The sequence below is a fragment of the Takifugu rubripes genome, chromosome 7 (assembly GCF_901000725.2).
Source record: "Takifugu rubripes chromosome 7, fTakRub1.2, whole genome shotgun sequence".
NCBI classification, from domain to species: Eukaryota; Metazoa; Chordata; class Actinopteri; order Tetraodontiformes; family Tetraodontidae; genus Takifugu; species Takifugu rubripes.
The window spans coordinates 8,794,398-8,923,720 of record NC_042291.1 but is presented as its reverse complement, the minus strand read 5'-3'; the positions used below and the strand labels follow the sequence as shown (position 1 = coordinate 8,923,720).

General features: G+C 47.8%; 1 protein-coding gene across 1 annotated transcript; it reads left to right on the top strand.

The window, feature by feature from the left end:
* Positions 1 to 19,317: 19,317 nt before the first annotated feature.
* znf407 (zinc finger protein 407) lies at positions 19,318 to 124,433 on the top strand. Its single transcript, XM_011605376.2, has 10 exons — positions 19,318 to 19,431; positions 20,819 to 21,482; positions 21,611 to 23,701; positions 28,437 to 28,551; positions 67,137 to 67,211; positions 85,400 to 85,566; positions 90,758 to 90,841; positions 91,648 to 91,768; positions 96,358 to 96,536; positions 122,946 to 124,433. The coding sequence occupies exons 2-10, from the start codon at positions 20,879 to 20,881 to the stop codon at positions 123,809 to 123,811; spliced, it is 4,302 nt and encodes a 1,433-aa protein (XP_011603678.2). The 5' UTR covers positions 19,318 to 19,431; positions 20,819 to 20,878; the 3' UTR covers positions 123,812 to 124,433.
* The last annotated feature ends 4,890 nt before the right edge of the window (positions 124,434 to 129,323 follow it).

The following is a 129,323-nucleotide window of genomic DNA, read 5'->3' as shown; positions in this document are numbered from 1 at the left end:
AAAGGGACAAATTATAATTAGAACATTCTATTCAAATTTTATCAGGCTACGAAGTATATTGGTTGCATTATCTATCGCACAACCCAAGAGCAACAAATACACATAAGACCGGAAAAAAGGAAGTGTGGGGGTTTTGGACAAGAAGCAGATTTTTTTGGTGGGGAAGTCTTTGCCAGTAAGTACTTTTTGACCATTCAGAAAGACCAGCTGGACCACACTGCAAGGACAGGAAATAGGTGCAGGATGGGAGCCAACATAGCCCAAAGAGAACTCAAGACTGCTTATTTAAACGTTTCATTTTACATCTGAGTCACCTGTGCCCACCAGCAGAAAATTCTCCCAAATGTGCTGCCACCAGCACGCTGTCCCTCACTGGTGTGTCCCAAATGGCACCCAGCAGATGACTATAATCCAGTAGTTACATTCATGTTAAGTTGCACTTGGAAGCACCATCAGGAGCTGCAGGAGCAGTTGCTTTGCATATGTGGCGGCAGGGCGGGGGCTCAAAGCGGTTCTTGGTACACATGAACAATGCTTTACTATACTGTGCAATAGTAAACCTTTACAGCTATTGTAATGTTTACAGGAAAATCTTAGAGGGCTATCTTGTGTTCAAGAAGCAGGCTTGTCTTGCAATAAAGTGGATGTTTTGTTGAGTGTTTACAGGCACTTTAAGGCAGAGAAAATCTCAAGAGCCCTGCATTAAATTCATTGTTTCCATAATTACAGCCTAAATATGGAGAAACACCCCAACTGTAGCTACCAGAGGAGACTCAAATGTTTCAATATTGATAAGAACATAATTCACATTAAGGTGAAAGAAAATTTAATGGAATCAATGTGCCATTATTGTAGAATGTTTTTATATCATACTATTAAATTAACACTACAAACTTTAAAGTCTAAATCTGTGACACAATAATATGCTTCATTAGGACAGACTCCGCTCCAAAGCCTTCATATTTGCCCATCTTGGCTGAGTTAAAGATCTAAAGTTTACGACTCCCTTGTGGTCAAACTCTGCATAATGGGTGTTTTATTAGTTGGATCACAAGCCCCGGACAGTTGCAATGTTGCATCTGAAGGATTTAATAGGTACTTTTTGCAATAACCATGTGATCTAGTCAAACTCTGAGGCTTTACAGGCGACGCTAAAGTGTGCGACTCTTGTGCAAATCAGTCCATGGCACAGAAACGAGCCTGGAAGAAAAATCTGCTAGTTAGGATGCAAATTCGTGAGGTCATTTTTCTTCCAGGACAAAATATTAAACAAAAACACTGTCTGCTCTTGGCTTGTAGCAGCATTTTTTTTCATATAATTGTTCCATTGCATCTGTGTGCTTCTTTGTTCCACTACAATAACGGCATCAGCTTTAGATTACTGGCATACGTGGTCCTCTGTAACAACCTAGTAACTCAGAGACTGCCAGTGCACGAACAAACCTGTAAAACACAAGGTCCAATTAAGATTTGCGATGAAATAATTGAGTAAATTTGTCTGCACAGCGTGTTTTCGGTATGTTTGCATTGCTTAGGAAAGGAACACAGAGGTCAACAACATGTAGGCTAAATCCTGCACTGAACACGAGTAACGGAGCCTTTAAATGAAGAAAGGTGCCGATAGATGAAAAATGTGCCGCGGCGTCCAGCGCCGTGCGTGTGCGCGCTCTCGTCTGACGGAAAAGCCAAAAGCCACGGCACAAATTCTCTGATGTTGAATCTGTACAGACAGATCTCTCATGAGTCTACTGGATGGCTTAAATTAAGATCAGGGTCGGTTTCTCCATCAGAGCTGGGCCACATGTTTGCAAGGGAATGAAGGGACCGAACCCTGGCCAGCAACTGATCCTTCAAAGTCAGAACCGCTGTTTCTTGTTTTCCTTACTGATAAACATTTGTTCATACTTCTCTTCTGCTCAAACTACAGCTGCTCAGAATATAGATATAGTTATAGTTCGGACGGACGGACGGACGGACGGACGGACAGACAGACAGACAGACAGACAGACAGACAGACAGACAGACAGACAGACAGACAGACAGACAGACAGACAGACAGACAGACAGACAGATGTGAAAATAGGATATGAACTTGGTCCAGGGCTCATAAATAAAGATGTCAGGGTGGGGCCATTTTACTACCTGATATATCCCACACCCCAGAGCCTTGGGGAGTTTGTCGTCAGGACTGTATTTTTTAATTTTTTTTCGAAAGGAGAAAAAAAGTCAGAATAATTCAAAGCATCCTCCCCCCTCCCCTCTTAAACTCTTGCTTCCTTTAGCACAAGGGTTACGCCTCATCCCGCCAGTTTTTCGGCTCTTGCCTCTCGTTTTGTTCCTCCCTCGTCCTTCACCTCATTCCCTAGAATCCTTCCTTGCTCCTCCTCCTAGTCTTTCTTTTTTTCCCCTTACCTTTCTCTTCCCTTTCCTCTCCTCTGAGCCCTCTAACTACATAATGAGGCTCATTTAGGCGGGTTAATTGTTTTAAAAACTCCCATGTGTTCCCAGAGAGGGGGGTTAAAAACAGTCATTGATGGTGGTCAAACGTTCCTCTTTTTCCACGACACATTTAGCACGTAAGATAAGATATTGCTTTAAAGGTATTAAAGGACTTCCAACAAGCTGTGGGGAATTTTATTTTAAGGTAGGTTAAGAGTGATGTCTGTAGCCCCACAAACAACCACCCACTGCACATCGGACACCATCTTACAGAGAATTACTGTCTTCTTATACATCTGAAGCATCTATAAATAACTTACTGCAGAATCTGCATCCCTGGAATCTTGTGGCGGTGTTGCAGATAAGCTGATGTAACTGGCATTCTAACATATGACAATCATTAATGATAGTAATGATCAGAGGAGCTCCTGCTTGTCACAACTGGTCTTCCACCTCAGAGACGTGGATAAATCCCAGCTGTTGTGCATGTTTTTAAAATGTCTGTGGACTGTTTTGATGGGCCGTCAGTGAGATTCGAGCCAGGTGTTCTCTGAGGACAATTGGGGGTTCCATGTTTTATCTGAGGAGCTGTGATTTATCTTCACATTTGTGAAAGGAGGGCAACGTGAAATCCAAGACAGGAAAGTTTTTCATGCTCTTCAGACTTCAGAAGGTTCAGAAACAATCTGCAAAGTTTAAAAGAAAATTCAAAATCCTTGGTTTCTTCCTGGGATGGATCTGGAAGTGTGTTGGAAGGACCGGATGAGAGGGGTGAACTTGAGGAACCCCAAAAACATCCCAGAACCGAACGGACAAAGATGCCATTGAGGCAAAGCTGGACGGATCAGAGCAACACGGGACTTTTACACAGGAGACAAAGGCCGGTTTCTCATATGTTGATTGCTTGGAGGAAGTGGCTTTTTTAGATCTTAACCACAGTCATGAATCTAATTTGGTGCCCTAATGGAAACATGACATTAGCACAAATGTCTCAAAAGAGGGTTTCATTTTGAGAGCCAAACAAGTGTATTGTATTGTGTGTGTGTATATATATATAATATTGTGTATTGTATTGTATGATATATTATTATATTGAAGTCCCAGTTCTCACCCCCAGCAGAGTGAAATACTGCTGTACTGGCACAGGTAGCAACAAGCAACCTGGTGCCAGACTGAGATGCAGGATGTTTCATTTTAGTTTTGCAGTAATCCCTGTAACACTCTTGTAGACCTATTTTTAAGGTGGTATTGTTTAAGATCAGGAGATAACTGGTACAGTAGTTGTGGTGAGTGGCCACCATGCCTGTGCTAATGGGGAGGCTCTAAGTGAGGACTCAGATAATGGCAATATGTTCTCTCTGAATGATGGTTATTCTGGTTATTCTGGGTTTGGCGTTCATCTGAAGGCAACATGAACCTGGGGGGTCATGAGATGAGTGTTTGGGATTGCCTCTAATTTGATGTCAAGGTGTCAGCAGATAGTTAAACAATTTGAAGTGAAATATCGAGATAAAATAATAAGTGAAAGCCGAAGCATCCCCAATTAAAATGTTTGTGTACGCCGTTGGTGCAAATATTACTGTTAAGCAAAGACCAGACTGGAACATTAACTAATTACCTCATCCAACATCATGTTCTAGAGTGTTCTCTGTGTCATCCTGCGAAAATGTGAAGAGAGGATGAGATTCCCAAAGGGATGGGAGTAAGGGAGGGGGGGTGATGGGAAGACAGGGAGATAATGTGTTACTGCCGGAGAGGAGTTTGCAGCTGTGTCTGTGTGTGTGTCTGTGTGTGTCTGTGTGTGTGTGTGTGTGTGTGTGTTCAAATGTAATGGTTGCAACTGAAAACTAGAGTTTTATGGAACCCGTTGCCACTTTCTGTGACAATAAATGTTGGTGATGGTGCAGGTGAGCTGTGGTGGGAGATTCCTGGTGGTGAGCGATGGTGTGTGGGTGTCTGATGAGCACTTTTTGATGTTCTTACCATGTGAAGATGGTTCTCACCCAGGCCCACGTGCATTTTTACATGAACGAGAGTAAGTGAAATAAGATTGGCATCAACCTCCTGAAGGTTTGGTCCATAGCTGCTATTTAGCAACATATGGTTTGGGCGTGTTTGACATGCAATGTTGTGGCGTTCAGAAATAACAAAAGCAGCATTTCCTTCCATCTTGAAGGAGATTTGATGTATTTCTGTTCCACTGAGGCTCAAACTGCTGAGACGGACAAGTTCAAACAGTGTTTTATGTCATTTGCAGGAGGCTCTGTGTCTGTTTATTGAGGATTATGCAAGAACTCTATGACTGGTTTTCTAAGAAACTGATGGACACTGATGGAAAATAAAGCCAGGGAAGAAATTAAGATAGTCCTTGTCCAAAGATCTCCCATTACGGTAAATGTATTAAATTTAAAAGTGTTTCCCGCCCATTCCCATTTCTGTAGCAGAAAATATGTGGGCTTATGCTGTAGAAGGTCCAGGTTCTCCTTATGGGCACTTGTTTATTCATTGTGTTGTTCTTGACAACAGTTTAGAGACTTTACAAACACGCAGGCCTAGAAAATAAATCTTTAGCCACATGGAGCGGTGGGTGGTGATGGGAATATTTGTTGTTCGACAATAATAAAAGTAATGTGTTTTCACTTTCTTTTCTCGAGGACGGTTCTGGTGGTAATTCAATAATTGGACTTTCTCTGCAAACACAATCATGAGGTGGAAAGCAGGGACAGAGAGAAACGGGGGTGGGCTCTTTTGTATGTCTGAGCATCAGAACTCCCTCAGGAATAAACAACAAAACCATTATTATGGCAATAACCAACGCGGAGTGCCTGGAAAGCCATGAGAAGAAGGGAGCACATGTTGACAACAGACAGTTCCAATAAAACTACAAGGAACAGATTCTGCTTTATTTACAGGAGAGACAGGAGGCACTGGCCCAAGCTGAGCTTCCCTTTACAAAGACACACAAGTTCCCGGTTGTTTCAGGCAATCACCAGCAAATTGATGAGGTATAAAAATTTAAGATCTTTAGATAAAGCAGAAGTTACCAACAGACGTCACGTGAACCATCGCGCGGCGTCCGTCAGGATCAAAGACAGGTGAGTGACTTTGACCGGCAGCTGGACTTCAACAGTCAGGAGGTCACAGACGTGGTGAAGAGGCAACGCCAGCTGCGTCTTGTGAGCAGAATTTATGCCCGACACGTCAGCGCACGTGAACCTTAACCTAAATGCCATTGAAGTATTTAATCTAATTGTGACTTGTTAGCTGTTCTTTGATATACAGTAGATCAGAACTGTACAGTCTAAATGTTCCTCTTAGCATAAATCCTGGAATTATACGGATGGATAGGGTGTGGCTAGCGTCACAAATGGTCATATCCCAAAGGTTGGGGTATTTTCTTCCAATGTGAACACCCATGTTGGGCCCTCCAGAGCTATCTCTCAACCCTCTCTGGGCCGGAGGACTTTTCATCTCACAAATCAAATTTCGTCATTTTTTCCCCCGTCACAGCGAACAGCTGGTTTTAATATTCGCACAAATAGAAGTCACAAGGATCAACATTGAAACGATGCATTCCAAACGGAAGCCCCCCATTCACCAGGCGCGGATCAAACCGAGGTTATCCGAGCAGGAGGACGTGACGGAAGCCTGATTGTCACATGAGCGTCAATCTGAAGGTTTTGAACTTTGGGCTGGATTCGGACAAATGAGTCAGAGTAATCAGAAAGCTGCGCAGCTTTGGTGGTGCGACAGAACATCACCGATGACTCAGCCTGTCTCTGCCTCTATCTCCCTCAATGTTGTTTAGTTCTGCACAGACGTTGCAGGTTAGCATAATTTTCTCCCCTCAAACTGAATCCAATTTTACCCCAACACAGCAGCAGGGGCTTATTTACAAACTTGGCACGTCAATAGATGCATTTTTTTTTTCATTTCTGCCAAGAGTGATAGTGAAGTTACAGCCAGGAGTTGACAGGATTACCTCAGACACCAGGGAAACAGGTAGCCAAAATCAACCGCCAACCACAACTACAACAACATTTAACACAGCACATATTTGGGGTTTCTTTGAGGACATAAGTCTGAGTCCATCAACCATGGTAGAAAGATAAACTGATAACTGAGCTGATAAACTCCTGTTATTAGATCAGATATGCCATGATGGGAAATTCCCAAGAATAACAGACTGCTTTTGGAACACGGCGGTGAGTACAAGAGCATCCGTGCAAATCCATTACCGACCGCTATCAGTGGATTGTCTGACGGCATCACTTCATCAGGTAATAAAACATGTTTACAGGAAGTGGCAGAAGGTTTTTTTTCATTCCATAAACTGCTAGAAATCAGTTCAGATGAAAGTGTGGCTTCTTTTTTTGCACACTCGTCCCTTCTCATCCATCTGAAAGCATGGATAATGTGAGTTAGCTGATGCTCCACTTTGGTTTTGGTGGATTTGCACCTACATCAGAGCCCAGAGTTGCAGCAGAGCACATGAAAAGAGACAAAAGAGGTGAAGCTGTTTCGGTTAAGCCCTTCTGCTGCGAGCGTCCCTGAAAACAGCCGCAAATGCTCCAGCTGTGGATGAGGTAATTGTGCCCCGGTGACAGGCTGGAATGAGGGCGTCTTTTGCAGGTGGAAGAGCGGAGAAGTCAAAGGCGATGGGGTGAAATTCCAAATTGTGTCAGGAAAGAAAAATTCAACTTACAGTATATTTTATGGGAGGTAAAGTACCGCTGATTCTTTTCTCTTTTAAGGTAAAGAGCTCTTTCTGAGGAGATTAGTAACCATTTTATTAAGATCTGAATGGGACAAGCGGTATGTCAGCATCCAGAATAAAAAAGAAAAATCAGGCAAATGTGTCCTTAAATGCTGAAACTGCACTATTTTGCATCACACCAGTCATTCAATGAGTTCATCTGAAGAATTAGGTAAACCAAACGGCTCCTACAGATGGCAAAATCTAATTTCATTTCATGCTTCTCATAAACATCAACCCAAAAACAACAAGGGCTCGAACCCTCGTTGTCATGGCACTCATGGGTGAGAATGTGGACCCTGTCATGGCTCAGGTTGGGATGAAGGGAGCGACATATTCATTCGCATCTCCTAGCATTTAGCATTGGGCCCTACCACTACTATGACGAGGTTTGGCCAAAACACCAACACCCTCACAGAACCCACAGGTGCATCACAGCAGGCTCCTGTCACGCTACACACAGTGGTCCATGGGGCGTGGTACATCACCTGTGACACAATGTGTATGTTTGCCTGGCTCAATTCATGACAGATTCCTTGTGATCTATAATTAATTAGCGACAGACCGACTCTGACTGACAACATTGCTGCTCCTTTCCAAGAAAAGCTTTGCCTGATTAATGTGATTTGGCCTCATTTTGGTGGAAATAGACATGCTGCAACGGCTGAAATAGCTAATCTGCTCATACTTTCCCATCGTCCGGTCCCTCCGTATCGCACATGTGCCGCACCTGCCTCCATACTCATTAACGCTATCCTCACTTTGGGCCAGGAAAGCGAGTCATTATTGGTTCTGAAAGCCTGTTTGATGACAGAATGATGGTGGGAGCGCAATTTCCGACAAACATTGCAAATGCTTTATCTTTTTTAATTATCAGGAGGTAGCGATCGCAGTCATATAGTAGAAGAAGAAGAATGTGTCATTGTAGCGAGTTTTTTTAATCTGCATGGATAAAATCCAGCTCGGGATTATCTTAAAACAAAGGCTGCATGCTGGAGTCTGTAAAGCTGACGTTCGCACCACAACACGCCCAGTCTTTGTTCTCAGCCTATTGGTTTTAATTCTCTCAGAAATCAGATGAGCTCACATGAATCATGGGGTCATGTCACTGGGAGTCATGGCGAGTTTTCTCAACCTGGCAACCGACGGCATTTTCATTCACGGTTAATTGTGGGGTTGTAGCGACTCTCCTCTGCCTTAGCTGACTCTGTGGTGCGCCGTGTCGTCTTGGCTCCCCTTTTGAATGGGGTTTAAGGAAATGAGTCAGAAACACATGGCCGGCAGAATAAAGAAGTAGATCGTTGACTCTTCAGTCAAAAAAAAAAGAAAAGCTAATTCCAAATAGACATGTTGGAAAAGATGTTTATTCAGATACTCCCAAAATGTAAGAAAGAAGTAACAAAATGAAATAAGGTTTGACCAACAGATGTGTCTCTTTATTCCTTGACGGGAAGATTAAGAGGAAATTCTCAGGGCCAAAGTACAGGGAAAAGACCTCATTCCCATGGACAGCCAAGCCTCGTTTGGTTTCCCACTGCACACTGGGGGCTCGTGGAGGCTCGTCAATAAACGCATGTGCGCCTGAGAGCGCGTGTGTGTCGTTTCAAAACTGAAACTGAGGAAAAAAGTCATGTAAGCACTTACGCAGTGTACAGAAGTGGAGCCGGGCCGCCTGAGAACACACTTTCCAGCTGTTTGCTGCATCACACAGCCAAGTTGCGAAGTGCTGCAGGATCCTGCGTCTGTATTGATTAAACCGAATGTTTAATATACGCACGCAGGCGTGCACACGTGTGCACACACCTAGGGCGGGCAGTCAGCTGGATGTTCATGTAGTGTTGCCAGGGGAACAGCGGCTTCAGGCATTCTGCAATCCAGATGTTTCATGGACGCTGGGGGAAGCTCCTAGTTCCTAAAGGACAGGAGAATTACGCTCAAGTGCATGCACATGGGTGTGTGTGTGTGTGCGCGCGCGTGTGTGTGTGTGTGTGTGCATTTATCTGAAACTGCCTGTGCCATTTAAACAACTCTGGGTGGAGCTCGACAGACTTTATCATCTGTGTTTCTTAGAAGTTTGAAAAGTTTGTCAGCTGTAGCTCCACCAACGTGTGTGACATCAGAAAATACATTTTTCGACCCACCCCACCCAGTTCGGGACATTTTCTTCTCTCTCTGGACAACCAGGATGATACAAATGGCGACCCACCCACCCACACACACACACACACACACACATACTGGAAAACTATAATATTTGTCAAGAGTCCAGCAAAGGGTGAACTTGTCTCAGTGATATTTATTGCCTGGAAATCTCTGTGCTCACTTCAGCCCTCTTCATCCGTCAGTCACGTACTGATGATGGCCGCCGGTGCTCGGAGGTTACCGTAAAGAACACCGTCATTTGGATGTTGGGACCATAATCGGTGTCATTACTTTACTGTTCCCTGTAAAACTATTGTCTGGTCTTCATCTGTCCCGCTCTTACGGCTCACCAGAGATCTCCCACATCTCTGCGAAGGCTACTGAACCGAGCTCTACACACACACACACACACACACACACACACACACACACACACTGAAACAGATCCTGCCTAGCGCGTTTATATCTGTCATAAAATTCTATGCCAAGTCAGTGTGTTGGGGTCAGAGAGCTGGCCTGTTAAATTATCCTCTTTATGACACTTCTAGTTTATCAGACGCGGTGGACAAAATTTGGAAATGACTGCAGTCATTCTGTGGAGATTATTCCGTTTTGGAGGCTGGAGTGCAACAGGAAAGACTGCAATGTGCAAATGTGTTTGGCAGATATAATGGTGAATGCTATCTGTCTTTGCAGTTGGTAGAGGAAATGGGAGGACTGGGCAGGTCCAATCGGACAATTTAACCCAAACGATACGGAACGAGCCATCAACTGATGAGATTGACTCAAAATGGAAAAACTAAATAAACACGCAACTTCTCACCCTGGTTCGTCTCTAGTTCGACGGGGATTTGCAGACCAAAGTAGCTGCAATCGTGCAACTAATAGCCCACCAGATGACAGAGCTGCATCATCCGACATCTGCTGAGCTGCATCTGACCTTTCTCCGTATGTCCGACCTCTCGGCTTCTTAAAAATTTCATTACAGAGTTCAAATTTTCTTGAAATTTTCAAATGTATCATGTGCATGATGATTCACGCTCTATGAACAATCCTTTAAGTTCACTATATATTAGTATGTACTGAGACTCCCCCTCCCCTCCCCTCACACACACACACACACACACACACACACACACACACACACACACACACACATTCCTGAAAAGATGAGCTCATTCTAGAGGGAAGGAGTCTTTTCTTTTTGGCCTATTCTCAGGTCCTCTGAGGTAAACTGATAGTGGGAGAACTGGGACTAGAACAGTTGAAGAAAGAGCTCCCATCAGTGGAACTGATGACATTTAAGATTTCTGGGGATGAATTCAGTATTTTCGGACACTGGCCAGCAGCTGATGTTGGGTTGGCCGTTTCTCACTGTATATCTCTTCTACTCCACAAAACATGTAAATTAATAAAAGTATATCTTAATCCCGGCACTCTGGTGCACCTCCTGGTGCCTCAGAAGCCTCAATTTGTGCTCAGATCGCCTGAAAACGATCCCGACGACAGATGGCCACCCAAGCGTCTAATAAACGAGATAAGGACCGAAAAAAGACATGCAGGACGGGACTAATTTTACAGTTTGTGATATAATCTTGGTCAGTTCTTCTGGGACAGCAGCTGTCAGTGGAGATGTCTGGTTCTCCTCCGTCTGATGGCTCCGGCTCCTCCATCTCGGCCAAAAGCCCCAGTTTAACAGTAGTTTCGTGCTCTTGCTTCCTCCGCTACCTTTAGGTTGAAAAGCTCGTTATTTATTGCGAGACACGGAGTTTGGGACATTTATTAGTGGAATGTTACATGAAAAGAACGTTTATAGAAGGAGCGCCTGATGATTTGGGAGCGCCGTTTGTCTTTTGAGCGTTTTAAACGTTGCGTGACGGTGGAGAAGTGCAGCGATATTTAAGATCTCGGCGGCACCCCGCTGGGAAACCGACACAGATAAAGCTGCCTTTTGATCACGCCGCCAGCGTTCGAAACATAACTTCAGCTCAGCTCTCTGACTTTGAGGAACTTTGCTTCTCATCTCTCTTTTTTATTTTTTTGTATTTTGCATGTTCATTTAAATGCAGGCTGACAACAAAGGCAAAACATTTAAGAGCATAAGAACAGCGGCGTCTGCGGGGGAGTGGATACACATCACCCTCCTGCCTCTGGATTTAAGTGTGAGAGGTGGGAAATAGTGATCCGTGAGCCTTCTGGGGGTTTGAGAAACATGCTGAAACCTCTTCCAGTCGATCTCTGGGCAAAACTTCAAATAGTTGAGACTTATTCTGTCAGGGCTGGGAGTCTAAGTCCTGACAGATCCTTATCTATCACTGTGGATAAACCCACAGCGGAAAAAAGGCCCAGATCTCTCCAATCATTCCGTAAAACGTCTTTCCATCCATTTTGGATTAATTACAGCTGAAACAGAAAACTACAGGTTGGTGCACTGTAATTCTAGTTGTAGCGAGTTTAATCTATGTTTTATAAATAATATACCACAAATTAAAGTGGATTCAGTGGGATCGGCTGTGTTTCCCTCTTCTTTTGTCTTGCCCACATACAAATGTTGGAGTAAGCTCGAGTGCAGGAGCCAACTTTCCCAAAAGCTCCATATCCTTAGTCGTCTCTCTGCAGAACAAAAGCCTGAAAGAGATCAAGGAATTAAATCTGTTTGGGAAAATCACCCCTGCTCTCTCTCACCCTACTGGGCTCCAAAATGGTGCCTATTCAAGTGTTCCACTGTTAGAAATCATTCATTACTTCTTCCGTATTTACATTCTTGATGTTTGCAGTCCTTTTGGGTGGTGACATTTAGAGGTTTGCAACTCCCGGCCAGCTTTGGGGCTATTTTAGACTGAGAGCTCTGAACTTGAGCTGATACAAACACTTTCAAAGACTCAAACTCAAACAATATATCCCATCCTGTAGACATAAAGGCTAGATCGACCTTTCTGCCTCTGGGAAGGTTTTTATTTCATTCAGTCATTTTAAATCTGGACTTGACCTCATTTTGCCTTCAATAATTCCTGTTGGCATAATAACAGTAATACAGTTGTTGTCTGGACATCCACAACCCACAAGTAATCCCAGCCCATCCCAGGAACGCTCTGATGGATTGAGCTCTGGTGAGAACGTTTTGAGTACACAGAACTCATTGTCACACTGGAGAAACCAGTTGGAGACACACCAGTGAATTAGTGATGGACAGTGTAGCTGGAGCCTCCTGTGTTTAACTGACAGCAGCCGTACCTGGAGCTTGGGGGGGTCATCAGGCCCTCTACGTCAGCTCAAAGCCCTCTGGACACTCTCCTCTGACCTCTGCCATCAAGGAAACAATTTCATCCAGAGAACTGCCAATCAAGTGATATTTAATCTTTTAATCTATTTTCTGTAAAGCTACGCCTGCAGATTCCAGAAGATCATCAGCACCAAAAGTGCCACGTCCAGAGTCTCTCAAATTACTTTTCTTCCCCATTCTGCTGCCCAAATTTATCTTCAGCTGGTTATTTTGATGTTAGATATTGTGAAGGTCAGCAGGTGTGTCTAGTTAGATTGCTTTGATGTTCAGTAAGATGAATACCAGCTCTCTGTCTGTTTGCTAACAGTAATGCTACTGCAGCAATCAGTTCCTTCAGCTTTGGGACAAATGAGGAAACAATTAGCCTGTCCTGCTCAGCCCAAAGAAAACATTTTGTACATCTGTAAGTCCTATATGTCATGTCCTCTTGTATACTCTGGTTTTAAAGAAAACATTTTGTACATCTGTAAGTCCTATATGTCATGTCCTCTTGTATACTCTGGTTTTAAAGTGAGGTGTAACAACAACAACGCATTGTTCAACAGACACCGACTGCTAAATATCTCTTGGCTAATTACCACAACAACTGATCCAGGCCAAGAAACGCTGCACATTAAACCTATGCATGTGCTGCAAAGTGGATTTAAATACGCGGTGTCTGTTTCTTTTCGATGTGTAAAGCACTAAGCTATGCTAAGCTATCCAAATAGGTCATCGAAGGAGGTATCGGGTTTCTCATCAGAAAGTGAAAACTGGTGTGAAGTGTGTGTGCACAAATTTATGACAGTCTACAGCAAGGCCATAAAGCTTGTTTAGAGACTTCAGGATCATTCCCATATAAGATGTTTACACACACACACACACACACACACACACACACACACGCACACACACACACACACACACACACACACACACACACACACAAATGCATATACAGTGACTCACAGTCTCTCGGTTTGATGTAGCTGTTTCTGGCACAAAGCTCTCCAAACATCAGCTGGTGAGGGTCCCCCTGAACACACACCCTCTCTGAGAGCCAACTATTAATGTTAATCACGTGTGTGTTTGTGTGTGTGAACGTGCATGTCAGGGGTGAGTCCCGTTCTACAGTGTGTTTTTTACTCTGCGAAATGCGTGTGTCAGGGCAGGGCCTCTGTGGGTTCAGCCCTAACACCAAGCAGACGTCATGACCATAATCGCCTTCGCACACGTGCACGCGTGCACACACACCTTCATGCAATGACGTGAACCTGCACAAAGCATCACTGTCCAGACACCAGAGACTCCAAGGCTGTGAATTTCTTGTGGATCCTCCACGGTGTCGTCTGTTGATCGCTTCTCAGCCAGATTTCATCCCTTTCTAGGGACAGTGCAGCACACGTTCTGTGGAGGGAAGTGAGGAAAGACCAAGATCAGGGAAACAAGGAATGACTTTCCTCCTCAGGAGGGGTTCAGAGTAGAGCCGCTGTTACTGCGCATCGGGAGGATCCAGATGAGGTGGCTTGGACATCTGATTAGGATGCCCTCTGGACACCTCCCTGGTGAGGTATAGGGGGCTATGTCTCACCAAAAGGAGATCCCAAGGAAGAATCTGGACTCGAGAGGTTGTGTCTCCCAGCTAGGATGAGAGCTCCTCTGGATCCTCCCTGAAGGGCTGGACAAAGTGTAGAGCAAGATGGCAATATCTGCTTAGGATACTGGATGGATGGATGGATGGATGGATGGATGGATGGATGGATGGATGGATGGATGGATGGATGGATGGATGGATGGATGGATGATGGATGGATGGATGGATGGATGGATGGATGGATGGACGGACGGACGGACGGACGGACGGACACGTTATGTCAACAGTCAGTTAATGTGCATGATTTGAACACGCAGACCATGAAGTTACATTCAAAGTCCACCTATTAGGACCCGAGCTGGAATCAAATCCAGAGCCTCCTCATTATGAGTTGTGAGGGAACGTGCACACAGCCACACCCCTTCGTGCAATGATGTAAACCTACACAATAAAAATGGAGCCTGGCGACTGTATCCAGGCTCATCATGAGAGTTCTTGTGCAATGCTGAAGGTCTGCAGCCACTAAAGGCTGCTCCTGCTCACTCACTACTCACACAGCACGACAGGTGACAACAGCTTGTTATGCATGTTAAGTATTAGTATTCTGTCAAGTGGCTCCTTATTGCTATAAAAAAAACCACACATTTGTGTTGTGGCTGGAGGGTTATCTGAGGTCCAACAGGGAGAGATTTCATAGAAACCACTCTTGGGGTAATTCAGACTCTTTGGGTGGGCGGACAGGCTTGTAAATCACGGCTGTTTGACTGGTGTTGTACACAGCCCCTCTCATAAGTCTCAACCTCAAACATGTTTATTTGAGCGGCAGCAGTCATAACGCGCTGACTTATGCTCACTGTACATCCGGATTTTGCCAACAGCAGCCTCTTCTGTGCAAACTATTTACTTCAAGTATGAGAATTTTGTCCCGCAAGGACACATTTTTGGCCTTTAAAAGTCTACTGAATGATCCATAAATGTTCCATTATTACACAAATGTGGGAATAGAACTAAAGTGGAATAACAATTAATTTATGTTTTCTACCTCTGTGACAGCGTCGGGCTTTATTTACCTGCCACAAGACGAGGGTAAAGTAGGAATATATAGCGTGTGTTTTGCTTAAGTGCCACCTGTCCAGTTTATGCCAGAAGAAACGGACACCAGATTAAATCAGACTACAGAAAGGCAGCGGGAGGAGATGTTTAGACAATAAAGGACAAGAAAGACAGTCGAGCTCCACCCAAAGTTGTTTCAATGGCACAGGCAGTTTCAGATAAATGCAGACACACACACACACACACACACACACACACACGCATGTACGCACAACTAAACTCCCAAGGTGATGCCTCCGATTCTGCCTATTGCAGTGAGGTCACAATTCTAGGAAAGGAGGGAGGGATGTGGTTGTCTGGTGTGTGTGTGTGTGTGTGTGTGTGTGGGGGGGGGGGGGGGGGGGGGGGGGTTGTGTGTGTGTGTCAGAGAGAGACAGAGCAGAGAGAAAGTTTGTCCCGCAGCTGTGCGTCTTGCGTTGTGTTGTGGTGCTTGCTGCCAGAAAACCAAGGAGATCCCACAATGAACTTATCATCTGACTGTTTCAACTCGGACACTCCCAGAGAATAACGAGCCCCGAGCAGCCAGACGCTGGCCCCTCTGGTGGCGGTGGTGGCAGCAGGCGCTGCAGTTTGATCCCACACACTTCTTAACACACTTACCTGGGAGCCTGAGAAAGCAGGCAGCTTCCTTTATAGTACAGAAAACCTGATCCGTGCACTGGTTCCAGGTCTGCAGAGGGAAACATCAGAACCTGAGTGTTGGGGATTAAGAAAGCTAGTTTGAAGGAATGCTACCACACATACCATCCACCTGGGATGCAGGTTGACTAGAATGAACAGGGCAAGATCATAAATGAGCAGAGGACAGGATAAAACAGAGCACTTCAAGATGCTATCCCAATGTTGCATGTAAATCACACTGCTCAGCTCCTTTAAAGGCTCTATGTGGTGGATCTAATGTAAAACGATGCAGGTCACTGAAACATGATCCAAAGCTCCTTTGATGCATGAACCTGTGTTTTAAACCTGTCAAGCTAAACCCACTAAACTCCAATCAGGCCTTCATTCGCCATCTAAATGGTCTGTGTATTTACTCGGTGATGCATTTGTGGCTGCTGGGAAATTGTGCCGTTTTGATAGCAGCCGGTACAACAAGGGATTTCATCCCAGTTTGTGCACAGGCACACCTCACGACCAGAACCGCCACAACAATCAACTGTGGTCGGGAGGCGGGGCTGCATTCGCTGTCGTGTTGGCAGGATTTTTCCAAGGCAATTCAATGGTTGCCTAAAAATGGCTCAGTAAGTTGCAGAGCAACAAAAGACAATAAGTCTTCTGTAAAGGCTGTCTGTGCCTATTTAAGTCCCATTTATGGCTGCGTCTGTAAATTCAGATAAAACAGGTCCTTACTTGGTAACACTGTCTCTGTAATTGTGATTGTGTATTTTTTTCCTCCTTTTTTTCTTTCTTCCTTCATTTCTATTCCCTGAAACACAATAAACACCATTGCAGCATTATCACTTTCTGGCAGGACTGAGCTTCTGGCAAAGTGCTGCTTTTTTGTGCGTGTGTGTGCGTGTGTCGCGCCATAGCAACGTCACACACACACACACACACACACACACACACACACACACACACACACACACACACACACACACCAGCTGTAGTGGAAGAGTGCCATATCGGAATATAGATTTAATAAATGTGAGAACTGCCCCCTCTAGCGGTTAACTGCGTGACTACATCAAGTTTTGCAGGATGTGTGTGCGCCAGTTGTGCTTTGAAGCTCTTCTCCCTCATTTTATTTCCACTTTACTCATTGTGTTTGAAGCTGTCCAACCTGGATGGCAGTGTTTAATTGATTCAGACATATTCATTGCTGCAAATGTCTGCAATTTCTCCGGCTTTTCATGCCCTTAGTCAAGCAGGATAAAGCAACGCGGTGCCTTATTTCGGACAAGGCTTCATCCGGCGCTGTGAAAGAATACACATTTGGCATGTCGCTGTAGCTCTAACAAACATTGTCCAGTTCAGAAAAGCGATAAGCACCGCCTGCCTGCAAGGAGACCAGAGCAACATTTGGCTCTTTGCTACCTTTAAAGAAAGAAAGTTTTGATATGGTCAGATTGTGCTTCCCAGTCATCTGTTTTGCGGTATCGGTAGGGGGTGACTCAATATTGGTAGCTGTGATGATAGTTACTATTGTGAATGGAATTCAGGTGGAGTTTTGGCTGATGCTACTGGGTTATATTTTTAAGCAGGAGTCTTACTTGTCTGCCTGCCATGGGTCTAAAATTATACTTGGTCCATTTCAGGATCAAGGGTATAGAAATAGTGTGGATCAGTGATGGATCCGGTGTGTATTCCCAACCTCCTGCCCAGGCGTCTGCTGGGATAGGTGTCCAGAGCACCTTTGTAGTGTTGATGGATGAACCATTCCGTTTTCAGCCCGGTATGTTCCGTTCAGCTTGGTTCTGAATCTCAGTAAGTCACCAACCATCCATTCTACAGAGTACTGTCTGATAAGGGAAGGCCTGTGCTGCAAATGTTCAGTCTAGGTACATTCCTGAAACCACATACAGTATATCATGGTCTTCTGTTGCAGCTTTGTAGATTCGACACATCTGGGTTAATCTGGGATGCAGGTTTTATTCATTTGCATGTTACCGGAGTTTAACGAAAGGCTGATTAGGGGGAGTTGTGCCCTACTGCCCAGAAGAAACAAATTCTGTTCAAGATTTCTGTTGGAGCTAAATCTGAAAGTCCTTCTCTTCCTCATTGCTCAGGCTTTAGTCACCTGTGTGATAGCAGGATGCAGATGTTCTGCATTATCCCCACTGATTAACTTTAAATCATCCAATCTCCAGAAATGCCTTAAACTTTAGGGCATTTCTTTCCACTCTGACACTTTAGGGCTAAAAAGGTCCAAGTGAAAATAATGCTGGTGTCACTTATCGCTTTTCTTTTCAATTTTGTCTCTTCAGTATTTTGCTTTGAATTTTGTGCATAATGCTCCATTGTCCTACGACATTAGGCAATAATATTAATATTATAAAATCAAAATTTGTTGATCTAATTGGTAACATCTGTGAATTCAACAAACTTGTGGATGCATTTTTTAATGAAAAGCCCCTTCAAACGCAGCCAAACACAGAGAAATGACTTATCAGGAAAAAAACTGAAAACATCTGTGTGGATTTTTTTTTATTATGGCAGCCGTAGAGGTTTTTTTTTTCTTTTTTACAATGAGTGTGTGTGTGTGTGTGTGTGTGTGTGTGTGTGTGTGTGTAAGAGGGCGCCATCAATTTAACTGGGCATACCTGTAGTTCTTTTCTTGGTTATGGACATGTTTTCTGACATTCATTTATTATGTTGAAATACAAATGAAGAAGGCTGTATAAATTATCAGTGCAGAAATTAATAGAAAAAAAAAACATACTGGGTAAAAAAACGTATTCTGAACAAGATGGGGGTGGAAGCAGAGTCAAACAAAGGCAGAATTTTAATAGACAAGAAATGGAAAAATGAATAATGATTCTAATGAAAAATTGGGGAAAGTGGAGGTGTGTGTCCGTGTGTCATACTTTTGACTGTGATAAATTAAAGAAAATAATTGCAAAGTACACTGTGTGTTCATTGCAGGCGGTATCATTTATCACCTCCTGACCCGTCGCACCACTTAATCAATTAATGACCATGCCTTAATCCATCTTCAGTCTTGCTACAAAGCAAACAGTCTAGGTACATGTCAAATGGAAACGGTCATTCATCACAGACTGGGATTTTAACACTCAAATATCGTCTCGATCTAGACTTAATACTGATGCCTCAGATTGCGGCATTATTAAACATTTCTTATCCTCATATAGAAAAAGTCACGTGGATTTACGTTAAAATTCAAGTCATTCTAACCATTTTCGTGCCCCTTCCTTAACTTTTCCATTGAAATACATTTTCGACCACATCCCGTAGAATAACGGACCCAAATGGACCCAAAATTTCGTTTTTCCCACCGACCACAGCATGTCACGTGACCAAATCAGCTGATGCAGAGGGAAGTAGAGTCGGCGCGCGGGCAGCAATCGTTCCGCCTTCTGCTGTGACGCATGGCTCGCGCTACGGTACGCCATTTGTGTCCAGCAGCAAAAAGCGCGGATAGTGGGAATTATCGTTTAACAAAAGGTAAGAACAACTTTGGCGATCCTTAAACGCCTTAGTATTGCCTCGATTATCTCTGCGGATATAACATATTAGTATTTGGATTGATTTCAAGTACATATCAGGCATTTTGCAATACAATGTCAACGGTCGGTGTTAGCCTCCTTTTTGGGCCTCTGTGCCGCCGTCGTTTTCCTTGTCACGGAGCCTTCCTAGGCCCGCCCACGTCGCGATTTGATTGGTGGACGCCGCTGATGTGGTGTTTTAATTGGACACGCGTTCAGTAGTTTAAAGTTAGAAAACATGTTAGCATGTTAGCATGGGAGACAGCAACATTAGCTATAACTTAATACGTGCCAGCAGTTGTTAAACGACGTGGAATAAAGAAAGTGATTTGCTTTGGTTTCTACACAGCACTTGTAATTTTTATCGAGCTAACTTATCGCTACTCTGAAGCTCGATTTGGATGAATATTTATAGTTACAGCTAATCGAAACCGATTGAGAAGCCTATTTGAGCAGCCTGTTATCTAAAGTTACCAAAACTAGAGCATTAGGGAAGACGTTTTGCGTAATTTAACCTTTTAATCCAAGGCACATATTGATTAGCAAGCAACAGACATGCACAAGATTCTATCAAACTTGTAACACTAAGATTAAGCATACGAATTAAACAAGCACAGTGCAGGCATACTTCATATTTGCCCAATCGAATCACTGGCACAGTGGATCAAAACTTTAAATGTGCCGGGCCTGCAAAGAAAAACCTAAACCATCATGAAAAGAGGGGACATGACAGGAAAATACATTATATTTACACAGTAATTAATACATTAATAATGATATCGTACGTTGCAAAACAAAGGTGAATTCATATGAAAAGTAAACTGTAAACTAATGCATATTGTGCGTGGAGAGAGGACACAATCCAAGCAAAAATTCAAAACATCACACGTGTATATAAACTACACTAAAATACCTGTTATTTAAAGAATTTTTTTAGTTTTTTTAAAAATTTGATTACAAACTTCTCTTATATTGTCGGCAAATTGTTAATCACACCTGTGCACCTCAACAGCCCTGAAACGGTTTATTCCTCTGACATGTTTTCTGAACAATATTCCAGGTTTGCATAGTGCGCCTTAAGACTACTTTTCAAACATAATTCTGCAGCTACCTACATACAAACTCTAATTAAACATATTATATTGTAGTAGGAAATAGATCGCATCTTACTGCCCACTAGATGGCGACATTTACCTTTTTAAAATATATAACTTTGTTGTTTTCTTTTTTCTTTCGAACATGTATGACTTTAAAGAAACTTTATAATGACTCTAGTGCAGCATATTTATCACTGAGTTTTCTTTTAGGCAAATAATAAAAATTCCCTTTCTTTTTTATCCCCCCAGGGAGTTTGAGCCAGCAACAACAACCAATTACACTGTTAAAGAAATAAAACGGTCCTTGGTATGGACAAAACTCTGAGGTCAGGTAAGGTTGCTCTTGAGGACCAGAAGCAGGAAGTTGACACCATTAATAACCAACAGCCACGTGATGTGGAAATGGAGCAGTCGGCAACTGACTCACCGAGCCGGACCGCCAAACCTGACAGAACAGGCGTAGAACTCACGGTGAGCTTGGAACCAGACTCTGTCGCCGAAACTGTCTGTACAGTTTGTGGCTTCTCTGCCAAATGTCCAAGGTCACTAAAGATTCACTTTGCAAGAAGGCACGGGAACAGATCAAAGAATGCCCCCAACAATGCGAAACCCAGTGTAAAATTGACTGAGACGAGTTCTGTTGATGTCAACCAAGAAGCAGGTGTCGAGACAGCGAGTGAAAGTAAACAAAGCCAAAATTCTGATGAACTGAGGGGGTCATCCGATGAGAGTGGCAACGCAAAGAGTCTAGAAAAAAATCAAGAAGAAACAACTCAAGCGAGGAGAGTGAGCAAGCGAACCCCTAAACCAAAGATAATCTATTCCTGCAACTACTGCGGCCAAGAGTTTTGGGGCAAGTCCCATCTAGATTTGCATGTCCAGAGATCACATGCCAAAGACACGCCATATACATGTGAGTATATGTTCATTGTTTTTCATATGTGACATCAGAATACCGATCAATCATTTTTTCAAGCTGCACATTTTGTCATCTGCTGGGAAGCAGAACTGAGAACATTTGTCTTAAATGTTTTCTTCCAGTTGACAAAGATGAAGACATGGACTCAGAGGACCCGAAGGATTCTGGCACGACGGCGAAGACCACTCCAACCCGAGTTGTGACCAAGCATGAACCGTCCAGGACCCAGCTGAAGTGCCCACACTGCGATTTTACAGTGGGTGCAGTCGCTCTGCTGGAGAACCACGCTCGGGCCAAACACTTGGACCAGCAGTGGTTCCGCTGCAAACTGTGCAATTTCTTCTCGGCAACATCGACCTGGATGGAGGCTCACCTGTCTTCAGGCTGCCATAAGCAGCAAGAGAAAGGGGAAAGGAGCCCGGAGTTATCGGCCTTCGAGTTCTATGTTGAGAGCACAACACAAGAAAACCGTAAGCAAGCTGCTGACGTGGTGGAGGTGGAGGTGGAGGGAGACATGGCGGCCTCACTGAAGAGAGACCTGGACACGGATGAGACGGCGGACGCTCCGCTTGATGAGGATCAAGAGCTTGAACCTCCCAAAAAGAAAAGAGGAAGACCAAAGCTCGGATCCACCACTACTTGTGGTTACTGTGGCCTGGTGGTGTCTAACGCCACCAACCTCAGTGTCCACGTCCGCCGCAAACACAGTAAAGAGTACGGCTACAGCTGCACGCTGTGCAACTACAGCTGCGTGACCAAAGGAGACATGGATCGCCACTGCATCACCAAGAAGCACGTGACGCGCATGCAAGAGTGCGCAAACAAGACCCTCGCTAGCAATCACACGAGCGGATCCAAGGAGGAGGCCGCGGAGACGCAGCTCCAGGAACCCCAAATGGATCAGGAGTCTGATGTGGCCACGCCCGCTGAATGCAGCGAGGACGAGCTGGCTCAGGTGGACGCCAACCAGAGCCAAAGCAACGTCAACGCCTGCAGCCACTGCGATTTTGTGGCTCAGTCACTCCCGTCGCTCCAACTCCACGTCAAGAGGAAACACACCAGAGACTTTGAGTACGTCTGCCTGGCCTGTAGCTACTACGCCGTCACGGCCAGGGAGATGTCTCGCCACGTCAACACCGAAAAGCACAAACAGAAGGGCCACAAGTACCTGGAGCAGTTTGGAAGTGAGGGGCAGAGGCCCACGGCGCCTCCATCAAAGATGAAAGAGGCAGAATCGGGAGCCCCGGGAGCCGCGGACGAGCCCCAACCTGGTCCTGACGCCCAAGCTGCAGAAAGCGAAGCTACGTCTGACATCGTGGTTCTGTTGGGCGGCGCGGACGAGACGCAGGCAGAGAACCTCGCCTCGGCGAGCGCCGCGGATCCGGATCCGCCGATCTCCGAACCCCGACGGACCCCGGCCGAGTCGCCGGCGGAGAGTTCTGCGGAGCACGCCGAGGAAGACGGCGAGGAAGACGCCGATCAGGACGATGCTGATGAAGATGGGATGAATTCAGAGGCTAAAGGTGGCGGCCCGCACTCGGACGCACAGCTGTGCAGAGCGCCGCCCTTTGACGGCTGCGTCGTGTCCATGAAGTCCTTCGCCGTGCAGGAGAAGATGCTGCAGGAAGGTCTGGCGTTGGAGGGGGAGGCTGCTGTGATCTGCCTGACTGGCGGAGCCCCAGTCCCCACCAGCTCTCCGTACGTCCGAAAACTCAAGCAGCCTAAAGCAAAGGTGAGGGAGGAGGCTAAAACGGGCAGCTCTCACATACGCTGCGAGGACTGCGGCTTCATGGCCGACGGCATCAGCGGCCTCAACGTCCACATTTCGATGAAGCACCCTTCAAAGGAGAAGCACTTCCACTGCCTGGTGTGCGGAAAGTCCTTCTACACCGAGAGCAACCTGCACCAGCACCTGGCCAGCGCCGCACACCTCCGGAACGAGCAGAACAGCGTGGAGGAGCTGCCCGAGGGGGGCGCCACTTTCAAGTGCGTGAAGTGCACGGACCGCTTCGAGACGGAGCAGGACCTGTTCGTCCACATCAAGGAGAAGCACGAGGAGCTTCTGAGGGAGGTGAACAAGTACGTGCTGGAGGACACGGAGCAGATCAACCGGGAGCGGGAGGAGAACCAGGGCAGCGTCTGCAAATACTGCGGCAAAGTGTGCAAGAGCAGCAACTCCATGGCCTTTCTGGCGCACATTCGCACGCACACGGGTACGTGTTTCACAAGCGGCTCGTCGCATTTTGAGAAAATAGCACTCATACAGCGAATAAGGTGCCATATTTACAATATTCACTGTGTTGTGGACCAACATAAGCCCCGTTTCTATCCCCCGTCAGCAGATTCCCAGCTTAATCCTCACGTTAATGATCAGTAGCAGGCCCAGGATTTGGCGCCCTCCTTTGAGCTTAAGCTAATGTTTAGGCTGCTATCTACTGCAGCCAGGTAGTAGCTGTTTCAGTGGATGTGAAGGTAAAGACTGATTGAGCTTCAGACCAGCAGGAGAGACGCTAATGGACCACAGATTGGGATTCCCTGAACAGCGCTTGGTCAGAGACATGTGCGACTCATAATTGATGTGTCCATTACCAGGACTCACTTGTAATTATAGTCAATAAGTCTCTGTAAATGTGTTAAAGCTTCGGCTAAAAGCATTGGAAGTCCAAAGAGAGGTGGGCTAATAATTTAAAATAATCAATGCAGACGTATTCAAAGCCTTTAATTTCCCTTGTGTCCGCGTCTCCATGTTTGTGTATGTGTGTGTGAGCGCCGGTGTGGCTGCTGAACGCGTGTACATGTCAGCCTTCATGGGCTGCTGATTACGCTCAATCCATTAAGATTTATCTTGTCATTTATAATGCAAAGCAGGGCGGCGCTGGCCAGGGCTGCAGCGCCCAGCAGGTTAGAACGCAGGGCGCTCCATTATTTTCCCCTGACCGCACCTATTAATTGCTTTTAAAATCAACTTAATGCAGGAAGGAGATGCGAGAGCGCCATCGATAACTGCCCTTCTCTGTCTCCTCTGGTTCAGCCCACTTTCTGCCTAAACTTTAATGGCTCTTAAACTGAAGTCTAAGCTGCGTGTTTACCGGATACGTACACAGTGGTGTGTGTGTGTGAGTGTGTGTGTGAGTGAGTGAGAGAGGTTTCCCTTCAGATTTAGGGAGCGTGGAGGATCTAGCCTGCTGTCTAACTGCATAAAGATACCTGCAATAAGTGGAAAAGTACTGAAGTGTCCCAGATAACAGATTGGTCTGAAAAGCAGAGCGATAAATTGTTCCTATTTGTTAAGTTGCAGAGGCTGATAAATCAATTTAGTTGTCCTTATTTTTAGTATGCCACTCACCTTGGGTGATGGAAGTCAAATTGGAGGTTAAATTCCTGATGATTAACGTTGAGCCAGCACTTTATTAATAACGATTAGTATATATGTATTCATAATTCTATCCTGCGACATAATTCTGGAGTTTTGAGGCCACTTACTTAATGTTACTTAAGGAAATGAAAGCTGTGACACTGAGGTCCCAACAGATAGCTTTAAGTCAAGGGCACATTCTGAGGTTTCCGATGATGAATCCTTTTTCAGGTTTTCCGGCTGTTTTGAGTTATGTTCTTGTTTATGAGTCTACCTCCGTGCCTTCACTTACGCTCTTCTTATTTGTGGAAAGTCCATATTTTTCATCATTTTGACAACATATGCCAGTTGTTATCATCGCTACCTTCCCTCATTACGGTGGATTATTTACCTTTTACACGGCGGTCGTTTATTCTGGGAGTTTGTTTGTGGGGCCGCGGAGCTGCGCGGTGGGTCAGTTTCTGGGCCGGGAGCACGTCCGGATCCTTTTAATTAAGACCTAGATTTTATTCGTTTGATTAATCAGTGAAATCAGCAGATGTAGTGGGGAGGCTGCACACAGATTTGTCACTTTGTCTCTTAAAGGAACGTGCTTGTGTTTAGCCAAATGAGGCTACTGCTGGAATTTGCATTTGGAGGTAAATGGTTCACTTTTTCATGGCTGTCTGACCTCAGACAGAACCGTCGGAAAACGGAGCCACATGCCGTGCATACGTGCACCTTTAAACACGCATTGTGTTTTTGTAAAGATAAATCGCGTTCTCGCGTTCTCGTGAAAATGTCACGAATCTCTGCCAAAGTGCCGTCCCAATCCCCAGTTCACAACCTGCCACGCACGCTCCGAGTTTCCCGGTAGTGCTCCCGCTCTGCCCATTTTTATCAAGAATGCATCAGGACGTCACTCGTGTGGACCGGGGACTGCCAGGCATCCCATAATGCATTTCACCACAGCCAGCAGGAGCAGCAATGGGGGAAAGTTTGTACTTAAAAGTATGACTGTCCAAGTCTGGACTGCAGAAGTTCAGCAGAACGAGCCTGCGTTCTGTGGAGTCTTTGGAACAGGCCCCGAGATGGCGAGAGTGTCTGCACCTGGCTGTGGGCGGCACCAGCTGTGCCGCCCACCTCCCACCATCTGCAGCCGCCACGCCCCTGCATTCACCACCGCTCTGCACCTCTGCAGGGAGGAAGTTTAGCCCCAATTGATCCAAAACGCACATCTAGACCAGTATATATGTGAAAACAGCGTCGCCATGCCGACAACAGATTGTAAAAATGGAGAATATCAGGATTAAAAATCATTTAAAGTATTTCAGTAAGAGGTGGTGCCTTGTTCTTCTTCTGTGTGTGACCATTAATGGCAGGACCAGCACAGCGCTGCGGAGCTTATTCGAGGCTTGAGACATCGCACGTGCACGGGCGGAGCGCGCGCGCGTGCACGCACGGGGGAAACATTGCACGAGGTTGACGTCTCCTCTCAGGAAATGAATTAGTCATTCCCCGTCACATCTGAAATGTGCGGGAGCCACGTCGCCCCTGTGTGGATGGCAATATTAATTTAACATGACACCACATTGATGGTCAATTTCAGTTTCACGGCGGCTGTTTAAGTGGAGTGGTGGAGTATTAATGTGATAAGATGGGGGAACTGAGGGACGTTACATCTCTCTCTTCTCTGCCATGTCTCGTACTCAGCCAGCCATCTGGACAAATCGACTCCACACACACACGCTCGCTTCTCACCTTAACTTCCGCTGGTGTGTGTGTGCGTGCGCGCGTGTGTGTGAGACGGAGCGATGGCATCTCCTTGTGTTTGTCCGCAGGGTGATTATGTCTCGTGAATGGAATGCAGGTGTCTGCATACGCGCGCAGGTGCTGCCAGGTGGGTTTTCTGTCGAGACGCAGGTGTGACTCTTGCAGCGAGTGGATGTCGGTCTTCTCGGGTGTTGATTGTCCCGCGTGATTTCTGTGCGCGTCAAAGAGTCTGCACATTTTGGTGTGAAGTGTCTAAGTACATATAGGGGTTTTTATCTATTTTGTTTCTTCTTTGCCTTGTGTGTGTATGTGGGGGGTGTGTATACTGTAGGGAAATGAACAGGCCCTCTCCTCCGTTGCCCGTGCTCAGATACCCCCCCCACACCCCCCACCCCCCGTGCCCCCTGTGTTTACAGGCCTTGTTAGCGCCGGCTTGCCTTTCAATCTTCGTTACCAGCTTAAAATTCGATGTGTCGTTCTTCCTGCTCACAGCAAGTGAACCGTGGATGAACGAATTAGTAATCTACACAAAGTGCTTAATCAAATCAGCAGCTGTCCCTGGAATAAATATTGTAGAGCGTCTTGGGATATTTGCTGCGAGAGAGGCCAGGCTTTGCTCAAAAAGGCGTATGTGCCTGAGATATCAGATTATATCCAGCAGTCACTTAGTTTGCAGTGTGGAAGCCTGAGACTCCGGCTCAGCCTGACAATCACAATATGCATTTTGTTTGTGCGTTTGTTCATTTAAAAATAGTCTGCGTGAGTGGTTAACTGGAAAAACAGCAGCGAAATAAGGGAAGTGAAATTATTTTCCTTAAAGATGCACTTATCCACTTTATTAAAGCCAGTGACTCGAATGAATCAATATTCTGCTGAGGAGCTTTGACAGGAATCTCCAATTTTTTCCCAAGCAAAGCATCAAGCTGCTCTCCTTCCTGCTTTGAAGTCAGTACTTTAAAGTCTATACTTCGCCACCGCTGGCTGTGGTGAAATGCACTGAGAGATACTTGGCCATCCCGAGACCAAACAAGTCACGTCTGATGCAATAGCGGGAAGCGAGAACACACCCAGAAAGTTGGCGGCCTGCCTACTTGGAACTGGAGCAGCACTTGGGGAGCAACTGATGACTTTACACAAGTATGTGAGCAGTATAGACAAGCACGCCGCGGTTTTCAGCTGATATCCGCTGCAAAGTAACTGAATCAAAGCGTACTGTGGTAGAAGTGTTCTGCCTCTGTGTTACTCCTGTGTGTGTGTGTGTGTGTGTGTGTGTGTGTGTGTGTGTGTGTGTGTTGAGTGTGTGCAGTTCTGATGGAATCAGCCATCTCCTGCTCTAAAACGACTGATCACAATAAGAAGCTCTGACACTCTCACAAGCCACCTCAGCCTCCGGACTTATTAATGACAATAATTAAGGAGAAGCCTCCCCATGACGCCCGCCAGAGTGATTAGAGCTTTAATGATGGAATGGGAGGGAGTGAGCACACACAGAATTGATTTACGTAGTTGCCCTGACCTTTGGAATCCAATTTACGCATCCACAGGCAAAGAAGGAGCAGGTAGGAGACGAGGGAGAGTGACAAGGATGGATAGAGAGTGAACGCAGGAGTGTGACTGTAGTTTTTATGGGGATGAAGTAAAGGCCTCTTGTTTTTTATAACACTGAAGTGGGCCGACGTCCTCGCCCAGAACTAATAACGCAGCGCATGGCCGACAGTGAGAAACGACGCGTGACGTAAAATCCCATTTCTGCTCAGCATTTATTCACTCATGTTTTATTAAGAGTGCCACACATTTCCTTCAGAGGTAATATTGAGTCTCCGTGCTTGATTTTGCTCCAGGATCCAAGCCCTTCATGTGCAAGATCTGCAACTTCGCCACAGCTCAGCTGGGAGACGCCAGGAACCACGTGAAGCGGCACCTCGGGATGAGAGAGTATAAATGTGACATCTGCGGGTAAGTTTGGCCTTTAGCAACATAAAAGTAAAGCAGGATTTCTGCACATTTGCACCAATCTGCAAATGAAAAAAAAGAAGCTTTGCGCATCTTTTGTCTCCTGAATCGTTCAGTTTTGCGGGGAAAAGCAAACCCAGGCGGCAGCCAGTGGTGCAGGCTTACAGTTGTTTTCCGACTACCCCCTACACGTCAGCCCATATGTCGTGTTGGGCTTGCTGCGTTCCCGCGGCACCCCCGTCTCAGCGCCTTGCCATGTTCAAATGGACGCGTTAAGCTGTTCAACACGCGGCCCGGGAATCGAATAAATTGTGGGATTTCCAGCTTTGTGCCATCGAGCTTCTGCGGCTACGCGCCTGCTAAGATGAAGACATATGCGGGGTTATTAGTCGCTCCCTCTGTGTAATGCCGCACAAAGTGTTTCATTTAGTTCATTCCTGGGCCCGTCCAGGGCTTCCGACGCCGACCTTGGCGGACGTGTTTATTTGCTCCAGCTGATGTGAGCAAACAAGTGTTGGTTTAAACACAGCTTCTTCTGAGGAAAGCCTCATGATTCAAAGCCACCCCCCCCAGCTGAAAAGGCCCCCCCCAACGCGCCATTTGACCAAGCACCTCGCTTTACTTCCACGCACCCGCATGCATATGTATACATAAGGAGTATCCTCTGATGATCTGTTTAAACGGGAGCGCTAAATACAGCCCCTGGTTTCACAAATCATCCAGATAGAGGAGCCGTGTGCTGCCAGTGCCAGCCGCTGGTGACAAATCGACCCGGCGTGCAGTCCAGACTGATCACCGGGCCATCCATCCTCTTGACTAAAGACAGGCAAACACAAAGAAAGCCCCAGAAATATCTTCATTAGGACCACACTCACACATACATGCACGTAACTTCCCCATCCTCAGCCAACAGATTTTTATTATCTGATGCTTCTCTAAAGAAAGCCGCACGGTGGCAACAGTTTACAAGTAATCTGAGATTATCATCTAAAGACGGACGGGACCGCCCGACGGCGTGTCCTGCTGCACCCCCGCTGTCATCGGCTGTAGCGTTTCCCTCACCTCGGCTCTGACACCGAACAAATGGACGCGCTGCACCTTGGCTGTCCGCCTCACTTTAGCTTTAGCTCACCGCTCCCGTCGTCCACTCGGGGAGCCGATGGGGGCTTGTTGATTGTTAAAGATCATATTGTTGTGGCATTTAATTAAGAAATGCAAATGCAAGGCCGGGACAGATTGGAACCCTTGACCACACTGCCAGTCAAAGAGGAGAGGGCTGGTTAGCACCCCGCTCATCATCGCTAGCATTTTATAGGCTTTCTGTCTGGGCTCCACCACATCTTCCTGCTACGTCCGGCCATCTGCTTGTCGACGCCGGTCTTTCTGCCTCTGCCTATGTTTCTTTGCCGAAGTGAGATGATCTGTCTTAATTTGCCTATAAAAACCGGGACAGCGCATCAAGAAAAACACCAGTTGGTTTCTGACATCCAACATAATATTTCTCAGATTTAATTGGTTTAAAAAAAAAAAAAAACACCAGCATGTAAGATGGCTTGTATTTCCTCCTGGCATGTTTTGTCCACGGTGAGGCTCGGCCACTTAATGAGCCTCCTCCTCCTCTCCTTCATCATCTCGCAGAAAGGCCGTGGATTCAGCACTTCCACCCTCCCGCTTTCGTCCTCCCCAAAGATGCGGTGGACATCTATTGCTGTTGTAGGTGTTAAATTATGCATAAACAGTGTAAATGCTTTGAGGCATTGGTTTAATATCTCAAACGCAGGCCTTAGAAGTATTAACACCATCATGGACATTGTCCTCATGTGGACCACTGCTTTATGATTATGGGTCATAAGATGCCCAGCCTCACTTCAGGAATTTGAACAAAACAAAACCAAAAACTGTTCCTTCCACGCAAAGCAAAAAGTTTCCAGTGTGCTGAGGCTGCTTTGTGCTCTCGCTTCCTTCCTCCTTCCCGATGTTTCTTGATTTATTGGAGTATATATAGTCGTGATTCCACATGGCGTGTTGTGCGCGTGTGATTTGACTGTTAACAGGATGGGGCTGGCTCATGTCAGGGTTTTTATGCCCCCCTCTCTTGTGAGATTGTCTGGTCTTTTCCCAGAATAGCCCATCAGTTCCGCCCTGCGTGGCTCATCCGCTGTAATGTGCCTTAATGCCCGGGCCTGTATGAGCAGTGTGAGGGTTGGCAGTGACAGTGGTGGAGCATCTTAACTTGCTGCTTATCCAGAGAAAGCCGTCACTTAACTCAGCCCCTCCATTGTCTGTCCACACCCCTCTTCTTCTCCCCCCGATGTGATTCTCTATAATCCTCAAGCAGATCCTGGTTAGAACTCCCTGAGAACTATTTTTATGTTTTTTTTCTTTTTTCTCTCCCATTTAAACATTAATGGTTGTAGCAGATGAAGAGAGGGATCCCTGTGAGGATGATTATAATGTCACTCCACTGATCTTCCGCCGCCCGGAAAATAATTGTACATCATTGCTTCATAACGTGTCAGAAGGACACGTTGGTGGCGTGCAATTAAAACCGCAGAATATAATACACCAAATTACTGCCTGTCAGCTCCCCGAACAACACACTCGGTATTTGAGTTACACTTAATCATCATGTACATTAGCGATTTCGCTAAGATCCTTCCAACCCGCCCCCCTCGGCTCCTCTGGAAAGGGTGTGAAACAGGCTGGGAGAGACAACCGCTCCGGGGGAAGCTCCACGTTTACGTTAGACCTTTCCAATGCTCGTAATGTCTCAAATCATTTAGCCGTCCACGAGCACCATGTGTTGGCAAGCACTGAAGGCTGGAATTCTGAATTCATTAGCACACAACCGATGTAAACACTGCATATTTTCCCTTAGAAGATTCCGACCCAATCAGCCCCGTTTGCATATTTCATTAGTGCTTTTATCCGAAGCCCGCGTGTGTGCATTTGCTGACATGTAAAACTACTGTGAAATAGAGCAAAATGTCAAACGGAATCATCCCAAATGGCTCCTCTGTCTTTCTCTGGAGTTGGTTTGAGTTTTCATCCATACAATTGCTAACCTTTACGGGAATCCTTCGCCCTCGCCCGCGCCGCTCCGGACACCTCGCAGTTTGCGCCCGGGAACACGCTCCCCGTCAGTCAGCTCCGTCTCCCCCCCCCCCCTTCCGCCAAAATAAACACATATTGCTCTGACGAGTTTAACTGAATTTAGTGCGCCATTATCGGAAATGAAATAAGTAACGCTAAAGGTCATTTGGAAAATAATGCAGAAAGGCTGGTCTGGAAAGGTTAAGTATGGGAGTGAGACGCCCTGACGATAACGAGGGCTGCCTATTGCTCGGAGAGCCGGGCATCCCGCTTTGACTCGGCACTCTGCGATCGCTCTTTATGACCGAGACAGCTTTACAGCCCGTTACCCCCCATAACACGATAAAGCGCAGCATAATGGATTGGATGTGTTTAGTAGCCTTGGGCTGATGTTTGTAAAATTAATGTTTTTTGCAATAGAAATACGCTTGTGCGCTCGCACACAGGCACACACAGAAAAAAAGGCAAGAGCTGCAAAAGAGAGGAGAGAGAAATCAATTTTCGACAGCGTCCATGTATCAGTATAAATCCAGCAGTGTACACTTTTACACTTTTTATACTTGTTTCTGAGCTGGGCCGCCCAACTTTATTTGCTCATAACGGACGTGTCCTTGCAGATGTCTCCACGCTGAAAAGTTGACAGCAAACGTTTGGCTTCAGCGGACGAGTTTGGACTGTAGACCAGACCTGTACACAGGCCATAAATGATACTGGGACAGATGGACTCAGCACAATTACTTGATGCAGCCATCGTTAGCTTCCTGGGTTCATCTGGAACCTTTTGAGAAGAGGACTTTGCACGGGACCCCACTCAGCAGCTCAGGGAGGCCTTGGTCAGCAGACCAGTCTGGGGTTTATTAACAGTCTCATATTCTTTAGTGAGCCGTGGGGGCCTTGGAATCAGGAGGACGTGACTTTTAATCAGGCGCAAACAAAACAAAGATTCGGACCAAATGCTAAATGGCAGCATCGGTGGCTAAGCTAGGGAGCAAGCACAGCACATACTCTCACGGCGGTTAGTCGTTCTGTGGCGGTTTTCCTAAAACCTCGACCTCCGTCTCAGCACTTCTCAGCAGGCATTGTGATTTTATTAAATTGCCCCTTGCAGGACAAACACGAGGGGTCGTGATTTGATTTAAGTAGCACCTCCCCGCTACATTTACAAGATCGACATCAGCCAACACACAGGTATAGGTGTGCACTCATAAACAGAAACCAGAATTACACACTCCACATTATAAAGTGTTTTATTAAAAAAAAGGAGGCAGAGTTGCTGAACAATCTACTTTTTAAAGCTAATTGTGTCATGGGTAGATTGTAAGAGCAAAAAAACAGGGGGAGGTTAATAAGTGATTAACAACAGCAATTAAAAGATGAAGATAAAGTCAGATGAGGGGAAAAAAGTCTGGATGGGTTGTAATTAAAATATCGGTCCTGTCAGTGTCATCCATTGTGCACTTTCTTTTTTTTAGAGCGGGGCGGAGGCATGAATGGCGTGTAATTCTCCGTGCCCAAAGTGTCTGATTAATCTACCCGTGGATGGAGCTGGGGGAGGAGAGAGAGGGGGGGGGTGTGAGGGCTGTAACTCAAGTTAAAGTGTTGGGCCTGTGTCATTGCAGGTTCACAGTCATGCATCTCTGTGTTGACACCCATCAGGGCAGGGGATATTTGGCAGTCAGGAGTAATTTAGCTTAATTAATGGCGTGCATATTTGATGGAGGAATAAAATATCCAGGCTCAGCAAAGTGGAAAAGGGGAGAGATTTAGTGGGAGTTAAAGGTGGAGGGGAGAGTAATTTGTGCGTACAGTTAGTGGCTCCTCCAGAGAGAGAGGGAGAGTTGTTGGAGGGCGATCAGAGGGGTGGGGGGGGGGGGGTTGGGAGGATGAGAGATGGATGGTTGACACAGAGCTTTACTGATGTGCGGAGGGGAATGACCGTCCCTCCATTGAGAGGGCCATCAGGATGACAAGACTTTATTTAATTGATATCTCCACTCGGAGTCCTTCCGCAGCACAAACACACATTACGCCGCTTCGTGAACTTGTAGCGGCGCCGCCGGCTGCCAGAGGCCATCTTAATATTCATGAGGGGGCTTTTAAGGATGTTCTGCAACACCGTCCCTGCGCCCGAAAGCGCCCCCGCCGCCGACTTCACCTTCCACGCGCGGGGCCCCTCCCAGACGAACCCGCGGCCTGACGAGAAGCTGTCACGCTGCTCTTGATCTCCCCTGGCACTTTTTAATTGACTTCCTGTTGGTATAGATTATTTTCATGGCGAGTCTGCCACGGAGATGTTTGATACCGTCCCGGAGACTGGCACCTGGGAGCGCGCCACTCACGGAGGATGACGCCGCTGTCCTCGCACCCCCCCCCCCCCAGTGATGGCCAGACTTATCGGGGAAACGGGAGAGGTAAAATGCAATCAGTCAATGCCATCATTGTAATTGAGCTGACGTACCTGCTGTGAGTGCCGGGGAAATGTTGGCTGGCTGGGGTGGGGGGTGGGGGGGGGTTCTTTTTCATCTGACTGAAGCTGTTAGTGGCATTAGACTGATATACTGGGCAGCTGTTGGCCGCCTGGTGAAACCTCGGACGTCAACCGGTGCGAAATGATGGATTTTCTGGAGTTTGTGATTTTGAAGACTGTTTATTGTCGTATTAATCACAAGATGGCCGTCCAGAGTCCACCTGCCTTCTGAGAAGAAGAAGCAGACAGTTTCTGTATTGTGATCATAATCTGAGGTAATCTCAGGTAAACTGAAGTGTGTTAAGAAGCTACATTTGGAGACAGACCTCATACATTAGCATCCTCATACCCACCAAATGTACGGTGTGTTTACTCTTTCGAGCGGCGGGATCTCTAATCTCATATGTGCTGAGCAGAGGAACTCCTTCCTTCATGAGCGGCCACCTTTCCCTCTGTAGCTGTAGATTTTGCGGTACATTCCACTCTTGGGTGGGTTTAATTTTCGTCTCATTCTCTCTACTCCATCATTTCGTGGCCTCCTTCAGGCTTAATATCACAAGATCAAGATGATTCCCAGATTTATGAAGTGATATTGACCGTTGTCTACGTGGAACAGATAATAAGCCGTGATGAATGGGCGGCATTAGTGATGAAATTACATCAACCTTAACAGGCCATTGTATTAACACACCTAGCCCATCTCCACCCCCCCCACTGCCCGTTTAATTGATTAATTGCTGACGTGGATGGATGAGGGGTTGTGGGTCCTGAATCGGTGGCTGATTGCTAGTCAACCATAAACAGGAGCCGGTACAGTGGGCCCTCAAGGGCAATATTCATGCTCCCCAACCTTCTGGTGATTCCTTATACAGCTCTGACAACAGGAAAAATATTCAGCCATAAAAAGGCTGCTATCACCGGGCTGACATATAAAGCCCTCTGTCACTCTCTCTCCGCCCCCCCCCAACCCTCCGTTCCTCAGCACACCCATCGGACTCTGAAATCAGCCCTCCTCCTCTGCATGTATGGCTGCAGTCCCCCAGGTAGCCCCGGCTTTAAATATGAGCGAATAATGGCGGAGTGAGTGATGCCGACTGTGTCCTTGACTGGGATCCTGTGTGCACTATATCCACATCTCACTGTCCCCCGACCCCCGCGGGACGAATAAACCACCCCTGCAGGAAAAAAAGTTCCAACGCTTGTTGACGGCATCCTCTGGATGGATGCGAGCGAGGCAATAAGGTCTTTGTGTGTTTGCGCCGGCGCGGAGGGGGGGCAGAGGATGTTTACACCGCTGTGCGTTTAATGAGAGGGGCCGTGTCCACTTTCATGTGTTTGCGTTTCAGATGTGCTGCAGCAGAGTTATTAAATTGTTGGATGGCGCCTCACATTTGTGTCTCGCTGTTGTTTTGCGCCGCTGTTTAGCTTTACTTATGAAAGAGGTTGGGATTCAGCTCTGGCTGCAGCTGAAGTCATTATCGGTGCAGTCCTCGCACGGCCGCGCTAATGCGCCCGACAGGGGCAGATGGGGTAATTTTTTAAAGATGGCGGGTGGTGGTGGTGGTGGTGGGGAGTGTCTGGCAGCCCGTGAGCGTCGGACCTGCAGGATAGAGGAGTGGATGGGTGCCCGGGAAAATGAAAGACCCCGCTGTCCGCCCTGTTTTTTGCGGCCCTCCCCGACGCTGCGCCACGTTAACCCCCGCGCTGCTGAGGCGCTCCAGACTGAGGTGCAGGTCCGAACCCCAGCAGCCGGCCATGAAAACGCTGACACATCGATTACCCCGCAGGGAGTGGCGGGGGGGAGCAAACATGTTGAACTTGATGAGGAAGAGCGTGCCATGTGAAGAGGAAACATTTATTCATGTATTCTGTTTATTCAGCAAAACAAACAGGGGTCGGTATTATGCGGCAACTCTGATAACTCTGTTGTCATTTACAGTTAAATTTCAAATTAGGGGGTCCAGTTTGCTCACTTTTATGGTCATTTCAAAGCCTGCCTGCTGCCGACCAAGCCCCCCCTCCAGCAAAATGCGATTACTTGGACTTTTACACAAGCTTCAAATAGGAGGAAACGAAATAATTTCGTGGAGCCCAGAGCTCAAAATCTCGCGGGTGGTCCTGAGCTGCGGTGCTTCTATGGGCCGTTAGATGGCGCCATTCAACTTGCTAGAAAGCCAGACACGCAGACTGTTCTGGCTCTCATGCAGTGCGTGAGGCTCTCTTGCGTGAATGAAATGCAATTAATATTGTATTCATTCTGGTTAACGGATTTTGATCAGTTCTTTGACTTTTGAACATTTATCTCAATTGATATTTGTTACGCAACCACAACATGCACTAGGTATAATTATGTACTGCAGGTTCATGGCTGGGCTGGAACAGATAATGAAATGAAACTTTGTTTATGGTTTATATCATATTATCCACCCCCTTCCCCACCACCACCAAAAAAAGTTCAGTTAATTACATACTTGGCAGACTGGAATGGTTCATTTAAATGTACAGTTGTGGATGGAACGGTTCTGTCTTTGGTGAGGTGGTAGAGTAACAAAGTGGATGTGAGCGTAGCTGTAAATGAGCGGAGCTGGGGTAGATGTAGCGTTGAGACAGTCGTCCCTGCCGGTGCTGCTTTAACTAGGACGAGTCTCTCTATACAGGTGTACCTCAGGGCCCGATCAGCAGGTCTCAGGAGAGGACCCCGTACACCGCCGTCTAACCAGGCCTGTTACGAGGGGGCTGGTTCTGGCCTGGCTGGATGGGTGTGAGGCTGCTGTCACGTTGGGAGGTGGGTAGCGGAGAGGTGGAGGGGGGTTGACATGCCGAGAGGGCAATTACAGCAAGGACAAAGACTACACACTGATAAGTCCCCACAGCAGCCTAATGAAGAGAGCAGGTTAGCCTGTTAAGTGGACTGGGGAAAGGAGTGCACTCTCATGGCGTGTTTGTTTGCGTGCGAGCGTGTTTGTGTGTGTTTAACCTACCCGAGGAGGATACATTTTCCGAGGTCATGTTGCTACCACGCTCGCTAACCCCTCTGACTGATGCCTTCCTAAGCTGCAGCTCTTTCCCCACCGCAGAGCAAAAGCAAACAGCGACATGAAACTGGAAACCAGCACATCTTGGGGGAATACTATTCCTGTATTTGTGCACAGCGAGAAAGAAAATCCCAATGCACACTATTAATAAAATGAAACCTTTAAAATATCATGCCTGAGGTGGGTAATTGTTGCACATTAGTAGATCTACAATTTGTTTTTACTGCGCCATTTAATGATTTTTTTTTTTCTTTTTTAATAATATCCCGATTAAAAATTCAGCACATTCTAACCTGCATTTTCTGTCTTCCGTGAAATGAATTGATGAGCCTGTAGGTCAGCTGTGGAAAACACATTTGGCCCAAGATACAGTTTAAAAAAAATAAAAAAATACAGCGGGAAATGAAAAACCAAGCATTTCCGTTAAAGGATTTGCGGCTTCGCTCGTTTACATTTTGGGGCTACAGTAAATGTGATTAAAGCTCCATTCTGTTATCAGGCTCCAAATCCTGGATATAGCAACAACTCTTTTCTTCCCCCTCTTCTTTCCTTCCAAACTTTGCCTCCTTTTTTATTTGAGGTGGTAAAGGAGCTGTTTTTGACCTGATACTGCTGTGTTGGCACATGTCGGCGATCTGATAAGAGAAGCTCTGGAGCAGCGCTTATTCAAATCAGCGCATGTTCACAGCGAATGGGAGCAGGTAAAGGCAGCCGGATACAAGGCGATAACCTTTCTGTGGAGCTAAAGAGGAGACTTTTACACACTCCTCTGCACTCCTTGAGAGGTGTTACTGCAGAATTGGCTTCATTCGCGTTTTAACTTCATAACTAAACACAAAATAATCGAAGATGAGACTGTTCAGGTTCCTATTTTTTAAGGAAAAGATTGAATTACATTGGCTGCCATTGCATTGGTGTTGGTCACCGGTTGCATTTGTATGAAAGTGATTTTTTATTTAGCGTTTCTTACATGTGACAAATTAAAGAGAGGGAAAAAGTGACTCCTGAAGGGTTTTGGAAAATCTAACCGTGCTCTCAGACGCGAGCACCTTCGTGAGCGTTTGTCAGATCCGTGTCGATGGCACAGCTCTAAACGGTGCCTCAATTTCACTCAATAACCCTCATCTGCGGGGATCAGCGGCGCAGGGATGTAAAAGAAAGCTCCTGCTCGTCGAGGGTGGCGCGCCTCAGTCTCGGGGGGATGGGGAGGGTCGCAGCATATGTTCCGTGCACTCAGTGCAGAACTCAGTGGTGGTGAAAGAGTGCGGTGAGATGCATCCTGCAAGGGCAAGTGTGTTAATGCGTTTGACTCTGACTGAGCTCAGCCCGCCTCTCCGCTAAAAAGCGTCGCCCACATTGATCGTGTTTTGATGAAACATATTAGCAACAAAAACTGAGAAGGGCCGGGGTAATTGCTGCAGCCGCCGGCGCCGCGTGGAAACGCAGAAATGCTTGGCTTTAATTTATCACTTTAGGTTTTAACTACAGGTTTAATGCATCTTTTTTTTTAATGTTTATTTAAATGAAGAGAGGAAAAAGTGTGTCTGTGTGTGTGTGTGTGTGTGGGTGTGTGTGTGTGTGTGTGTGTGTATGTGTGTGTGTGTTCTACAGAGAAGGATTTTTGATGCAGCCCTTGTTCCAGAATGTATTAAAAAAAGAATTGAAAATAAATGAAGACTTAGAATTTTATCTGCCAAAATAATTTTGTCAGTCACTTCATCTTTTTTTCCGTTGATATGACTCAATACACTACACACACACACACACACACACACACACACACACACACACACACACACACGATTCTGCTGTAATTTGTCGTGCAACAGACTATTGTGAATCCTCTTATGGTCGGGGGTCTCACGTGCCGCCCCCTCCCTAAATGATCTCCCCTCTGTCTCCCACTAACGCGCCGCACCGAGCGAACGCGACTGCCAAACGCCACCTCTCACCCTCAGCAACCAAAGGCCACTAATGTAATATATTAGTCACACATGGTCGTGTGTGGGTGAACAATTATTCTAAAAAGTTTGCGCGGCGTGCCGAGGTGACAAAGGGAATATGGCCACGGATTACTGCGGACACGTCTGACGGCTGCTCCGTGACGCTGATAGGCCAAACGGTGGTGGGAACCCGCCACGTTTAATCACGCACACGCCGCCTGCTTTCATGAGAGCACGCGGCCATTGTGACACTTCTAATAAGGGGAGGTGACAGGGAAAGTTTTTGCGTTCGCGGCAAAAATGGGGGGAAGGATGTCTTGTTTTTTTTCTACTTTTTTATTTTTTGCAGCTTGTGTGTGTTTTGTTTTTGCTGGGATATAAGGGACGAATTTCACTATCTGAGACTGGATCTGTGGTGAAAGAATGTCAGCATTAATAAAAGGCTCTGGGGACAAGGTCACACAGGTCTCTGTACTGCAGAGCACCCCGAGTCCGTTTGTGGTTTTTGAGAGAGGCGAAACACGCTGAGACGTCTGGCCGTGCATAAGGTAGCCGACTGGGGCTTTTACCCATCAATGTCTCATCTCCCAAATCTAATTTATGATTCTTCAGCCCTTTTTTATTCAAAGACAATCCTGGCGCTGGAAAAAAAAAAAGGCGTGATGCTTTGAGGATATAATTAAAGATATCGTTCAAAGAACAACTTTTTGCATATTTGAATTATTACCGTCGTTAAAAACCACACAAAATATGGAAATATGATTGCCGGAAGCACATAAATCAATGATCAGCAAGGCCTCAGAGCCCAATAAATACGGGGAGTTAAATACTTTAAAATGCAAATCACATCTTAACATTTGCATATGGGTGAATTTAAAGGAAGTGTGCCTCCTTAAGACCCTCTGAGGTAGAAATGGTTGGAGCTGGAGGAGGGGGGGGGGGTTGTTTTTTTTCCCCTCCACATTGTCATTGGTCAAGATGTTGGATGGCTCTAAATGATAGCAGCTGAAGTGGCTGACAGACACGGCTGCATCTCTTTTGCGGATCCAGAAAGTGCCTTAAGTGATCTGAATAATTAGGAGTTAATTATTCTTCATCCATCTAAATCAGAAAGGGACAGATATGGGGATGGAATTTATAATTTTAGCCCGGCGTCCTATCTTGTTCTAATGTGGTAAACTAAAGTGACTGTGAATAATACCTACTGACCTTCGAATAATTACGCCACGTCTGGCAATTTGCTTGCTGTTGCTAATTGAGGGTATTGATTCAGTAAGATTCATATTAAAAATACATATGTTTTATGGCTGCTTTTTTTTTTTTTTTTTACCCTGGTTCTCTTTTAATGTATTATTAATTCTGATTTTATTTTTTTTTAACAATAATTAGCAGACAGGATGTGCCTCACCTCGGGGTTGGAGCGCTTTCTTTGTCGTCCTCCCAGCCTCTGTTGCAGGTACTTTGCTGAAGTTTTGCTGAATCTAAATGAGTTTTATTGTCGATTATCAGCTTTTGTTCCCAAAGTTCCCCCCAAACTGCCAGTATAGCTAAAAAAAAAGCTACAATGCTTTATTATTAATATAATTTTATCAGACAGCGAGTAAATGCCTGTTAGCATCACCGCTACCCTTTTTAAAGACCCCCTCGACTGTGTTGGATCAGCAGACAGGCAGGGTTTTAGTATTTTAACGCTCCTGCTGAGGCTAAAAAGGAGAGGACGGAAAGAGAAAAATCAATTGCCCCTGCAGAATTGGGGATTTTCCCTTGGTCCTGTAGCGTGTGTTTTGTACCGCAGACGGTGGCATTCACACATGGTGGCGTGTGTGAATGCAGGTGCCGACTACCTCAGAGGACAGAACTCTCTCCAGCCTTCCTGCCTGTGATAATTTAAGCCCCTTTTTGCCCAACAGAGCTTCACTGGCAGCCTCGTAATAACCCCAGATAGGGATCGATGGCCCCGGATTTAGGCACTTACCCCTGCTAAAACTGGTAAACCCGTTTGTCTGTCCTGACCAGCGTGGCGTCCCTTGTTTAAGCAGACACTTAAGAGCAGAATCCCCTGAATTAAGATAATGTGACTGCCAGTGTGTGATGATCAGGCTCAGATGAAACGACGAGCAGCTTTAGCTCTTTTATTAGCTCTCTGTTTAAGGGGCCATACATGTTTTGACGGAGTCCAACTCCCTTTACTTTATTTCTGTCATGCCGATTAGTGTGGCAGGGAACGCTCCGCTCTGCCGCCACCCTCCCCACTGTGGTGTCTCCATGTGTGTGTGAGAGGGAGAGTGTGTGTTAAACATGCCAGCGCTAAACGAGATGGACCAAAGTGTGATGGCCCTGCTGCTCCTCGTACTCAAGCCTACATGAATGCCTCAACATAAATTCTTGGTGAAGGACTCAATGGATGCTGTGAAATCATATTTGCTGTACAGCTAATGGCATGGGACTGGTTCTGCTACAGTGTTCCTCAGAGCAAGAAAACACATCATTTGGCTTTAGTGCACACTGACCATTTACACATTACCATGCACAGACGCAAATCTGAGGCTCTCCTGATTTGAATTCTTCTTGTTTTTTTTTTGGGGGGGGGTGAGATCCTGATCTAAAATATGTCCAAAACTGGGATTTTTCTTCATATGTTATATCAGTATTTTCAGTTTTCTACTACTGATTGGGTTATGGTGTTTTCCCTTTCGAGTCAGAAGCAATTTGAGCCACCCACAGAGCTGCACGGGAGCCAACATGCAGCACACGAGCAGGAGAGGACGACGGAGCGGGGATGAGGGAACACAAAGGAATGGCGAGAGAAAAGAGGCATTTTCAGTCAGAAAATTGACCTATTAATAGAGCTCAAACTCTCCCGTCATGTTTAACATTAGCTCCTGCTCTCATGCATCATATAGGCATCCCCGTCTCTCTCTTCTTGCATCTGCGTGTTAAACCACAAAGGGCCGTCCGTCCGGGCGAGCCACTCTGCCATGGGTGCCGCGGGCGGCTGCTGCTGCTGCTGCTGGTAATTAGGCGTCACAACACTTAGGCCGGGTGTCTCGCACGGCGCTGAATTCCTCCTGACGTGACAGAGGGATGGAAGAGTTATTCAGTTCTGCGGTTTCTTCTGCTCTGCTGGTCATCTGTCCTCTTCGGGGCCCATCAGACTAAACAGCTCACCCGTTGCTCACACACCCACCCACACAAAAAGGCACACATGCACACACACCCGCTGACCCACCTCCCCTACCAACCCATCCAAGCACCCCGAGGCAGAAGTGAGAGGCAGTGCGTTAGGAAAGAGAGCTATCAGAGCCCTTAAGGGGTTAGCAGAGGGTAAAGTGTGTGGCTGTGTGTGTGTGTTTGTGTGTGTGTGTGTGGTCCAAGTAAATCCCCTGCATCACTAACCATACAGACAATACAGATCAATGTGAGGTGAAGGCACATATATTTTACTAATTACTGCAATAATTAAAAGGGTCTGTAGTGATTAAAATAAAATCAGTAGGCGGTCAATTTTTGGGTAAATGGATATGGACACAGTGGACTAATCCTGTTTCTGCTTTGTTGCTCCCTTGTCATGAAATCATTTGCGCGAACGGCATCAGGGTGGCGGAGTTATGTGCTGTCTGGATCGGTCAGCGCAGGGCGACGGAAGCGTTGACCGTCTGAAGCGCGCCTGTTGGCTGGAAACCCACAGTGGGCTTCACTTGCACTCGCAAACGCCGCGATTGAACAATGATTCACAGGGGACTGAGATGGAGGCAGAGATAAAGCAGGAGAGGTGGTGGTGGTGTGGGCCGGGGGGGTGGGGGTGGGGGTGGGGGTGGGGTGGTTGCCAAGACTGGAAGAAATGTGCTGTGGCAGTAAATTCGGAGTTTGTGTGGCGTGCTGAGCATAACGCAGGACTACAGGAGGGAGAGACGTGCTGCTTTCATGTCCCTAAGCCATGTTCACGTTCACTGAAGACTTCTGTTTTTACACAGGTAGGCAGTTTGGGGACTATCTCAGTAAGGAGGAAGAGGGGGATAAAAAAGTAGACATGGGAGAAATCAAAGGATGTTCCCCGCTTTTAATAATGTAGCAAATATTCTAAATTCTAAAAATAAAACCTCCTCTACATCCTTCCTGCTAATCTGAGCAGTAATTTATTCCAACCCAAGGCCATATTAGTATGCTAGCCAAGGGCAAAACGGTTACGACAGGACCAAGTTCCCTCGCAAAACTTAGACACATAAAATGAGAGTGAAAAGATCAGACGGCAACATGCAGACCTCCGGAGTTCAGGCTCGACTGGAGCTGGACGGCAACAATGGATTTTAATTCAACTTGAGAAACAACCTGGTTTAATTTTGGGTATTTATTAGCATGGGAGCTACAGTAATACACCCAATATTAGCACAACAGCACGAGTCGAAGTAGCTGAACCAAAAGAATCTCATTAATCAAAGGAGAAACAAATAGTAAATCAATGGTTGGTTCCTTTTTTAAAGTTATCCAATAGCCTGTGAGGCTTCACTCCTGTGTGTTTGTCTCCGCCCGGTTATATCGAGGCCATTTTATGACACGCCGTTGAGCAATGGGACGTTGTACCAACCATCAACCAGACACTTCATTATGGGCGCAGTGAGAACAAATACATTGTGTAGGATAATGATGGCAGCGGTTCATATTGTTCATTATACGTCTGGGTGTCACACGGCGTTTAGAATTTATGCCTGCGCGCGTGTGTCTTTGTTTATGTCATTTTACATCATGTTTCAACAAATTAACGTCTGAACCGCCGGGAAGAAAAAACACCGTCATTTGCCACCGGTGACAAACGATAAATTTTGGATAATGATTGCCTCTATTGGCTCCTGCTTTTATAAATGTGAGGTAATGAATTTTCTTTGCGAGCAAAGAAAGTAAACAGAGATATTATGTCAGGCTGCTTGAATGGGCCGACTGGATGCATGACCGACCGTCACCTGATGATAAATTCAGGGGGAAAACGCTTCATTTTTTTCCCTCCCTTTTCCCGCAGATAAATGCAGGAAAGCTCCGTGTGCTTCTCATTTATTCCCGGGACTCTGTTGGAGGTGGAACTGGTGGGAGACGGGCGGTGTGTGTTGAGTGAGTCAGACGGGTCGAGGCCTCGGGCGGGTTGGCTGGGTTTGACCCGCGGGCCTGTCGGAGGATTTGAGGCATTGGACTGAGTCGACGGCTGCCACACACACGTCATGCCTCCCCTCCCTGATGAGCCCTGCGGTTACGCAATCAACACCATTATCGCTGGGAAATGTATATATTTAATTTGTGAAACGGAGACAGTTTTGCTTGATTTATGGTGCAAGGCAGGGTTTAATTAACTGAAAAATGCATTTTACCCTGTGACTTAATTATTAGCTAATTAATGGCTGGGTGTTCACGCTTTCCTCTGCTGAGGCATGTTTCTGAGTTCGCCTGACACTGGAATTTGTTCTGGGATTCATTTGTGTGAGGTCGTGCTGCTCCTGAGTGTGTGGCCTCTGAGATGGAGAACCGTGAACGGCCTTTGGAAAAGAACCACGCAGGGCAGGGGGGCCGCGAGCGTCAAATATTGGTGTAAATGTCTGTTGCTGTACGATTAACAGCGCTTTAGATTATTTTATTATAACCGGTCCAAAGTTGGTCTGAAGAGCTGATGGTTTTAAACTAAATGGATTCATGTTTTTATATTCTATCTGTTTACAATCGTTCACTTATGTCACAAAGTTAAGTGCAACCAGTGTGAAGTCGGTCTGGAGCCCTCGGTGTTAAATGATGTGTCTTTAACCTTGGAGACATAACTGCGGCTTTTTAATGTGGCAAACCTGAGAACTCACAGATGTAGAGCCGCACGCGTGTTAATACTCACTCACCCAGCGACACGTGCGCTCACAAATTACTGCCTTCACTTTAGGCTCTTCCCGGAGAAAAAAGGACAACAGCTGGCTTGTTTCGCACACAGAACGTATTCATATCTTCTCAGGTAGCCTTGGGAAGCACAATTTGCCGACGGTGTAAGCCAACCAACGCTTGGGTCGCGGTCAGAGATGGCGAATAAACGTTTCACTGTTGCAGCTGTCTGTGTTTTAACCCTCGCCGTCGGAGGCTCGGAATAGGAGCGTTTACGTCCGTTTTTGGTTAAAATGTTGCCCGAGTTGATCAAAAAAGCTGGTGTTTAATGTTGCGGACAGCCGCCGTTAGGAAATGATTGGGAATGTATGAGATTTGAACGCATAAGACAGAGAGGGGAGGTATGGCTGCGGCTGGAGAGCGAACAGCTCAACTTCCAGCTCCCATTCTTTCAGTCTGCCTGGCTGCCACCCCCCCCCCCCGCCCCGAGTGTCTGCGTCTGGTAACGGTAAGCGTTTTAAACTATTAGGGCTGCTGCGAAAAAGGCCCGTTTGAGTGCTGAGCTGTCAGTCTGCAACGAGGCAATTGGGGGTGGTGGGGGCTGTCATGGCTGTCACTCAATGGGAGGATGAGAACTGTTTGGCCCTAATGGATTCCTCCAGGCGGACGACTTACATGGCGGCTGGAAGTAAAATCGATGCCTTGTCATGAGCGAGTGAGGCATCATCAAACGGCCAGGTGGACGGGGAGGAAAGGAAGGGGAGGCCTGGCTGGGTAGTTACATCTATATCTCAGCCTGTGTACACCGTGTGCACGCCGTTTGGAAGAGGAAAGAAGAGACAGACAGATGCTTGGCTCAGCTTTACACGCCCATTGGGGCCTCCGCTATGATTGTGAGCATGAAAGGGGGCTCTGACCTCCATCATCTCTGTTGCTTTTATTTTCCGGTTCTCTTGGAATCAGACACAGATATTCGCGGGCAACATCCACACGCACGCACACACACACACACACACACACGGATAAACCTGATGCTGCGAAGACAGGGGTGCATGGCCTTGACAAAAGTCAAACATCATCTCATTGACAAAATCGCTTTTTATAGAAGAGTTTTCTGTTCAGCGATTCCAGGTTTTGACCAGAACCTGCAGAGAAGCCGGCGGGAAGACCGCAGAAGAAGACAGAAACGGTTTAACGGTTGAAGGCAGGATTTCAAGAGCGTTTTTCCTGAAATATTTACGGTGGCAAGCGCGGCTGGGAAAATGTTGACAGTGGGAGAGGAATGTGAGCAGACTGCAGGACAGACGAGACCACGATCGGCTGCTTCCAGATCTGAAACGTGCTCTACAGATCTGAGCCCACCTGATTAACAAAGCCTGCATCAATCATACAAACAACACAACCTCTGCATGTGGCTTCCAAGCAGTTGCTCTTTCAACCAAACTGAGACTCAAAGGCAGCGCTTGATGGTAAATCTAACTTTTAAAAATACAGTGTTTCGTCTTTTACCCCCCTCAGGCCTCTGGGGACATGGTGGGTCCCCCCCAGCCCAGCCCGGGTCCCTGGGGAAAGGTCCCACTCCTTTGATTGGCATGTAGCGCTGGTGCAGATTGTTCCAAGCTGACTGTGGTGCAGCTGCTGATCCTGAGCAGGGATGTTCAGCACAGGCCAGCCAGCCTCGCCGGCTGGGCTCACACTGCCCACAAATTTGACTTTGAGTTTAAAGTATAAATCTGTCCCGGGGCATTATTTTACTTTATCTTCAAATCCTACCAAAACACCAAAACAAAGACAGCACTCGAGCGTTTACTGCATAAGCCTGTGAATAGTCTGAGAGCTGTTATTGTCCAGAATGATCAAAAACACATTAGAGAGGCAGACTGATGCGCTGGATCACAACAAACATGGCTTAAGCAAAAGTCCTCTTATGTAACTCAAACCCAAATCTTCTAACTGCATCATTTACTCCTCTTAACAGCATCTGCTAAAACAGAACCACGTTGTTTTGGGAGCAACTTCTTAAAGACTAGCTGAGGAAGATGGACCCATTTTTCTGCCTGGCTATAGAAAAACAACTAAATTTGATGCTCTTGTTTCCTGTGTTTGATATCTTTCTATTTGTGCTGAACTTTTCTTGAGATTTGCTATTTTTGTTTGCGCCCTGCCGCCGGTCTCGGGTTTGGAAATGGAGCGGAGACACTCTGAATACTCCCCTTGTTAGCCTTTGGAAACAGGGATTTCTTCTCTTTATTGCTGAACACATGAAAGAGCTGGTGTTGATTAAGGAGGCCTTTTAAGCTGTGAAAACCCTAAATGTGCTGTGTCCTTAGTAAGATGAAAAGAGTCCAAGTTAGCCTGAGTTGTTTCGTACCTTAACTCCTTCAGTGGGAGAACCTTTGGGAGGATGCCTGAGAGAGAAAAAGACAAACTAGAAGCCCTTATTCTCTATGCTAATTTCTCCACATTTTACTTGTAATTATGCCCCAGCATCCTCCTTTCTTTCTCTTTCCTCTCCCCGCACCCTCTGCGCTTGTCTCTTATTGCTGATGAAACATTTTCCTTCGTGCTCAGTTTTCATCATTTTCAAACGGTAGCCGCAGCTTTTGGACCTTACCCTTCTGTTCGTCAAAGCCTATTTGATTATTTCCATCCTCACAGGAGTAGTTCCTCCCAGATGAAACAAAATACTTCTACACGTTTCTTACTCTTACTGCGTTTATGGAGCGTCTCGGCTTGCTAGCGATGTGCTACAAATTTGATTCAAAGCCCTCAGGCTTTTTTTTTTTTTTTTTTTTGAGGGAACGTGTCCCTTTTCTCCTTCAAATGTGTCTCAACGCTGCAGCTGCCCGTATTTATTTTATCTCAGCAGAGTGGGTCACCCCTGCACGGCGGCCGTCAGCGCAGCACAGTCAAATAGCTGTGTCTCAAGCCTACCTTTGGCATGATTTATGGGTTGGTGTGATGCCTGACTCTCAGAAGGACCGCCATTGTCCTGCTACAGCTCTCAACTCCTGTCGTATAGGCGCTTTGTCTGCTCTGAGGCAAACCAGACCCCCGCCTTTAAAAAGAATCAAATTATTTCATCATGTTGGAAATGAAAAGGCTGTAATTACTCCTAATTAGACCCTGACTTTTCTCTCCTTTTTTCTATACCTCCTCTCTTTCCTCACTTCAGAGTTTTGGAGGTGGGTTTTTTTTTTTCCCGGGGGGTTGGCGATTGCTCTGAATCAGAGCTGTTAGAGTGGAAAGTAGGAAACAATTTTCTGTTCAGTTTGAAATTGATTAATTTGGGCTTTTGACAGCTTTCCTGGCTTTGATATTCAGTGAGAGGGGAGGTCTGAAGTGGTGTGATGACACTGTAATGTTTGCTTTAAAGCCCTACCTTAATGGGGCCGGCTCCACAATGTCATGATATTTCACAAACCGGAGGAAAAATGAGAAGTAAAACACACCATTTGTGGACTGTTAAAGCATGTGTCTGTGTTTTGTGGAGACATGAGTGTCTACATGTGGGGAGCCTTGGTGGACCATCCACCTCATTGTGTGGGTTAGAGAGGATGTCTGTTCAGCCGTGTAGGGTTTCCCTTCCAATAACACCTCTCCACCCTGGAGAGCACCAACCTAATGGTCGGCTATCACGGAAAATCGTTTTCTACCTGTCAACTATTTACATGTATCTTTACCGCACAAGTCTCGCCGTTTTAGCGACAATTTGCTAAGCAAATCCACATGCCAATTTATCTATCAGGAGGGGAGGCCGTTGGTGTGGGTCTGGAGAAAGTCGGGGGGCCGGGGGAGCATTGAGAGAAGCAAATATTTTCTCTGGCTCGGGACGGCACTGTAAAAGCACACTCCCGATGCTGATGTGTATTAGAAGTGAGCCAGGCAAATATTAGCACTGCTTTACAGTGGCAGAGTGGTGGTGCAGCTCTGAAATGATGAGAGGCTTTACTGTGCATCTGCGCCCTCTATGTCTGTTATACTACTTTCTTAACTCAAGCATACCATAATAAGGACCTCCGAAATAACACTTCTGCCACTGGGGATTGTTTACACGAGTAAAAAAAGCCTTAGATCCGCCTATTTTCCTATACTGTGTGGCCTACGTGACGTCCATGGTCCTTTTCGTGCGTGTAACAAACACTGGAATTTGCAAATCTTTGCACATATCGATCGTAGAATGTTGCTGTCATTTAGCTGATGACATGTAACTGTGCAACTATAGCATTGAATAGTTCTCTTTCTGTATTTCACACACACACACACACACATACACCACACACATACACCACACACAAGTTACCCATCAGCCCACCTACCGCTCTCAGACCAATCCTAGCATTTACTCAGCCGGACATTAGCTTGTTCAGGTTGGCATGAGTGCTCAAGGGCACAACAACAACAGTGGCGGCAGCGGCGGCAGCGCTTAACTCCGCCCACATTTTTCTGCACAAGTCAAACACTTGTGAGACGGAGCATAAAGGAAAGGACCGCAAAAGGGTGGGGGCGGTCCAACGGAACCACGATGTGTTTTGTTTGTCAGTGGCGGAGTGCAAGGGAATGTGACAGAGTGCTGGAGGAGGTTTCCAAATCCATTTCCTGCTCTTGTCCTTCCACATCAGCCACTGATGACGGATCTGCTGGTTCTTATTGTGCTGCTCCACGGAGGGGCAGAGGATGTTGACGGGGGAGAGGGGCGGGCTTTAGATGGTGCACACATGCCCAAAATGATGCGTCTCCTTTGATCTGCTCCAGTGTGAGCCACATGAACAGCTTCGCCACCAGGCACTCGCGCTCACACACACACACACATACACACACACACTGACAGCCCTGCAGTTCGGCCCTGTGCACTTATAGAGCCCCGCTCACCCTACGTGTGTTTGCGTGCGTGCGTGTGTGTGTGTGTGCGCGTGTGTTTGACTTATTCGGACATCTTGCCTTTTCTGTCCACATGTGTTTTTTTTATTTTCCAGATACATTTGTGGACTCAGTGTGATAGGAACCAGTGTTGGAGGTACCGTGCTTATTAGGTTTCTTATCTCAGCTAATTATCCATTAAATTAACCACATGCACACATTTACACCAACACATGGACCCACACTCTCATTACTGGATCATTAGCAACTGGCCCATTATGAATTAGCATTTCCACACTGCCTAACACAAATACATCTGAATATATCCATTCTAATTTCCTCAATTGATTGGTTTTGCTTTTCATGGTGCTGCGTCTGTCATGTGTATCTTCACCTGCTTTGAAGGCAGCCGTGTTCCTCGTCTTCTGATTGGGTATCGCTCACTTTCTCTGTCCATTTAAAATGTTTATTTTTAGTTTGGTTTGGGGAATTTCGGCATTTCATTGTTATCCTTTTAGCGCGTTTTGCTGCTTTCACTCCGCCCTCTTGCCTGGCGTGCGCAGAGGACGCTCAGAGCGCTGCGTGTCACATCAGGTGCATCAGGATGCCCATTGGCTAGCAGCCGCCGACCAGGGCCGTCCTGGCCAATAGGCTGTCGGCAGGCTGACCTTTTTGCTGGCGCCCTGACCCTGATGGAAGGTGAAGTGTGTGGCTGGTAGCAGTCAGCACTGGCACAGCAGGACGAGGAGGAGGAAGGAGAGGAGGAGGAGGCAGAAGGCAAACGAGCAGGCCAGGGGGGTAGAGATTGTCTTGGCCAGTGTCTCCTGTTCCCGTCCTCCTCTTTTCTTTCAGCTCTCCATCGGCTGAAGTCATGACAGCCTTTCTTTACCAGTTTGCAATGTGCTTCTCATGCAATGACTCTTTTCTAGAGTCAGAAGCGGAAGGGTGAAGCACATGAGCTCCTGCCCATGCGGATTTGTCGCCTTCCTCATGTTTGTGTTTCTATTTTCCAAGTTTTCTTTTTTTTTTTCCTTAAAAAAGGCTATTTGCCTCGTTCCCCCATGGCCTACGCTGTCATTTCAGAGGTGTTTAGGAACAATCTCTCTTCCCGAACAAGAAAACAAAAATCAGAGGATGCTTGAAAATGCTGTGAAATGCTGTGAAATGCAGTAATGAATATTTTAGACATAAAGGACCACTCTTCCAGCCTGCATTTGCCTGGCTCAGTCCTCCAAACAGCCCTTTTAAAGTCAAGTGATGGGGGTTAAGTTAATTATGCACATTAGGAGCTCCCTCTCTCGCTTGCCCAAACACCGGCTGTGTTTTTGCACGAGTGTGTTTGTGCGCGGCGCTCACGGTGGACCGTGGCGGTGGCTTGGGATGCCGAAAGTCTTCCTTTAATTAAACACAGATGCATGGAAGGCAGAGACTGTCTGTCACACACACTTTAAACCGCAGCTGCATGCATACAGATATGTGTGCGCACGTACACACACACGCACAATTGAAGAAGATGAAAGAGTATGAGACTCGGTGTGTGTCTGTATGAAAGGAGACAGCCTTCTAGCCTTCTTCTCTCTGTGCTCTGCAAAATGATAAATAACTTAATATAGACTAAGCCTTTCTTTAAAAGGTTATATATATACACACACTTTTTAAAAATATATATATCTATAAACACAAACAAATATATGTGTGTATAAAAACCTATATATATATGACAGTAGATTAATTAAAAAAAAATCAAAACTGACTGAATAAATTACTAAAATCCACAAAAAAGTCTGCCAAATATTTTCACATGCGTCATTTACATTTAAAGAAAAAGAAAGTGTACCAAAAAATAAAAAATGTAATGCTTTAAAGCGGGATTGAAAATATTTATCAGCATCGATTGGAAACACGTGCGCGCTCACGCCTCCTCTCTGTGTCACGGCCACTGTTTTACAGCATCAAAGGCGGCTTTTATGAATTTAAATTTCCGCGACATCCCGTTGTTACTCTTGATCTGAAAAACGGCTCCTGTCAATTTCCATGATTTGCGGCGCGCTCATCTTCCCTTCCATCTAATTAATTAGCATGCACCTACCACTTTTTGCACATTTGATCGAGGCTTTTGCCATCCTCGAAAAGCCTTAAATCTAAAACGTTTTTTTTCCTCTTTGTCTCTGAGTTGCTTTTGTGCTGCAGAAACAGCCTCATTTTTCATTAGCCGATTGCCCCATTATTTCATTTCTAGTGATAAAATGACAAGAGATTACTCACGAGAAATACTAAATACAGAGGCGGACCGATGGGATCTCAGCTCATATGTAATGCTGCTGCGCCGGGGCTGAAGGCTTCATATTTCCTATTTCTCTCTCTATTTTATATATATTGGGCAGAGCTGTAGATACAAAGTGTGTTTGTGTGTGTTTGTCTGGGTGTGGGTTCCAATCTGATCAGACACCACTGGTCACTAGACCCTGTTTCATTTTTCATTATTTTTCTTAGCCACACTTATTTTTTACACGGGAAAATCTTGAAAAAAAAATGACAGAAATGTCGGAATTGGAGGAAAAATAACTTATTCCACACTCAAGGAATACATGAACCCAAGGCTGTAATGGCAAACTGGAAATATATAGGATGTAATATAACAATAACCATGCCATATCTTTATCTAAGATGATTCATATTTTATTTCAAAAGGGTTCCTACGTTGGTCACATTTTTCAGTGGTGGATAATAGAAAATGTAAAGATACGGGGGGTGAAATATGAGTTGGTTTGGGGAGGTAAGAATGAGAAAAGATTAGCTTGAGATTAGAATAAGAAAGATGGAAAAGGGAGGAAGAGGAGGGCAAAGAGTCGCGCGTGTGTGTCTGAGCCCGAGAGTGTGTGAAAGAGAAAGGAGAAGAGGGATGACTGCACACACTCCAACCTTATTTTGTTTCCCACCTCCTGACACGCCGGCCGAGCTTGGACGTTCCTGACCGACCTGCTCGGTTCCCCTCACACCTGCCCACACGGATCTCTCCACTTTCTGACCCATCACATCCCGCCCAGACCCCACCTCTGCACAGGCGCTTCCTCTTTCCTCCAAATGTTCCCAACGGAGACAGAAGGCGGAGCGGCGCCGCGCGCCGAGTTCCGTGCTTTGCAAATGCAAACGCATGTTTGCTTTGAGATACGGACGTGCTTGTTTTTGCATGTTGATTTGCCTGCGTGTATCAGATCGTCCACCTTGAGTCAGACTGTTTATTCATCCACTCAGTTGGTTGTCTCGGATTTCACAGTCGCTTCAAGCGTTTAGAGGCCGCCTTATTGCCCCCCAGGTCTTTTAATTAAGCAAGTTACCCACAAAGGAAGGTTGTTTTGGCTGTTGCCCCTGTCCTGAGACAGATCCTAGGGGTCACCCAGGCCTTACCATCCCCACACTGGATGAAGGAGCTTCCAGACCTTTTCCTTTGGTGCTTTGTATTATTTCAAGACGGATATTTGAATTCAGGTATTTGAATGCAGCGAATTTCGTTTAATAGGACACGTCTACGTTTACAGTGTCCTTAAAAGGAAAGCAGCTTTTACCTAATTCACCTCATCAGAGTTCTGGCTTCAGAAGTCAGTGGAAAAGTTGCCCCAGTTGCACTTCTGCTCCACTCGACACTAATTTGGATCAGCCATCTTTAAAAATAAGCTAAAACCCAGAGTCGTGTGTTGGTAGAAAAGCCCTGTGTTGTTTCTATCATCCCTTCATGGCGCGGCCTCTCACAGTCGCCGTTTTGATGGCATCTGCTTTGCTTTAGAGCAGAGCCGAGCGATTCGCCCTGACGGACGTGGTCCACCCATCACGCAGGGCTAATTTACTTTGAGTCCTCACCCGTTGCAGGATGGCCCTGACGCACTGCTGTTGTTTTGTTTGGGCCGACTCAGAAGGCACCAGAATAAGGTATGACGAATAACGGTCAGACAGAGCCGTCGTTGGTGGAGACATCTGGCGGCTGCTGCGACCGTGTCTGCGACTGTGAATCACCACAACTGAAATGAGCAGTTTTTCCGAGAGTTCACTCTGAACGCTTCTGTCATGTGAGCCACGTCCCTGTTGGGAAAGGGCGGAATTGTGGAAAGCTTTAAAAACACAGGAGACATCTTCAGCAGATGTTTGGTTTTACTGGACACTCATTCTGAATATCTACTGGTGCAGTTTCTGTTTCTCTATGGGTTTTTTTGGTCTTCAGACTGAGATTTTAGTCCTTTTTCAGTCATTTGAATCTAAATACTGTTGTGTAATCTAACTGCACAGTAAAAGTCTTAGAGTTTGTTCAATTTTTAAACATTACCCTGCCCCAAAATGATAATAGTTCTTTTTTTTGTTGAATTAAATACAATTATAATATAGCTCTATCCTTGTAACTCAGTTTTTTTTTCCATTTTTATTCATTCACAGAATCATTTCTTTTTCCCCCACAGTGAATATATTTTCTTTTGATCATTTCTGTTGATTCTGGCATAATGAACATTTGTTCTGTTTTAATCTTAGTTTTAATTAAGATGAACCAAAGGCCAGAGCCCTCCGTACCCCTGTCTCCTGTAAGAACCTCTTTCAGCTTCAGAAATGAAGACTCTGAAGCTGCTGGCCCACTTTGACTCACAGGCAGAACTGTAGCTTCCTGTAAACTCTGTACAGATGTTCAATTGTTGGTCTCGTTAACATCTGTCAGTCCACGCTCAGGAAGCCCTCCGTCTAATTAGATCCCCGCGTCTGTCATCTGCTTCATAACGAAGAATAATGATTTCTTCTCATTTCTGTGCGGTGCCATTTGATTTCTGCGCCACACAAATCTTCATATTTTAACCAGGGCTGTCAAATGTGTTCTTTTTTGTTTGTTTGTCTTACATGCACAGCCAATTACAGCAGTGGCAGCAGACCTGCAGATGCGCTGGGTGGCTGGCTGGCCGTGTGAGCGTCCGTCTCCGCCGCTCTCTCGGCGCCTGACTGGCTCGCCTCTCTGAAACTTGCGAAATCTGATTTCCATTGAGAGCATGTTGTAGCAGACCCCAGCCCACGGTATGCATATCGCCCCATTGTTTGTGACAGTTGGTCGTACCTGCGCCGGAGGGAGGGAGCACCGAGCCGACATCCGATTTTGCATTTGAGCGGGTGAGCTCGGGGTCAGGAGCACATCTGGCTCCCTGGGAGGTTGGCGCGCCGCGTGTCATCGCCGAGTTTCAGGTTCCACCCGGACACACACCCACTTCCACGCTCACAGCTCACTTGTTGCTGCGCAGCGATCGTCAACACGCCGGCGCACTCCTACACAAACAAACAAACACACCTGCTGCTCCTGACAATCGGCAGAAGGAGGGAAGACGAGAAAAACAAACAGTTTAATTTACATGACAGTCGCCTGCTTTACATTAGCAGGCCGCAGCAGTGACGGAGCGCAGCTCTGCTGGAAGCAGCAGGTAATGAAAAGCGATCGTCCTGTTTGCTGTTTGGAGTCGGTACAGGAAGGGGAAGCTCGTATAGCTGGAACTCATCCCATGCAGCGTCTTCCACGTCTCACAGGCGGAGCTGTGCTGTGTGGCGTCCTTCTCTGACTCTTATTGCAGAGCAGACATAAGTGCATTTTCCGGTATCTTCTGCTTTGTTTCCCTAAAACTACAGAACGGGAGGCGCATTTGCATTTTTATGCAAAAGACACCAGGTGGACTTGAACCGATGTGTAAATTGTACTGTTGAGCGTTTATGCTGAGGGATTTCTGGATGCGGGCGACACAAGATGAGGCGTGTGTTGTGTGTACGTGTGTCAGATTGCCAGTTTAGGTTTGTGAAAACATTGTGTGTGTGTGTGTGTATGGGTGCGTGCATGTGCTGGCTCCAGCGGTCTGCTCCTCGTGTAAGACGAGAGCATTTTCCCACAACAGATCAATAGGTGAATAGACCATAGCTAAAATTTCTGTTTCTGATCTCTCGCTGCCTCCTCCTCCTCCCTTTTCTTCAACCAAGCGTCATTCTTGATGCAGTTCCCCATAAAGTGGCAGACTTGCTTCTGTGAGTAGAGCGGTGGTGATAGAGAAGGGGCCAAGGAAGAACTCATTCCATTATGCTCCTGATCCGGTTTAAAGGGCAGATGTAGGAGCTTTAATTTAAGAGGAGTCCTGGGCCTAACTCCAACACGCATCACCTCCAAACATGGCGTGTAACAGCCACCTCCATTACATCCTCTACTCCATAACGACACCACTTCCCTTCAAACCACTGTCCTGTTTCTGTCAGATCCCCAGTCCGTCCCTTGTCCACTAAATGTCTCATGTCAGGTCCTGCAGTGGCTTTCTTTGGTTCTGGAGTGTGCCTGGACCAAAAGTAATCACAAATGGCAGCATCACCTGCTTTTCCGCCAGCACAAATGAGCTCCGTTCATCCTGTTGGTGTTTAAGCCGCTCATACATCATCTGGATTCTTGAACGCACTTCTTCCGCTGGTATAAAACGTTGTCACACGTGGATACACTCCCCCCACTCCCCCACTCCTCACCCAGTTCATGTTTACTTGCTGCAAATTATCCTAAAGGGACGCAGCCACAGATGATTTATGGTGCCAGATATGATTAGCCCCCATGTATTTTTACACAGTGGACATTTTTGTGCGCGTGTGTTGGGGGGCGTGTGTGCATGTTAAAGCATTCATTAGCGGGTACGAGCAGCACACTCCTTGCTCGACAAAACGATAGCGTTGTGTTTAATCCCTGTGTGTGTGTGGTGGCAGCAGCATTTTGGCAGGAGGATCCAACCTTCTCTGAGCGAAAGTGAAAATATTATGTGAGTGGTCTGACATTTTCTGGTAAATTAAAGTGGACTGACTGGCTGACAGCCAGACTCGGCGTTTCTACTCCAGCGTGTTTGGCTGTTTAGGCCGTTCTGTTGTGTTGTGGATCGTTAGCAGTTCATTGACATTGTTGTAATGGGAAATAAGCAGAGGAAGTAGCCTTTGTTTACAGGACGGGCCCCGTAAGTCTTGTCTGTCTGTAATGGTGGGCGGTAATTTGAGTCAGATGACAGGCGCGTGCATGATATACTTAAAATGATGCGCACAGATAGAAATGTTTGGTTCCGTGCGTGTCTTGAGCACGAGCTGCTGGTGTGTTCGGGGGCTGCTGGTACGTCCGCACACCTTTATGCCTCGGGGAGGTCGAACACGCACGGCTCAAGGTTAGCCAGCTCAGACCGGCTGGCAAATAATTGTCAATAAAATTGATCTTCTCTTCTATTTTGCCACCCGTCCCTCCTCCCCTGGACACTGTCTTCGCTCTCTCACTCTTCTCTCCTTTGACTCTGTCCTTTTCTTTTCATCTTGAGCCAGATAAGTCTGCCTCTACTGCCAAGAGCAGCGAGTATCACTGTCCCCAGCACCCCCCCCCCCCCCCAGCCCGCCGCCTCCTCCCTCCTCTTCGTATGTTCTTCTCACAGTGCACCGAAGCCACGTCGCAATTTCTCAGGGAGTTTTGATGCCTGGATGTCTCCTGTCCGGGCCCATCTCGTCTCCGCCGCAGCGCGGCTCTATGCGAGCTGAACTTCGCTGCCTCGCTGCAGGTCAGCCTTCACGGCCGATTAGTGTCGAAGCGCCACTTTGGTCACAAGTTGTCGGGAGTGCTTATCGTGAAGATCAACAGCGATCAGTCTCGCTGCCGCGCTCCCTCTCTCTACATCTACTCCCTCCTTCTCTCTCCTTTCTGTTTTCTGCCCTATCCCCTTTTGGCATTACCCCCCCCCCCCCATGTTTTCTGCTCAAATCAGCATAGTTCCATCTACATCTTATCATTGTCATTCTTCTTTTCTCCCCACCTTCACCCCCTCCGTGCTGTGTCTCATGCACGACATAACAGCCTAAAAATATTTTCCTTGTGAACTCCTCATTTGCATTAACAGCACACGAGGTCATCCGAGATGGGAAATTATGGGATTATGAGAACGTTCTGGATCTGACTCAGTCACATGTGACCTGACCTGAGCAACGTTTTCATGTTGAGTCTGTCAGAGGGTGAAGAGTTATTGTTGTTGTTGTCTGCTACATATGGAGACGGAGATCTCGGCCATTCTAAGAGAACGGAGCGATGAAGGAATGATGGAGGACGACACACCTCCAAACATCTCTTATTTGTTCTCTTCGCAGCGCCGAGGCGTGTTTGTCCAGGTCAGGAGGTGCAGATCCACTCACCACGTTCCCCATCATCCCCTGCTTGGCTCGGCGCCGTCAGGCCTTGTCTGAACGCGGCGGCGAGTCATGTTCGGCCTGTCAGTGTGGCTGCCAGTGTCAGTGTCTGGAGCTGCCGGTTCCTCTGACAGTGCTGGGGGGGGCGCTGGTCCTAGCAGAGTGCAGCCGTCACCCTGTGACACGCTCAGTGTCACCGATCCCCCTCCGCGTGGTGACACGGCACCCGCCCCCCTCGCCACTCTAACGGGCCGTCTCCCCCCCCAGCCAATGGCCTTTTCGCTGCCACTCTGCAGTCACTCAGTGAGTGACTGAGTGCCTCACTGAGGGGCTTTTAGTAAGAGCTGACCTACATGTGTTTTTGAAAGCAGACACAAGTATTTCGGAGCGAGAACGATGCTAGTCAGCGCCTTTACTTTGCTGTAAATTACAGACAGGGAGACAAACTCAAATGCAAATAAATATGTGTGTGATTTAATCTGGCCTTGGCGAGCGCGCAGCAGTGACAAATGGAGGCTCACTGTGAAACCCCCTCATCCAAGAGACAGTATTAGTTTTTGCTTTAATTACCAGCAGCCGTAATGTTTCCTATCCATAACTGTCGGCCCGCTAGAATGCCGCCTGGCAGAGGGGTGAGGGCCTTGTCTCTTCTCTCAGTGGGCCTCCTGTCCTCCCCCAACCCCCAATTCATCTCCCCCCTCTCCCTCCCTGCCTGCATCTTTCATTTCAATATTTCAATATTTATGCCTCATCTAAAAAGTTCAAAGTCACGGAGCAGCACCAACTTTCTCCAACCTACCTTCTAACTATGCACGACCCTGCCTAGTGGACAGCAGAGGAGCCACATCTGATGGCCCCTCACGGCAGCATTGGCAGAGGGAGATTAGATTAGATTAGTCTAATTTAAAATTTTCTTCAGATTAATTTGATTTTGTCGAAAAATGATTAGTTTCTTGAGAAAGCACACCCGGCCTAATTGGACATATTTAATATTCAGGATGAATCCGACGTGTCCATCTGACCGACACCATCGGCTAACATTAGGTTACAAGCCGTGTAGCACCTCTGGGACGATGCTAACTCCAACGAGTTTGCGCTGCCCACGTGTAAACCCACGTCACTAAAGTTCTCTGTCTGGCTCTGACCGTCTCATTAGGACATTTTGAGCCGGTTTTAATTAATAATATTGCCTGACAAGTCCGTCCTTTGCCGTAAAGATCTTTGACAGCTGCCGTCTGGTAACAGATTAGCCTAATTACAGCCTCTCTGAGTTTAGATCACAACGTCACGTACTCAGCCTGTCGCTCTAATAGCCATTACAGCCGCTACTCGCCTCTCCCCTACTGTTAATGTACAGTTGTAAAGAAAGGGGAAAAAAAGCCAAAAGGAAAAGGTCGCCCTCATTTACATGCAAGCCTTCGTTAGAATATGCGAATATGCTAAGGTGCTGTGCATGTGTAGGTGATGAATGGCCGGCGTGCCGCAGAATGGGCCGAGATGGAACACCGTCACCCTCATCTGCATACCCGTGCCTTATTTACTTATTTATTTCTTTATTCCTACATTTACTTTGGAGTGCTCCCTTTCCGTCATGCGTGTCGCATCCACAGTGGACCTTTGCAGCCTTCAGCCTCCTCCCACAAGCACGCGCAGGCTTCAGCGAGATAAGGAGCATCTAACAACGCATCAGCGGGAGCTTTTATGGGATGATGAGAAGCGTGTTAGCGCGGCTGCTAGTTTGTTTGCCACGACATACGTTCGAGTCAAAGCACGAGTAAAGGTAGAAATTGGCTATTTATTAAGCAGCGTTTCAACCTGTGGAGCAGAGAGCATCAGCAGTAGGAGGGAGGCCAGCTCCCGTTTGAGTGAAACCTAGCAGGGAGCGTTTTCTTTTTTTTTTCTGTCCCTTTTGCAATGGGAGGGTGCACTCGGCGGGGTGGAGGGCGAGGATCCTCAGAGAAACTCTACTCTTCACTCTTCTGCGTGGCTGGGGCGGCAGATGGTGCACGTCAAGACAACGGCAGCGATCGCCGAACAAAGACATCCTCTGTGTGTGCGCGCCCGCGTGCCAGAGCGCACTCTCAGAGAGGTGCAGGAGAGTGCTAGCTTGAGTAGGAGGCAACGGCGTCTACATCATAAAACCGCTGAACGGTAAATTGTGTAAATTCTGCCTCAGTGTTGTGTTTAGTTTTCGCACAGTTGACACCTCGGCGCTCAGAAACTTCTGTGACACTTGCAGCTCAACTTTCCACACCTTCTCGTGCCAGCTTCGCCACCCTCCATTAGCGGTTATCGTTATTGGAGGCTAATAAACCATCTTTGGTCGAATCGCTGAATATTAGATTAGTATCACAGCGGTTTCTCCTGCTCCTGCGGAGTGTGACCTTAGCCGCCCTTCACAGAGGCGCGAGGATAATGAGAGTGGTAGCTGGCCGACAGACAGGCCTGACACCCCAGCTACGCCCTTCACTCAGCTCGCTGAGGGAAAAACGTCAATACGGAGGCCTTATGTTTTATGGATTATCTTCTTTTGCAAACCTATAGTGGGAGAAACGCAACTGCCGGCTGTCATGTTTCCTCAACTCGTCTTAATGTGCGAGACGGACTGCTCACCAAAACAACGGTGGGAATTAAAGGCTCTTGTTGCTCTTTTTTTCACTCCTCTACATCTGAACCTTTGGCTCTGCACATTCTGACCACTCAGGGCTGAGTTCTGTGACCTGGAGATCCCTGATATACTGGAACTGAAAAGCTCTGGACGTATGTTCCATTTTCTAAATTATATTTTAGAACATCGGACACTTTGACTTTCATTTCGGGCGTGAGGTCTATTCACAAACATACTATCCAAATTAAACACTTCCTTATTTTTGTCTCTGCCTTGAACCATCCTCATCTTTTTGACTCTTAAAAAAAAGGAAATACATTTAATTTGTTCTCAGAGGACAGTCGGAGTGTAATCAAACTGAATTAATCATCTTTGTTTTTTGAGGGAGGTGGGAGTCTCGGGGATACTGTTAGTTTTAATCCCCAGGAGTTCCGGGGGCATGGGGGGGGGCTCACTGTTGTAAACTAACAGCCCGAGCGGAGCCCTGTTTAATCTGCCCAGTGGGGGCCGGAGAGAGAGGTCGAATGGGTGGGGTTTTGGCACAGTTCGGCGTCCCTGATGGGACGGAGGAGCGATGGCTGCAGTCTTTCCCCTCAATTACCTCCAGACTCCTGAACCGAGGACGCGGCCCAGCTGGTTTCTTTGTAAAATAAAGTCTGAGTTGATGCCAGTGGTCAGCCCAAAGAAATTAGCTACCTAAGATTAACTGCCTGATTGGAAATTAAGTGCCCAGCTTTCTTTTTTTCATCTTTAATACCTGAAGCACACTTTTTTTTGTTCCAGGCTAGCGATGAGCTTTATTTAACAGCGTTAATATCAACGTGCTCGTGCTGAAAGCAGCTTTATTTTGTTCCTAATTAGCCTTTTGCTTCCTGCTCCATACAGCATGTTTTCTAGCTGCATTGGGCCATTTCGAAAGTGTTTCTGACCTGCCAAAAAGGCAATTCTGCCTGAAGTAAATGTTTAAACTGTAAATGTTTAACGCTAATGATATGTATTAATCACTAAAAATGAAAGCTATCAGCGGTGTGCTAATAAAACATTTCAGCTGCACTCTTGACCCCGAGTGAAGCGCTATATCGGCTTTAAACATTACCACATGGGTAATGGTCATGTTTCACTCTCTTGTAATATTAACTTAAATATCAGCTTTATGTTATGGGATATATAATTTGTTCAAGGCTAGATTTAGTGCCAAACAAGCTCTATTATATTAAAAGCATAAAGAAAAGAGGCCCTTTTTCTTGAGGTTTTACCTTGACACCCTTCACCTCTTCGCTTAACAGTCTTCTCCTCCACATACACACACCTGAGGAGACCTTATAAACATAAGGAAACCTGCATTACAAATTACCGCACATCACAGAAATTGTGCAGCAAGCTTTTTAAAATACCAGCGCTGCCAGCGAGGCGCTTTGTAATTTATCCCTTCACGGCTGTTAGCGGCGCGGCGCAACGCTTGATTTATTTGGTTTAAGAGAAGTTTTGTTTAGAGAGATAATGAGCAGGACTTCTCTTTAATGATTTAACACGGCGCAGTGGAAAGGAGAAGGGGGGAAGAAAGCACATATATTTTTCATATCTTTAACTGCACTGCAGAGAGGAAACGGAGGAATGAGAAACAGATACATTAGCAAGAGGAGCTAACAGTCTCTAACAACCCACACTTTTGATGCATTTTGTTTTCTTGTGCAGAATCAGACTTTTTGCCTCCCTCATAACACAACTGCATTTCAGTATTTTATGTATTTCATTTAAAGGCTGTGTCAGGATGTGTGCTGTCCTTGTAGCATATCGCGGACAGCCCCCCCCCCCCCCCCCCCTTATTTTTTTAAACGTATAAAAATGATTAATTCCACTGCTGATTCCTTGTCCTTACTTTTTCCACGCGTCTCTTTTCATCTCTCCACCCGCCACAATATTATTCTTTCCTGTTCAGCATTTTCTACTCTTCTCTCCCCTCACTTAGAATTTAAATCCCAAATTAAAACAGTTAATTAGAAAATATAATGATGCTGAGTAGCATAATTTGCAAACAGGGCAATGACGCTCAGAGCTGAGGGCTCTGTAACACCCAAACTGCCATCAGCGCATAACGATGATGATATCAATAATAGATTACTTCATCAATCTCCGTTCGCTTGAAGATGGAAACGCGCTGTTGGGATGGGACTGAATTTTTAGTTTTCATTATTCTAATTCTTTCCTTTCCCTTCTCCCTCCCGTTCTGCTAGCATGAAAATGCCTGTTTCATCTCACATTAGGGTGTGCTCTGCATAAGTGCAGGTGGAACTTGCTCTCCCTCTAAATGATCCTTTAATGGAACGGTGTGCACTGGAGCTGGGAACTCTATGGGGCGCTGCCACCATCGATGAGAACTTTGCCTCAATCAATCCGTCAAGCCCCATCACCTGCCTCAGCAGATGATCCAAAAACCCCTTTGGAGAAGCAAAGTGGGCTTTTTATGTACCTCCTGGAAGACTAAAGGAGGTAGACACGCGTGCATGCGCCCAGAAGAGGAAGCCTCCTAAGTGAGAGGTGTCTGTTCCGTTGAGGGGCCTGATGTTGATGGTTGACAGCGACGCGCTCGGCCTCTCTTATTTTTATCAAGATCATCTCAGAATAGATCAAGTGCCTCCTTCGCTCTGGCGCTGGCATGAAAACAAAATCAATTCGCATTTATTTCTTTAATTTTTTGTCTGATATCTGTTACATTACGGGGTGATTCCACAAAACCCCTCCTGGTTCCGTCCATCCAGCAGGGCCCGGATCCCCCACGCTTCCCTCCGGGGCTCAGATTCACTCCACACCCTGATTTTTTTCCTACCCTTTTATTTCCATTCTTTTTCCTTCCCCGGCTGCCATTGAATCAGTCAGTTTGACCCTGTGTTTTGCCCCGTCTTTATTTTGTGATGCTCTCCATAGCGGCTGCAGCATCGGCACCATCCCTCCTGCCTCGCTCCCTCTTCCTGATGGCTGCCTGTCTGTCTCCCTGTCTGGAGAAGCAGCCGCTGCATCTGTCAATAAACGTCTTATCTTTCCACGTCTTGTTCCTGTCTGTTTATCTGTCTGTCTGACATGTCGGCAGCTGTCTCGGCGCTCCGGGGTTGCTGTCAGCCAAGTCTTGGTTTCTCTTCTTCTGTCAGCTCACCTGGCTGTCAGAGACTCTCAGATTAGACGTGTCAACTTACCTCCTGGTTTTCCTGTTCTCCGGAAGAGCTTTATAAAAGTCAACAAGCAGAAAATGTGCTGTTTTCTCTGTAGGGTAAATTAATTATGGCACCATCATGTGTTCTTTTTGTATGTTATATATAGAACACGTGCAAACGTGTCTCCTATCAATAGATTTGTGACTAATGAGCTGATGTCTTTCAATAAATAAGATGCCAGTAACACTAGTTGATAGTTTAATCCTGTTGTTTTTGCGAGATTATGATGGTGCAAAACCCCCCTGAAGGAAGCCAACTAAAGGGATGGTTGCAGAAGAGGGAGAAAAGTGGAAGGTGATTCGTGGGAGAGGCAAAAGATGGATGACGGGCGGCGATATCGACACGAGAAGCAGAAGATGGCAGCGGAGGGGGGCGGGGGGCGCCGAGACGGCAGCGGAGACGGAGGGAGGAGGGCGAAGAGGGGAGCTACCTGCTGCTGATGGCAGTCAGAGTCAGTGAGGGATGGAGGGCGATCCAGCTGTGACATTAAAGCAGCAGGTGGAGGCCATCATTAGTAGAGGCACGGCAGCCTGGATGAGCGCACACACGCTCATTTCTTCCAGGCCCAGTGGACCACCGGAGAGCGCATGTGTGCACTCCTCCTCAGAAGAGCTGAGGTGCGGTGTCAAACTTTTTAACTCGTCCCCCGCCTCCCTCCTGCGTGTCTGGCGGGGTCCTTTTTGTTCCACAGGCCTCTGCAGCACAGCGAGCTGTTACCCGCGTTTCTCTCCTAACGGGCCTTCGTTTACCTCCAACCAGAACTTTTATCAGCATTCAGCAGAATTGCTCTCCTCTGATGTTGCGTTCGTGTTCTGGGGCTTCTCAAGGTTAAAAGTACTTTCAAGCAAAAGTTTGTAATGTCTGACCCTGCTGTATCCCAGCATGCCTCGTGCACAGCTCTGGGGAACGGGCGTGCCGGTTCTGGTGGGTGCTGAGCCTCACCGCGTCTAAGCCGAGTGTTGCTCTGGGCCTTTTCTTAGATCTTTCTTCCCTTCTGAACCTGTAGACGGGCCTATCCAGGAACACCATCAGGCAAATGAAGTTGTTTGTATCAAATATTGACATGTTATCTCTTCATCATCAGGCGGAGGGAGGGAGGGGAGAGAGGAAGATTGTAACTGTGGGTAATTGAGCCGTGTCTCCCCTGCTTATCGGTAAAGCTCCGGCACGTCACGGACCTAACGAGCTGTGGCGCGCCGATTAGTTTGAAGGGAAAGTCGAACGCGAAACACCAGAGCCTCCCTCTTTCTCTTTCCTTTTTTCATATCTGCAATGGATATTATGAGCCTCCCTGGAGGGCAGAGGCACAGCCTTATTAGTTCAATTCATGGGGGGAAGAGAATTGATATGGATGAATGGCATATTAAAGTATCCCTTTGTTACAATAACCATCAAGGCTGATGGTTCGGGCTGATGATGCAGCCCAAGGCAGCAGGACGACAAGCTGAGGCCTTGACCTGGATAGCAAAGGATGCACACACACCAAGGGCAGGGGGCTGATTACACACCGTCTTAAACAAATGGATTTGCCCCTGTAACATTTAGATATGGGACGTTCTGTGCGTCGGTATGTGTGCATACGTTGGAGAGATTAGATCCTCGCCCGTGCACGTGTGCGCGCGCGTGCCTTTTATCTCGGCGTGATCGGCCAGTTTTGGCCGTGCTGGAACCTCAAAGTGCGAATAGCTGATTGCGGACGTGCTGTCATCACCATTTGTGTGCATAATGGTTGTTCACATTTCTCCATTTCACGGCTATTTGTGGCTGCTGCCGCGCACGCGTCCAAATTGCAAAAACAAAAGCGCGCGTGCACGCGCACGCGCATCCTGTGCCAGGTGTTTCCGCAGGGCATTACCCATCTTGCACCCCTGCCACTCTGAGAATAACCCAGTGAAAACGGACGAGATGAGAATCTCACAACATGCCATTTTGATTTGTACCCCTCGCTATCAAAGAATGCTAATTAAAATCATATTTTGCATATGTCTTGTCTTTCATGCGCGTATGCAAATTGCCTCTGTTGCCTTTCAGCACTCTGTAATTAGGTTTATGAAGGACAGCTGTAATACATAATTAACAGGAATGTTTGCAAGCTCTTTTTCTCCACACGTCTAAACACTGCGACTTAAACAGGCGCGTGTGAAGTGCTCCAAAGCCACCCTACATTTGACTAAAATAAATTATTTCTCTTTCACTTAATTATGCCATTTATTTATAGATGATGCCATCCGTCCGCTGCTTTCAGGGGGCAGGATTTCGATCTTGCCAGAGTGGCGTGGCGGCGCCAGCTCGTCTAGTTTAAGGCGGCGTCGTGATGGATGGAGTTTGGGATGATTGAGAAAATGTGAATTGATAATAGCGAGGCAAAGCTGTGGAGCACGTTTGAATATTTATACGGTGGTCTTAGTCAGCCTCGGCCCCGGGGGCCTCGGTGACAGACGGGACTCTGGGGGCCGTGATGGAGGACGGAGGACATGTAGTATGTGCTTGTGTGTGCGCATCCAGATGGCTGACAAAGTGATATAAATGGTGAAATAACAATGCTTTCACTTAATGAAAGACCCACTCTTTAAGCCAGGGTGGAATGTGCCAACAGAAAGCTGGAGAGCAAACAAAATAATAACGTCCGCAAAAAAGGAAAGAAGCGGAGACACGACCGACCGCACGAGCGTTGGTTCGCGTCCCTCAGTCCCCTTTCATGTAGCTCCATCCTCGACTCTCAGATGTGGTCATTGTCTCTGAGATGCACAATAATGGGAAGTGATGGGTGCTAAATGAAAAGGCCAGGGGATGAAACCACTGGTGAAGCCGCCTGGATGTCAGACTAGTTAGTTCTGTCATCCCTTCATTATGTTTTCACATGCTGTTTAGGAGACGCGGTAAACCCGCAGCCCGGGACACGATCGGGACGCCGTGGTCGCCTCGGAGTCACAGCAGCCTGATGCACTTTGAGCGTGCCTGCAACGGCGCGTGTGTCTCGCATTCATGATGATATTTTTAATCCGGTATTCTCCTATAAATTCTAGGTTTCTCATTTTACCGCTAAAAGTTTTTGCTGCCCTTTAGTTGCAAAGTTTCCTTATGAATTGGTCTGTTTTCACAGAAACCCTTTGAACTGTGGGCATAAATTCTGAAAGGGTAGGACCTTAGGTGTAAAAAGAAAAAAAACACACCTAAAAGGCATGAATAAACCAAACTCGCTCTCCCTCACCTTCATCCTGTAGCATTTAAGGGCAAGGCTACTTAAAATAAACCCAATGCTAATAAAACTTGCAGCTCTCGTGGCGGTCTGACATCACTCTCTGATTAACCCGGATCCTTTTGTCTGTTTCATAGATGGGCGTTTGTGATGAAGAAGCACCTCAGCACCCACCTGCTGGGAAAACACGGGATTGGACAGCGCAAGGAGAGGTAAGTCGTGAGTTTTTACGTGCTGTCTGGGCTGAATTCAAGCGCATTTTTGAAAAGCACAATTAGAACAAGTCTCCTGTCGTGGACAAATAGAGCAATTAATTTCCAGATTTCATAGAAGGACTCGGACAACCCCCGCGGAGGCCTGCAAGCCTTTCAGCAAAAAAAAAACTCCTCGCTAATTACTGTAAATCTAAGTGAGTTAAATATAACTCGCTATCCCTCCGTTCCCTAATGAGTTAAATGGCTTTCACTCACTCCATCTGTCTGTCTCGTGCTCACGTCTCTTTTGTCTGTCAAACTTTATCTGGCTCCCTCCCTCATCTTACTTTTGGCTCTCCCTCTCGAATTAAGGATGAATGATGTTTCTTTTACCATTTTTTTTTTGTCAGCGTATGGGAGTGTGTGTTTTCTGTGTATGTGTAATGTCTCCCGCTTGGCCCTGTCTATCAGAGGCAGAGCCCTGCTGTCAGAGAGTGTGTGTGTGTGTGTGTGTGTGTGCGCGTGTGTGTGTGAGAAACAGAAAGATGAGGAGATGAAGTTGTGAAGCCCCCTCTGCCTCTACCCTGACAAGCCAAAACGAGACGTTAAACACCTCTCAATCTGTCAACCGAGCTGCTAAAATAGAAACAGACCCGCTTTTTCATTACTACACAACCAAATTGATACTTTTGACAACGCGCCGTATTAGATATGACAAGTGGCTTCAGAGATGGAAGCAGGCAGCCCGAGCTGACGACTCTCCATCAGTCAGACGTCACGGGCTAAATTCTGACTGTCAGCTGTTCATCTGGGTTAGATGGAAACGAATCCTCGTATCCTCAACTGCATCAGGTTTCTGTTTGGCCCCCATTGGAGACAGCGACCTGACAGCGACCTGCCCGGCCCATTCGTGACCTGTCAGTTTAGCCAACAGAGTTTCATGATTGGTGATACATTTTTGATGTCCTCTCCCGAGGCCAAAACCCAGCGGTAGCTCTAATCTAAACATAGGCTAGATGTCCTATACTTATAGATACCTCTGCTTTTTGTAGCAGAAAACAGTTGGAAAAAGAAATGGCGATCAAGGCCGCAGCAGGATTAAACCCAAAGAATGTGTTATTTACTACTGAAGCCCATTTGGAATGAAATTCTTACATGTTCTGAATATAAACTCAAAATCCTCCCATTTGTCATATCATCATTACACCTTTGTTCTGTCTCATGATGAGTTTTTTCTTTTCCTTTAAATGATGAGCAGCTAGCATCCATCTGTCAGAGAAGCCAATCACAGACCGAGATCAAACCCAACTCTTTCTGCTTTTATTGCCTGTCACGTGTTCCTCCCTGTTACTTTAGCACCTTTACTCCTTTCCAAAGTCTTCTGAAGGCGTTGATATAAATCTGAAATGCAAAGGGGGGGTTCGGCAAAGCTGACGACAAAATGAACTCCCTTTTTTCCCATTTTTTTAAATGAATTGAACACTTGGCAAAACATTCCTGTGTTTTACTGCTTCTCAAAGATCTTTTAAGCCAAGTAGGTTTGTAATAGAACTCCAAGGTGACACCATGGGCAGAGTCACTCGTGCACAGTCATACCGGCCCCAGATGAGTGTGTGTTGTGGACAGAATGAACTGTCGTGCACAGGAAGCACATTGTCGTTGTCGGTTTCTCTGCAAAAAATTCAACATGCCGTTCGAATGAAGTAAGCGGACTACGCTTACCTACTGCAGTCTTTGCACGCGCGTGCACGCTGGCGCACGCACGGATGCGTGGAGGAAGGACGGCCACAAGGTTTGTTCTATTTAAACCTGTAAAACACGGCGTCATCATTTTTCTGACAGTCCTGCAGACAGAATTTATCTCATCATTAATTAACCATCATATTTCCAACACAGTGCAGCTTAATTAGCACAAGGTCATTGGGGAAGGCTTATTAAGTGGAACAAATTTGGGAAAGTGTAAGAAAGGAGGCAGAGGACAGAGGAGATGGAGGAGGAAGAAAGAAGAGAGGGGGAGATGACAAAGAGATAGACAGATAAAAGGAAAGAAAGAGCCGGTATGTGTGTGTGTGTGTGTGTGTGTGTGTGTGTGTGATGTGTGTGTGTGTGTGTGTGATGTGAAAACGCTGGCTCAAAGATTGATAACTGCATCGTTTCAAAGCCCAAAACTGGCGACCAGGATGGAAGAAAGGATGAAGAGAGACAGGAAAGCGATGAGGAAGAGTGTACATGTGTGTTGGGGTGGGTGGGTCTGAAGCTGCAACTGGGGACCGGGGGTGGGGGGGTTCAGCAGTAGGGGTTGTCAGGGGGAGCCAATTGCAAACATATGTTGGCTGGCAGCGAGTGGAGAGATGGATTGCAGTGGGACACTGTCAGAGAGGCAGTTTTATCACCATCTCTGCGGCCCTGTTCACCTGGTATTTTTAGAACACTGGGGAGATCTGTTAGTCAAAGGAGGGGGAGGTGGAACCGGGGGGGTGGAAGAGACCCGAGTAGCCGTCGGTAATGCCAGGCTCCACTTTTGCCAAATCTATCTGGGGGCCTCAAACAGGTGATTGTCTGTGAGGAGAGTCGAGTCCCAGTAGTTTATGGTTTCAGAAGGCTGATGGTTGTGCTGACTCGGGACCAGTTTTCTATTTGGTTCAGCCGTCCAAAACTTGATCCAAATGGGGAGGGGGGCCCGTTTGCTTTTTTCTAAGTGGAATGAATCAATGAGCAGCATTGGCTTAGCACTCAGCAGCAAATCCCTTAAAGAATAACAAATTTGAAAACAAAATCATCGGCTATTTAGCTAAAAAACAAGAGGTTGGATCGTGAGTCTGTGCACACTGCACCAGTCACAGGAGATGAAGCGCCTCCTTTTAGATTCAGATGTGCAAATTTTCACGTCACATGGAGTTTACATCCAGCTTACCATGCACATATTCATGATTGGAGGAAAAAGACAGACAAATAAAGGAGGTTTAGCACAAACAATCAGTTTATGTAAGTTCATTTTATACATGGAGGAAATCAGACATGTTTCATCTGTGTTTTGATGTCACTGAGCACTGGGACGGTGTGGTAGGCAGTGATAGTCAGACTCTAAACGAGACTAATTCAGCCACGTATGCAGTTTTAAACCCAGTGGGTTCCATAAAGAATGAAAGTGTGAGGGAGCGATGGGTGAGACAACAGAGTCCAACAGTGTGACAGGTTGTGTGTGGGTGAGAGAGCGCACGAGAGAGAGAGCTGAACTATTATAAACTGACACAACTGGGTCTTCTCCTCAGTCACACCACCACTCCTCACTGCAGGCACTCTGCGAAGATGAGGGCTTTTTGTCCTTTTGTTTGCCCAGCAGCGCACACTTTTACGTAGAAGGGTATATATAGTCTGAGGGGTGGGGTGACAGCCGTGTGTGTTTTCCTCTAAAGGTTACTCTTTGCTGAATCTCCTAATAAAAAAACAAACATGCAATTTCCTGTATTTAATGGACGAATAAGTGGGAATCAACCTGTGGAAAACAGTTGCGTAGTCTCCAGAATCCATACGGATGTTCCCAGGATCAGTAAGGAAGCTTTTTGTGCCATTGCTCGAAACATATTACAACCATTAATCATTTCCTGTATATTATTCCACTAATTGCAACGCGTAACTAAAGGCAAACCTCTTGGCTGTGATGTTATTGCGCAGACATAACAACCATTTTCACCTGGTTAGATTTTTATTTCACTTCTTTACACTTGAGTGGGAGGGGCTTGAGAGCATGATTGACAGCAATGACCTCGCTGTAATTTCTTGTAATGAGTTCTTTGAAAGCAGGGCTCCAAAAGACAACCGTCCCGTCTGGCATACCTGTTTTCATAGGTAATTGTTAAAACACGTGCCATTTTTCTTGCTTGTAATAATAAACTCTTCCTGCTAATACACTCTTCACTCTTGAAAGCAGAGTGCTGACAAGCCAGAAGAAAGATATATTTGTTCAAGTCAAGCGGGTGGTGGAGGAGCGAAAAAAAGCACGATACAAGCAGCTTTAGCGAGCGTTTTCAGTCTTTTGGAGATGCCTAATTGCTAAAGCCTGCACACAATTGTGCAGCACAGTTGCTCTGTAGGATTAGTTGAAGTCTCAGCCAAGCTAAATACATCAGAATGAAACAAAACAGGTGAAAAGGCACCATCGCAGATCCAGAAATAGCGAGCACGATGCTTAAAGAGGAGGCGTGATGACTCACAGAATGCAGACAAGCGTCCCTTATTGTGAGGCTGCAGAGGAGAATGTTTGTTTTCTTAAATCAAGTTTCCACTTCTGTCAGAAATACATGAGTGTTTTGGGAGCATCGGTTTTGGGTGCGTTGTGGTCGTGCACATCAAATCAGACCTGATGTCACACGTTGATTTGGTGAATGCGTTCACACGCCTCACATCGCCACGGTCGGACACGTCGCCGTGCTGGGGGCTGAGCGTGGCTGAGCAGTCATCTGGCTCCGCAGCGCTGGACGCTGGGCTCGCCGCCGCTTCCCAGCACGCTGCACGCTGCGGCCATATTGCCCCGGAACAGAGGAGCGGGACTGTCCGCGCTTGGCGGGTGGAGAAGGGGCGGAAGAGCCCTGCCTGGAGCCAGCGTGATGGCAATATGGAGCACATGGAGCAGGCAGGGGTCAAGTCACAGACAAACCACGAGTGTGTGTGTGTGTGGGGGGGGAGAAAAAGAGAGAGAGAGAAAAGCAAGCAGTTGATATAGGGAGATGGGAGAGATAAAGACAACCCCTAATTCATTAGAATAAATCCTTTCCCTTAATTATTGATAATGAATCTGCTCTTTAATCTTTCTCTTTCTTCCTCCCCTTATCTGCCTATGTCAGCACTTTGTCTCTGGTTTGGTGTTGGGTGGTATGAGGCCTAGTTTTCAGCCACCCAAGGGCAGCAGTCAATAACATCCCACTCTGCTGCGGCGGCGAGGAGCGATGCGTTGAGCAGTGCAGAAAAAGCAGTTGGAAAATATTCCCTGCGTGAGGTGCACTCTTCTTTTCACCTCACATCAAAGAGCAAAATCAAAGCGTTGCTTGATTACATTGTAAAGGCTGAATTAATGTCGAGTGAAGCCACGGCAACGGCAAAAGTAAGCGTTTGCTTGTTAAAAGCGGGATATAGCAGTGATCAATGCCGCACAGCAGCAATAACAACAGGCCAATTTGTGTTGGCGCTCTTCACCTCCCAGAGGTCCGTGCGCTGTCCTGGTGGGGTTCTGCTAATGTCTCAGCTTGCTCACGTTTGTATTTCCCGAATGCTTATTTGAGCAGGAGCCGGCGGACATCGGCCCCTGTTTACCCTGCTCAATATTTCATGGCGAATGAACACTCGCCGAATGAGGGATCGCGTTAATATTGCTGTTAAAATTAAGCGATAATTAAAATTTGTTAGTTTAAAAGCCATCGCAGTCTATAAAAGTTTGATTACTGGAAAATTAGCTGCATTAAGTTTTTATGGGTTGGCCCGTGCTATCACTTGGGAGCAATTTTTATGTACTTGTCATGGGCATATGGTGCAGCATTGTGAGTGTGTTTGTGTTTGGGGGAAGGGGGGGGGGGGGGGTGGGGTGTGTTGTAAGGGTAAGCATGTTGGTTCGTGGAAAAGCTGACGTGCGTTAAGGCTTAACACCCTTGTGGTCGAACCCGTATTCAGTTAAAGTGCTTTGGCAACGGTGACAGAAAATTGGCGCTTGCGTCTAGAGTCTAGAGTTCAGAGGTCACGCGTAAGCTGACCCAATCTGTGGCCGCTCCACGGTCCTGCCTCTTGATACTGGGTGTAGCAGGGACCTCTTCTCGCTAATGATAGCGGTAGTTGCCATTTAATAGCTCATCCCATCATTGGAAGCCAGTCGGTGTGTGAGAGCACCACGACCTTGACCCGTGCAATAAGGCTTTGTCTTCTAGCAGCAAAGCGCCGGCGGTCCCCCCGTCTGCTGAAGTTATTCTCTCCCCGGCGATGATGTCACCCACCCAGAGAGACCCAACTGGCATTACTCAGTTGGAAAAGAAGGAGAAATGCTAACAGTTCACCTCCGTATTCATTTCACATCCCATGGCACCAACCCAGGCAGCTACACGGCGACACAATTGTGCAGCAAACTGTTGACAGTGGTTGGACATTATGCACAGTGGGACTGTGGAAAAAACTGGGCTGTTGCCAGCCTGTTTTTCTTTTCTATTGAAACATCAGACTGTCATGGCAGAAATGGATGTTGCCAGGCATCACTAATGAGCCAATTAATCAATGAATTAGCTCAGCAGCGATTAAATTAATGCGGGCTGGACGGGCAAGCAGCAGTCGTGGATATATCCTGGGGAAGGTGATTAACACACAGAACAGGCAGCAATCAACAAGACTACTATTAAGTTGGACAATTCTTCCTGAACTTTTCCTCTTTTGCGCTAAATATGGAGCCGTTTTAATTCATTTTATTTTATGCGGAGTCAAGGAACATTATTATCTTTTCCCGCGTGGCTGCTCTGCATCGCCAACACGCTGTGAAGCTTGAGAGGTTGAGGACTTTATTTTCTTCAGCAATAACTTCTGCCAGTCATTAAGGACCGTCTCCTGAAACAAATAGCGCACAGGGGCAATAACTTTGCACTTTAACACCACAGTTTTGCTCCATATGTAAGGAGAATGATAGCATCGCCTTGGCCCACTCACCTAGCAAGTTAAATATTAAAATAAGCATTACCCAGACAAAACACCTCTGCTGAGATCGAGCGCATGAGTGAAGAGGTTACTTATTCTTTATTCCTGTACTCGACCAGTGGTGTATGAATCATTCATCCGGATTTTTGGGAGATTTACATAGTTTGGAAACTTGACTGCTGAGATAGAGGTTTATGTATTAAGGTTTCAGGCCGCGCTGTCCTAAAAGATGTCCGGCTCCGACTCTCCTCGGTGGAGAGTCCACTTAGTGGCTGCGTGTGCTGTGTGTAGTTCATGTGTGTGTAGTTCATGTGTATAGTTCATGTGTGTGTGGTTCATGTGTGTGTGGTTCATGTGTGTGTAGTTCATGTGTGTAGTTCATGTGTGTGTAGTTCATGTGTGTGTAGTTCATGTGTATAGTTCATGTGTGTGTAGTTCATGTATATAGTTCATCTGTGTTTAGTTCATGTGTATAGTTCATGTGTGTGTAGTTCATGTGTATAGTTCATGTGTGTGTAGTTCATGTGTGTGTAGTTCATGTGTATAGTTCATGTGTGTGTAGTTCATGTGTGTGTAGTTCATGTGTATAGTTCATCTGTGTTTAGTTCATGTGTGTGTAGTTCATGATGACGTCTGCCAGTTTTAGCCAGTGTGGTGTGTCCGTCCATCTCCGCTGCCCATTATCACCGTATGTCAGGGTCCATGCATCCTCAAAGTGGTGGGTGGGGGTGGGGGTGGGGGTGGGCGGCCGGTGAATGCTGGGGAGGCTCCCTTGATTATGTGACATCCTCCGGAAGACCTCTGGAGTTGTTTCCTCCATTACTTAGAGAGCGAGAGAGAAAAAAGAGGCCTTTTCACTATTGAGACTGTCACTCTCAATTTGGACTAATGGTAAGCATGCACAAGGCCTCCTGGATATTTCCCCCCACTTGCACTCAGTCTCCCCCCACCGCCATCACCATCACCATCACCACGCTGCCTGCCCTCCCCTCCCCTCCCCCCGCAGCAGCACATCGCCGCGGTGACAGTTTGATTAGATCATCAATCGTGGCCGTTAACAGCGGTTTTCCTGAGCACCTGGACCGGCAGGTCACAGCTGGCTCTGAGCTACCGCTGTCCTCCTGACCCAGAGCTGTGTACGACCCAGTCCACGTGCGCGTACACACAATTACACGTGCAGTCCCATCGCTTCGGTGGCCCGTCCCTGCCGGTTGTGCAGAATTAATTAAACAGGTGCTCCCGCTTCTGTGCTACAGCAAAGTCCCATTTTTGTCTCTGGGTTCATTTTGTTATTTTTTTTACCAAATATTTTGTTATTTTTGCCTCAAATTCCGTTCTGTGTTCCCTCTTCTTCAGGATGCGTCTGAAGGCCTTTAGACCCACCTTGTTATTCTCTTTCCAACACAGGACACTGCTGATGAATGTTTTGTTCCTCCTGTTGTATGTGACAAGCCATTTTCTAGATCGTGAAGCCAATGACAAGCGGAAGCACGGCGGTTTGTGCACGTAACATGACTGCTAAATGACATGAAACAGGCAGCAGTTGTGTATCTATATCTGCGCCCTTTTCTATCGGCTCCTCTGCAGCCTGCGCTCCTCTGCGCTCTGCAGATAGTCGTGTGTAGCACTTATGGCTCTTCATCTGTTACGCCACACACACGCTTTTTATGGCAGATTTGAGACAGTGCACAAACACACACGCGCACGCACGTACCGGTAAATTCAGCCGCGTCCACGCTTTGTCTTCGGCGGCTGTATCCTTCTGGTAAAGCAGTTAAATTTATGTGCTAACAATAATGGGACAAAGTGTGTGTCTCATTGTGATTCCTCAGGTATTCCATGATTAAATAAATGTCCCTGGTCTTTTCATAAAGCTTGTTTATGGCAGCGTGGCACCATATGCTGCATCCACCCAAACCACCCACCCACCTACCCATTTCTCTCTCTCCCTCTTCAGTTCCCCCTCTTTCTCTTTGTCTCTCTCCCGCCGTCTCTCTCCCCGCTCCTCTACGACCAGACGCGGTCTTTAAAGTGTGGCGGAGCACCTAAAGTTGGGGATTATCGTGTGGAGGCCATTACAGAGTGATGATGATTTCTATCTGCACCGTTCAGGTTCTACTTAGTAAATTGCGTGTTCCGTAATGGCGCCACAATAAGAATGATTCTGTGTTATCCGTGGCTGCGCCGCCGCTTCCTTTCTCCTGCTAAGTAGATGTTTAGGTGTGACTTATTTGCTGTATTCTGTGGAGCGTTTAAGTGTCTTCCTGCTCTGGTTTTACCCTTAAAGGGAGTGAGACTTTAAGATATTTACTTGAAACATCTGGGCTCTGAAGTGCAGCTATCAACCAGCTGAAAAAGCAGAATCGCCCACGTACGAAAACACGTCTTTGTCTCGCTAATGTGAGGAACGACGCTGCGTTCCTCCGCGGCTGGACACGTTGACTGGGCGAATATAGCGGGATAACTGCAGGAGTTGAAACTGGTAATTAATTCTCTAAAGCAGTGTCCTCCTGTCTTTGTGTGTGTGTGTGAGAGAGGACATAGAGGAACAAAAAAAAAAAATACATGGACGGTTCCTGCAAAGCAAGTTAGAAAAGCAATTAACTTCTCCAGCCAGGACACGGCGGTTCACACACGATAGTTCATTATATTATCTTGTTTGCTTGTTTCCTGGATTTGTATCTTGGTCGAGGGCCAGAGACGTCCAGACTTTATGTGCTCCAGACTTTTGTTGTTATTATTAATAGCCGTTTTGCGCTGACCCCCCAATGCTAATATGCTCAACAATGGCCCAAATTACCTGAGTGATGAGGACAGAGGAGGCGGTCCTGTCCCCCCTGTCCAGCCCATGCTACAGAATAGCTGGTACTCACCCCCCCCCCCCCCCACCACCACCTCCACCGCCGCTACCACCCAATGACCAAGATTAATGAAACCTCCGCCGTTTTTAATTAGCATGGCTGCAGTCATCAATTACATCTGCCCCACCCCAAATACAAATATTGTTATATTTGGAGGGGTGGGGGGTTCTTGATTTATTTCGTTGTGGTGGTCCAAGGAATGAGATGAATGGCCTCTCATCATGGTCATTTGCAGGGGATCGGGAGGAGGGTACAGGAGAGGGGAGGACATGGACAGGGCCAGCTCTGGAGAGCCGGGTCTACAGGGAAACACCAGTCTGGGTCTCAGCGGGCCAGAGCAGGGTTCTGAGTCCAGCTGTCAGGAACCTTAATTAGACTCCTGTAGAACCAAAGCTACACGGATATCAGTTTTCCTCCAACCGTAATGGCGAAACACGGGGCGTTCGACATCAGCCATCGCCCTTGAACACCCACTAAAATATACACAATGTGTCATGAAACTCTCAGCTCACTAAATTCTCATCTAAGGGCCCAAATTGATGATTTTTTTTAACCGCAGAGTCTGTTTTTCATGGTTTCTTGAAAGTGTTTTAGAGCGTAATAGGAGAAAGAGGCCTGGTTTGTAAATACAGGCGAACTGTCGGACTCGTATCCTCAAGATAACACTTTTCTACCAAAAAAGGTGAGAGAAAAGTCTGAAATAAGTTATTTTTTGCTAAAACTGGGCCATTATTCAGTATAACCTCATAAGTATAATACGGCATTCTTCGCTTCAAACAGCATGGAGACAACCGTGTTAATATCGCTTTGAAATGCGGCGCATTTCTCCATCTAAGATATGCAAATGAGCTGGAATTTTTGGCACAGTGGAGAAAACTCATGACGGCTGTAATGGCTGGTCATCCATTGAGTACTTTTTTTCCCTCCTGGATTATGAGCGCTGCCTCTTTGCTGTCAACAGAAGCCTTTTCACACATCCCCCAGCTCCTTCCACTCTTCTTATTTGTTGTTCTTGTGCCGACAAATTTGCATGATGCTTCTGTTAAGTTCTGTTGCCGAGTCGTCCTTTTGAAGCGCTCACGCCGCACTCGAACGTTTCGCCAAATCCCAGAACGGCGTCTCTTGATAGTTCCAGAAACACGGGAAATTAGCACGCTAAACATAAGGCCAACATTTTATTCTTGTCAGATTTGACGTGAGCGAGCATTGTGGCAGCTCGTGCACTGTGCGAGGGCAGCTTAATCCACAAAGCTAGCTGTTGAAAATGAGACAGCATTAGCAAAATACTGAGCTACGACTTAATGCATTTGTCCTTGTGAGGAGGAGGAGTGGAACCGGTGCCAGATCCTCGCCTTTGTGCTGCTCTGCATCTCAGTTTAGTGTCAGACTGGACTGCAGCTCCTTCTGATACCACACAGCATGTAAAGTTGGAGGCAAGCTGCAAACTCTCTCACCCGCTCCCATCTCCCTGCTGAGCTTCGCTTAAAGGAAGTGTTTACATTTTTCACACGAGTGGTCTCGTTTGAGTTTAATTATGAGGACAAATAAATTCTGCACCTCAACTTAAAATGAAACAGAAGCAAAAATATCAAATGTGCTCGTGAAGCGCAGCTCCTGCCTCCACTTCCTTACAAGGATTTGTCCTGATAATAACACACAGACTGGAAGATGTGCAGATCATTTCTATGCTATACTGCAACAGTGAGCTAACGGTGCGCACACACACATACACACACACACACACGAACACATACCACAGATTTTATATCGTTACTGCCGTGGCTATTGCCTGCCCACTGACTCCAGAGAGATGGGTGGGAAACATCTTGAATATTTTATGAAGCTCTGGAACCCCACCTCTGTCTTCCCCACCCAGCGATCTACTGGACACACACACACACACACACACATGGAAAGAGAGAGGGAAGAAACAGAAAATAATGTTTTAAATGCAATCATTGTCAGGCCCAAACAATGTCATTTATCAAGGGAGCATTTGGGACTGTATAATAAGTTTCACATTATTAATACAATTTTTCATCCTCTGTCAAGCCTATCTGATTTATGGCACACATGTGATCTAAGGTGATCATTGAATTACAATTTCAGTAATAAGAGGAAGAGAGTGGACCAGGTCTTTTACTTCTGCCCAATGGAGCACGCCGTCTCACACACCCACACGGACACGCGCACATGCACGGGATTCTGGATAAACACCCTCCAGTTGGAGTAAATAGCAATTACACACACACACACATGCTAAAATCTTCACTGGTCTGTCTGAGCTGGAACTTTAGGCGGCCGCGCTGCCCAGCAAATGTGCTAAATATCTGCGCGCTACACTTGTAAACCAGTTTCCTAATTTCACTGAGAAAAGCAGGAGATGGGAGAAAAACAAATGAACCCAGGGCCCCCGTTAATTAGATAAGGGACAAAGCTCATTATTCTAAAATGATATTGGGGCCCAGAGAGTAAATATGAGTGGCCTGTTAGAGGCTCGGTAATGGGACGGAGATGCACGTCGTTAAAGGGCCGGATGATTTACAGCCAGAGCCGCTCTGATGTATAGACTGTACCTTTTATTAAGTGGCTGTTGTTACAGCCCCCGACTCAGTCATTTCCCTCAGCGTGTAATCAAAATCCATATCCAGACACCCCACCGCTCCGAACACGGATTACTCCAGATGGGAAACAAATTACAAGAACGGCGGCATTCCCTACTCGCAGCAGCCGTCTCGGCTCACATCCAGCAGTGGTGTTCAGAGATGTTCGAGATTTTCAAAAAAGCTAAAAGAAAAGACAACAAATAAACAAATGACGGTATGAAATAATTTTGAGGTAATTAAATAACAGTCACACCCCAATCACGCATCCAGCTCGCACTTTTAGCAATCTGGCTCCACTTGATGGGATTAGCCTGTTGTTGAGGGCCCCGTGATCGGCATCATACATCATCCTGTTTGATTTCTCTTTAGAGTGAATTTAGGGGAGCGGCTAATTGGATTGGGGGAGTCTAGCCCCAGTTAAAGATGGTAAACAGCAGCGCAGACTTGTCCCCCCTGCGTTCTCAGCCCCACGGGCTCCGAAAGAAAACACCACCCCTCCTCGGAACCGCCGCAATTTATGACACATTTTCTCTGTATTCTTAAAAGATAATTAGGTTTATCACCCATTTTCCCCCTCCCTCCTCTGCCAAATCTCTTCCCTTCTCTTTTGTGTACCTGAGAGCGCACGGCTACAACATGAAAACATAAATATTTCTGCAGCACAGCGGCGCTGGCAGGTGAGCCTAATGAAATTCTAGGAGTGTAATTTGATTTACGAGGTGCTAATGCGGCCTGATATTAGAGAGAAAAAGCACTGATATGGCCGCCTTGTGCTGTATTTAAGGCCTATCAGGAGCCTGATAAAGAGCATCCTGTCCTCAGCACCGCCGCTGAGTTATTGTTGCTGATATTCATATTGATAGTAATTTTTCCCGACGCAATTTAGAGCCGGTGATATATAAATACGGAGATAATCGTTAATTTTCTCGCCGGCTCAAATTTCCGCGCTTTTAATTTAGGAATTGCAGGAGACGGTTTGGCCTGCGGATGGATATCGGGGTGTGTCCGAAGGAGAGGCCACGCGGGGTCGCACGCTCGAGTGTGCGTTCGCCGCTTTTTCTTCAAGATGTTTTTATTTATCTTGAATAACCTTTGGAATGAAGTGAACCTGGAATCAGACGTGTGTGTGGGTCCGGATATCTGCATCCAAGCGTTTGTGCCCGCACCTCTCAAAGTGTGTTTGGGACTGTTGAGCTATGGCCCATAATAAAAGCAGGCAATAACGGGGCCATCACAGAGGGACCTGGCCTCTGTGCCCGGCTGCTCCCCCTCCTCCCAGCCACCTCCCCCTCCCCCTGGCCTCCCTCCACCCCCCTAAGTTATGAGCTGAATAACAAGGCAACAATATTAAGATAACATTTCCTGATTGTTTGTCAGGCAGGAGGCTTCTTCACCCCGCTTTCATCACGTCCACCGTCTTCATTAAATTGACAATTTGTATTTGCCCTACAGCAGGATAAACAGGAGCTTATCTGATGGGCCTGCTCTTTTATTATTTATTTCATTATCTTCTTCTTCTTTGCTTCTCCTCCCCCTCTTTCTCCCGGGATTCAAGGTAAACATAAATCATCAGCCTCTCTGTTGTGTGCTCTTGTTTATGTTACAGTCGTATGCGGCGGTGGTGGCGGCGGCCGTCTCAGAGGAGGCTCATGTACCCTCCTCTGCACACACATGTGGCCTCTTCCTGGAGGTTTTAGTTGTTCTTCTGTGTGATGTGCCCGGGCTCTCCTGCGGGCCTCGCCGTGATAGAGCTCGATGGATGTTTCGCTTCAAAATGCCCCGCTGCTGGGATCTGCTCCTCTGAGATGCCGCTCCTCTCGCCGCGGCAGAGTCCGCTTCCGCGTTCACCCGGCAGCCTTCGGGAAACCGATCGGAGCGCCTGCGGGCTGCATCGACTGCGGCGCTCTTTAAATAGTTTCTCCTAAAGTGGGTGAGTGATGATGTTGCCCGCATCGATATCTTCACCCGGGCAGCGGCCTGTCGTCAGCTGACATTGTGCCGGCAAACGAAAAATAACGAAGCCAGTGTCCTTACTTAGGAAGCGCTTGTCCCAGAAATTGAATCTTTTCACAATTTTTTACCCAGAACCCCTGCTGCCCCCCCCCCACCCCCACCCCCCCTTCTAATCAGGTTTCAATTGACTGCCACTAAAGGAAGAGCCTCTCCTCAGACACATGTATAGGTCCGAACCCAGTCAGCAGCCATTTAGGGCTTACTCAGTCTTCCTCCCAATATGTTGGAGAGCTCAAGGCCAAATGATTTAATCTTCATTCAGCTAATTTAGTCTGGATTTAAGCTGCCGGGTTGTCGAAGTGCAGAGTGATGGAGTCTGAAAACAGGATGAGAACGAAAGAGAGAGGGAGGGGGCAATCGGAAGGATTGAGGGAGGGAAACAAAGAGCAAAGAGAGATGGAGCGATAGAGAGAGAAAGGCAACGGCGAGGGAGGGTTGGGGGCTGAAGATGATGATCCATCCTGACCCTAGTGAATGCTGTCATGTTCCTCCCTCTAGGTAATCTCTCTCACTCACTCGCTATTTTGCATGTGAAAATGCTCTCCTGACAGTTGCATATCAGATAAATTTTTCTCTCTTTTCTCCCCCACCCCTTTTTTCCCTTCACCAAATAAACAACAGTCTTCACTTTGAAGTTGTCTGTTTGTGTCAGTTTGGCTCGAGGCGAGAGTCGGCCTCTCTCTCTCTCTCTCTCCCTCTCTCAGTCTCTCCCTCCCTCTCTCTATCGCTCTTTGTGTTGCTGCGCGCTGGTGGATTATTTCCTCTCACTGACCAGCTGAAATCCTGGTTTCCCCAAAAGCCCAAAACATTTGTTTTTTTAAACAAAGAAAATCTCCTTATATACATTTAATGAGTGTGAAGTTTCAGAGCAACCCCCCCCCCCCCCAAAAAAAAAAAACATGTCTGAGAATAAATATTACATCTAGCAAACTGTGAAAATGGCACATTTAAATCTATTTTCATACATGCACAAACTATGCCAATAACATAATTAAAGTCTGCAACAGCCAGGCAACAAGCACGTCATCGCCACTTGGGGGCGATAGTGAGTGCGTTTGGTCAGGACTCGGGTCTTCTTTCATACACACTCCAACCCTAGTTAGAGGTACAGTAAGTCTCTCCTCAGGGATTTATATCACAATTAAGGCCAGTGTGGCCTGTGATGTTCTGACAGTAGCCCTATATGCCTGAACTGATGACAGGATCACACCACAGTATAGATATGGTAATGAGTGACAGTATAGACACGGCGCCATGGCGCTTTCTGAGCAGACAGGCAAGAGGCCCACCTGAGTCTTTGAATAATTCTGCACGGGGTGTCAATCATGCCGCCCCGCTCGGTGATCAGAGGGAGCGGAAAGAGGGAGGAGGAAGTGGCGAGGGAGGAGATGAAGAGGTGCAGCGGAAGGAGAAGTGGTGATGTAATGACGGCAAGGAGAACCTGCTCACAATTAGAGTTTTATCCCCACTGTGGTGTCAGCTAAGCAGGGCAGCCACCGAGAAATGAGTGTGACTTTAAGAGTTGGGGTGAGGGAGGGAGTCCCTGGCGTACAGTTCCAATATATACGCTCACAGATTGGGAAATCAAATGAGAAATGAGGTAAAACAATCACAGCCTCATCGCTCAGTTATTTTGCCTCCTTTTTAAGTGTTAGTAAATAATCTTGTTTGGATGGATGAATCACTGCTGTGATCCTTTATATCCCCTTGTTATATGTCACTCTCTTTAGGCACCGCTTAGTTTAGCCTAGCCTAGCTTAGCTTAGCACATCATTGATGGGCTGTCGTAGCTGCACAGCGGCAGTGCTGAGCCACCATCTTTGCTAACATCAGCGAGAATAAAAATACTTGACATTTGGCATTACAGTTGAGCCAATTCAAAGCAGTATGTTATATAAAGGTTGTTCTCTGTGTACTCATGAGAGAAGTTCATTTTTTACTAACAGGATTCCTCCACCCTCTATTGTGGCTGTAGTCTTCTGCTCCTGCCATCATAAATGCTCAGAATTCTCCTCTTTGCATGTCATATTTAAAAATGTTTGGCAGCATTCATGAATTAGTTGTTTTCTACATTGCTAGTCTTTCCTTCCCGTCCTCCATCTCATGCACACACATCTCTCCCCAGCTCTTCTCTCTCCAGCCTAGCTTGGGTGGGTTTTGCATGGTGCCTGGCTGTTTAGAGGCAGTATGCATATGTATGGGTGAGGCGGTGGATCGTGACGGGATCTGACACGCGGGGACAAGATCAAAGCGCTCCATCTGATCCCATAAAAACAGACGCAAACCCTCCTCTCATCCTTACAAAACCCCTACTGGTAGTCAACTCTGCCAGCCAGAACTCCTCCATCTTCTTTCCTTCTCTCCTCGTTTTTCCTCCATCGCTGCACGCCGCGTGCCCACGTCAAGGCCTGCCTGACTTTGCGATTACGCCTCATGACAAACAACGGCCCGTTTAGTTCATAAAGCAGGAGTGTTGTGCATAATGCTTACAATAAAAGATAGCATCTCTTCACTCATCTTGTTTAGCTCTCCCGCAGTGGCTCAGGCGACGGGCTGTTCTATAAATACCGTCGGGAGGGTGGAGGGAAAATGCAGATGCATACGTACATCTGCTGGTCAAATAAGTCCCAAATCTCTTCCAAGTCGTTTCCCGAGCACGGGACGCAAAGAAAAGCCGTTTAAATTTGCATTTTAAGCTCACAGCCAGGTGATAAAGGCACCATTTTCAAGCTGCTTCCTCCGTTCTGATAAGTGAACATAAAATGTCCTCTCAGTGCGGCCTGACATCCGTATCACATTCAGATTCATCTCCATGGAACATATAGATTGATATGGTAGCCAAGACATGCTTTCCTTTCCCTCTCCCCCTCTTTAATTCCCTCCTTTTTCTCTTTTTGACTCCCTCCCTTCCCACCGCTCTTCCAGTAAGGAAGATGTACGAGTTTGAATTATTGATTCAGACACATGCTACATGCTGCTTGGAGTCATTATTTGTTCAGGTGAGTGTCATGCTGCACACTAGGAAACTGATACCGTGGGGATTAAGCGACACAATCAGAATTTAAAGACAGCCACCCTGCCTAAAATAACACGGCCCTCACTGCAAGACAAATGCCTCCCAAAACCTGACTTCATTTGTTTATGACTCGCGCATTCGTCATCCTGCGCCTAAATTACAGCACAGGGCTAAAGATTAATTCCAGCACAGACTTTCTCCATTGTTTTCACGTGAAGCCCCACGACGCTGCCGATGAATAAAGGTGTAGACATCCTACACGTTGATTTAAAAAAGAGCACAATGCTGCTCTTACTGAGCCGTAGGCGTCAGCTCGCTGAACAGACAGATGTCTAAAGTATATACGGAGAAGCCTTTTGCTAACAACCAACATCACATGTGTTAAATCATCCTTTCAGCTGGATTGATGCTGACTGTCTGCCACGTGTTAATTACTCTGTGCGAGCAGAAATTAGAGCACCGCGTTTGCGGAGGCAGTAAAAAGGAGCCTGGCTCTGAGGAGAGCAGCAGCTAAGCTGTTGCTAACTGTTCATTTACCCCGGCTAAGTGGTCAGGGAAGCCGGACAGGTGAACTCTATTCTCTTTACCGGCCCTGGGGTGGCTGTGTGTGTCTGTGTGCGTCTGTCTGTGTCTGTGTGTGTGTTGTAAAGCAGCGTAACAGAATTTCTGTAGTCCTCTGGGCCCTGGTGCAAAGCAGAGAATAAATGGTGGAGGTGGCAGGCCAGGACAGAAAAATCAATGCCTGCTTATACAGACATGACACACCAGCAGCAAACTGCAGTGTGTGTGTGTGTGTGTGTGTGTGTGTGTGTGTGTGTGTGTGTGTGTGTGGGTGTGTGTGTGTGTGTGTGTGTGTGTGTGTGTGTGTATGTATGTATTTGGGGCAGATGTACAGCGGGCAGTCATGTGTCTCAGTGTAAGAACCCACCAGCCTCTATTTTCCTTCTCACGCCGTTGATTTGTCTTGTGTTTTACGTCAGCTTTGGGATCTGTAAATAACTCTGGGCCCCCCCCCCCAACACCTCTCTTCTTCTCTTCCTCCAGGAAGTACGAGTGTGACTTGTGCGAGCGCACCTTCAGTGAAAAATGGGCTCTGAACAACCACAAGAAACTGCACAACGGGGAGAAACCGTACAAGTGTGCCTGGCCGTCCTGCCACTACTCCTTCCTCAACCTGTCCGCCATGAAGGACCACTACAGGACCCATACTGGTGAGACCCCCCACGGCCGCCCCATTACCGTCGCACCCCTCTGCAAGCACTCGACAGCAGCTCCAAACAGAAGTTCATGAGATTTGCCACGAAAAACACAGGCAGACATTGTTTTCACGAGTGAAAGACAGAAGGTCATTTATCAGGGAACGCTATAATTGGATCAGACAAAATGTACTTTTCCATTCCGTCATGGCCGTAAACAGTTTAACAAATAAAGTTTGTGTTAGCTGTGAAAATCTCACATTAATTATGAAGCCTCACAGCTTTGTTTGGGAGGGAAAATACACACACGTTCCGGGCCAATAATCACCAGGACTTGTCCATCTGCACAGATTTTCAACATCCAGAGAAAGTTGAGAACTAAATCTTGGCACCCTCGCAGGCACACATTGCATTAAAGCCTTACGTCCTGATCCCGATAGAACTGTCGCAAGAGTAGGCACTTTGTTTTTTTTATTTATTGGAATTACAGACAAACAAAGCCAAAGAAACAGCAGGAAATAAAAAAAAAAAAGCTGTTTGGATTTCATTTTTTCTAGACAGAACTAGCTGCTGCGTGTTTCCCTAAACTCCATCTGTGGTTTGCAGACCCAGCTGGTCAACAAGTGAGTGTTCGTCAAATCCATCTGATGCTCAGATGGGATTTTTCCACATTAGAGGAACATAATCAAAGGCTGGAGACATCAGGTCTAGGCTACGCGCTCGGCCGTCCACCTTTAATCTGTCCGTCAACAACCCGGGCCGAGCCGAACACGAAGCTTGGCTTCCAGGAGAATTTGCTGTCCGCTCTCTCTTCCGCGGTGGAAACCAGCAGCAGCTTGTTCCGATTCTATTCTTCCATTTCTGTACGTTGAGCTCAGCAGCATGTGGGACTGCGCTGACTCATTCTTTACTTTTTTAAAAACTTTGGACAGACAGATGGCGGGGTGGGCGGTGGGAGGATACTGCCTTGAATAATAGCCCCTCCATAAGAGCTGGACTCAACCGCTCTGGAAGCATCTTTATGCCGCCGTTGCTCCTCAGCCTCGGTAATGTCCCACACGCCGCTTCTTGATGCCCTTTTAAGTCAATGACAGAAGCGGCAGCCAGCGGCCTGACACTCTGACTGAACGCTTGCAGGAGAGCCCTCCATCCGTCAAGGCTGCCCGCCGCGCACGGAGGTGCGCGCGCGTGCGCTGGGGGAGAGCGCGGGGCTTGCTGGATGTTATTTTAAAGGTGTTTTAACAGTGATGTAACATCAAGGCGCCTGTGACATAATTAGACCTTTTATTTTCATTTGTTTGCAGCACCTCATCATTTCCCGTCAGGTGACTGCCATCAGAGTGTCACCCCCGTCAACCTGGCGTGGGGCGGGGCGGGGTGCGAGTGTGTGTGCGCGCGCGCACGTCTCTCGTTTCGCAGGTTTGGCAAGAAAAAGGAGTTGGAAGAGTGCGAGGGGAGCGATGGGGACGGATCCAAGCATGGAAATGAGACAGAGGGTGACGGAGTGTGAGCGCATGACTAGAGGAGGCTTTACATTAGACGTGAAGGAACCTCATTTTAGGCGCACTGAGACCTGACTTGATTAGCAACACCCAAAACAACTAACCTGATTTACTCCGCGTGACCCCCCCCCTCCCCCCGACGCTCCGTGCCCGTTGTAATTGGTGTTGGGTTCAACGTTTAGCTGCGACTATACAATCATTGCAATCACATTCCAGCGGCTAACCTGACACGCTGAAATATTATCTGCATGCGTGTGATCCGTTTAAAGGTTATAAATCGACCCCTTCACGGCACCAAGATGCTACGCTAATAAAATAAGTAGGCGATTTTAAAGTTGAACCAATCTGTTCTGGGAACAAAGCAGTTAGTAATGGGGATGTGAGCTGCAGTGTGTTTCTGTGTGTGTGTGAGTGTGTGTGTGTGTGTGTGTGTGTGTGGTATTACGGGCTCAGAGGACAATGACTAACAGAGGAGTGTGTTCTGGAACTGAGAGTAATGATAAACACATCTAGCTCATTTGTTGCAGCTTTCTGCAGTTCGCTTACCGAATAAAACCTCAAAGCGCCATCCTGCCACAGAGAACTTCACCTAAAAGGCACGAAGAAGAATTTGAATAAGATGTTCTTTGTCGAGCTTTTTTTTTTTAAAAAAAAAGGGCCCGATCTAAAAATAAAAGGGGGGAAAAAAAAGGAGTGAAACGTACTAATCCATCATAACACTGAGGCTGCTGTGATCTCATGCTGGAATAACGATGGCGACGCTCACACAGGTTGGGTGAAAGAAAGGGAAAAACACGTATTTAAAAAAGAATTTTTACCAGGTCCCTGCTTGAAACTGTTGAATTTCATCATACTGCAGACCCCCCCCCCCCCTCCCACACACACACACCGCCGCCAGTATGACTAAACACACACACACTCCAAAAGCAGCATCACCTCCACTCTCTGTCTCCTGGAGTCTTTGTTTGTCTCTGATTTGTGTGTTTTTTATGATAATCGCCCCCCCCCCTTCTCGGACCTGTCGTGCACTGGGGGGTGTTGAGGGGTGTTCAGTGGCCGTCAGCTGCCAGGGTCATTTGTACCAGCTGATGAATGAGCGGCTCAAATAAATAAATAAGTGCACTACATTTGACCCAGCCAGCTTTTCCCAGGCTCTCGGCTGTTTGGTTTGCTGGGGCGGGTGTGTGTTGTGGGGGGGGCAACACAGCGACAGGGCCGCAATTGATTCCTCATCGCTTCGGTTTGTCGCTTAATCTGGCGATATGCTGATAAATCTTCCCACTTTGTCAATTAATTTCCCTGAAAAATGAGAGCCAAAATGGCGAGCACATCAATACAGCAGCCGATTCCGTGTCAAAAAAATTAAGCGGTAAAATTAATTGCCCTCCTATTCGCTCCTGCTAAAACATAACTAATGAGGGAGGCAATTATAGCTGCATGCAGTCGCCTCCAGGGTTATTTAAAACACACACACACACACATATGCATGCACATATATTCACATGTGCATAAAAAGGTTGTATATTTTGACTTTAAAGTCGTATTGTCTCACAGGAAGTGTGGCAGAATGAAGTGCATCATGGGAACAATCGAGAAACAATCAGCTAAGATTCATGGAAAATGGATGCTTTCTTATGCAAGTTTGCACAGAAGTTTGCGACCTTTATCCAGATTTATATTTTTGTGGACGGGCGTGTCCCGCCCGCGGGGACTTTAACCTCCTGGGCCCTTTCTGAGACCAGGCTCCCCGTCTCCCCCCTGGTGGTTTTTGGGTTAGTGGTGCATAAAGATGAAATTTAAAGGAAGGCTTGAGGTGGCGTCCAGTAAAAGGCGGCGGTAGCTGGTGAAACGGTGGAAGGTTGTGTTGACAGCGCGTCACTCTTGCGTCCCCCCACCTCGCCGTCCCCGCCCCGGGGCCCTCGGAGGGCTCACCGCCACAGAGCTGCAGATGAAAAGCACACATGTAATTTATCGCCAATGTTTCCTCCTCAAGAATAATTGTGGCGACCGCGACTGGGCCCGGGGATCGATGGCTATGGATTTTCCTGCGGCGGGGTCTTGTATCGCCGGGCATAATGAGAGGTGGGAGGAGAGCGAAGGGGAGGAGTGGAGCGCTTTTTTTTTTCCCTGACGCAAGGAAAATGTCTGACCGGAGTTTAGACACACGTGAATGAGGGATGGTTTGAGCTCACGCCTGGAGGTCGTCGGGTTAGAGTCAAGCGCCAAAGTTTAAACCAAAAAAAAACAAAGGGCCATAAAATACTTTTAATCAAACGATGTAACACTGACATTTATTATTTCCTCTCAATTGACAGAAAAAGGCCACAAACACAAAGATTTGTGGTTTAGTGGCATCTTTTGTGGTATATTAAAACCCCAAGCGATATAATCTTCTGCTATTTGACTCTCCCACTCGTAAACACGAGCACACAGGAGCAGATGAAACATCATACTGGCATGCTCACAGTGCGGCAATATACCAGCGTATATTGGATTGTAACCTCTATGTCCTCATACAGGCTCTATTAAATCAGCAGAATAAATCTTCAGTCGGGGGCAGGACATAAACTTTTGCGCAATGATGCAGAATTTCACAGTCACGTTGTGATCTCATCTTCCCCTTTTAATTTCACAGCTCCAGCCAGATTTTTCAGGTGACGGATTCGAGCTCTCTTCAACTAAAAAACGGCGTTCCTTTAAAGGCCGCTCGCACTGAACGCTGACCCGTGCGTGAAGGCCGTTCCTCTCCTCTCTAAGTGGCACTGCATTAAAACTCTTCTCACACTCGAGTGGCTCTGAACGGGTGGAACAGAAGAAACTCCGGGCAGCTTTGTCTCTCCGTGCGGGAGAAGAGCGCCGCCGCGTCCCAGCTGGGAGGGATCGGCCAAATGTGTGTTGTCAGTGTGTGGCGGGAGTCCAGCATCAGCATTTAGATGCCGCAAACGCGCGCGAGCGTCCGCTGCCAGCGTTGTGTGGCGGCTGCCTGCATCCGTACACGCTCGTTTGCTCATTTGCGGGCACATCTGCGTCCGTCTTGCGTCTGTGTGCGCCCGTGTGTGCGTCTCCCCAAGCGAGCCTTATCGCAGACATTGATGCACGCGCGCGTGTGTGTGCGTGTGTGGTTGCGTGCAAGTGGCAGAGAGACAGAGTGAAAAAGAGAGAGAGACCATCATGCTGTTAATGACAGAGCCAGATGCAGAGAGGAGGAGGAGGAGGAGTGTTAAAAAAAAGCTCTCCATGTTCCCCATCTGGAAGGCATTGCCCCCAAATGAAGTTGTACAAAACCATCCCATTGATAATAAAGCTAATTTTTATGGCTCTGACAAGTATGTAATTATGTTCAGCGGTGCTTTTCAGATTTTATCACAGTCAATAAACCACACTGACAATTTCCCGTCCCCCATTTGACATATTTACACGGATCCATCTGATTGGAGGAATTAGTTAGCTGCGAGAGCACTGATGGATGTACGCTAGTGATCTGTGACTTCTGCTCGCCTCATCTGTTAGCCAACTAGACCCGCCGCTCATCTGCTCGCTCCGTCGTCGCCTTTTCTCGGTGTTCTGCCTTTTCCCATCCATCCCAGTGCAGCATTTCCCCCTCCCCAGTTCTTTGAATCCATATAAATGCTATAGGTTCCTTTTCTCCCCCTCACTAGTTCTTTTTTTCTTTGCTCTCATTCTGTTTTCTCTCTGTTTTCCAGGTGAAAAGTCTTACCTGTGTGACATGTGTGGATTTGCAGGAGGAACCAGACATGCCCTCACCAAGCACAGACGGCAACACACAGGTGAGATGCAGTCCCTGATGTAAACCAGTCACACACACACACACACACACACACACACAGGCTGACAGTGATTGGCACACGGTCGCATGGTGCAGCCACTCTTTTCTTCTTGTTCTTGGTAGTTTTAACAACTGATCCCTCTCTCTCTCTTTCACACACACACACACACACACACACACACACCCCAGTGTGACATGCTGCTGTCGGTGATAGGCATGTGTACCATTATGCCCGACTGAATCTGAGATTTTTAATTTCGGTTATCATTTCACCATGTCATTCTGTCACTTAGGGAAATTGCATTTTTTTTTCAGATAGGCTGTCAATAACAAGTATTTTTTTCCTTCTTTCCGTCCTTTTTTCCTCCCTGAAATCGCGGCGCTGAGACAATTCTGTTCTTAACTGTTGCCTGGCAGGCGACCAAGGATCAAGTATCCTGTTATAAATATTCATCCAGCCTTTTCATTATACATTTTATTTGCTCTTCTGGGTTCTTTTTTGCCATTTTTTCCCTGAAAACCTTGCATTTCCCGCCTTTCCCATCTGTGTTGATGTGACACGATATGAGTACGAGTTTAAAAATGGAGCATGACACCGTATTTATATGAGGGAAAAAACGCGTACGGAACACAGCGTGCAGGAATTAAAGTATTTCAACTTGGAGTCCGGTTTCCTGTTTATTCAGAGTAAAATGCTCCAATTGTTCAACATGGGATGTCCAATCTGTATGTAAACAAAGTGTAATACGTGATTGGGAGCATGTGTTTTATCTTTGGAGATGAATAAATTCTTTCTCTCTCACACAGGTGAGCGACCGTTCAAGTGTAAGTTCTGCAACTTCGCCTCCACCACGCAGTCCCACCTGTCCCGGCACAAGCGCGTCCACACCGGGGAGAAACCTTACCGCTGCCCCTGGTGCGACTACAGGTAACGGCCCGCCCATCTGGTGCCGCCGTGGTGGCGCTGATTATCAGAGAGTCGATGGCTGGTGGTGGGGGGGGGGGGGGTATAACTGCTTGATTGTGAGATAGCAGGTGGCCTGTGTTGGGTGGTATGGAGGGGGGGGGGGTGGCGTTAATGCTTGGATGCATGGAGTGCTTGTGTGTGGGTGGGAGAGATGGAGGGCAGTCGAGTCTAATCTCCACAGCATGGCTCCATCTCATCACTCTGCCTTCATCAACAGGCCTGGCTAGATATCTCACCACACACACACACACACACACACACACACACACACACACACACACTCAATGTCACTGTCACTGGCAGGTCCCTGTCATTAAAACACCATCATACCACATCAGTAATTACACAGGAAATTGTCAGTGAAATTGAAAAAGTTTTGCCTGCCTGGCACTGCACAGCTCTCCCCACCCTCCCGCCCCCTCTCTCTTTCTCTCTCTCTCTCTCTCCATCTTTCTCTCTCGCCCGTCCTCTGCCTCCTCATCAGGTGGCGGCAGAAGGGTGTGAAAGAGAATGGTCTCGAACCCATCATTGATTTCAGACGTACTCTTCATTTGTTTTTTCCCCTCTGTGACAAAGTCATTTTGGCAGCTTGTTACACCTGCTCTGCTCCACACGTTTCAGCTCTTTTGTAGGCAGTTACACTTACAAAGCGTGAAAATCTGTAGTCAAGCTGTTATTTAGTAGATATTAAAGGATTATTGAACGTTGCGTGCAGTTTTCATGAAATATCTCTTATCTGCAGTGATTATTGGCTGTGGTTCTACACAGATGGAAAAAGAAAAGGGCCGTGGGAGCATTTCCACGTAATTTACGTTTTGTCTTGTTCTGCAAAATATTCTCCATTACGCAGTATTTTTGCTTTATGTTATTGCTAAAAAAGTGCATAAAGGCTAAACAAAAGCAAAAGTTAATGAACTTTTACTCTCACAGTAGAACGTTGCTCAAGCTGGAGCTTTTAATTTGCTTTTAAATGCTCAGTTTCCCAACGTTCCTTCATCGTGCAGCCAGGAATTGTTGGGTTTTTACCAGCAGGGGCCTAAAATGACCCTCAACAGAGCGAAACCTCAAAGGAAAAGAGGTGAAGCTCCCAATTTCAGTTTCTCACAATAAAAGTACTTTGAGGCGACTTCAGAAGTACTGGTGGAACATTCCCACATGTATGTCAGGAGCAGGTCTGCTGGAGCTCGCAGGTCTCTAAATCCCTCTAAAATGTTGCTGGGTCATTGAATATTCCAAAATTGGATAATTACACAAACTCCCACAATGGTTGGAGTTGCTATCAGAGTGATACTCTGCTCCAAATGAGCCAAACGCTCCTGCTCCCATTGTTCCAGTGCTGGTTCTCACTGATCTTTACAGATAGTAGCTAATGAAACAGCAAATTAGAAGTCCAATTAACATTTCGGTCACCCCAGAGATCCCAACAGGACCAGGGGGCAGGCAAAGGGGACGGGCAAGATGAAGGAGGAGAAGGGAGGTTGGGGAAATGCCACCCTGGCTCAATAATCTGAAGACAAGGATTTAAATAGCAGGACTTCACGAGGGGCCTCGCCGCCGGCCGGCTTTTACGCCCTGGATTCATATTTAAACCCCCGATGATAAAAGGCTGCCAGATGATTTAGCGCATTTGATCCATAAGACGGTCTCATTAAGTACATATAACGTAGTTGTAAAGATATATTTAGGTGTGAGGTGATTGGCAGCTGTTGCTCATGGAACATGTTTATATCTGGTTTACTGGCTGGTGATTTACCGGCTAAACCAGGCTTATTAAATGTTATAGATGGCATCTACGCTTCTCTTTGCACAATGAGATCACCATCAAGGCAGCTTCTTAAATGCATGTATGTAAATGAGCAGGGAGGGAATGATCTATCAAATGCCACTCATCTCCAATTCAGACAGAGATGGATAATAGAGAGGGGATAATTATAGACGGAGTTAAATATTATAATATAATATTGCTCTGGGAATCCAGGGTTGTCAGTTAATGATGTCTATTTCACTATTCTCCAGCTATTCATGGGAAACTTTAGTGTTTAAGGAATAATTTGTTCACAATGAGGTGCATTTTCTTCCCTCATTAAAGTCAAGAAGCCATTCTATAAGAGCTAATTGATACACAGCCTTTAACTCGGCTCATATTAGCTCTTCTCCGAGGCTGTTGTTGTTTATGGAACGCTCCGATATTCAAGTTTCTGCCTACCTGTTTGGGTGTGAGGCGGCACAGGCTTTGACGACAGCACGCTCGCCCTCGGTGTCGCCAAAGTTCACCGTCTTGAAAAGTGAAGCCGGAGACGAGTGGGTGAGGTGGCCATTTAATGATGCTAACCGGGTCTCCTCGACGGAATCAGCCCCGAATGGCGGCCACCCTCCCAACTCTCAACGCACACAAAGGAACACATTTAAATCTCCTCTAATGAAGCACCTCTCAATTACACCTCTCCCATTACCATACACTTGTTTGGAAGGAGGAATATGGAAATGGCTAAAATGAAGGGGAGAGAGAGGGAGCACGAGGGAGTGAAGGGGTGAGGCATCCGCTGAGCATTAGCGCGGCTGATTCCCGTGGTGAGTGCACGGTTGGGGGAGGAAGTTGAAACATTGTCGGACTAATTAATACAGTGTATAGTAGGAGGGCTGGTGTGGGCTTTCACTAACTGTGACACCTGCTGACTCCTAAACGCACGTTGTGTTGTTTTAATATGACAATTACGGCATTACCATATCTGAAAGATAGCACGGGCCCCCTAGGAATCCACCCGCGCTCTCTTTACAGCCTTTTAGCTCCGCTTCAAATTTTATCTATTTATGCCGCGACTTTCGAATAAGAAATCAGTTCACTTTTAGCATTCTGCATCTTTTAGTGGCCCGATTTAGCTTGATTCGTTTGCATGTGACAATTAAAAGTCTCCCTTTTTTTTCCCATTCTACAGATGAACAGTCAACAGATGTGCTCCGTGAACCTGTTATATTTTTGCCAGTGATGGCTGATAAAGAAATCACAACCACGTGGGCCAATTAGCAAGATAAATGATTGATAATTTTTAGAACGTGTAAATATTCGGGGTTGTGTACATATCCACATGCGGTGAAGAAGAAATCTGCCTAATTTAGAAGGCACAGAACAGATAACACCTGCAAGACTGTAAACCTGCGGGTCTGGTGACAGAAAGCCGCGGCAGCTCGTTTGTTCGTAATTAGCGGTGAGGTTGTGGATTCTGAGCTCGGTGCCTTTTCGGTCTGGACTTTTCTCCTTCTTCCAGGTTGATTTCCCAGCAGCGCCCCTAACTGCGGCCCCCAGCTGCCGCGCTGCTCCTCAGGGGGTTCGGAGCAGAGGTCAGATTTCCCTGCTCGGCTGTATATATGTTTGTTGCCGTCTACTTTTTCAGATTAATCTGCTTTGCACAAAACAGCATTTTGTCTGTTTTGGGGAGGAGCCCTCATCGTTCTCCTACTCCTGTAGTCATACAGAATAAATACAACCCAGAGAGTGCCAGATCCTTTTTTATAGGAGCCCAGTGGAGCCGGACTGTGGCCCCATGATGGAGAGAGGTGTCCCTGCAAAAGTGAAAACAAATTCTCTCCTTGGCTGGTGTGAGCTATGGTACCGTGAGGCTTTATTGTCCTGGCCAAGGTGATAAGGGAGAGTAATTGCGTATTATACTGTCCGAGAATGTCAGGTCCAAACTGAGCATGAGTGCCCCATCCATCAACACATGATGGTGTGTTAATGTGTGTGTTTGAAACTGGGTTCTGCACTGCCCATTTCCCTCCGTGCTGCATTCTGTTTATGCTCCAGCCGTAACACAGAGGTGTTTGCTGATGTGTCTGTATATTCGCACCCCGACAATCACAGCAGAGATTTAAAAATAGTTGCTTTTCCAGCTGTTATGGCTACTGTGCATACGTACCGCGTGTGCATGTTTGTGTGTCTGCAGGCAGGTACAGATAGAGCCTGGAAGCAGGTCGGGCAACATCATTAATCAGTCCGGTGTGTGACATCATTACATGCTACACCCAGAGTAACTCCATCTCTGGACTGCCCTATCTGACCAATCGCACCCACTCGCACACAAACACACACACACACACGCACACACACACACACACAGGACGTGGACCTTTCATACGGCTGCAGCAGATGCATAATTCATAACAGATGTCCTCAGACTTATCTCAGATGTTTTACATTGAGCATCATGCTCCTACTTCCAGAAACATTACACCACAAGCCCAACCATGGGAAGAAAAATATCTAATTATGCGTGTGAGCATGACAGACTATCAAAAATGTGGAGTGTGTAAATATTTGTTGTTTTGGTAAAAGCGGCCTTTAGCCGCTTGGTGGGTCTTGGCCTGTTTCGCAGAGGCGTATTTATGGAACAAACATTTTCCAACTCTGTCCAAACATGGCTGCTCCCTGAGCTCCAGAGAGCCCTGTGTGTGTGTGTGTGTGTGTGTGTGTGTGTGTGTGTGTGTGCGTGCACGAGTGCATTGCTAGTCATTGCAATAAGATCTTCACGCCACTTTCTTTGCTTTTGTCACAGATCAAACTGTGCTGAGAACATCCGGAAGCACATCCTCCACACAGGCAAACACGAGGGTGTGAAGATGTACAACTGTCCGAAATGCACCTTTGGCACTAACTCTCCCATGGAGTTCCGCAACCACCTGAAGGAAAACCACGCGGATATTGAGAATCCAGATCTGGCCTACCTCCACGCAGGTAAAACGTGTCTTCAAGTCACACCGGCGCCACTCATGAACTTTGTCAAGAGTGTGGTGATGTAAAGAGAATATTTTATCTTCTGTGTCTGAGTAGAGCCCTGTGGCCTTAACACAACTCCAGACTTGTCATTTTAACCTTGGCAGGGACAGAAATGAATGAAAATGTACTTAAATCAAATGTTCTATTAGCATGAATATAGCTAAATGACAGCACGACTCCCAAGATCCCACTTCAGAGTTATCAATGAAGGTCTTTTCCTTTGAGTGAAGAGCCTGAACTCAACACCAGCACCTCTGTGGGTTTGTTCACTAACAGGCTAGCAAAACACTCCTGATTATGTTTCTAGGACACCGTCACTACCTTTTTTCTGTTTTGGTTTTAACGTTATTTTAAAATTCTTTTCTGCCTCACGGAGGCACTATAGAAAACCCTCCCAACTGCTTTGCCTGAGGGCACTTTGGTGATAGTTGCGAGGATCACATTCCCTCTATTCCTCTGCTCTTTTGTGTAGTTTGGTCCAAATGACGCTCCGTTACTGCTTTAGATATGTCGTTTTTGTCCCTGGACCGAGACCTGCTATTCAGCACTGATGGGGGGCAGCCAGCCACAAAGAGGCAGAGCTCAGATTGTTGGTCCATCCATCCCCGCCAATCACTCAGGCCACAGAGACAGATGAAATCTTGTCCCTCCTCTATTGGTTCCTTTGTATCGCGGTGTTCTTCCTTTGTCCTTCAAGGCCACCAAATCCAATCGGCGGAGTGCTCGTCCTTCAGAGGAGCAGAGAAGATAGCCTTTATCCTGTTATGCCTTTGACCTTAAATAAAAGCAGCAGAGTTGTACGGAAAGGCTTCACGTGGAAAATAGCAGCAGGGACATTACTGCGCAATGTTCTGGTGGCTCAGTGCTTTATTTCCTATTGAAAGTATCTTTGTGCTGACTCCAAGAAGTGTATTTCCCAAACAGATTTATTATTGAGTTAATTCTTATGTTTCATATCCAAGGACCAATCTCTGACCTCTGTATCCACCCTTCCAGGCCTCTCCTCCCTGGAGCCTCTCACCTTAAGCCAGTGCAGGCACTTTTGCTTCTTCTTGCCCTTTCACCTCTTGATTTTCCTCACCTGTTTTTGTCCTCATGCACCGGCTGACCTTTGGCAAATAACAGCGTTACGGATTCATTTTCTTGCTTTATTTCCAGTAATGTGTTGAGACTGAAAACACAAGTTAAACTAAGTAGAGAAAGACGTGTGTGATTGTGTGTGTGTGTGTGTGTGTGTGTGAGTCTGTGTTTAGTGTGTGCAGCCTCGATTGTGTGAATCGGTCACAAGTCCTCCTCTGTCAGGCCTGATTATTTTTTTTAAAAGTCTGTTTTTAAGGTGTGTTGTGAACATAAAGTAGATTTTCTGTGCACTGCATCCGCTCTCATAGTTCTACTTTGCGGTTAGATTATATAAACATGCAACAGCGGGAACCCAGAAAAGTCTGCCGGCCTTTTGACGTAATTAAGACGGAAGCAATCAAATTATCGGTGGTTTGGAGAAGGCATTGAAAGTACACTTGTGATCTCTCTTTCTTTCAAAAGAGAAAGAGGAGAGGTTGGGGGCGGCGGTGGAAAGAGCAGTGTTTCATCTAAGTAGACAGAACGAGACCAAAAGGAGAGACAGGGGGAAAAAAGATTAGGAAGGTAGATGTTGAATTAACCTGCTTGTGATTGCTCTCTGTCAGAGTGGCACCGGGGCCAGCAGCGAGAGCAAAATCATCCGTGATGGGCCTTCCCGCAGTTCCCCCTTTGAAAGACACAGATCAAACGCACCCCAGTCACGGCCCCTTTGCAGCTGCTTGCGCCGCGATTGATTGACACCCGAACGTCTCCGCCGCAGCTCTCCGTATCACGCTCCTGCTCCCCCTGCTCGCTCCCCCCCATCCTCCCTTCTTTATTCAGCGTCGCGCTTGGAATTAAAGCCCTTCTCAAGGATGAAAGCAGAGGTCCTTTGCAAACGAAGAAAGAGAGGGAATTAGACCCGGCGAGTAATGGAGGAGAATGATGATTAGAGTTGGAGGCAGAAGTGGAGGAAGGCTGAGGGGAAAATATTGCTGATAGGACACATTTTAATAAAACGATAATGGCAATTGTCTTCCTCATGCGATCTGCAGCGAGATATGTCAGAAAGAGGCGGCGGCGCCTTCTGCGATCTAGGTGTAGATAGCAGTGCTGCAGAGGTGGAGCCACAGGTACCGGGGAGCTGAGCAACTTTGCTAAATTATCCCGCAACTACAACTTTTTTTGCAGTTAAAATGTTAGAAATGCTCCGTGACGGGAGAGGCCCGGGATAATCGCCTAATCATTCTCTGTCTTTGCTGTTTCCCTAACAAAGAGTGAGCCGGAAAGTGCTTAGGAGGTGAGGAGAACACAGCGCACACACACACACACACACACATGCACACACATGCAGATGAGGTGATGTCGCCATCCGCTTTGTCTCAGCATCTTCACCCCACTATACTTAATTGTGAAATATTTCCTTAATTTTCAGGCGAGGTCATAATTGCACATCCTTGGGGCGAAGGGATCAAATGCTTTGTAATTAGCTAACTGGGCCAGAGTACTTGGATGTGCTGTTTAGTGCCTAAAAAGCTTTAAAAATAAAGAAATAAATTTCTTGGAGGCGTTGTTGCTGCTTAATGCAGATTCTATTTTCCTTAATAATGCATGATGGATGGCAGCCGTAGAGGGCTGGAGGAGATGTGGCCTTGTAAGTGATGATCTTAATACACACTTACAACCACGGGCAAATTCATTTGTTTGCATTTTTCTTACTTTATTAAAGAAATCTGTAAACAAATATGGCTTTGGATGGCTTTTACTTAAGTTATGCATCTCCGCGCCTCCCCTCCCTCCCGCTTTCACCTTCTGTTCTTCACATAATGAAACATTACTCTCCCGAGTTTCACTCGCGTGTTGCATTACAGTGGTGTGTTCTGATGAAGGGGGGGGGGGAGAGACAGGTGTGTATGTCATGCAAATGTGTCCTGGTATCCCAGCGCACATGACATTGTGTCGACGTTGTGAAAGAAGCCACAGACACCAGTGATAAAATCAACATCTGCTTCTAATAACAACGTGTTATATGTGACACTTGGTGGGGAAAATATGTGAGAAAAAAAACAAAAGCACCACAGTTCTTTGAGGAGAAAAAACACCTATAGGACATCAAGTCGTCAGCACCGCTGATGAACCCGCGTCTCTGTGTCGCCTCCCGTATGTTGCCGTTACATGATGGGCCTTAATGAAAAGAAAAAAAAGCCGTTCTGTTCAGTACGATGTGAAGTGTGATTAACGTGCTCTGATGGTGCTGATGCTGCCGTGAGCATCCTGCTGCTGACCCACTCCTCCTGGTCAGGTGCAGCTTTCAAACTAAGGCTTTGGCGTTGGACGGCGTGCTTTCGGCGCCCGTGTTGTTGTTGTTCCGACCTCTTCGTGTCTGTTTTTCTTCCCAGACCTGACAAAATAACTGGCAACCCTGCATGTACGGACTTGAAAACTGTCCCAGGCCGGCGTCAGGGTGTTAATTGGCGAATTCCCTCCTGAAGGACCTGTCGGGACAGCGGCTCACGTTGGGATCACATCTCTGGGTCTTTAGTAGTTACTGAGCGCTTCCCTCCTTTTTTCTATCCATGTGGATACAGTGAGTTTTTTAGTTAAAGTCGCATATTTGAGAAGCAGCTGTTCAATGCCAGCGTGTCCTTGGGGACGTGAAAATGGGGGGGGGGAGTGGGTGGTTAAGTGGTTTCGGTGAGCGAGACACTGTTGGTTGCATGTAAACCAAACGCGGGGCCAGTCGGAGCTGAGCAGGCAGCCGTTTCCGGAATAATGTCCTGCTCCGACGAGCGTGAAAGCTCCTCCAACTGGCTGCGTTCATCACACTTCTTCCTTCGTTCTCCCACCTAGAGGTGGGTTTCATCCCAAAAACCCAGCAAAGAGGAAGGAAACGAGTCTGTTTACCCAGACACGCAGAGGTCCCACACTGTTGACACCCCCTGTGAGTGATGCATGCTGGGGATGCACGCGGGCAGGCCCGTCCTTCCTGTACGGGCCGGCGAATATGGGCCCAGACAGGCCGCCGGCTCCCATAAAGACTCATCCATTATTCAGTTCTGGTTGAGTCTTCCTGCAGCGGGGACATTTCCAGCATCAACCTGCAGGCTGTGCTGTTGAAAGAAGATTTTAAAGTTGAAAAGAATCCGGAGTGGACATGGCCAATGTGTTTCATCCCATTCTGTGCCCTCATTGGCTGCAGCACACTTCTGAGATCGCGCCTTGACCTTTGCTGCTGTTCCGGTTCCAAGGACACCTTTGTCTTTCTAGTGTCTGCGTGTTGTCTGATTTGTGACTCTACCAACGTCTCCGCATTGCTAATTACCAGCAGGCTCAACTTTCCCAACTAAACAACCAATTATCGGCGCTTAAGCCCAACCCAGTCCCATGTTTCCTGATACAGTGTCCTATTAGGGCCCCTTATTTCTCCCCAAGCATAATTGAATCCCCTGGCTGCTCATCAGTGGGCTAATTTAAGCCAATGTGCAGAGTTGGTAATCAGAGGGGCTGCCTATTAGACTATCAGACCCCAATTAAGTGCCCTCTTATTGCCAACATAACAAGCCACCATCACCGCTGCTGTTATTGTATTTCAGCCTGCATTGGCCGGTTTTGTTTGGGTAAATCTGCGTTTCCTTAAGAAAAAACAGAAATTTAAGAAAGAGGCAGAATAAACTCCAACTCCAGTTTGCAGAAGTTTATTTTGGGATTGATTGAGTTCCTTTTCGCGCCAAAAGCATCTCATCAGTATCCCATCTACCTCACGATGGAGGGGGATTTCCCTCCCTCCTGGAGCGCTCGTATCTCCGACATCTAGGTAGGAAATTCAGGGCCGAGGAAATTTCTCAAATTGAAAAACCCAAACATCTGTCTCATTGCTGCCAAAATGTGATGAGGCTTAGCGCCGCTTTAACTTGACAAATAGAGTTGAAACGGGGGGGGGTAGTTCAAAGATGAACGCCTTCACCGCCTGCACCTCCTTCTGTCCCCGCATGTACAGAATCTTTCACTTTCTTCCTCTTTTTTCCCTCCTCGCTCCCCTTCCTCTGTCCTATCTGCTACAGCTGAGGGAACCAGAGTGGGAAGAGGCCCTACTTTAGTGTGTGTGTGTGTGTGTGTGTGTGTGTGTGTGTGTGTGTATGAGTGTGTGTGCATGTATGTACAGGAGGTGTGTGTCAGTATGGGGTAAGAAACAGGGCGGTGGCGGTGGAGGCGTGTGTTTAGCGTGTGTGTCGGCCCAATTAAAGGGTGAGCAAAGCCACTCACGAGGAGATTAAACGTAAAACGGTAAATTAGCGCTCCAAAAGGGGGCGTGGCAAACGTGCACGTACGCACAGGCCATGAAATCTCTTCTGACACCTGCAGGGGGGAAACGCCAGAGTGAAAGGAGGATGGGGGGGGGGCACTTTTGTGTTTCTGAAACAGGGCTCTGCAGTATGGTTTTGATGAGACGAGGCTCTGGACAGGCCGCCTTAAAATTCCAGAACACCGTTTGGGAAGCTGCTGAGCTCCACGGGCTCCCACTGCATGAGGAGCTGCAGGATCTGTTTTATTTTGTTAATTTACCCACTTTGTTGTCCCCAGTCTCTGCCAGACACGTAGAATTTAGGAGCCAAAGGGCCCACTTTGGGATTGTGTGAATTCCAGTTTTCCACTGTAATGTCAGTGTGTCGGATTCAAATCACTCATTCGCTGTCCTGGATATAGATATTTTTGAAGTTGTCCCCTTTTTACTGAAAAGCTTTGATGTTTTCCTCAGATTTTTATGCCACATTAAGAAACCAGGAGCATAAACAACAAAGAAGAAACCGTTTGCACATTTTTCAGCGAATTTCAGAGCCGGAAACAATCCCAATTATCCGTAATAAATTCCATAATTTCACTTTAATCACCCAAAGAGCTGATTTGCATTCCTCAGAGTAAGCTTTTGTTCTGTCATAGATCACAGAACACATCAATAATGGTAGTTTAAAAGCAGCGCGCATCATTCCTGCCCTCTCTTTAAGTGAAAACCCCAGGATTGGCGAGGCTGCTCCTTCTTTTGTATCTGTCAGCGCGTCTTCCTGCCCGGCTCCTCTTTCTTCTGCTGCCATGTGTTTGTGTCTGTGCGTCTCATGTGCTGAGAGGGAGCGCTGTGACTCCGGGCCGGCGGCTCACTCTGTCTCTCTGTCTGTTCGCCAGCCTGTCTGCTGTCTGTCTCCTGCTCTTGTTTGACTGCTATCAGACAAGCGTGTTGTTCAGGAGAGTGTGTGTACATGTCATCTGTCAGCGTCTCCGACTTCTAACGCAACAATCTCAGCCTGCCGCGCACACACACACACACACACACACACCCGCCGAACTTAATCTCCGATCGTATAGTTCCTGCCCCCCCCCCCCCCCCCCCCCCGGAACGAGCGTATGCACCTATAAAAGAACTTCACAGGTATCGATGCCTGCACACGCACACGTGCACGCGTGTCTTTCTGTTTGCGGGTGGAAGAAAATAGATCTCAGCTCTGTCATAGCTGGGCCTGCAGGCAGAAGAGGTCTTAACAGATGTTTCTCTCACTACCGCGTGCACACACACACACACACACACACACACACAGGTCTCTCTCTCTCGGACCCACAGTGGAATACAGATTCAGGCTCCTCTCCAGATAGGGATCAGCCTCGCCGCGGCTGCAAAAATGCTATCTTCACTGGGCGGCTGAATTGATAATCCCCCCCCCTCCGCATTTTCTTACAACAGCCCAGTTTGTAAAAAGGTAATCATTTACTGTTGCTACTATCTCTCCTGGGCCATACATCTTTGTGTCTTCACAGGACAAAGTTCTCCCGCTGCTACTGATGCAGTTTTTCCGTGTTTATTCCTCCTGTCGGGGGGGGGGACGGCTCCTTCTGCTTTATTCAAACGCTCGCGACCGACTCACCTGCGACCTTTTGCTCTCACCTTCCTGTCTTCGTCCCGTGTCGGGAGCATGTGCACGTTCCGTGCGTCCGTCCGTATGTGCGGCAGAGCGAAGGCTGAAAGTGACAGTGAATGAAGCACTAATCCCTTTGGGCACGTTGCAGAATCCAATACCAATACGGAAATCTCATCATTTCAATTATCATATTTATCATATTTATTCATTTTCTCCCAGCCTGGCTTAATGCCGCCCCCCCCCCCCTTTCTTCTCATTCCTCTCCCACTGCTACTTCCTCCGTACATTAATCTATTTTCTCCCTCTGTCGCTCTCTCCACTGGCGGCACGTGGACCTGTCAGTCACGGTGATTGACAGAACTCAAGTGGCCTACGGAAAAGCAGCTCGTCCCCCCCCCCCCTCTCTTTTTTGGTCAGACGTTGCGCTGGCGATACCGAGGTCTTATCAGGAAACCCAATTTATTGCTGTTTTTCTGGGGGGGGTGCCACTCAGGCTGACTGACAGCTCTCGCGCGTCCTCGTTGCAGTGTAGGGATTTCCTTTAAGTTGCCCCCCCCCCCCCCTTCCCCTCGTATATATCGTCAGAGATTATTCCGCTTTGCACAAACACGCCTCCGAACCATTTTGTTTTGATCTGACCTCGCTGCTGATGGTGATTGACACGCGGCGCTCCCCAGGCCAGCTCGCCGCGCCGGGTCGAGCGCAGCTTTGTTTTTAGGTAATTGTTTTATCCTCCGAGGAGCCGCCGAAGGTAAAAGAAGGAAGCTGTTGTGTTCACGTGCCAGAGCGCGCGGAATTAATTCCACACGCCTTCGAAATGTCGTCTTTTCCGTCGATTTGCATTTGGGGCCGCGCTCACGTGTGCGCGCCCGTGTGACAAGTATGACCTCCTCATCCCCGGGCTTATCGTGGCGGTGTTCCACATTATTGATAGCAAGCAGAGATATCGACAGGCCGAGCGCCGGCGGCTCGCGGCGGCGCCGGCAGGCGGGATGGGACTTTGATATGACATATTGTGCATCTCAGCACAGGCCATAAATAATTCTGACACGTTTTTGTATGCATGGGAAAGTCCTTGATTCAGCCTCCCATAAAAATAAACTTCTATTATGGAAGGTATTTGTCAAGTGGGCGCGTGATGGATGGTCCGGCGTTTACCCCGTGGCAGGACGATGGGTTATGGATGCCCGCCGCCCCTTGCCGGGGGAGGAGTCACACCAAGCAACGCTGACACCAGAGTAATTACTGCCCTTCTCACCACGGCGACGGAGGGATGTAGGGAAGGGATGAGGGCAGGGAGGTGGGGGGAACACATGTACCTGCACCACACAGGTGGGAGCAATAAATGGAGGAATTAGAATATTGGATGGCTGATTCTGATGAACGATGAGCTCATCCATTTACCTGCTCCCACAGAGTTACACTTAGTGTTCAACCTCGGCTTTCATTCACACGCCTTTTAATAAATTAATTCATATTTGCCTCCGACTGCATCACTAAAACGAAAGAGCTATTTTGTCTTCTCTGTGTCACCGGGATGACACATTTAATTATGGACCGATAAACTGTCATTTATAGTCTGTAAAGTTAGCTAAACTACTGATATTTGTCAGGCAAAATGTTTTTAAAAAATCAATAAAATGAACTGCTTAACGATATAATTACACAAAGATCATAGTGCAACATGTAATTATCTTGATATCAATCATCTTAACCAAACCAACCAACACTGACTTTCTGAGCTGCACGACTGTGCTGCTGCTTCAGTTGTTAGCATGAAGCGTGAAGCACAACCTGGAATAAACACAACCTGGAATAAACACAACCGGGAATAAACACAACCTGGAATAAACACAACCTGGAATAAACACAACCTGGAATAAACACAACCTGGAATAAACACAACCGGGAATAAACACAACCGGGAATAAACACAACCTGGAATAAACACAACCTGGAATAAACACAACCGGGAATAAACACAACCTGGAATAAACACAACCTGGAATAAACACAACCTGGAATAAACACAACCTGGAATAAACACAACCGGGAATAAACACAACCTGGAATAAACACAACCTGGAGAGCTAAAGAGAAGCATTTCAAATGGCCATCCATCCATCCATCCATCCATCCATCCATCCATCCCTCATCCATCCATCCCTCATCCATCCATCCATCCCTCATCCATCCATCCATCCATCCATCCCTCATCCATCCATCCATCCATCCATCCATCGCTCCCTCATCCATCCATCCACCCATCCATCCATCCATCCCTCATCCATCCATCCATCCATCCATCCATCCATCCCTCATCCATCCATCCATCCATCCCTCATCCATCCATCCATACACCCATCCATCCACCCACTCATCCATCCACCCACTCATCCATCCACCCATCCACCCACCCATCCATCCACCCACCCACACATCCATCCATTAACCCATCCATCCATCCATCCATCCACACATCCATCCATTAACCCATCCATCCATCCATCCATCAACCCATCCATCATCCATCCATCCATCCATCCACCCACTCATCCATCCATCCATCCATCCATCCATCCATCCCTCATTCATCCACCCACCCATCCATCCACCCACTCATCCATCCACCCACCCACTCATCCATCCATCCATCCATCCATCCCTCATCCACCCATCCATCCATCCATTAACCCATCCATCCATACATCCACCCATCCATCCATCCATCCACCCATCCATCCACCCATCCATCCATCCATCCATCCATCCATCACTCATCCACCCATCCATCCATCCATCCATCCACCCATCCATCCATCCATCCCTCATCCATCCATCCATCCATCCATTAACCCATCCATCATCCATCCACCCATCCATCCATCCATCCATCCATCCATCCATCCATCCCTCATCCACCCATCCATCCATCCATCCATCCATTAACCCATCCATCATCCATCCACCCATCCATCCATCCATCCACCCATCATCTTCAGCATGATATGAGCCACTAGCTTCTTTCCGGAGCATCACAGTACTACGAGCATGTGTTGACCTGCAGGACTACATACACAGATGCATTTTACATTATAACTTTAAAAATAAATTGCTAATGTTGGCCGTGGCAACAGTAATGAGAACAAATTACCACCTTCATATACAGTAGAATTTAAAAACAATAATAATTATCACATCTCTCTTTGCCTGTATTATTAAATTACAACATTTTTTATCTTCACAAAAACAAATATGACAGTAAATATAGTAGGAAGAAGTATTTAATCAGGGCTTTTACATAAAATAATGTTTTGATTCCACTGTGTGTATTCCTTTATTATTATTACACATATAGTACACACAGTATAGAACTTGTATTATCTTGCAAGTTGCTCTGAAGAACTTGTGTTACAAGATCAGAAGGCAACAACTTCTAATTAACCTTGTTGGTCAGACAAAAGTTCAGTTGTTATATCGTAGAAACGGTTGTAAAACTTGGTCCCATGGCAGCGCAGTAAAAGTGTTTTTGTGCATGTCTTCATGAATATTCACAGGCGTGCACGTGGGTGTGTGTGTGTGTGTGTGTGTGTGTGTGTGATTGAGCTGTGGCTCCCGTGCCGCCGGAGCAGGAGGAGGGTGGTGGGAGTTGGGTTGGTAAAGGTGAGGGAGGGGTGCTCTTCTCACTACCTCCAGGACTTCTACATTGCGTGGGTGGGGTGGGTGGTCAGGGCGGGGGCCACGCTGCCAGCCTGCCAGTCGGGGAGTGGGCGTGACACCTGTTTACCGCTGCCCACCCCTTCATCCGTACAGCTGCTTTGCTACCTCTGCCTTAACCTTCCCTTCCATCATTGTTGCCTTCCTCCTCCTCCTCCTCCTCCTCCTCCTCCTCTTCAGCGTGCAGGAGAAACTCATCACAGCAGGCTGGGGAGCAGCAAGTCGGACCGGTCCAGATGTTAGTACATGTGAGGGGGGATGGGGGGGGGGGTGGGTTGTCAGGACACAAACACCAGCTCAGACAATTACTGTAACATCAGCAGATTGTGTCTGTGCCACTAAGGCTGCTGTTAACTGAAATGATTGGTACAAGATGGTGTGTGAGTTGCCTGGCACAAGGCACGCACACACACACACACACACACGCACATGAACACGCACACACATCTGCAAAGACACAACAGAATATTGAGCGAGAATGGGATTCGAAGCAGCTGTAGATTAACATAAAAATAAAGAAGTGCTTCAGGATTGATGCGCAGTGGTTAGCATTAGCACCCATGCTAAGCCACACGGCCGACAGCCCATCACACATGTTAGCCCCTCTACCACTACCCTCTGCATGTCGACGCTGCCCTGAGGCAGACAGTAGTAGCAAACGCTTGTTTGCTCAGATCAGGGCTCCTTTAACCCTCTAACCCCCCCTCAAGGTCCAGGTAGGTGGACTGGAGCGGCTGCTGGCTGCTACAGATGAGGGGTCAGGGAGAGGAGCGGGCGGCGCTCAATAGGCTTAGAAGACCATCAGGGACTATTGATTGTGGCGGACAGTGAGGCTAGCTCTGCACTAATTGTTTCTTTACTAGCCTGTGGCAAAGACAACAGTCACAGGCAGGGACTCATGAATCTTACATCTGTTTTGCTGCGAGAGAGCCGGGAGTTAATAGCCTCTGATTACCAAGGGGATTGTCGTGCGTGTTGGTGTGTGTGCGTGTGTTTGTGACATAGTAAGTACACATGCATCGTACATTTATAAACCATATTATGAATTCTGAAGATGAGAAATTCATGAATGTTTTTTAAATAGTTTTTTTTTCTTCTTCCCCGCCGATGACATCAGAGCCTTCGTCAGTGTGTGTGTGTGTGTGTGTGTGTGTTGTGTCACTGACATTACAAATATGCAAATCTTCCACCTCAGCACTTGCAGGATGTGTTTACTCACTGTTAACACTCCGCCCTCCCTGATCTCTGCCCTGCCAGTGTTAGTTTTTCTGCCGTCCTGCGTTGGCGGTTTCTTCCCTCGGCGTGCGTCTTCCTCCACGCCGCCGCGTCCGTCCGTTACTCTCGCCCTCGCGGGCCGAATTCGCCCGCACGCTGTTTGTTTATTGCAGAGAGCAGCAGAGTTTGTTTGTGGCCGGCTGTCAGAGCGGCCCGGACCGTCGTGATGAAAGACACTTGGCCCTTCCCATCCATTTCACATTTGCTCCAATCAATTATTCAACAGGACAGCCAATTAAAAATGAGGGAGAGCGGTCAGGGCCTCCCCCCCCGAAGGCCGCCACCAGACAACTCTTTCTGTGAATAATTGGTGCAATTAATTTAGCATTGAGCAATAAAGGAGGTCTCACTCTCCCTCTCTCTCTCTTTTCCCTACATACTGCAACACTCATTACAGACACATCGCAACAACACGCAGTTAGCATTGTAGCATTGTAGCCTTACGGATGTAGCATGGAAGCTAGCCCGCTGCTGCCATCATTTATTCATCATTACAGAACTACATAATCTAGCGAGATCGTCATCTGACATTGATTTGCATCTATTTTTAGGTTAAAATACTGCATTTATACGCTAACGAGAACAGAGCTGTGCCCCCCCCCCCCCCCACACACACACACACACATTGCGTAACACTGGGGTCAGACTATAAATGGCATACAAAAGAAATCATTCCATTTGCTTGATTCCATACATCCCCCTCTTTTTTTCCCTTATCTGCAATTATGGTTAATTTGCTGTTGCCCTCGCTAAATGGAGCCTGCGCCATGCAAAACAATCAACGACCCCTACACACACACACACACACACACACAGGCACAGATAAGAACGTGCAGGAAGTGAACGTCGGTGGCTAAATTCCTCGTTTTATCTGTTAAAGCACATCTGAAGCATTAAGATGGACCTGGCATCCTCCCACTGATCCCCCCCCCCCCCAAGGCCCGCCCCCACCTTTGACGGCCAGATTGACAGTTGAGTAATTCCGCTGTCAGTGCTGACTGACGCCTGGTAATGGGAAGACGTTTCAGGGCAGCATTACAACGCAAAATAATTTCCAATTTACTGCTCATCAAAAAGCACGGTTACAAAATAAGGAGAGCAAGTGAGAGGGAGGAGGGGTGAGGATAGCGGGGGGGGGGGGCACAACAGTGGATTTATGGCTTCAATTACTGATATTTCACATTTAGTTTAAAGCGACATGTTTTTGTAATATGACAGGCTTCACTGGATTTGAAAACCTCTTCAGACCTCTCCACTCTCCCCTCTTCCTGTGTTTTTTTCCTCACCCGTCTCCCCCCCCTCCCTCCACCGTGGAGATAATGAAAGCAGGAACAAATGGTGGGAGGGGGGGTGTAAGAGTGATAGCTGTGATTCCTGAGCTTCCTCAGAGAGCCCAAGCAGGGAGGAAGAGGAGGCCCAGGGCTTTGATGTGGATGGATCTGACTGGATCTCAGCCCATCACTCAGCGCACGGCTTCAGTCTCACCTGTCACAGGTGGGATTTACAACTGCTCCTGACTCGTCACTGATGGACTTAACTACCCCATGATGATCATCGGCGCCCCCTCCCCAACTCTACCTTAGTCTGAGAGACAAAAGCAGCGCTATTGCCTCCGTCTCTGACAGTGATTGGCCTGTTTTGCTCGATATTATTCCTCTATATCGTCACCAAGAATCTCAATTTGGGGTGAGGATCCATCCTCCGCGTCTCCTTCAGTGTCACTATGAAATACATCATAACGCGTCTCACCTTCCCTCTCTTTTAAAAAAAAATCCTTTTAGTATTTTAAAGTGGCGCCGGATCGATCGTCGGTATTATCTGATGTCTAATTATCTCATTTGTGATTAATTATGCAGCGCGGCTTATCCATATGTCACTAAAGCACGTGAACAGAAACGATAAATCATCTCAGAAGCTGCTCCGTCCTCCACCTGCGCCTCCTCCACCTCACCTGTATCCCCGTGCACATAAACAGGGACCAGCCGCCTCTCGCCAGGCACGTGCACGTCCATGCGCGGCTGTTTATACCGTACCCTCCCCGCCCCGCCGCCCGCCCTCCGCCCAGCTGTTAGCTGTGTCGCAGCGGAGATTGATAAGTAGACGCTAAAAGCTCTTTGTTTGAGGAGCCTCCTGGAGTGAGAGGAAAAACACCACCTGCTCGCGGAGGCACGACAGCACACGGGGCCGTGCACACATCGCTCCGGAAGCTGGAATCAGCAGAGCAACGTTCCTCAAACAGCGCTTGACTTGTTTAGAAGCTTTGCATCTCGTTCCTGTCTGAAGCCTTCAGAGCGCGAGGATGAGCTCACCTCCCCCGCTGGTCATCTTTGGTTCTGGTTTCCCCCCGCTGGTCATCTTTGGTTCTGGTTTCCCCCAGCTGGTCATCTTTGGTTCTGGTTTCCCCCCCGCTGGTCATCTTTGGTTCTGGTTTCCCCCAGCTGGTCATCTTTGGTTCTGGTTTCCCCGCGCTGGTCATCTTTGGTTCTGGTTTCCCCCCGCTGGTCATCTTTGGTTCTGGTTTCCCCGTGCTGGTCATCTTTGGTTCTAGTTTCCCCGCGCTGGTCATCTGTGATTCTGGTTTCCCTGCGCTGGTCATCTGTGATTCTGGTTTCCCCGTGCTTGTCATCTTTGGTTCTGGTTTCCCCGTGCTCGTCATCTTTGGTTCTGGTTTCCCAGCACTGGTCATCTTTGGTTCTGGTTTCCCAGCACTGGTCATCTTTGGTTCTGGTTTCCCCGCGCTCGTCATCTTTGGTTCTGGTTTCCCCGCGCTCGTCATCTTTGGTTCTGGTTTCCCCGTGCTCGTCATCTTTGGTTCTGGTTTCCCCGCGCTCGTCATCTTTGGTTCTGGTTCTGATTAAACAGTAATGCAGCAAGAACGCGTGACAACGGTGAGAAACCATGGACCCAGCCGCGATGCCTTCAGTGTCCCGCGGCAGGGTCGTCGTTCTGACGCACTGTTACTGTGGGTCCTGTCAGCACCACATGGGTCGGGCCCACGACGGGTCCAGGAAGACCAACAGGACAAAACAAGACAGCAGGTGTGAAAACCCCAAGCGACTGTGAGAAGGGTTTCATGCATGCACGTGTGACTCCCATGTGGGTTTTGTAGTTCTGGACCGTGACACTTTATCCGTCCTCCATTAGAATCCCCCGATCCGGACTTGCGGTATTCAATCATTTTGATTAAAAGCCGCGCTCTCTAACAGAAGTGTCGGGAGTGGCGCTGCGCGGGGGCCCACCACGTTTGAGAATTCATATATTTTCATAAACTTTTAACAATGTCAATGAGACACGTCTTCAATCTTTGGCCACGCGACGGCGGGGCGTTCAATCTTTCTTTAGCTTTTTCGACAGAAAATTTGAATACGGGCACAATGTTATTAATGTGACAGTTCATGTGGAGGGCTGGGGGGGGGGACTGGTGGTGGTGGGGGGGTTTATTAGTTTTGGAGACACTTGAAGCAGAGAGGGAAGCGGGTGAGGAGATGCACTCGAACGCGTCCCTACATTGCTAGCTACCAGTGGCGTTAACATTTTAATTCTGCACGCCCAATTAACAGCACTAACAAACCAGGGACTTTAATTTCTGCTGCAGCCTCCGTATTAGAGAAGCAAATGTCATTTTCCCCCGTTGTGGATCTCTTATTTATTTACCGTTCCGTTTTGTCCCGCCCCTTTCCTGATTGAATTGCCCTCAAGTCAATATCGCTGTAATTCTGATTTATTCCGTGCTAAATCCTGCGGCGGCGTGAGAACTGTCCCTATACGGTCCACGTGGAAACCACGATCATTTCGACTGAGGTTGGGGTTTATTTTGCAGTCGCCCCGCTGTGACTTTGCGAGCGCCACGTTTGGATTGATGGGACGTTAAATTTAGCCCGATGCAGGCCGGCTCCTCTGATTGCCCTTGATGCTGTAAAGAGCAGAGCTGGGCTAATATGAAATGGTTCGTCAATGCCAGATCAATGTGCACGTCTTAAATGAATGCACGCCGGCTACATGATCCACAGCGGCAGCCAGGCGAGCGCGGCGCAGCACTGTATTGAGTGTCCGTTGCCTTTGACACATCTTTGGTGTCACGGGTGGTGCCACGGAGGCGCCGGAGAAACAGGCCGGTCCCCATACATATAGCTTTTATTACCGCTCTCTGGTTACACACCATAATAACGCAGGCGTTTTATCAGCATTAACTTCACCAGAGCAGATATCCATCTGTCAATAGGCTAACTTTACCTATTGACCGTTCTCATATTTATGGGATGCACATGCACGGTGAGCGGGAGGGCAGCTACGCGCACGGTGTGTGTGTGTGTGTGAGAGCTTTTGAACCGATGGATATATAGATGTCCTATTTTAGACTTCCCTGAGTGTATTTATTCATTCTTTTGGGCTAACTTGCGAGCCCTCCCCTGCTCTGAGTCCCCCCCCACACCCCCATCCCATCCCATCCCACCCCTCCGCAGCCTGTTGTCAGGAGAATGGATGGAGTCCGTCCCCCCCAGTGAAAACCTGGCCAGACACCAAGCGCTAACCCACCGGATAACAGATAGACACAGACGCCCCGTATCCCTTTTGGGGATTTGAAAAGTGGGGGGAAACTCTGTCTTTGTGCGTTGCACCCACGTCTACCTGCATATTCGTGTGTGTGTGTGTGTGTGTGTGTGTGTGTGTGTTCTGAGCGGTCCCTTGGTCGTTTGTAACCCTGGCACTCTCATAGCACCTGCTGCCCAACCCAGGCAGCCTAGTAATGATGCAGACTGATGATGTTAATAAGAAGAACGCCCCCCTCGGCTACGGGGCTCCGGCAGGACACACAGACACCCCCCCGCCCCCCCTCTCCCCAACACGCGCTCTGACATACATGTGCACAAATATCCATACATCAGAAAGTTTCAGCACAACAACCGGCGCCACGTATAAGTGTCAGGGGTCGGTTACGACGTGCCGAAAGCTTTGGTTTGGTTTAAGGTGGGAGGCGAACCTCAGGGTCACCCTTCCTCCATCGATGCCCGGGCATCCTAAAGAACTGATGGAGTTGCGGCGTTCACGTCGCCAGGTAAACTTGTTTCGCAGAGAAGCTGATGGAGGGCTTGTTTTAACAGCCTCAAGGTCAGCGAGTCAAAGCCCACAGTTGTCACGGCAGCGCGCCCGTGGCCTCGGTGTTTGTGCACGTGACCGCGTACGCGTCCGTGTGTGTTACAACAGTGCGGCACCGCTGTGACAGATTTATACCCCAATGTGCACCTTCAATAATTCAATAAGTGGGCTTCTGTCTCCTCCCCAGCTCTCGGTGTCATTATGGAACAGAGCTAAATGCCACCAGGACGAGTCCATTTCTCTGCTGGTAGAGCCGCGCGCACACACACACACACACACACACACACACACACACACACACACACACACACACACACTCACACACACACACACACACACCGGTGCTCTGCTCCGCTGCCCCACTTTCACTCGAGCTCCCACAGCTTAGGAGGCTCTGTCCTGTTGCAAATGTTGCTAATAGCGCGCTACACTTGTTTTAGCTGCGAGCCTTTCCTTCCATCCCGACTTCTCCGACCATTTTCGATGCACCGAACCGCGATGAGCGTCGGAATTAGTCATTTCCTTTCTGTTTTTTTCCTCCCCTGCTCTTTTTATGGTCTGTCAGTGCCTCCTCCCTGCGGTGCGAGGCTGTTTTAACCCCCCTGACCTGCCTCCCAGCCCTGCTTAGCCGCGTTCTGGACATCCGTGACTCCGATATTACGGAGCTCCTTCAGTCTTCCCCATCGATCCACCCCCCTCCCCTCCCCCCCCCATCCGTTGCTATGCGCTTCAACCTCTTCCTGACCCATCCTCTCCTGCCTCATAGTCCTGTCATGTAATGTGCCCCTATGGCGTGCCCTCCCTCTGGATGTGCGCAGTGTTTGCGTGCACGCACGTACGTGCACGCTCCCCGCTGACCTGAGTGATGAGCGGTGACCCTCTGGCTGGCGCCTGGCGTCCTCCTCACTCCTATTGATTAGATCTGAGGTTTCATACAGTAGCTACCTCACGTGACTGTCATTTACTGTCTCTCTTCTGTCTCCAACCTGTCTTGCACCCGCACGCGCGCACTCGCACACCAGCGCATTCGTTGAGCCCCTTTCCTAGCGCGCACGTGTGGCGAGAAATGAGCTCTTCATCTGCGATAATGAACACGGAGGAGGTCAGAGGGCCGGATTCCATATTGCACGTGTGAACGTACACAGCGGTGCAGGGGGATGAGTTTAATTGAGAGACAACAGATGCGGCGTGCTAACTGCCTGCCTCGTTTAGCTTCTCGTCAGAATGAGTCAGCAGCAGAGTGAAGTGTGAGGGGAGGATCAGAGGGAGAACCAGGATGCAGCTGTCAACGCTAATGCGCGGCTCCGCGTTTGATTTGATTTGATTTGATTTGAGTGCGATTCGCCCGTTCCTCGGTTCCTCCACATGCCGGGTCTTCCCCAACCCTCACACACTTTCACGGTAAACAATGGTCTTGGAAGCACTTGACCTGTGGCGCGCCTGTGTGTGTGTGCGTGCGCGTCTTCCACTCAGTCTTTGCCACAGTAATGCTCAGGTTAAGTGTAGTTGCAGGCTATTATACATCATTAGGGTAAGTAAGGCTCGGGCGGCGCAGCAAGAGAAATGGACTCGTTCAGACGCTTCATTCCTCACCGGCCAGGGTTGAAATAGGACCTGACATCACGCGTACACACTTACGTACACGCCCGGGCTCATATACAAGCCCAAAGTGCCGCACGGAGAAAGCAGCCAGGCACTTATCCAGTCAGTCAGTCACAAATCACTCTGTCAATCAGATGGTTTATGGAGCCTAACGTCTCCTGATTGCTGCTAGCCAGTCAATCTTGCCTTCCACTTTGGAAATTAAAGCATTCTTAATGGCTGGATTGAGGGTTTTATTATGTTTTCACATTTTATGACACATGTTAACACTAGTCTGGCTGAGTATAGTGTGCTCTATTGTATATCACATCAGTCGGCTGTAGAGGTGCCTTATATTCTAATTAGAGAATTACCATCCACTGTGACGGATGGGTTCCGTTCTGTCCGCCTGAGGGGTGTGGTGTTGATTGCAATGTTTGACTTAAGACTCAATTTTCCCTTAAATAAAGATTTTCCTATCTTATTTCCTACCTTCTAAAGTGTGACGTGCTTGTGTGCAGCCGTGGCGGGTTGGTTCTGGCTGCCACAAAATCCCTGTTTTTCAGAGAACAGGAAAATGCCAAGGATATTTAATGTTCCGTACGTTATGAGACGTAAATATTTACCTTTGAAGGTGGTGGACGGCTTTGCAAGATTATCCGGGAGATTACCTGAGCTAATCCACTGATGCTGAAGTGTTGAAGTGGAGCGTTTTAGCTCGGGTAGGACGGAGACACCGGTGTTTGTTCCAGCTCTGTTAAAGCCGGTGGTGTTCCCAGCCTGGAGGAAGGATCCTCTGCCGGCTTTAAAGAGGGCGGCAACTTAGAGGTGATAGATGAAAAGGAGAGGAGGGAAAAGACTAATTGTTCTCATTACTGCACATATAAAAATCAATAGCTCTCAAAGCTAGGTGGGGGTCTGGAAGGCCACTGTGGTTATTCCATAGGAGTGGATCCGGTCCGGATTGGGAGCAGCAGAGCCGATCACATTTGAATGCTAATTCCGATAAAGAACAGTTAGATTAATAGATGTGGCCGCCCGACGCCGGCCCCTCCCCCCCGCCAACCGGTGGGGGCGTTTGAGATTGAAGTTTTAAATGCAATTAAATGAGAAAACACAGCGGAGGAAAAAAAAAACGGGGGGATATATTTTCCCAATTTTTTCAAATTAAGGCAGGAAATTTCATTACAAGGGCAGCATATTTTACACAGGCAATTACAAGGTTAATGCATCTTCAGCGGCGCCTCGTGACGCTCTCGTACGTTCATCTGGGGGTTTACTTGCATTTTATCTTACACGAATGTTCAGAAGTTACACCAACACAGCAAACACACACACACACACAGAGTTCTGCCTCTGTGAGGACACTGGTCAACATATAGACTCTTCCTCTAACCTCATTGCTGCCGTCTGCCCCCCCGTTCTGTTTATCGCAGTCACCGAAAACCTCTGGATGGCTGCGTGGTCCCTCAGTTAATCCGTCTGAGGCGTCAGAAGCGTCATGGAGATTACCCATTTAACGGGGCCCACTGATGATCACTTCTATATATGAATTATGGAACCACACTGAAGCCTCCTCGGTCCTTGGACCGCATGCTAAATCAATTTGGGCTGTTTAATCGCCACACAGAGCGCAGGGGAGCGTGCACCCACCTCTGGGGGCCCTGATGCTACACATCTCTGATGGTTTTATTGATTACCTGCCAATGCCGACAGGCCGCCAATCACCCTACAGTGAGTTTGATCTGCGCCACGCCGGCGCCACTATCCCCCCCTGGACTTTTCACTCGCCACCACGTGGCCTGTCTCACAGCGTCGGCGCCGCCGCGCCATTTGATAGAAATTCGTCAGTGAAGCAAATTGTCAGCCGGGGAGGGCGGATCGGCGGCAAGAAGGCAAGCTGGGAAGGAGGCGGCGAGCAGAGGAGGCAGCGTGAAAGATAAAGCCAGAGCGAGATGGAGATGATGATGGAGAGAAAGAGAGAGGGAGGGAGAGGTGGCGCCAGTTTATGTAACATCTCCAGGATGGTGGTTGGCACATATCAGTGGGCTGAGCCATCAATCACTCCATCTGTGTAAAATCGGGAGCTGACTCCAATATTGCTAAATATTTATACTGTCACATCCACGCGGGCGTGCAGATGAAAAGAGCCGTTCATTAAGGCCTTCTCAGGCCTGTCAGCCTGGAGATGGAGATTAGAGAAGCAACCTCCCACCGCGTCTGCGTCTCCTCACCCAGCTCCTCACGCCTATATATAGAGCCATCAGGACGATAAATATCTGCAGCACCTCTCGGTGAGGTAAACACTCGGCAAAGGTTGGGGGGGGGGGGGGCGGTCTCAGCTAAACAGAGCTGTGTGTCTACAAGTGTGTTGTGTGGAAGTTTGGAACAATATCAGGATGGTGTTGGACGGGATCTCCTTGGATTTGATTTGACTCTAGTTCCTCCTTTTCCACCCTGATTTGGATTCAGCCTGCTCTTAATCCACGTTTATTTTAAAATGATGTCCTGATTGTCACGGCGACGTGACGGACCTCCGAACAGCGCTCAGGTCAGGCCTTGGCTACGAAAAGACCGGATTGACATCGTCGTCACGGGGAAATTAGGAGACCAGGGGCTTCAGTTTGATTGGAAAAAGGAAAAAAAAAAGCTTTTATTCACAAATTCACATCCATAATTAATCATTAATTCACAGGAAGGGGGCGGAAGGGGGAACAAACAGTGGGAGGAGGATGGAGGGATGGATGGAGGAGGGGAGAGGCTGTAATTATCTGCAGAAGTTTGACATCCTGAGTAAATCCACAGAGCCGTCTGACATGGCTAATTAAGGAAGCAATCAAAGGTCCACCTCCAGAGATTGGGAGGGAGACAAGCGGGAGAAGGACGGACACGGGCGAGAGGGATGAGAGAGGGCCTAATGGGGAGGATGATGGAAGGATGGGAAAGAGGGCGGGACGTGGCTGATATTGATGTGTGATGTGTCAGCCCTCGCCCTGTGACTGGCTCCTCCTCCCTCCTCCTCGCCGAGGTCTCCTCCTGACCTGCGAGCGATTTCCGGCGTTTGGGAAAGCTCGCCGCGCTCCTGCGAGAGAGGAGTTATAAAAGGAATGCGTTAGTCAGAGGCGCTTCTTCGGGGCGCGTCGTCGGTGATGTAACCCGTAGTCATCAGGTGCGTCCCGCAGCAGACGCCCCCGGAGGTGAAGCACGTGGTGCAGCCGCCCACGCCCCCGTGTGCAGGTGGCCCACGCTGGTCCGACTGCTCCGTGAGAGAGAGGCGAACCTTGATCTCACCACCGCCAGCCGATAACTCAGGCGCTGGGTTCGAGGGGCGCTGGGGATGATGCAACGATCCCGCCCAGACCCACCTTAACGGCTTTGATGTGGTCATCGTTCCGTGTGCTTCCCAGTCGAGTCCCTCACATTCCCATTTATCTACAGCTTCCTTAAAACAGTTGTTCATCTGTCTCCCCGGGCTCAGGACGCACTGAGTCCCTGTCTGTGGGACGTGACTGGACACAAGGGTCCCCCTAAATGGCCCGATGCCTTCGGCTAGGCTGCATTCCTGCGTGCTGAGGACATGTTACGCAATGTTGTCCTGCGCTCGCCTGCATCACTGCGGAGTCCAGCTGAAACCCAGCGGCGCTCTGCTACTCTGAGTCCTACGTGGATATTTAAAGTCACCTTTCAGGCCTCTTCCAGCCTCCAGAGGCTGAAAATTCAGCCGCAGGAGAGAGAGCAGCCTCGGAGCGGGAGGTCTCGCTTTCTCTTCTCCCATCTCATTATTGGTTTAATAATTGGCGGTCACATGACCGACATTTACAGATTTTCCTGTCGGGCCCTCAGACGATTCTCTGGCAAGCTCGATAAAGTCTAAAAGCCGTCCAAGTGTCACGCGAGGACAAGGGAGGAGTCAGAGCGTCCACGTGCTGCCGACTATTGAATTATAATCAGGAATTTGCTTCCAAACAGAGTAATGAATGTTTGACCCTCTAGAGCCACCGTACTGGAGCTGCAGCCCAGCAGGCCCTGTCCGGCGGCGCCCTCGTTCTTTTGCCGTTTATTCGTCCTTGGGGTGTGTCGGGTGTCTCCGTCTCCGTCCCTGCCGCGTCCACCCGCTGTCAGTCTGCCCAGCGTATAATTGGCTGGGCTGTGGTCGGCCGGCTGTAACCACATGGCCGGCCGACCTCATGGCGTTTGCTGACCTGCTATCTGTGTCACACACACGTGCGCCTTCACCAGAGGCCTCACGGGGGGGGGGTAAGAACTTGCCTTCATGGGTGATTATACTGTTTTTGGTATGCTACGAAATTCAAAGCAGCGTTGCCGGCTGCTCCCTCAGACCCACATCCTGTCCCACACTAGCAACATGCTGCTCCGCCTCACACCGGTTCACCCCCCCTCCCCTCCCCCATCATTTGAAGGGGTGGGGGGGTACAGACAGTAGATACACACAGACACGCGGGCAGGTGACCTGGATACGCTCAGACGACACACTTTGTTTGGTGTCACCTTCAGAAGCGAGCACCGCGCATCGTTGACGTGCGCTCTCCTCGCGCTCCCCCCTCAGGCGAGTGGACCCCAACGTGTTCCGCTGCTTTCCTGAGCGTTGATTGGGATCTTTCAAGGCTCCCTCGCTGGGATTGATTTATCGAGCAGGTTGGGTTGTTTTTTCTTTTTAAACGTTGCACTCCGACTCAGGGTAATTGATATTTCACGTGTTTCTCAGCGGTGTGTTTCATTTGGAGGTATTTCCATTCACGAGAGGACCGGGACGATCACGTGAGCGTGCTCGCCGTGCAGAAGTCAGCTGCCCCTCGCGGCGAGCCGACCCGTGTTCCGGCCAGTATAATTGATCGTATGTGCGCTGGTGTCTCAGTGTTAAGGTTAATTTCTCTAACTGCTGGTAAGTGCTGTCTGACCGCTCCCCTGGTGGCCTCTCTGAGCTGAAGTGATGCCACTTAGAGGCCCCGCGTCCCCGTTACCAGCGAGCCCATTGATCCGCTGATCAATAAGTGCATCTGTGCTATACATTGATCGGGCGGGGCCAATGCTACACCCCAACTGCTGTAGGAACGCAGCGACACCAGCGAGGTGGTTTCATCCAGAAATCAAATCACGCCGCGTCCTCCTCCTGGCGTTTTATTCCTTTCAGGGAGCCTCCATCTTGTTTCACATAACAGTCAATAAAGCAGCCTGTCCCTCTTCGTCTCATCCTCCTGTTAAAGGAACCGCTGAACCAGAACACTCAAAACACATATTAAACAGGCATCAGCCTCTCGCCGGGACCAAATCACGCTGTTCAAATGTTGTTCTTCCACCGGGAGCGCAGGACAACTGAAGAGATGGGCTCTGCAACATTAACTTGATTCACTGCTGCGGCGACTGAGTGACACTCCATAAACCTCAGCGGGCCTCTGTCGGGCCCCGCCAGCAGCACCCCACGGCTAATGTGAGGCACGCCAGCAGCCCCGCCACCCCCACAACTGCGCGCACACTATGACGCATATAAGCAAACACACGGAGGGAGCGGCGTGCGCGCCCAACACATACAGCAGCACGTGTGACGCGCCAGTAAAGCATGACCGTAATGTTCCGCCCACACATGCTGACATATACATGAGGAACACACACTTGCATTAGCGCACATTTGGCTGGTAATGGCTGAGTTTCACCAGCCAGCCTGTAAACTGAAGAGTTCACCCACTAATGGCACTTTGTCTGGAGCACGCGTGCACGCGGGCTTCATGATAATGCAGCAGAGAAACGGCGCAGCAGTGAGTAATCGTCCTCCCCAGCCGACCTCTCCGCTCGCAGCGCTCCGCTCCGGCGTAGGCAGTTAGCATGGGGCCTGCAGCTCTGTGTAAATAGGTAACCTCTGCTGCTTCCTCTGGCTGCCTTCAACAGCGCGGCTCCCTCCGCTCGCTAACTGCTGTTCTTGTCACTTGAGATGCGAACTGAGTAGTCCGGGTTGATATTTACTCCACAATCTGAATTCTTTGCGTCCTGGGCTGATAAAGTTGTTGTTTTTTGTTTTTTTTAAATTTCAAGACAAAGTAGTAAATCTTAAGTGGAGATGCAAATGTGGTTGCTACAATATGCAAAATACTGCTGATTTCCTCCTAATTGAAGCCCCATTAAGCCATAAAGTGTAGATTTAAATTTAAAAAATCACCCTGTTTGCCACAATTGGACTATTTACATGTAATTTACCACTCCTAACTCTGATTGATGTATTTTTAATCTATATCATGTGCGATAAACAGCTTAAAAGGACCCTTAAACAAGCTCCCTGGGACTTGTGCAGCTCCTGCACCAGGAGACCTTGGCCTTCAGAAGCCCCAGATCGCCCTGTTCTCTGGAATAACTAATGAAAAGTGTTCCAGAGACTCCAGGTGTAAAACATCCGATGAGAATATAACAGCTTCATTCATTATTTCCTTGCCTTCCTGATTAGCAGATAACATTTGTCGTGATCTAACCTAGAAAACATGTTTCTACCAGTACCGGTACTCTTAATAAAATACCTGCAAATCATCGACATTGGGCCGGGTCCATAGCATGTTTACCGCCTCCTTTTGTGATTATTTTCCTGTTTAACCAGAACAAAGCTGGATTTCTGATTGTACATTAACTCCACGGAGAGCCTTGCCTCATGACACATGACGCAGATGCCCTAGCTAGCATGTAGCTAGCATGTAGCTAGCATTTCCAGGTATGTGTCTGTAGCTCTGCATTCACTTCATGCAGTCGCAAACTGAGCAGGAGTGTTTCCCAACGCACATCAGCCCACGGGAGCTGCGTGGGTCCTGACAGAAGTGCGACGTACGCCTGACACACAAGCAGAACTTGGCCTGAAAGCGCTGAGGTTAATAATCGTCTGTACCTGCTCGCTGCACCCTCTGACCCAGTTGTTCTCCTCCAGTGCGGTTTCAGACGCTGAGGCCAGCACACAGACGTCCCTGAGAGGTCAGGATGATCGCTGATTGATGAGTTAGTTCCTGTGGCTTCTGGGAGACCTGCGGCGTCCTGTGACCACCCTCAGGAAGAACCCTCGCACCTCCGCAGAGGCTCATTTAAAAGATTTGCGTGAAAAGCGATTTCCTGGAAGCACCCGGAATTTCAGAGGCACGGGTCGTCCTGCGGGGGCTGTAGAATCCGAAGCATCCGCGCCGCAGGTGAATCTCTAGGAATGAGGGCCGCTGCAGCCGTCTTGTGATGCGTTCGGGTTCCCGGTGTTTGTGCAGCGCGTGCTCAGAGTCACCCTTCGCTGTCTGCACTTGAACCAGGCGCCGCTGCAACAATGGCATTTCTGACACTGTTCCTATCACCTTGGAAACACCATGGCAACCTGCGAGCTGAGAGGGCAGAGTGTGGCTCAATTAGCAGCAGAGGGATCTGGCTGCACTCGTCTGGCAGCCCCATATCTCCATATCCTTTCTTTCTTTGGATAATGTGGCCCAAATATCGGAGGTGTGACATCCCATTTTATCTCAGCGCGACCTTCCTTCCCGTTTCATTTTTTTTCTGAACACTTTTTGTCACATTAGCAGAGGCTCAAACAGTGAAGATGGCCACATGTGGTAGCTGCACACTCTGGTTTTGTTCTTTTGTGGACCTGAACCTTCTAATAAATTATTCATATTTTGGGTTTGGACCTCATTTTAAGTGTCTTTTGCGCTTTTGTTGAAAACATTCACATGACAACACAACATTCGTCTTTTCTTCTCTCCAGGGATCGTTTCCAAGTCCTTCGAGTGTCGTCTGAAGGGTCAGGGGGCGGTGTACGTTGAATCCGATGCCACGGACCCCCAAATGGGGAATAAGGCCGAGGAAGGCGGCCACGACGAGCCTGTCCAGCAGGTCATCATCATCCAAGGCTACAGCGATGGGGAGGTGGCCATCGATCAGGCTCTGGAGGAGTCCGCCGCCGCCACCCTGCAGACGCTCGCCATGGCAGGCCAGGTGGCGGAGGTGCTCCACATCACTGAAGACGGGCAAGTCATCGCCTCGGGGAGAGAGGTGGCGTCCGCGGGCACCCACCTGGCTGGAGGCGGTGCCCAGTACGTGGTGCTGGAATCTGGGGAGGTGAGAGGAGGCCTGCAGGCGGTGAGAGACGGCGTCGTGGCCGCCGCCACCGGCCAGGGCCACGTCGTGGCGGAGTCGTCCACGGCCCTGGACGCTCTGCTCAACGCCGTCAGCGAAATGGGCCACCAGGAGGAGGTGCAGAGCGAGGCGACCGTCGTCCGCGAGGCGCTGACGGCGGAGCTGGTGGAAGCTGCTCAGAAGGAAGTGAAGGACGAGGAGGAGCAGACGGAGGTGCAGGTCATCCACCAGGGCAGCCAGCAGGACATGCAGGAGGTGCTGCACCTGGCCGCCTCCCAGATGATGAAGGAAGGCCTCACCCAGGTCATCGTCAACGACGAGGGGACCCACTACATCGTGACGGAGCTGGACAACTGCACCCTGCAGGTGGAGGGCGAAGTCTACGCAGAGCCGGAGGCCAGGGAGGGGGAGGGGCAGCAGGTGGAGGCGCAGCCTGGAGGGGAGATGGTGGTCTACCTGGACGGAGCCAATCACAACATCGTTCTGGAGGGCTGAAGGAAAGAGGAGCGTTTGTCACTCAGACTGAGTTTAATTCCTCTAAAGCTTCCACTCAGCCACTAAATCTCTGCCAGTTGTTCTCCCTTCTTGTCATCTCTCTTTTTATCCCCCTCTCCTCCATCTTTGGCTTCTCTGGGGCTTCGCTAAATACAGGCGAAGCATCATTTATTAATAAATACAGAGACTGAAAAAGCTTCTTTTTGTTCACTTCCATCCTTCCAGGTTGATGCATTTACCCGAGCTGAAGACTGATGGTGGAGTTTTGTCTTTAGAAACGCTTGAAGAGGGGGATTATTAAAGAAAACGTGCATTCTGTTCCAGATTTCCTCATTAATGCTTCTACTTGCATCACTCTGCTTCTGATTATTTGTTCTCGTATGCAAAACATGATTTCTCTTCAGGTTTAAGACCTGATTTAAGGTGATGCGTTCATGGCCTCCAGCCATGTGGTTTTGGTGCATTCATGTGATCCGGGACATTTCAGCTGCCTCACATCGGTACTTTAAAACAATCATGTGGTTCCTGTCTGTTTTAAAAGAAAACAAACAAACGAAACAGGTTTGAGATGAAGGTAATGTAAATCGATTTCGGTAATAAAGAGTTTTTACTGTCGTGTTCACCGCCGTGTTCTCTATCAATAACTGTATTTCCGGTGCCGCGGTAACATGTTCAATACGGCTGCAGCGTGCGCGCGCGCGCGTGGATGGATGGCTGCCATCATGCGGGCTGATCACCGACGCAGTCATTATCATCACCATCATCATTATCGCCATCGTGATCACTGTCAGCCCTAATCGTCAGCCCCTCTTCTCTACCCCATCAGCCTCATCCTGTTCATCGCACACAGCCCCCCCAGCAGCATTCAGCACTGGAGGGAGAATCAATATTCATTTAGGTCCTTACACAGGCCGACCATGAACGCAGCCCGCTCACATGCGCGCGCGGGGGGGGGGGGGGGGGGTGTTGAGAGAGGCAACAGCCGACTGATGTCCGTCTGCAGCAACACGATGCGTTCAAGGACCCTCGTTCCACTCAGGCTCCGGTCAACAGCCCGTAAACGCGACCAGAACCTCTGTGTCACTTCCTGAGGAAACTCACTAAAATCTGGGTTGTTTGGGAGTGAATCTGAGGGTTTGGGGTGTGTTAACCTGAGCTGTGGCGGCATTAACGTGGTGTGTGTGTGCGTGTGTGTGTCAGAGAGAGAGGCTGTTTGTTTGCTCTCAGTAGGAATGTCCATCTGCGTCCGTGCGTTGCACATTTTTCCACACGTCTGTCCGGCCGCCTGTGTCCTGCCTCGTGCGCATCTCCCCCCCCTGAGCGTCTCCCTAATCTGGGGGCTGGAGGCTCGTTATTAACTGAGCGGGCCGCTCGCGTGACACGGAGGAGAGGGAAATTAGCAGCTGTCAGCCGGTGATGAGTTCATTTCCTGACAGGCCTCAACAGTCCTGCTGCAGACGACCGGACGGCTGATGGAAACCTGCTGCTGGGCCTTAATTGGTGAGCCGGAAAAAGGCCCGTGTGTGTGTGTGTGTGTGGAGAGGCACAGTACTAGAAGAGTGGGAGAGGTCTGTTAATGTTCTCCAACACTCACAATGTGGCCATTGAAAACGGATCTTTTCATTTTACTTCTAACCGTTAATCAGAAGTGGTTCTGGTGGTTCGGCCCGCTGGGTGGTTCTTCAGTCACCGATCAAGATTTAGAATCAAGATTGTTTCTAGGTGCTTTCCAGAATCCCAGGGCCTGGACCCCCAACAAGCAACAGTGGCAAGGAGAAACTCCCCTTTAACAGGACGAAACCTTGAGCAGGACCAGGCTCATGTAGGGGGACCCTCCTGCTGATGGGGGGGCTGGGAGAGAGGGAGGGGTGGGGGGGGCAGGTAGAGGAGAGGATGGGCAGAGATCAGGGAAATGCATTAATTATAAGCTGTTAGTATAAGAGTTGAGTGGGTCAGTGGGGTCAGAGGTCAGCAGGTCATCACACAACTATGAAGTTGATTATACCTGTAGATAGATACATGAGGGGGGGGACTCATCCAGGGTGTCCCCTCCCCGCGACCCGGAAAGGGATAAAGCGGTTAAACAGAGGAGACGACTTAATCAGAGGCCACTCTCTTGGTGCTACTTCCTGCGCTGCCTTCCGCAGGGGGCGGAGCCAGAAGCCCAACTACTCAGGTGCTGGGTAGCTCTGATTGTGCCCATTGTTTCCACCTGTTCCTCCTCACCTGCCCCTGCTTGCCCCCCCCTTCCCCCCTGTTTAAGCTGTTCTCACTCCTCCCTCACTCTTCAGATCCTCACGTGTTACTCCTGTGTTCAGATCTCGTACCCTCGTGTCTTTCACGGTGAAACTTGTGTCAGTTCTTCAGTTCCTTTTAATTAAACTTCAGTTCTCGGGTTCTTTTGTTGCCTATTCTGTTTGTTCTGCCATGAACTAAAGAAAAAACAACCCTCGTGTGTGTTTGGGTCCTAACTCGGCCTCCGGTGCCGCCGGTGGCTCAGGCTCCGCGGAGAGCCGCCTTTTTTGCACGCCCGTGTTCCTCTTCATCTGTGGGAACGAGCGGAACAAAAGAAACACCAGTTTACTCAAGTTCCACACACACCTTTCATGTCAGGCTGTGTGATGGAGAGATACTGCGTGTTTTGGTCACACACACACACACACACACACACACGTGCTCACACCCACAGATGAATACTGGAACACTAACCCGCACCCTCTCCCCGGGGCAACTCTCATCACTCTCCTGGGGACAACTGAGAGGGGCAGCGTGGACGGGAGCCTCCCTCGCCCCCTCTGTTCCCTGAGTATGATAAATATGGCAATTCTGTTTAGTCGCCATCTATAGAAAACACATCAGCCGGGGGATCATTTCCTTAATGTCTCTGCTATTAGTTTTGCCTTCCCTTTGGCAGTATTAGCATGCGGCTTGATACGCTCTGCTAGCGTGCATGTGTGTGTCCTCGGGGCTCCAGGTACAATTCTATTAAACCCGACTTGTTTGTTTATTTCCTGTCTGCCTCTACGTGTCCGCCCCCCCCCACCCCCTTCCCCGGACCATGGGTCCTCCTCGTGCACGGACGCCAACGCTGACAGGCCACGTTTAGCCGCACGCTCGGTCGAAAACCGATGTTTCTGTCGCTGCGAATCGATAGCAGTTTGAGGTGGAGTGCCGGCGAAGCCGCGGTTCAGTTACGGTTCATCTCGTCCATGGGAGTTATTATGAGGGGGGGGGGGGCTGGGCCTGCGTGGCTCCTTTTCTTTTCTCTTACTTTTCCAATCTGGCTCTGCGTTTGTCTCTTTGATCACGTTAATCCCTGCCGAGCCCCCCCCCCCCCCACACACACACACCCCAGCCTGCCAGCCACAGATTCATCTGCCACACACACCTCAGCGCCTGACAGAAATTGACCCCCCCCCCCAACAAGCTCTGGCCCCTTTTCTCAAAACAGATCAGATTAGCCTAGCACCATGAGGTACCGACGGTCTCAACCTTGTTTTGTATCGTTGGCCCTCGCAGCATCTGAAACGCGCGCACGGCCTCCTCGGCGCCGCTCCGCATTAGCGCGCCGCTCTGTTTGAATAGCGGCTCTTCACTGTCAACCGGTGCTAACACCTTTCCGCGCGCAGCCATCTGCTTCGTGTCAGCACGGCTGCACACGGGTTAACTCTGTTGGTGCGCTCGCTTTAGCAAAACAAACAGCGCGGCGGTAGGGTGGGGGGCGGCGGGGGGGGGGGGGGGCGGGATAGGTTTCCATGATGAAGAAAATATGTCAAAATAAGGCGAAGCTCGAATGTTTTACTTGGCAAAAAAAGTTGTGTCACTTCAGCGGTAAACTGAGCGCTGGCAGGATTGTGAGGACGCGGCGCCAGGTCCGAAAATAATGCAGAGAGCAAAACGTATATGGATCTGTTTATCCTCATTTGGGTTCACTTGACTCGCTCAGTTCACGGTTGCATCAGGTTTAGTCAACAGCAGGGAGCAACCAGCACAAGGCTAGCGCCATCGCTAACACCGTAGCCGCCAGGTTGTGTCCAGTCGTCCATTTCTCCCTACGACCGTGAAGCAGAAACGTATTCGATGGGAACATTTTGTCTTTAGTTTGACTGCTGTTTAAAAGCTTTAGCGCGCCGACCTGGCCGAGCTAATGAGCGGAAACTCTGCCCGATCATGCCAGCATCGCTAACAAATGTTGTGGGAGTCAGTCAAACAGCGGGAGACGTTTCCTCTGAGAGCAGCGTGGCGATTGTCTACCTCATCTACGTCGGCCACTCGTCTAATTTCGCTTCATTCCGATTCCAAAGATGCAGCAAAAACTGTATTTGTCACATGTTTGAGTGGAAAATGCTGTTCGGTCCTTTAGCTGGTGGAGAAAAGCTCGTGTGGCTACAACAATGTGCTCAGTGATCCTGCGCTGCTAAAGATGGGATGCTTTTTGTAGTGGGCGGGGCCTGTCAGTGGAAAGGGCTCGTTTTATTGGCTAATCCCCTCGTTCCTGGGATGTGGTTGGTGGCTCAGCTAGCTTAAACAAGGAGCTGAGAGTTAGCCTTGGAGTACGAGGATTTACTCCTGATGCTAAACACCTCCGAGCCTGTTGTGATGTAGTGCGGTTTTTTTCGAGGGGTTTTAGAGTTGGGTCGTAATTGCACGGCGGTTCCTTGCGAGCCACCCCGGCCGTCCGCCTTTTAACCGTCTAGATGGCGAATTGAGCTCCGCATTTGTGAAGTGCAGCCCTGGGAGTCCCCTGGTGGCCCCGGCCTTGCTGTAACAAGCAGGGGGGCCCCTGTGGTAAGTGCTCTCTGGGGACCCCGGCTCTGATCCGGCCGTCCCCGGGGTCCTGTTAATTCCAGTTCTGCTCAAAGAGTCTCACCACTCTCCACTGCTCTCCTCCTCTCCTCCATCCCGTCCTGCCCCCCCCCCCCCCCCCTCCCATGTAGAGGGTGTCAACAGGAAACTCGGCCAGTCTCATTAAAGAGACGGTGGAGGTGGTGACGGTGACAGAGACACGGTGAGGTGCTTGGAGCCACAGTCGGTGAGCTAAACCTCGCTGACACACCGTTAGCATGAAAAGTGGAAACGGGACGGAATTCTGAGAGATTCCTGCAGGTTCTGGTCCCAGTCGGGTCCCAGTACTCTAAACATTACAACCACAGAGCCACAACGTGAAGAAGCGCCAAGAACCCAAATCAAGACTGAATATCCGTGGACGCTAAAGTGAAGTGGTTGTCCAGGAAGCCTCACCTTCATTCATCACAGAGCTCTTTGTTGGTACCACAGGTGGCTGATGGGTAAAAGCGAGGCCTTCTCCGGCGTCTGGCACTTCACGCAGCATGAAGGTTCTGATTTTCCCAGGTTTCAACGCTTGAGCCTCCATTAGTCCGGACAGGAGTGTCCTCCAAATGATCCATGAGACGTCCTCGCCATCATCTGGATCCTCCTGAAAGCTTTCCCTCCACCCTGCGCCCTCGCTGCCTCTCCACTCCCGGCCTTTGCCGGGGCTGGAGAGGGAGGA

Bases quoted from the DNA above. Each gene is read 5' to 3' on its own strand.
- znf407 (XM_011605376.2), top strand. From the start codon at position 20,879: ATGGACAAAACTCTGAGGTCAGGTAAGGTTGCTCTTGAGGACCAGAAG. The intron at 28,552-67,136 runs GTAAGTTTGGCC...TCTGTTTCATAG, and splicing joins TATAAATGTGACATCTGCGG to ATGGGCGTTTGTGATGAAGA. The intron at 91,769-96,357 runs GTAACGGCCCGC...CTTTTGTCACAG, and splicing joins TGCCCCTGGTGCGACTACAG to ATCAAACTGTGCTGAGAACA.